The sequence below is a fragment of the Triplophysa rosa genome, linkage group LG21 (genome assembly GCF_024868665.1).
Source record: "Triplophysa rosa linkage group LG21, Trosa_1v2, whole genome shotgun sequence".
NCBI lineage: Eukaryota > Metazoa > Chordata > Actinopteri > Cypriniformes > Nemacheilidae > Triplophysa > Triplophysa rosa.
In genome coordinates this window covers 17816256-17939040 of record NC_079910.1, presented here as the reverse complement: position 1 = coordinate 17939040, position 122785 = coordinate 17816256, and the positions used below count along the sequence as shown (strand labels likewise).

Below are 122785 nucleotides of genomic sequence, written 5' to 3'. Positions count from 1 at the left end.
ATTGAGAAGCAAATCGGGTCCATGGGAAAGGGAGTTTGTTTTATATGGTCCAGGTAATCAAATAATGGCACCTCAAAATACAGGCACCGTTGATGCAGAGACCTGGAGGGAATTTGCAGTACCAACCATGGTCACATAGTGATATGACAGCAATAGTGAGTAAACTGCCACCTATTACCTCTGGGGGCAGCAGATGGCTAAGTAAATTAACCATCCTATGTCATGGAACTTGTTTAGCTTTGGGTGACTTGAGATGCCTGTTAGGACAAATACTGACAACCTCACAAATGCAGGGTTTAGAAGTGGAAGCTGGAATTGTACGAGAAGCAAATGAAACACCATTTGCAAGGGTAAGCACCAGTGTGGGTGGAGCATTAAGACGCTTATATCCTGTACCACCAACTGTGTACCAAAACATTAAATTCCGTATCAAACCAGGTGAGACTGGAGCAGCCTATTATTTTCGTTGTGCTGCTGAATGGGAACAAATGGTTGAAGAAAATAGTCTAATTAATCCAGTAACAAGAGACATATTCAGAACAGCAGTCATGACAGGAGCTCCAAATGGAGTTAAACAATCCATGGAGAAAAACCCAGACATTCCAGTTGCAACTAATGAAGTTTGTGGATAAGACATGAATAATTAAGAAAAAGCAGACCACTAGCAGGCAGAGAGACAGAGGGAGGAAGGGAAAAAGAGCCATCATTTGATGAAGGAAGGAAGGTGTCACAGGAAATAGATCATTTTAAACCACGGACTGAGAAACCTTTATTTTGAAATAAAGATACAGTTACCAAGAGACCCTATGTGTTCTGGGCCACATCAGACCTTGAGAGGCTAATGCTCACTCTCCCCCTGACATGCACAAAGCGGCTGGGAATTGGATTAAGGTGGTATTAGCAAAACAAGGGCAAACTTTAACATCTGAATTTGACAGAGATGTGGACTCTCATTACATGAGTGGGATTATTTTGATGCACGTGACGCAAGCACTGCATGCTGAATTTCAAGCCATAGAGGACCCTAAGGACACAAAAAGAAAAAAAGGGGGAACAGCTTTGAGAAAGAGAAAACCCAAAGACACACGCCCAGAGACATTAAAACAGAGACTTAAACTCCATGGCACATCTGAGTGAAGTTTTTGGCACCAAGTGATTCATGGCTCAAAAAGAAAATGGACTGAACAATGAGATATTGGCCAGCCTGAAGGAAAAAACTGCCCCCACCAGTCCATGAAACAGCCGACTGAGGGTGAAAGGGAGAGGTGATAGTAGACTTTTGAGGTCCAGGTCAAAGCCCAATAAAACCATTAAAAATAAATAAATAAATAAATTAAAAAAACAAGGATATGTGGAAAGCCCAGTGAATATATATAAAAAAAATAAACGAGATGTGACCAACCTTTCCTTATATCAAATCAGACTCCTATTAATCTGTTAGAAAGAGATGCATTGTGTAAATTGGGTCTTCAAATTTGGCGTTCTACAGAAGTATAGATAGACATAGACATGAAAGAAACTCAAATGATGATCACTGTGCAAAAAGCAAACGTGTACAGGATAGGACAGATGGAGAAAGATGTAAGGCTGGCAGTTGATAAATGGGGTAAATTCACTGAAACTCAGCACAGTTACCGAAATCAGAATTCCACTGTACAATGATAGAGGACCCCCTGAGAAATTCAAATCATACTAGGTAAACAATGAATAGCTATAAAATAACTGAGAATGAATTATACACAAATGGTTCAGCGTAGCAAATTCTGTACTACATACTGCATATCCTTATATGTAGGGAAAAATTGGGAAACAACAGATGCAGGATTTTGTAACATTAAACCTGTAAGTTTCAGCATAAAAACCAATTCACCCATTTGGGTCCCACAGTATCATAACAAACCAGAGGCAGAACAAGGTGTAGCCACCACTGTCGCTGGACTACTGGAAAGGGGAGTTATAACACCCTATATTTCAGATTGGAACACACCAATTTTTCCTGTGCCAAAACCAGGAACTAACAAGTACAGATTGGTACATGATCTAAGAAATATCAATTACATTGTGGTAACACCCACAATGACTGTGCCAAACCCATATATTTCATTATCTACCTTGACACCAGCACATCAATGGTTCACATGCATTGATTTGGCCAATGCATTCTTTTGTATTCCAATTGCAGAGGAGTGCGAAGCATGTTTGGCTTTTACATACAGGGGGCGCCAGTATTCCTATAACAGATTACCTCAGGGATTTATTCTATCCCCAGGAATTTTTAATCATGTTTTGAAACAACAGCTACAGGACTGTAGCTTACCTGAAAACTGTGTCATGATCATGTATGTTGATGACCTATTGCTGGCTGCCACAACAGAAAAGGCATGCTTGGAAGCCACCAGACTTGTATTACTTCAGTTGCATAAGTCTCGGTTTAAGGTAAGCAAGGACAAACTGCAGGTTTGCAGACCTTGTGTTACATTTTTGGGTCGACTGATCACGGCACAGGGTTCAACTTTGACAGGAACACAAAGACAGGGTTTACTGAGCCATCCCAAGCCAACCACAGTGAAAGACATGTTGTCATTTCTAGGTTTGACAGGATTCAGTAGACATTACATTCCCATGTATGTTTCACTAACCTTGCCTTTAAGACAATTGATCAAGGAACATGGCATAAAAAATTTGAAAGCAGAACTTCAGTGGACACCAGAGGCTGAACGGACGTTCATTGACCTTAAGACACAATTAGCTCATGCAGTGCACCTGAGCTGTGCTAATTATGAGTTACCATTTTTCCTGGATGCCTCTGAGTCAGGATCCAGTGCACACGGTGTATTATTCCAAAAAGACCAGGGTAGGAGAAAAGTTCTGATGTATGCCAGTGTACTTGTTAGACTGTGTGGAGCAGAGACAACCTCATTTGTTCTAGGTTCGCAGCAGGCCTGGCTAAGGTAATACACAAGACTTCACACATTGTAATGGGCCACCCATCTGACAATACTGACACACATCACATCATGTCTTGTAAATTCAGCATCATTCACGTTTTCTACCCTTGAGACAGAGAAGATAGCCAAGATTCTGACCAGTCCAAATCTTACATATACACATGAAGGCATAAATATGGCTGATCTGATGCTGGAGAGGCACAGCCACACGATTGTGCACCCATCACTGAGAAAGCATCTAAAATCAGGGAAGATTTGTCAGCTGTTCCATTGACTAGCCCACCACCAGTTAGAACACTTTTCACAGATGGTTGTTGTTTCAGAGCAGAAGATGGTAGCCTGAAAGCAGCATATGCAGTAGTGGAACAGGTAGGGAGTTCATTAGTGACCAGAGAATCTGAATTGTTGACAGGAAAACAGTCAGCACAGAGAGCAGAGATGATTGCAGTAACCAGAGCCTTGTACTATGCTGGTGAGACCCGTGTGAACATATATTCCGATTCAGCATATGTTGTAACAGCTGTCCACGTGGAAATGCCCTTATGGCAAAGATGTGGGTTCACCACATCTACAGGTCGACCAATTACGCATGCATGTGAAGCCAGAGACCTTTTAGAGGCTCTGATGATACCCAAAGAGGTAGCAGTAATTAAATGTCCAGGACATTCCAAAAATGATTCCCATATCACTGATGGAAACAATGCAGCTGATCTAGCTGCCAAAACTGCGGCTGGCTATGTTGCCAATCAGCAGGTGGTGAGATCAGACGGAGCTTGTACTGATCTTTTGCCAAGATTCACTAGAGAATATCTGATAAAAGAACAACAGAAATCTGCCCCTGAAGAACAATCAGTTTGGTCACAGCATGGAGGCATCTGTGCTAGTGATGGTCTATGGCAAGCGCCAGACGGACGTCCGGCATTGCCTGTGTCACTGTCCGGCTCAATGTTAACTCAAGCTCATGGTCTCAGCCATGTCAATGATAAACAAATGATGAGAGTTCTTGAACATTGGTGGCATCCATTTTTGCAATCAATGGTGTCAGGTCACGTGACAAGTTGTTCTATCTGTCAGGAACATAATGTGAAACCCAGTATCAAACCAAAGAAAGGTTCATTTCCTTTGACATCAGGCCCAGGGGAGGAAATTGTGATTGATTTCACAGACATGATCACAAAAGTACATGGTAAACGCTATGTTTTGGTGATTGTTGATTATTTCACTGGTTGGCCTGAAGCATATCCTGTCGGCCGAGAGGACAGTACGGCCGTGATAAAGTGTCTAATCAACCATTACATTCCACATTATGGGTTCCCCAGACGTGTCAGATCGGATAACGGCACTCACTTTAAAAATGACCATTTGAGAGTTGTTGAACAGGCCCTAGGCCTCACGCATGCGTACGGAGCAGTCCATCATCCGGAAAGCCAAGGTAAGGTTGAGAGGTTGAACTTAACGTTAAAACTAAAATTGGCAAAAATCTGTGCACAGACAAAATTGAACTGGCTATCTGCATTGCCAATTGCTCTAATGTCTATCCGTTCTTCTGTTAACAGGATCTCAGGCTTTACACCCTTTGAATTGCTTACAGGTCGTCAATTTCCAGGTCCCAGTACGGCGTTGAGAGAAGACACCGTGCAACCATTGTCTCATACTGTGTATTTTGATAAACTAACAGCTCTGATTCGAACCTTTTCCCATCAGGTGACTCCTGTACCAGTGCAACCTGAGGAACTGCCATTACCAGTCACAACAGACTGGGTCAGGATCAGAAAATTCCGCAGAAAGTGGAATGAACCACGGTGGTCTCAACCTATACGTGTGACAGCTCGCACCTCACATTGTGTGCAACTCCAAGGCAAAGGAGACACTTGGTTCCATTTAACATCCTGTGTAGCTTGTGACCCCAATTCTAGGTCACTTGCTGACACTGGTTTGGACCAGAGGACTCAGGTCCAAGAGAGGGAGGATACACAGAGTGGGAACGGTAACACAGACACTGAAATTGCTATTGAACAACACCAACAGCTCCAAATTATACACAAAACAGGTGACATTTTCACAAGTCTATACACAGAACCATTGGCTCACTGTGTAAGTGCTGATTGTGCATACGGGGCAGGTATTGCAAAACAGTTCAAGGAGAAATTTGGAGTGGAAAAAGTAAGGTGTCAAAATAAAAAACCGGGTGAGTGAGCAGTAACCCAGGAGAGAGACAGGACTGTGTTTCACCTAATAACCAAAGAACATGCACTGATTTACCAACGTATGACTGTTTCACAAAAAGCCTAAAACATATGAGAGATTGGTGTGTGGCTCATAGAGTAAGAAGTGTCTCAGTGCCCCGGCTGGGGTGTGGCTTGGATAAGCTAGATTTCAAGAAAGTGCAAAAGATTCTGAGTGAAGTGTTCACGGACGTGGACATACAAATAACCATTTATTCCTTATAATCAAGTTTTCATTATTGTGTGATTTTGTTTATTTGTGTTTTTCAATGTTTTTCAATTTTCAGGTTTAAAAGTGTATTTTTAAGAGTGTTTTCTTCAAATTTTAAGGTATTAAGTTTTTAAGAAGTGTTAATTTTGTAAAGATAACAAGACATTACTAGAGAGGGTGAGGATATTATGTGACCTCTTTATGAGGTCAAGAGAGGGAATTGTGGAAATATTATTCAGAATATGAGTATGAAGAATTTACTATATAATCAATAAGTGAATTTCATTAAAATCATTGCATTGTGTTTGTTTAAATGTGTTTGCTGTGTTGCCAGTGAAATTTCTGTTTAAATTAGACTGTTGCAAAAACAGGAACTGGCTTAACCCAAATGAGGAACTAACTTGCGTACGTGCAAGACACAACACACACACACACACCCAAAAGGTCAAACAGAGGATTTATGAATTAATCCATTGCATATGTTTTAAGTATAATCATGAGTTTTGATGTGTTTTATTGAACCATAGGATTAAGAACAACGCTGCATAATAAAGATTAGATGATTGAGTGTTTTTTACTGAAAGTATTTTTACATGTTGTCTTGCGATATGAAACTGTCTCTAGACGACACTTCCTCTTTATTAGCAACACACGTTGCAAAACATGTGTTGCATAGAAATGTTTTACAGAAACTGGTGACGGAGAGACGGAGTCAGGAGGACGAGGTGTATAAAGATTGGCTAATAGAAGGAACACCCTTTGAAGATCGAACGACGTTACATACTGTATAAATATGGATGTCAGGAAATGATCTGGGTTGCTGGTTTTTTGTGGCGGAGTGAGGAGATTGTCTGGCAACCCAAAGCTTTGTTACTTTTTACATCTGATAAATAAAACCTTATATTACTTTTGAGCAAATTGTCTCTTCAAATTTCTGAACATGCAGGACTGCCTTAAAAGTCCAACAATGTAATGAACAAACATTTTTACATTATATACAGATCAAAAGGTTATGAAATTTGATTCAAATTGAAATATTTTCAATATATTTTAACTACATTTTTGTTTTTGAAATTAATTCAGTTTTGATGCGTTTACTATTCGAGAAGCACAGAATATTTAATAGTGAACTGACCCTAAACGTTTGAACGGAGTGTACATTTAGGGCGTTTTAAGATTGGGCTCGTTTGCTGCAGTCCAAACTTGAGTGCGATTGTAGGGCTACCATTTGACAAAAGAACAAAAGGGCTCGGATCCGTTGACTCGAGAGACGAACTAATCATTTCTCTTTCCGGTATAAGGACTCGGACCCGATGACTCGAGAGACGAACTAATCATTTCTCTTTCCGGTATAAAAGAACGAAAGGACTCAGACCCGACGACTCGAGAGACGAACTTCATTACTGTGTCTGGTACAATGTTGCACATGCGCGGTCAACACAAAATGAACGAATCACTCGCTGAGACACTCGTTACTCCCGAGTCATTTTAAAGATTCGTTCAAAAAGAACGAATCGTTCATGAACGACCCATCACTATTGGTTAGCAGGCGGGGTTATTGTTAAATACGGCCTTCATGTGTCGCTCTGCCCATAACTCTTCCCATTGGTCACAAGGAAATGACGTTGAAACCAGGAACTGAGGTTAATAACGTTGTTGTTCGACTTAATGCGGTACCGTTCAAACCGATTGTAATATAAACTGTGTATTTATTTATTAATATAAATAGTATGATTAAAAACTTAATACAATGAAAGTTACTTCAGGGGAAGCGTTTCATTCATTTGTAAGTTTGTAAGCAAGAGTCTTTCTACTACTTGTTGATTTGATTCTGATTTTGGCTTGTCCTTTGCGAAAACTAACATAACTTTTAATAAGTGTAGAGACTATTTAGGGTGTATTGATAATTGTTTTTATAACGATGGTTTTACTACACATATTATGGTTAGAATATGGTTACCGTAGCAGTTTGTGGTGTTTTACAAAGTCTTTGTTTACAGTTTGTTTCTCATTTTTCATTTAACAAAGTATGTCATTGTCTATGTATTTATTTACCGTCCTTTACTTGTTTTTCTTTAATATTTTTATCATTATTAAAATTAATTTATCATTTATTATCCTACTTTTTTCTATTACTGTTATTTAATCCAGGGATTTTCAAACTGTGATCCGGGGCCCTCCAGAATGATCTAAGAGAAAATTTTAGAGAAATATAAATTATAAACATAAAAGAAAAATGACAAAAGTCTACTGAACATTATTACGGTTTCATATAAATATGTTAATTTTTATTTCTAAGTGAAGAAAGAAAATTTCTAAGAAAACAGTCGTCTACACAGATTACGTCTACATCATACAGGTAATGGAAATATTTTGTAAAACTATAATGAAAATGCATATCATTACACATCATATTAAAATACTGACCTATATTTTCCGGTGTTGCGCATGTTAAATCTACATATAAAGCAGTCGTGACTCGTGCCTAAAGAATCAGCTGCTGCCAGAGAACATGTAACGCACTAAAGACATTTTATTTGTTAATGAAATGAGATCAAATGTAACTTACATTTATTGGGGTGAATGTTTGATAAAATGCACTTTTGCCTTATAATTAAAATAAATGGTCTGTCATTCCGAAGGAATTAGCAGAGTTCAAGTAATCAATACAGCTTATTCTATACTGTCCTGTATATTACTTGTGGTATATTTGAGAGTCCTCTTTTCATTCAGTCTATGGGTAATCAACGACTGGCTGACGACCTGAACGACTTCTATTGTCGTTTTGAAATGCAGAGTCTCACCCTTCACACCCGCCCTGACCCTATCTCTGCTATACCATTAACACCTCCTCTTGACATTCAACCTGCACTTAAGATCTGCGAAGAGGATGTTTGCCAGCTTTTCCGCAAACAAAAGATCAGAAAAGCACCAGGCCCAGACAATGTCTCACCCTCCTGCCTGAAAGTCTGTGCGGAGCAGCTGTCGCCCATCTTCACTAATATTTTTAACAGATCTTTGGAGCAGTGTGAAGTCCCTTCATGCTTCAAACGCTCCACCATCATCCCTGTACAGAAGAAACCCAAAATATCTGGACTTAATGACTACAGGCCTGTTGCTTTAACATCTGTGGTCATGAAGTCATTTGAGAGACTTGTACTGGCCCACCTGAAGGACATCACCAGACCACTTCTTGATCCCCTCCAGTTTGCTTACCGAGCAAACAGGTCTGTGGACGATGCAGTAAACATGGGACTGCATTACATCCTACAACACCTAGACAGACCAGGGACTTACGTCAGGATCCTGTTTGTAGACTTCAGCTCGGCCTTCAACACCATAATCCCAGACCTCCTCCTGCCCAAGCTTACCCAGCTCTCTGTGCCAACCTCTACCTGTCAGTGGATTATTAACTTCCTGTCGAACAGGCAGCAGCTAGTGAGGTTGGGAAAATTTAAATCCAGCACATGTACCATCAGCACCGGAGCTCCTCAAGGATGTGTTCTTTCTCCACTGCTATATTCACTCTACACAAACGAATGCACCTCTACAGACCCTTCTGTCAAACTCCTGAAGTTTGCAGATGACACCACAGTCATTGGCCTTATTCAAGACGGTGATGAATCTGCCTACAGAAAGGAGGTTGCTCAGCTGGCTGCCTGGTGTAGTCAAAACAACCTAGAGCTGAATGCATTCAAGACAGTGGAGATGATAGTGGATTTCAGAAGGAACCCTCCATCACTTCCTCCCCTCACCATCCTGGACAGCACTGTGGATACTGTGGAGTCATTCAGGTTCCTGGGCTCCACCATCTCTCAGGACCTGAAGTGGGAGTCCCACATAGACTCCATTGTAAAGAAGGCCCAGCAGAGGTTATACTTCCTCCGTCAATTGAGGAAGTTCAACCTACCACAGGAGCTACTGACCCAGTTCTACTCAGTGGTCATCGAATCTGTTCTGTGCACTTCAATTACTGTTTGGTATGGCTCGGCCACCAAATCAGACCTACGAAGACTACAACGGACAGTTCGTAGTGCTGAGAAAATTATTGGTGCTCCTCTGCCCACACTTCAGGACCTGTACGATTCCAGAGTGAAAAACAGGGCAAGAAAAATCATCATTGACTCCACACACCCAGCACACAAACTCTTTGATCTGCTGCCCTCTGGCCGGCGCTTTAGAGCACCAAACACCAGGACTTCCAGACACAGAAGCAGCTTCTTCCCCCAGGCAATCTCCCTCCTAAACAGATAACTGCTCCTTAAGAGCAATATTCCACTTCCACTACTCCTATAGTGTGCACTATAGTGCCTTATTATATCTACATCTTATGTATACATGTATATAACACTACCTCTACTTACTAAATTATCCATTTGCACAAGTGTACATACAATCTGTTAATATGTTTATTCTACTATATACTACCCTGTACAATGTCTCTTATATGTTATTATCCCCCATTTTCTGTAAAATAGTCTTTATTTTATATATGCACAATTTAGAATCTTTTAGACTGTAAATCGTATTATATTGTATTGTCATTGTGTTGAATGTCTGTACTAGAAGCTTCCAACACCAAAGAAAATTCCTTGTGTGTGCAAGCACACTTGGCAATAAAGCTCTTCTGATTCTGATTCTGATTCTGATTTACACATTTTCATAATTTTCCCATTTGCAGTTAAAATGAAGAAAAAAAATCCTAAGGACATAATGTCCTTTTTTAATAAGAAAACTAAAGATAATAGCCAGTCAAGGCTGCAGAAAGAAGATGCTTCTGAAAAAGAGTGAGAAATGCACAAAAGCTTAACGAAAGAAGAAAGTCCAGAAGAACAGAGGACCCATCAACAAGGTGATTTAGTTGTGCAGAGAGACAACTTTTGTAACCCTGAAATTCCATGTGAAAAACACGAGTTTTTACATGAGTATTTAGTTAACATGGCAATCACGTGAAAGTGTGCCAAAACCACATATATCACATGTGAAAATTTTGAAATTCATGTTTTTTTTCTTTGTGTAAAGGAAATACCTGATAATGTGACTCATGTTTAGAAGACTGCTTAAGTTGATTTTTAGATATCATGTTTGTGGATAGTTTTTCATTCATGTATGTACATTTAAGATGCAGAAAAGTGCCTAAATGTTATTATTGTTGTCATTGTTATTTTGACTATATACAATGTGTTGTGAAATAAATGACCATGGAACATTAATTTCAGCTGAACTTGTTTTATTAGCTTATTAGTTTACTTCTAGAGAAAACAGTAATACATGACAGCGCAAAGACTTATTTATGATAACGTTAGTTGTCTTTTAAGAGCGCTTGTCTGTGTTCATATTCCACCATGTTGGACCTCGCATCTGATTTTAAATATTGTTATACCATTTAATAAATTAAAATAATGTTTTTTAAATTTAAACAAAAATAATTAACATTTATCTGACACTTTTTTAATTTCCTTTTTTTAAGTTTAACTAGATAGCTGAGACCGCGGCCATTTTAAACCACAAGATCACACATTTACACTTCTAATGTCAGACAGATCGACCTATGATCACAAACTAAATAAATATTTCTGTCCAGAATGATTAAACATGATTTTGTTTAGTGTGCAGTGAATGCAAAAGAAAACTTGACACTACAAGTTCAAACAAATGTTTATTTATTACAGGTTATTGTACAATGCTTTAATGTTTAAAATGAAGTCTTTTATTAATTTTAATTTTTTGTTACTTTTATTATTTTTTACTGTAATTTTTTTTCATTCGAAAAAATATATTAAGTGTTTTAGGGAGTGTTGTGATGTTTTCATCTGCAATTGGTGGTGGTATTTCAGCTGTTGACGTAATTTCTCTTGAATTCATTCATTTTTACTCAGAAATTCCTCTTTAAAGGAACTTTGTCATCTTCTGAAAAGAATCTCACTGAAATAAAAAGACAGACAAATTAGGGAAGTTATGTGTCAATAGCTATAAACTGATTTAGAGACACCCCTTTTGGGCAATTTTTATTTCTTGGGATAACATGTTCAGGTAAACACAGTTAGGAACTTGGGAAGTCAAAAGTGTGTACATGCTTTGTAAACCATTTTTAACAGAATTGCTTCTGCCCCAGAATATCATAAACAGAACTAATGTCTTCAGTTTTCTTAGTAGTTGTACGAGGTATGATTGGGGTTTAAGTTAAATATAGCTTTATTCTATTAACAAAACATGTGAAAGTACTGACCTTGTGATGTGGACTGTCCTGAGTGAGAAGATAGTTTTTCAGTGTCCGAATCATTTTCATAAATTTTCTGCACTCCATCAGCATTCTGTAAGAGAAATATCTGATCACAGAGAATCTCAGGAGAATCAATGAATACCAGGATTAACTATTAATCAATGTATCCATGAAATCGTCTTGGTTACGGATGTAACCTCAGTTCCCTGATGGAGGGAACGAGACATTGTGTCGAACCGACAGATGGGGTTTGATCTTGAGAACCTATCACTCTGATTGTACTTTTTAAAAGGCCAATTAAATTGGCGAATGGTATGACGCACCAGTCTCCGCCCCATACACACGGGTATAAAAGGAAGATGGCGCGTCCATTCATTCACCTTTTGGGCTGAGGAACCTGGGAGGATACCCGGGTCGCTGCAGCGGGTGAAGCGTTGTGGCATAAAGGACACAACGTCTCGTTCCCTCCATCAGGGAACTGAGGTTACATACAGTATGTAACCAAGACGTCCCCTTCTGTCGGTCTCTCGACGTTTTGTCGAACCGACAGATGGGGTTCCTATACGAAACGCCACTGAGCTTTGCCATATCACGACCTCAAGCGGCGCAACCCTGACCGGCCTAGGCGAGTCATGGGTGCACTGCCGCGAATCATGATCTTCCAGTGAAAAAAGGCAGCACTTGAATAAGGGCATGGGCTCTTACCAACGGCCGTCACAGGCAGAGGCCTTCCTACTCTAGATACGAGATGGCCGCCTGGCACCGTGAGGGACACTGGGAAGCGCAGGAACCTCGAGAGAGGAGCATGCGCTACGGAGACCACATCCTACCGACGGTAGGTGACGTGGAAATTACACACACGGTCTCGCCAATGGGGAGAACTCATGGGAGAATGGTGCACGATCCCAACCGGGGTGCACTGAACGGTGGAGTCCACCGTGGGGAGATCACAGGTTCACCAGCGGGGAACCAAGAGTGAGGAATACATCAGACGGGACGACCCAATGGGGGAGCCACTACGTGTGGAGCATCAGCTCAAGTAAACAGGGGTTCACCTCTAGAGGGAAACTCGCCTCTACCGAGCTTTGGTATATGAGCCACTCCACTCAGCTCGTAACCAGAAGAGATGCTTAATGATGGATGGAATGCCCTTCACCCAGTGGGGAAAGTACGGAGGCAGAAAAAAACTAAATTCAGTTCAATATAGTTTTATTTATATAGCGCTTTTCACAATGTGCATTGTTCCAAAGCAGCTTTACAGGAGAAAATAAGAAAAACCGAGAAACACAAAAAAAGGTAAAACACAGCACAGTGCATGGTGTTTATAGAAGAAGCAAGATTATTCTAGTAAATGATATCTAATAAATGCAGTCTCCCGGTGGTTTATTTAGCATATTTTGCATTAAGTGAATGCTTGGCTGAAAAGATGTGTCTTTAATCTAGATTTAAATTGGGAGAGTGTGTCTGACCCTCGAATAGTATCGGGGAGGCTATTCCAGAGTTTAGGTGTATACGTATGAGAAAGCTCTACACCCTTTGGTGGATTTAGTTATTCTAGGTGTTATCAAAAGTCTGGAGTTTTGAGATCTTACAGAGCGTGATGGGTTGTAATGTGGTAGAAGCTCTGTTATATAGGGGCTAAACCGTTTAAGGCTTTATAAGTAATTAAAAGAACTTTAAAGTCAATACGATACTTAATGGGTAACCAATGAAGGTTATGTGATCATTGGGGTTATGTGATCGTATTTCCCTTTCTGTCGGTCTCTCGACGTTGTGTCGAGCCGACAGATGGGGTTCGTCCTTGAGAACCAATCGCTTCCGACTTCTTAGAAAATGTCAATGAAATTGGCGAATGAAATTTTCATGCCGGACTCCACCCCCGGATATCCGGGTATAAAAGGGAGACGGCGTGCTGCATTCTTTCACCTTTTGTTCTTCGGACCCTTCGCTGATAATCAACAGACTTCGCTACTATCAAATAGCAAACTACAGACTGCCGGTTCTACGACGTGGTGCAGCGGACTGTCCTCCGATTCTCCCTCGTCATCGCCCGTTCCTACGGTTCGCTTTCGAGGGTCAGGCATATCAGTACAGAGTCCTCCCTTTGGTCTGTCCCTGTCCCCATGAGTCTTTACGAAGATCGTGGAAGCCGCCCTCACTCCCCTCAGGGAGAGAGGTGTGCGGGTACTGAACTATCTCGACGACTGGCTTATCTTGGCACACTCACGAGATCTGTTGTGTGCCTTAGCCTGATGGACCTGCAGGATGGCCATGGCATGAAGAGCGGAAGCTGCTTGACCCGAAAACTTACATGCCTTAAAACGGACGGACGGACACTTCGTCCTCGTCACCATCTCGGCTATGAGACGGTCCACTGCCGCTCATCGGAGTTGGGACAGGTGAGCGTGCTGGGGCATGGACGGTCCGCGGCGCTGGATCAGTATGCTTGAGCCCCAAGCATTTGACACAGGATTCGTGCCCGTCTGGTTCGAGAACAAAGCGGCCACACCCAAGATCACAGCGGCGGAACATGTCAGTGACACGTGCACGCTGTAGGAAATTCCCAAGTCTTTCAGGAAAATTTGCTGTTTTAAACACTTATGGCTTTCCACCGAAACGCCGGAGGGGAGTCGTACCAAGAGGCCGATGATCTGCATCGTATGGTCCAGTAGTACCGAGAGATAAGCACTTTGCATATAAAGATGCTCAGCGCCATCTTCCTTTTATACCCGTATGTACGGGGCGGAGACTGGCGCGTCATACCTTTCACCAATTTCATTGCCCTTTTAAAAAGTACAATCAGAGTTCTCAAGATCAAACCCCATCTGTCGGTTTGACACAACGTCGAGAGACCGACAGCAAGGGAAATACATTTCTAAGGGTTTCCTTCATTAAATAACAAGATAACTTAAATCTTTAATTGTAGATAAACATGTTTGTGTAAGCTGTATGCTTTAGGTGAGATTTGCAGGCTCGTGATAATAACTCACTTCTCCATTGTCTCGCAGTCTCCTCTTTAGCTCGGTGTTCTCGCGCTGCAGTATCTTATTCTGAACAGCAGAGGGAGCTCTCAGACAGGACAATTCAATAAAATCAATCTAGCTGAAAAATGGCTTAAAAACTGGTTTAGGTATTTACCTTGTGTCTCAGGGCCTCCACCACTAGGTCACGATCCCCTCCTAGACTTTCATTCTGTTTACAAGCCTGGAAGGCGTCACCGATAACAGACACCAGCAGATGAGACTCGAGAGAGAGAGAGAGAGCAAGAGAATCTAAGCTTTAGAAAAATACAACTCAAAAATTCTTCAAAGTTAGATGATATTGTAAGATCTCGGGAACTCACAAACTTCTTGCTTTGTAAGATGTAGCAGTGGAACATGTCTGCCGCGGGGTGTTTGGCTACAAAGCCGAGGATTTTGGGCTGGGTCGGATGAACTGCACAGAATGAAACAGAGGCCAGAGGGCATGTGTACAGCATGAACTGTGATAAATAGAAAGCGAAAGAGTAAACAAGGGTTACACACTGTCTTAAATATACGACAATACTCATCACGAGGCACACCTTTGTCTTGTGTTCCAGGATGTCAATGGCACTTCTGGTCAGAAAAAGATGTACTTTATTTTTAGTTTTCTTCATTTTCACATCCACCTCTGCATTAGGGTTCTGAAAAACACAGTGTAGATCCAAAGATTGAATAATGTGAACATGTTTTTATGTAATGGTACAGTGACATCTGTGGTTATATCACCTGCAGGGCTTCTACTGCGTCTGTGAGAATCTGCATCCCACCTGGACGGACCACCTCGATACGTCCCAAAAACTACACAAACAACCCAGAAACCACTATGTACTGTAAGTGATGATCCCCACTATATCACCCCTTCATTGCAATAAATTAAGTAATCATTTGAAGAGGATTATTTAGTACAAATACAACGTCATATATTGACTATGGCAACACGATGCTTTAGCTGATACTCACTTTAACGGAGAAGGATATTTCACTGTCATCATCTATGTCACTCATTTTTATCACTGTTTCACCGTCACACCTGTTTCAATAACAAAACAAAGATGACATATTTCATATTTTACTTTATTCCATGGTCTTTTTGAATACTGGATTCGGATTGGCTGGAATGTGTGCATTAAAAGCCATTAACGCACGGGTAGCTCCAGTCAGTTTGATTACATTTAAAATTAACTGACAAAATAACCGTCATTTTCACCTGTTTGATCTAAAATTTCACTGTAACGGTCAATAAAAGCTTTAACTTGGCAAATAACCATGGTATAAACGAGATAATCCACAGCTAGCCGTGCATTAAAGGTTCTTCACCTCCACATCTAGCCATGGATTATCCATTACAAAACAACTGCACAGTATAATTACTGTGCTGACACATAATATTTGTTGTAAATTAAACATTTTTAAACAATGGCTCTCAAAGGAAAAGTATAAAGACATAAACAGAAATAGAAATAAAGTTAAGATGTGTAAGACCTGGCAGCCAATAAGAATAGGTGGAAACTTCAATATTGTTAAGTGTAAAAAGCATTTCAGGGTGAAAATAACAAGAGAACATTCCTGCAAATTCTGGGGAAACTGCACTGAAGATGCTAAAATATAGTAGTTTTGATTTATTTAGGATTTTCTTTACCACCAAATTCCTTAAGTTACATCCGTTTCAATGTGTTTAATGCTATGAAAACATATCATTAATAAATATGTATATAAAGTAATAAAATAATGAAATGAAATGAAATAAAATAATAACGACTGAGTATGTGACACTACTTTTGTGTATACTTTTGTAAATCTTATTCCTGGCTCCTTAAATTTTCATTTGACAACTAAATTGCCACATAATTATTAAAAATTATTTGAAAGATGTGACTGATAAAGTGGAAAACTTCTGGTGGAGGCTTCTCAAATATTCAACATTGAAGCAAAACAATTGGGAATGTGGTAAAACTGTTTTATACAAGACAATAAAATAAGTGTTATCTTGTATCTTTTAGGAATAGGCTAAACGTTAAACATTTATGTTCCCTTTACCTGTACACCCGGAGCTTTACCTCAAGAGATGTAGATTTGGAATATACATTTAGATTGCACGCTAAAGAAGAAACAATAGAAGTACTTACGTTTCTATGGGATCTTTGTTAGGCTGGGGTTCTCTTCCGCTGTTTCACAGGGTTAAAGTCACACAATGTTAATGGTTAACTAAAGTGCTTCTTTTCTTTATGGCACATCAAATCTGATAACAGGTCATCATCAGTTATATTTGGATCATGATGTCATAGCCTACATGTTTAGGGATATATGTATATTGTTCATGAAACACATTACACCCAAACTTATACTGGGATCAATGTTTATTTGAGAAGGCCATTTTTGATGTGAAATTGAATTTTTATAGATTTTCTATAACCAGTAGATGGTGCTGATGTCGAGAAAATAGGAAATACTATACTATTAAAAAAATGAATTTGTAATTTGTAAATAAATCATAACAATTTTGTAAAATCTATAGAGATTCAAATCCTAGTAAAGTGAAAGCAAATTAGAACATGCATGTCAAATGGTTTTACATAGACTGAAACAACTGGTTTGAGAGACAATATGTTGGTGCAACACAGATGCATCATTCAACAATGAGTACAAGAAATACCTTTCTCATTAGTATACACATAACACAGGGTGTCAACACTGCACGCAGTGAAACCTGCATGTTCTGTACTTTTATGTAAGGTCTGGATGTACCATTGCCTTTGTATTGACGTTTACTGCCAGTTTACTGGTGGAAAAACTCACAGAGACTGTTTTAATTGTCAGTCCAGACGGAGCAGAGGAAAGACTTAGATTAAAGATTATAAAAGGAGAGAGTGAACAAGTATTTCTGGTTTTAGAGTTTACTGTATAGTTTATGCTTGAATAAAGATGAAAAGTTACAACATTCCCATACGTCCCTCACAGAGTCTAAATGTTTTAATTCCCACTCCTTCAAGTGCATCATTGTAAAGGTGAAACATCTGAAATATACTCAAGCTGCTATGATATCCACTGCTATAAAAAGCTTTTATATTGAGCTTTTTATTTTAAACGTATGAAAACTGCTGTTGAAGATTTAATCGAGCTCTGGATGCAAATTAATGTATATTGTACCGTATATGATGATACCTTTTTGAAAACTACTTTCAAAGATTCTTCTTTTCTGTCTAAATGCAACCATACAGTAACATCTTCATAGAAATCATTCAGTAGGTTCCCACACAGTACTGTGATATACATATTTATCATACAAACATTGCATTCATAGTTTTTAACAAAAAAGAAGTTCCTTTGAAATGACTCTATGTCTTTGAACGGTACCATAGACATATCCTACGATAATATACCAGATAACGGATTATAAAACCAAGCAGTATCATGGTACTTTGCCATGTTCATAATTGAAATCAACAAAATAAACTAAATTTCTTTCATCTTACTTACAGATCTCAAACATTTTGTATTTACAATTTACGATATACACTATCCACTACAATATTTTGTAGTATTAACTATAGTAATTGGATAAATTATAGTAAATACTGTAGTATACTTTAATTTTCACTATGGTAAGACTAAAAAAACACAAGTGTCTAAGAATGTTTTTAAGAAAAGTTTTCTGTAGTAAATACTAAAGTACACTAGAACATTTTCCACGTGGGAACTAATTCAAATGTGTGACAAATTTAACTTATACAGCAATGTTTATAAAGGGAATTGTTAGGCTTTAAATGTGAAACTAAAACGGCCCGTAGGTGACGCCAATTTTTTACTGAATCAGTTAACCAACTAATTCGTCCAAACGACTGATTTATTTAAGAACGAAGCAAGTGTCTTGATGAATGACTCAATTAATAATTATCTCGTCTGAGTCGTTCAAAATGTTCAAATGAACATTAATGTGCAACATTACTTACGGTACTACCGTCTATAAATAGAGTGGCATTGCGGGTATTTTGAAGCTTTAGCATTGCAATGATACCGTAGCACCGGAACACCTGCAACCGTAGAATGTACTGTTTCACAAACCGTTCCTTTTCAAATGTTTGAGCATTGAAATGTTTTGCCATATTTGTTTCATAAAAAGCCAAACAAAACAATGAAAATTAGGCAACATCTAACAGAAAGTGAAAAATGAAAACCTGTGTGTGTGTGTGTATGTGTCAGTTAAGCTGCACTTGAAAGAGTTATCCAAGATTCCTCTGAAGTAGAGTGGATACCAAACGCAGGATACACAACATCTTTGAACAGCGCACTGAACGTATGCAGATGCTGCTTTCGTCCTCCGTGACCTGTGCTGTGGAACGCAACAGTTCCTCCTTCGTAATCCAGGGTCACTTCCACCTTCTTCGGGGGCACGATCAACCCATCACCTAAGGGTACGTTAACCGAATCGTAGCATGCCGTCAGCTTCTTGCTCTTCCATTGCAGCCTCCAGGAACTGCTGTTATGGCCCAGCTTGCTGTGGTCACCTTTACGCAAGATGCTCTTGTAGCACAGTCCCACGGACCACATGCAACCAGGACCTATCTCCACCGTCCACATGTGGACTCCAGTGGAGAAACCCTGGGAACACATGACCTGAGCGGCCGTGGTGAAGCGCTCGCTGTGATCTCCAGCACTGCCGCTCTTCCCTCCGCCACATTGCTTCACTGTTTTGAGATCAGTGGACAGCAGAAGGCCAGGGTGGGCTGTGGCGGGGTTGAAGGTCAGGTCTAGAGGGTTCATCATGGCATGGAGACAGTCCAGCAGGAGGTTCATCTCTGCTCGGAAGTTGTCCGTTCGCAGGGTGGTGCGCAGGTGTTTGCCATTGAACCGCTCTTGAGCAGGTAGGCCAGGGATGGTGATGTTGGCAGCCTGGCGCACCCTCGCCTCGATGTTGAGGAAGTGCTGGATGAAGACGAATTCAGAGGACTCTGAGAGAACCTCTTGGGTGCTCTGGTGGGCTTCCCTCAGCAGCTGTTGACAACCCTCCAAATCGCTCAGATTGGCCTGCCAGCTTTTGTCGCGCAAATGAAGCTCATCTTCCATCAAAGTTCTCATACGACTCTTAAGAACATAACATATAAACAGTGGTAATGTAAGTTACCGCAACGTGATTGGATGTCATCAACATTGGTAAAGATGTGTTTTCTACATAAGTGATGGTGATGTTTTGTTGGCATCACTATTACAACCAGAAGAAATGACTTCCACACCACACCATACACAGTTTTGCTAAACTGAACATTCTCAATTTTTTCTTGTTTCTACTACGACTTTATCACTCGACCTTACCTTGTATGCACTTATAAGTGTACTCATGTTTTCCAGAAGAATGTTTGCCTTGCCCACCAGTTTGTCTTCTACCTTGTCCAATCCTTCTCTTTCAATGGCGTTTCTGAGCAAAGCTTCGGTCATCTGAAGCTTGTCAGACACAGTCTTCCTCATCCCCACCAGGACACTCTTCATCTCCTCCTTAGCGACCTCAAACGTCTGCACGTCATGGTTCTGGTGGGTCCCCTCCATCAAACAGTCTGAGCAGAGGAACAGTCGCTTTTTCATGCACAGGTATTCTGTGGTCTTCCTATGCACCGGACATCTCTTCCCGCCCTGCTCCGCAGACACCTCCACTAACATGTGATCCTTGTGGCACTCGAGGTGGCCAGAGCACAGTGACATCTCGCAACATGTGCAGAACTTCACCGCAGCCACGGGATCATCCAAACAATGGTCACACGGTATCGAAGGATCTGCTCTCAGTCTGCCGCCAGACATGGCCGCCAGGTATCCGTCCACGATGCCACTGAGTTTGAAATTTCTTGCCAGCGTCTTTGGGCTGCTGTACTCCTCTCTGCATTCCGGACAACACATTGGGTGCTTAGGATCCCCTGCGTCGACTGCGTTTTGTATGCAACCCAGGCAGTAATTGTGTCCGCAAGGAAGGGCCACGGGGTCACGGTACAGCTGCAAGCAGATGGGACAGCTCAACTCCAAAGTTAGCCTCTCCTCAGGTTTACTTTGAGACATGTCGGCACGTTCTCAGCAAATGCACGTCTGCATGTACACAAGGAAACGATCAGACCTGTTACCGGCTTACCTTGTTGTAAGCCTGCAGAGCGACATTCCAGATCTGAAAGACCTTGCCGAGAAATGCTAATGTGGTTGTATTGAGTAATATGAGAATGGCAACAAGATATTTATAGTCAAGACGAAAGTTAAAGAGATGGATGCAGTAAACACTGCAGACACTCATGCGAGTTAGTTAGTCTTACAAATGTGACCCTGGATCACAAAACCAGTCTTAAGTAGCACAGAAACATTTTTAGTAAAAGCCAAAAATACATTGTATGGGTCAAAATTATCTATTTTTCTTTTATGCCAAAACTCATTAGGATTTTAAGTAAAGATCATGTTCCATGAAGATAATTAGCAAATTTCCTACCCTAAATATATAAAAACTTTGTTTTTGTGAGTGGATGGCCTGCTACAGTGCCTCTGATTAACAACTTCGAAGGCGATTTTCTCAATATTTTGATTTTTTTGCACCCTCAGATTCCAGAGTTTTAAACTGTCGTATCTCCACCTGATATTGTCCTATCCTAACAACCCATACATCAACAGAAAGCTTAATTGTTCAGCTTTCATGTGATGTAAAAATCTCAATTTTGAAAAATTGACTGGTTTTGTTGTCCAGGGTCACAAATATTTTTGAGATGAAATTATCAAGTTTAGTAGTGGAAGGCATTCCGAAAACCAGAGGAATAACATAAGAATAAGCGCTTAGGTTTCATGAAAAACCTGCACTATACTTCTTGTTTATAGTAAACACTCATTTCTCAGTGTGGGGCTTTATTGGGCCACATCTAAAAACCATGAGAGCCCTGCATCCTGTTGTGCTAACCAGAAAAGTTTGGTACTTGTTCCGAATAAAGGATATGACTTTTTGAAACTGAGTCACGCATGGCCCCTTTGAAAGCGAATTAACGTCAAATGCCTTTGATCGTGCTGAAATATTTGAACTTATACAACATTATATTACTTCAATCTTAATGTTTAACAATCCCTTATGTAGCATTTTTGTAACTTAAAGGTAAACATGACAATATTCTTCTGCAAAGTGATGTTTCTGCATTCCTTAATTGTTATAACGTAATTCACAAGCCAGGTAGTGTTTTTACAGCTAAACAGAAATATACGTTTAGTATCAACAGACCCAATGGTAATTGTTAAAGTCTGAAGGACCATTACAAATGTAAAATATATTAAACCTCTCAGTAATTTTTGTAAGCCGCTATTGTTTGATATGTGGGAGACATCCACATGTTGTGATCAAAGAGGGGAAAAAACTCTCTTGTCAGACACTGGCAAGAAGAAGTAGTGTGAAATAGCTGCAGGGAATTTCGAACCAAAGCCCTACAGATTTACAAAACCAGAATTATTATACATGTACTGTACACGGTAGCAGTATAAACCAATGCAAATGCTCATTTAAAATGATGAAGGGACTTGGCATCTTCTATTTAGGAATGAAGTGGATTTTGAATGTAGTCAAAAAATATATACCCGAAAATCATTTTGTCGTCATTTATTCACCTGCATGTCATCCAGTATATTTCTTCTGAAACAAAAAAGAAGATTTTGAGAAATGTCCCAGTGGTTTTGTGGAAGTCCACGGGGGTCAATGTTGTTTGGTTACCAACTTCTTTAAAACTATATCTTCTTTTGGGTAAATTATATCTTTTAAGTTAATGTAGATAAAGAAAATGACAGAACTCACTCATTTATTTAGTTATCTACATGTAGTTGTTGCGGTCTGTCATCTGCACACCTTCATGTGATGTCATTTGTGTCATACGATACAGTTTTATCTGTGGCAGGAAGACTTGTCTATCTCACATCAAAGATGCATGTAGAATCACTACCTGTTTTGCTGCAATTTTGTGCTCGGTTAATCAAAACCCATTGAACTTGTAACAGCATGAACGTTTTTCATGTATTGGGTACTTCATTTACACCCAAATCTATTTCATGTAGACTTTTTCATGTGTGTGTTTGTTTAGATTTGATGTTTATGTATTTTGACAGTATTATCTGTGTTTTATGTGTAAATTATGCCATATACACTGTTTCGCAGATTTTATTTGACTTCAGAGTAATGAAACTGCCAGGAGTAAAGGGTCACAGACCGAATTTAATTGTGAACATCATGTCTGCCATCTTGTGGTGTAACACATTAAATATACAGTAGTACATTACAAAACACATAGGTCACATTTACACTACGTGGTATAAGTTGTCTGCGTCCGTTGCATATTGCACATTTTTACTTCCTTTTACCTACTCTTAAGCTTTACCAGGTTAGTACATTTACCTTGGGTTGTGTCACCAAGTGTATTGTGCAAATGCAGATATCGGATACAGGACTCTTATAAGAAGACACATCCATGACAATACACACGGTGTAATTCTTGTACTTATTAGAATATTTCTTTAACTTGTTTTTTAGAAATGGCATATCGAAAAAAATGTACAGCGGGGGTTCAAACGTCTGATACCACCAATGAAAATATTGAATGCTATAGACAATTTTTAATAGAAATTGTCTAAATTACTCACATTAAACTTACCTGAATTTTCATTAGATTTGTGAAATCTGAGCATGCTGAAATGAAAGTGAGAAAATCAACATCATCAATATCTCAAACATACTTACATTTGATTTTTTTTATAACATTTGACTTTCTAAAATATTACAAAAATGGGACGTTGCTTATGACTACTCTACAGTAATTCATTTAAGAACAACAGAAGTCAATGGGAGGTCTTCACCATAATATTAAAGCAAATGTGCATGTGTTTTGTGTGTTCAAATCACAGCTAAAATAAAGATGGAATTGTAATTGTTATTTAGAAGCCGGTTCTTTTCTAAACGCTTGTTAAAGCATCCGTGGGCTGTGCAGGTAATGGGACCCAAACCCAGCAATAACAGCCGCTTTGAAGTGGAAACGCTATTAAATCAATGTATGGTTTCCCCTCCTCCCACAGGAAAAAACACGAGCCTGATAGACCAGGACTTTTCCCCGCAACCTACCACGCAGCGCTGGCTCTTAAATTTAATTAGGCTGTAATAAAAAAATGTGAAACAAAGGTGCATTAGACAGAAATACGCTCTGTAGTTTAGTCTGAGTAAATGAGTTGATTGTCATTAGAGTTTTAAGTGGATTAAAAATGGAACTCAAAATGGATGACAAATGTTTTACCAAAATATAGTTGGTATAGTAAAAATGATACAGTAGGTGGAGAGATTTGAAAGGAGCAGCCGTTTTGGGGGAAAATTGCACTGACACCTAGAGGTGTGGATGGATCACACGCAAACAATAGATATGTAAAACATTTGTAATCAGAAAAAACGATTTTGTGAAACTGGTGAATTCACCTTTAACTATTAGTTCTATTAGTTCTGTAAGCATGCAGTATGTTTAATAAATAGTGGAAAATGCTCTTTTTGGTGGCAAAATTCGAAACCCTAAGGGGCCGTTCACATTTCCCGTGTTTTGCGTGCACAAGTTCGTTATTTTACACAGGGAGCGATGCGGTCACACCGACGTGCACTTTTTTCTAGGCGCGTCGGCGCCGCATCGAGATGGAAATTTCGCACCGCGGGTCATGTGACAAGAGAAAGCGGGGCGGCTCGCGTTTTCCGCGCGAAATGTGAATCGCCCCTAATATGTCCTTTAGAACAGATAACTCATTTAATGTCTTTTAATGACACATTGTAGTTGAAAAATGCTGGACTGTGGAAACAAATGTGCAAATAAATCCAGTGTTGAATACCTCCTCCTATTGTTACCTGCCATTCTGGCATATTCAAGTGATGCATAACTTATGTGCAAAGAAAATGCTAAGATGAGAGAGGGCATATGGTGTGAGGGGGGTTACTGAAAGAATCCGAGGGTCTTGCAGTTATTTTGGTCCAATAGCATTTACATAAGACATGAATGAAAAGAGCCCATCTTGAATCAGGCAGAAACCAGATGCCCATGCTGACATTAAAAGATCCTTTGGAGACGCAGCTTCAAAAACGAATTTAAGGAAATTCTGTGAGTGCGGAACTAAAGCCTAAAGCTATTTATGCCATATCCATCAAACTTTACAGTTCTGTTTAGATCTTTTAAACTCTTTAAACCTGTACTGGGTGCCTTCGCTTTATTTTGTCTGTGCATTTAGATATTTGGTTGAATAATGAACAATATGTTTTTCATAGACTGGCCTTTTGGACAGTCTGTACAAACTTATCAAATATACAGTCAAGCCAAAAAGTATTCAGATCTAATTTATGATTTTTTAGACTAGTGGGTGCAGGACACTGTAGTTAATTTAAGCGAGGATAGCAAAATAAAGTAAACTGTGACATATTATACCCCCAATCTCTCCATATAGTGGACTACCAGTAAAATTGATACAAATGTGAGACCAAATTATTCAGACACTTTGATCCCACCATGTGTTTTTTCTTTCATTGCTAATGCGACCTTTTTACACCACAGACTGAACAAAATGAAGCATTGCTTGGCAATCGGTTGCCCTAAATTGGTTTACTTAAATTTAACAGCTATTCAACCTAATCCATTACATTTCTTTCTATCAAAGTTATCTGACATTATCAACATAAATTTGTTTTAACACAGAGTTCTTGTCATATTTTATTACCATTTTCTTAACTGTGAAAGTGAATAAACTGTGATAATGTGAGAAATGTTGAAGGTGTCTGAATAAACTTTAGTTTGACTGTATAGCATGCTTTTGGAGGTAAGGTTTAGAGAGATGTTTTTCACTGATGGCTTTATTTATGGATCTGGGAATGGATATTTACAATCCTTTTCTTTGATCTAACATCTGATCTAAGATTTTGTTTAATGTGCGTTTGAGGACAATTCCGTGTTTCAAAATCACAGCACAAACCATTTCTTATAAAAACGGACCATGATTTTATTACAGTAAAAGGGTGGTAACCATAGTTTTGTTTTTCTGTATTGATTATCATTTGTATAACTATGCTTTTACCACAAATACCATGGTTAAGGGATCATTTTTCCACGGTTCAAATTTTACATTTCTTATACTTGCTTACCCTTAGTTAATATAGTATTGGCCTAAATTGATGTCTAACTTTAAGTTGTATTAAAGATGCATTATACTGGGGTATGAGCTGACGCTCAGCTTTGAGAAGAATTTGAGGAGCCTTGGCCAAAAATTACAACACAACACATGGCAAAGTTCATAGACAACCCAGCAGAATGACTATATGATATTACCGCAAAGGATGAACAAATATTAATAACAGATAATATTGTACACAAGGTTTGCTTATATACAGTTAGTTTTTTTGGTTTTCAAATAACTTTTTTGTAGGGATGCACCGATACCATTTTTTAAAGATCGAGTACCGATATTTTTTTCTGGTACTCGCCGATACCGATACCTATAAACGATGCCTGTATAATGTACAATAATGTTAATAAACCAGTATCTTACTGGTACATTTTCTTTTTTTCTTTTGTTTTTAGGTCTACTTAAATTTAAGTACTATTTTTAATCAAGTTCTATTTTCTATGATAAGTAGCACAATTTTACTAGCACATTTACTTCAGTTTACTAAAGTAAACAATATACTCTGTGGTCAAATTATAAAAAATGTAAGGGGGCGGTGTGGTAAAATGTGAGTGTATTATAACATGCTCAAGTCAAACGGACTTTTATTTTGATGGGACGCCGCAAAGAGCGTTTGTTTAAGTTAACTGGACTTTTATTTTGGCGGATCGCCGCAAATGGTGTTTGTTTATGTGTTCGTGTCCTCGTGCAGTGAAACGCTGGCGCTGAAAGCTCCACAAGCACAATGCGTTCAGTACACGCAACCGCACCACTCTTTCACACACGGTAACACAAAACAAGCAGAATACACATTTAAACAGTATCTGAATATTTCGTTAACTGTTACGTTAGCTGTTAGCTATTCAGCGCTAATTTCTTGTTAGGAAATGCCCGGGTTCCTCAATTCCGTTCGCGTTTTCCGCATTGCGGAAATCACAGGGCTCTATGTATGTCAAGTGAGGTATCGGTCTTTGGTATCGGTGTGTCATTACGATCGGTGCATCCCTACTTTTTTGTATATTAGGGTATCATATGAAAGATTCATCCCTCAAACGCTGTGGGTTTTGCTGTAAAAGTTTAGTGTTTTGTCCGTCTTCTACCATACAACTCATATTTTGATGGTTTAATGGGAGCTGGGGGGGAATTAAAAGCAAATACTGTACAAAAGTATAGTGACTGCATGGCTTTTAAAAATGAAAATTCTGTCATCATTTACTCACCCTTTTGTCATTTCAAACCTGTATGACTTTCTTTCTTCCGCAGAACATGGCATCGGCAACCATTCACTTCTATTGTATGGACACAAAACCAATGCAAGTGAATGGGGCCCAGTTAACAACATTCTTCAAAATATCATCTTTTGTGTTCTGCGGAAGGACGAAAGTCAAACAGGTTTGAAATGATGAGAGGGCGAGTAAACAATGACAGAATTTTCATTTTTGGGTGAACACCTTAAGCCTGTGCCATATTAAAAGCTTTGAGTAGTAGACCTACAGTATTGAGGCATTTGTATTAATGTTTGCCCTATACCAAATCAATTTACACTAGTGATGTTGAAACACTAAGCAAGATTTTACACCAAAGAAGTCCAAACTCAATTGATTCTTGTGTCATCAGTGATCACTGAGTAAAAAATGCAACGTTCAACATCGATTCCTTCAACAATGCAACCTCCTCCTTGTTTCGTCACAGTAGAGGTCAGCCTTAGAGTTCTCATGACCTGGAACTGGATCAATCTCACCTTTTCTGTGACCTCTCACAGAAACACCTCCATGTTATGCAGAAGCTTCTCCTCCTCCCTTTCGCCTGCCCACAGGAAGTGGGTCCTTTGGGGTGGAAATGGCTCCCAGATGTGTGGAGGTGACCCAGAGCTCTGGAGAGAGAGGTAAGAGAAGGTCAGTCCTGAGGGAAGACGAGGAGGAGGACAAGAGCGTGTCACAGCCCACCTTCATCAGTGAAGTGAGAGTGGATTGCATTCGCCCTCGGGGCTAAGACTGTAATTGTAACTTTAATCGAAAACTTCAAGGGCCAATTCATCTGGTCATACTCTGCTTATAAAAACAGAAATCACAAGTCAACGGTTTTTATACATTTCTGATGATGGTGGTCCACATTAGTCATAGTTTACAAAATCCCTTTCAACTAGAGCATTGATTGGCGCTAAACAGGACGTTGCTAGTTGATGTTTCTTTTTAAATCTCCCTAAAGCAAAAGTGGAACATATTTAGATCTCTCGGACGTGCTCCTTCCTGAAGCCGGAATGAATGTGCAAAAGCGAGAGCAAATTTCTCGTTTAGATTCGCACGACACCGTCGTGTGGTACTGGGAAACACTGAAACCCACAAAACAAAGTTTACAACCATGTTTAACTTGGAACCTAGTTGGGAAAACCGGCTTAAACTAGCCTAAGGTTGTTTGCTGGTCTTAAGCTAGTTTCGGTGGTCTTCTCCAGCAAAACAGTCCACACTTCAGCAGACCAACTCGAGACCAGCTTGGCCAGGCTGCGAGACCAGTTAAAACCAGCTGAGAACAGCAAACAACTGGCCGTTTTTTCACCGTGGAACTTCATTAAATCCAATCCTAATGCTAATTTGTAGAACGCTAACAAAGACATTTTGTTATGGCTGCGTTGTCAAACCCGCTAGCAAACACAGATTGCGATGGCCTTTATGACACAGCTTTTCCGCACGAAGAGCAACAGTGAGGTCATGGCAGTCGTATCAAACAAGTCTCGCAGATGTCCACCTTCAGTTACAGAAAGATTCCTCCGGATCCATATCCTGACTACATTCGGCTTTCCCTCATGTCATGTTAGCGATTGTTTGATGGTCGTGTTGATCGATGCGCTGTTGAGCGAGGCACGGACATTTTTGTCTTCTTTGTTCATCGGCGTCCCTGAGCGCTCCGTGAGGTGGCAACGAGGGGCAAGAAGTGAGGGACAGAGAACGAGGGGGCTCAAGTGTTAGTGAAACATTATGTCACGGCCTTGACGAGGAAATGAAATGCGCAGCATCAATCAGGCGGTGAGCCAAGATCAAAGGCAGCCCCACACTCTCCCATATGGTTCTGTTTGACCGGTGCTTTGCTTTTTTCCTCTTTGCTTTTTCTCGCTCTCTTTGGGCGTTTTTTTTTCCTCTTTTTCTGAGAGCGGCCCTTTTGTTTTCCCCCGTCAGAAATTCCTGCATGTTACTGAAGCAACGATGTGGTAGCACGCAAGGTGAGAGGTCTCGGAAAACCATACCTGCCTCAGAATCTCCTGCTTTTTCTTTTAGCGCTCGCTCTTTCAAGCTTCTTTTATTCTGCTTTGCAGATTTGGATGCTACAGATATACGTGTTTGTTGACTCGTTGCGTTGGTGTGTCGTAATTGAGCATAACACTTAGCATGTGTCTGTGTGTGAAAGGTTACAGAGAGACATGCGCGAAATTAGAGGCACATGTTATGTATACGCATACTGTATGTGCATATGATTGTGTTAAAAACAACATCATCTGTCCTTAACTGAACACATGGGCAATTCCAGGGTTATGCATGTGACATAAAAACGCTCAGGGAATGTATTTGTTACCAATATACTGAACCTTTTGTTTACATTTGACTGAACTCTTGTTGATAGAGTTTAAACATCAGAAAGATGTTTGTTTATGCACAAGTTTTCTATTAAAAAAAGGGAAATAAACATGTGTTATGGATGTGACAAAAAAAGGACACGGTTTTTGGGAGACGACAAACTTTGTAGGATTTCTGTGAATTAAAATGCACAAACCTGAAGCAATTCCCAACAAAGGGAGAAGGGATGCCTCTTCATAGAACATCACATAGTTTATTTTAATTTTCATGCGTCCATTTATGAGGAATATGTATGGTTCTGGATGTGACAATCCTGAAAATGGCACCTACATGACTATGGGAAATCATGCACTAGAAATTAAACAAATGCTTTAAAACTTGAAGAGAGATGGGTATTTAAACCACCAAATGTGATTTTTTCATGGTAAGGTCGACATTTTCATGGAATTACACATATAACACATTATGCTTTATGTTTAACTCAACCTCCTGTTGTCTCTTTTATTTAACAAAATCAACACAAAATGACTCATAATGTGTTGGAAACACATGTGGTTTTACATGTGTACATCGGCACGGATGGGTTTCGTTGTATCTGTGTGCATTACGCGGCTCTCTGGAATACTGGATTCTGATTGGTCTATCTCAGGGGTTCTCAACCTTTTTGACTCCAATGCCCCCCACTGTACTCCATAATATTCAAAGGCCCCCCTCCCACTCACAAAATAAAATATTATTAACTGGAAAAAAAGTTTATCCGTAATAAAAATGGCCACATAATAATCCATGTATTGGTTTTTAGTGTTTTAAAATGTATATCAATGCTAATTTTTTCTTAATTTGGAATTATTGGTCATCTTGAGGCCCCCTTGGAAGTCAGCGGGGGCTTCCTTGTGGGCCTCGACCCCCCTGTTGAGAACCACTGGTCTATCTCAACATTCCATACATGTTATTATAACAACCAGCAAAAACTATGAGTCATCTTGACCTTACAAATAATTTGCTTACAAATAAATTATTTATAAATATGCCTAATGTCTAACATGAGATATTTACAAATGACTCCATATTCGTCTCGGTTGAAAGTTGTGTCTTGGGCTCACAGAAGACAAATAAACGAATAAAATATTATTGTAGTCATTTTCTCGTGGCAAGTAGCCGTAAAGTAAGCGGGATAATGTACATCCAGACGATTGTTATTCAATGTGAATACAAGATCCTTCATGGCAGGGGTCCGGATCATACTGTCAGGGTTCATTCTGCAATAACAACCTTTACATAACATCAACAACATGGGATGTTGGTACATTAGAACAATTCTCATTACACTTATGATGATTCTGTACCCTCAACCATACTTGAACCAGCCTTAGTGTTTTCTATGTTAGACATACAAAACACTTCATTTAGCAACATGCACATTGGCGATTCATTGAACCATTAACAGAACCTTATGAACATTTTCAGATCCAGTTCCGTAGAGAAAATAAGTTCCTCTATTGATGATTCATTTTTCTTTATCCCGCTGGAATCCTGGCCAAAATGGCAGAGGCTTCTGAAGTTTAATTCTCATCCGAGGAACTTACGTTATCATGACCCCTATAACTCTCATTCACTCCAAAACTCTTCCAGTGCACCATTGTTTATATCAGTCATCGTATAGCTTTCCCATAGTTGGAGAACCTCTGGGCTGTTTATTTCCTGTCAAAGAGCTTCAGTGACGTTGTGGCGTGTAAACGCCTTGATCAGACGCAGGTGCGCGGTATGTGAAGGACATGTGATCAGATTTGCTCTGGGGGCTGATTTTGACAGAGACCACCATGGTGAAAAACCAAACAAGCAAAAACACAAGTGAAAGTGCCTCTATGTTATCGTGTAGGTCTTTGCGGCAGTTTGAAGAATAGCGGAATCGGCTACATTACATGCGCTGTGTAGATTCTAGATTAAATGAGATATACTGTCATTTGGCTGCGGATAGATGCTTTTATTCTATCTTTTTCTGTCTTGTAATCTGATTCAGTCTTCCCATTTAAAATTCAGAGGTAAAATAACCAGACCCCGAGGAAATTGTAGATCTGTGGGTCGGACTATATTTTGGTTGACTTGTTACTGTACTGGTTTAATAGCCTTTTGCAGCGAGTTCTAGTATTGGACATGGTTGGTAATTGCTGACATGATTTTAGTAATAAAAATATGTGAATATATAAAATATTTGTGATATTCCATGCGATGGTCATCGTTACCATGAAAAATATGGCTTAGGTGTCAACACTTGGTGATTTTGATTTAAAAACCATCTCTTAACATTTTTAAAGCATTTTTTGTTGTTGTTGAATTTTTTAGCTTTCAGAGTAGTCACATCCACAACGATCCATATTCCTCATAAAAGGGCAAAAATATATAAAAATATAATCACTAATGTATCATTTATGAAGAGAAATCCCTTCTACATTTTTGGGGGTATTGTTGCTTCTGGTTTGAACATTTTAATTCACAGAAATCCTACAAAGTATGTCTCTCTGAAAGGTGCGTCCTTTTTTGTCACATCTGTAACGCATGTTTTTTTTTTTTTTAATATAAAAACTGCATAAATTGATATTTTTTATGTCTAGACTTCATCAACAGGGGGTTAGGAAAATATAAACAGATGGTTCAGTAAATCGGTAATAAATACATTCTTTGAGAGTTTATATTTCAAGTTTTGACTCAAAATGTCACATCCGTAAAACTGGAATTTCCACAAAAATTGACATATTTTTATTACATTTTTAAACCATCTGTTTCTAAATAGAAGAACATGTGTTTTGTCTGTGTGTTTTTAGATATTGGTTTTAAATGCTTAAACCCTTCAAATTTATTTTGGGACCATCAAAATGGATCAGTAAACTGAATTACAACTTCAATCGATACCCTTCATAGGAACTATCCTGACCGTCACAATCACTATTCCAAGCTCCTGCTTCTACGTTTGTGCCATGTCAAAAGCAATATGCACTTGCATAAAATGAGGGCAGGATAAAACAAAAGATTTCTCATCAGAAAAATGCATATTCAGATTTTAAAAAGCAAACATGGACGTGTAGATTAAAGATGGTTCTCATTCGTTTCTAGCGTTTTGTCACGTTAAGTCAACTGTCCTTTATAAATATGTTATAAACAAATGTCATATTATAGTATATACTACAACATTGAATGTTTTAGATTTCTCTCTTATCTCACCATCTTCAGTTCATAGCGTCTCTACAAATGTACTGATAAATTGAATCAGGTGTGTTGGAGTCGGGAGACATCCAAAATGTGCATTTCTATGGTGGTTCAGAACCAGTACTGAGAACCACACACTTAACAAATTTACAAAGAACAGTCTATGGGCACTCTGTAAAGTGCACCACGTTTTTCTATTTCCAAAAAAAAGAATAGAAAAACAAATAGAACCTCGTGGCATTACATGGTTGTTTTAGCCAGCGTCAGAAATACTGGTCTTATATTGAACATTCCGTCCCTCTAACATCTAAAGTGATTGCTATGCCCCTGGCTACAATATAGATCTGCCAGCTTTCTTAATCTGATAGATTTTTAGTTTGTTTCCTCTGAGATGTTGAGAAATGAGAACCATTGTAAAACAACGCCCATTTTGTGTGTTTAATGGTTGATTAGAGCTCATTCTTTTAAAGTCGCTTGCAAAATCTGATCTGAAAAGCATTCAGTTTTGGAACTTCATAGACTTATATAAAGGGTTTTAAAATCAATTTAGTTAGTTATTTGATGATAGTTATGCAATGGCAGAATGCAGCAGAGGCATGTTTTTGTTGCATTTTACAAGTAACCCTTTACACTAGATCTTGACTCAGACTCAACAAAAAGCTGGGCTTAAAAGCAACACTAGTCTGTTATAATAAAATCATCTTTTTACAACAACTAGGTCACACATAAATATAGTCAGTTTAAAGTATTACATACATTAAAATGTATTTAATTATACAATTTGTAATGAAACAATTGGTATTCAATCAGAAAATTTGCAGATACAATTTTTTTGTTGTTGCGGCTACAGACTTTTAGACTCCACTAAAAACGCACTTATCTATAGATACAAAAGAGGAATCATCTTTCTAGCATATGGCTTATGTGTTCTCGCTCAGTATGCTGGAAATAAATGTTCAGTTTACTTTTGCAAACCTGCCATAAAGTCAACAGGGATAAAAACAGCAATCCTGCCTATGAGCTTCTCAGTTTCCCATTGTCTGTGTTTAGACGGAAAAAAGACGTGTGGGGTGTTGGGTTGGTGGAAATGTGTATGGACCAAAGGCTTGTTTCGGGAGAAATCTGGAACCAATATGCTTCAGACAATCTCAAGAAAACTCTACAGCAGAGTCTTCAACCCCTACCTTAACTCAATCCCCCACCCCACGACTCCGTCTTCCAATCGCTGCGTTTATCACCTTCCTGTTTCCTTTGAGGGGATCCACCCCTTGTCCAGTTCCCCCAACCAATCACCAATCAAAGTAGGTCGGGCTTTGGAAGTCTTCGCTACTGGCCTTTATAAAAGACCTGACAGCCCGAGAGTGATCTGAGGTTTCAAGAGCACAGAACTACATTGACTGTGAAGACAGAAATTGAGAAAGACGGATTAAGACGTTTGCGAGAACAGATGAACGGCCATATAACAGCTCACATTTTTGAGTTCAAAGAAAGTTTATTATCTTCCAGTTTTTAGTTTCGGCTTGCTTTGCTTGCCTGTTGAATTGTCCTCAAGACAAAGAACCGGGTGACAAACGAAAAGAGTTGGGAGTGGAAGCACAGGATCGTCGAGCAATGCGAGAGGAACAGTCTTGCAACGACTTTCCCGAGGGTGGGGTCCTACCCAGCGACGAGGAACAAGAACGCCGGGCCAACAAGTGCCCAGTCGTTGTCGCACCACCGCCGGGAGCTCGAAAGCGGTTGACGGGTCCCAAAAAAGAACCCGTCGTGCCGTTACCCGACGAGGATAAAATTTCGGAGGGCCCTTCTACACTCGCTCCTTCTGGCCCCAAAAGACCCAAGAGAAGCTCTCCCTCTTCCTCCTCAACCTCTTCCTTAGTTCCCGTCGTGAGTGCTGTGTCACCTGTGCCCGGACAACCCTTCGAAGACCTGCACACGCAACGAGTGATCGCGAACGTACGAGAGCGTCAACGTACGCAGTCCCTAAACGACGCATTCGCCTCATTGCGGAAGATCATTCCCACGTTGCCCTCGGACAAACTTAGCAAGATCCAGATCCTCAAACTCGCTTCCCGTTACATCGACTTCCTCTACCAGGTGCTCCAGAGTGACGAGATGGACGCCAAGCTGGCCAGCTGTAACTACCTGGCCCACGAGAGGCTGAGCTACGCCTTTTCTGTATGGAGGATGGAGGGTGCTTGGTCCATGTCCGCCACCCATTAGACTCCCATCTAACATCCGAAACTCCAACCAGCCTCTGAACTCTGAACCTGAGAAACTGACTCTTATTAAATCCATCGCTGACCTTCTGCTAGCCAACGTCCTCATTTCGCCAGCTATTTGACCCCTGCTTCTATGACCTGACCCTGCCTAAAGCTGACCTCTGACCTCCACACTGATCTCTTCTGTTTTTGTCAACACAACCCTCCACAGGTATGTCTGACCTCAATAAAATGTTTGAAGTGTTAAAATGAACTACAGATGACGTGAGCACACGGTTCCTGTTTTGATGGTTGGAGTTTGAGGTGATTTAAAAAAAGATCTGTTCACGCTTTTCTATTATAAATACGCAATGATGCCTGTTGTCTACTGACTTGTTGGGATTATGTTATTACGTATATCACAACAAGCAGGACGTTTATTCAACTCTGTTTAACAACATGTATGAGGTACATGGATCATGTGGAATCGTTTGCATCCAACGCTGTTAGAAATACAGATGTCACAATCTCAGAATGATCACAGTTCATTTATATTTATCTGAATGCATGTAAAGGATAAAAAACAAGAATAGAATGATAAACACTTCGGTGCTGATCTGAAAAGGTCTGGCCTTTATTATGGATTGGAACAAAACAGAATCTTATTTTTATGTCTGGATCTTCATCCAGATGGACCAGCTGAACCAATGAACTCATTGAATTGGTCTTAGTTAAGCTTTTTTGGGATCTAATTTACACACCAATTCAAATGGAACGATGCAAGTAAATATATGTACAGAGATTTATTTAATACAGCATAATCTTTCCAAATTCATACTGCTATCATAATTAGGAGGTCTGTATAACTGAGCATACATAAGCAGATCGTTGTTATGTTAAAATATTTGACACTGCCTATGCATCAAAGCCAAATGATAAAAAAGACAAAACACAGATAACTCTTGTGTCAAATGGTGTGCGGAAGAAAGCATTTCAATAATGTTTTAGAAACGTTTTAATTTCCATATAAATTTTTTTGCACCATATTGTATTTTTAAAATAAACCCAAATGTTGATAGAAAATAAGTGTCCGTTTTTAAGACACCAGCTGTTCAGTTGCGAAATGAGTGAGAATGCTGTAAAAATCTGTAATGTGTGATATATGACGAAAATTGATCGCCCCGCTGAATAATCCAAAAAGAAATAAATGATCAAATCTAGAACATTTTCTCTGGATTATTTTGAGGTCCAAGAATGCAAACTAAATACCTCTTATTTTATACACAGTAGCAGAAAAACAATAATAATGAAACAGATGGAAGTTGATGTCTATACCTGCCAGGTGCACTTATACGCCTCAGCATGTGTATTCTCTAATTTCTCCAGATTTGCACTGCATCGAGTGACCCCTTGTGTCTTCTGCCTTATTTTTTATTTCAAATAAGTTAAACGAATCTTACCGAGCACAAAGAAATATCGTCTCGCTTCTTTTACAAGACAACAGTTCTTTTTAAATATTTTTCGTTCTGCCTTCGTCAAATAAACTGTTATCATATAATAATTACACGTTAATACATTAATAATAACAATGTAACAATAAAACTCAATGATGCTGCATACTGCTGTTGTATGTCTAAAACTTAAAACAGGTCCACTCAAAGGCAGGGGCCATGTGTGCTGTTAAAGATAAGGTTAAACAACAAAAAAAACTTTAGAGGAAGAGAGAAGCTGAAGGAACAGGAAGAAAGGGAAAGGTGTACACGACTCTCCTTTAGCCCCCGGGTGGAAATCGCCCTCCCTCTGCCCTTCACGAGATCTCGTATCCAGTGTCGTGCAATCAGAGGCGACTGGGCCTAGACATGCAGGAACCTAATGATTGGAAACAGTTGTGGGGTGTTACAGAGGTGTGTGTCTCTCAACACACACACAAATACACACACTCATTCACTATGTCGAGATAAAACTGCCATGGATATCAGTTGGATGTTAACATATACAGGGTGCCTAACAAGAACATTTCAGTGATGTAATGTGTAGATAGGTAACTTCGTACCCATTTGAAGCACTCGTTGTTAGATTTTAAGTGTATTTTGCAAAAATTTGATTCGGTTTGATGTTATATTTGGATGCTGAAACAAAGCGATGCAGATACGTTCCGCACACATTTTTCTGATTTTAAGCGCCAGTTTTGAGGAAAATTCTGCAGCGTTTGTTAAACAGAGCTGAAAATGCTACATACTCGTTGGAAGCTGAAAATGTATTGAAGTATTCAAAATGACCTGATAAACAAACAAAAGTGGTGCAGGATGTAGAACGTCCCCCAGCAGCAATAGACAGGTGTGAATTTTGCGGAAAGTTTCATCTTTTCATGCATTGGAGATTCCAAGTGCCTGCTTGATCCTCAGCTCATCTTGTTCTGTTTTTGAGTAGTTTTATGTTTTGAATGACGTGAAATGATCGATAAATAAGACTAAAAAGAAAAGGCCTGAAGCTGTCAGCTGTGGGGAACTTATAAAGTTTATTATTAAAAGTTGCAGTTGGAACTGAATGGGGTGTATAGAGTTTCTCTTCATACTGTACGTTTTCTAGAGAACACACACAATAAAAATCCGGTTACACTTTATTTTACATGTCTTGTGTTATGATAATTAACTTCATGTACGTACTGTAGGGTTAGGGTGTTGTTTAGCGTTACGTGTAATTATGCGAAATTGATAGTAAATACATGTATTGTAAGGAACAAGGCCACTGTAAAATAAAGTGTTACCAAAAATGCTGATAATAAAACAAGGTACATACAGTCCATCCTGAGATTCATAACAGTCCAAAATAAAAAATCTTAAAGAACAGGTTTCAATATCCAAATGCAAAGACAAATTCTTTGGAAAACCTTGAATTTCAACGTGAACTTGTTTGATGTTCATTTGTAAACTAATTCTGTATCTTCTAGTAAGAGAAACATGGTGTATAATTGTATTTACATGTAACAATAAGTTATGATCTTTTCATTTAAGTCCTTTTGTGGACCAAAAACACATTCGTTTTTATGTTGGTTACTGCAGTCATCCAGACTTTACATGTTTGGGTTGGAGAAAAGTTTGTGCGCTGTTTATGGAAACAATGTACAGTCACTATGATTGTTTGTCAAGATTTATTCCGGACTGTGGTGTCCAGCACATACTGCATCTTCATTCATATGAGATGACTAAATGTGTTTGCCGGTGCTCATGGGAATGTTTGCTTCACTTTAGGCTGCGATGGCATGCAGATTCCTGCAGGATGATTGGACAGTTTAAATAAAGCTGTATAAGAGCAAATCCAATCCAATTACACCAATCCGAGCATTAAATGCGTCCCCTGCTACCTTAAAACAACCCTTCCTGTTTTTTCTAGACGTTGAATGCTTAACCAACCTCATGTTTGCTTTATTGTATTTAGTTACATTTTGTTTCAGACAATATTGTAGACGATATAATACTAAAGATATTGTACATAGGTTATGTGACTGGTTAACCTCTTTATGAGTGAAATGTTTCTGCAATGTGACTTTAGATTTGTAATTATTTATCGGCATAAGATGCATGTTACATTCTTAAATGTATTACACGTCAACTGCTCAAATACATACAGATTGCTATATAAATAAAATAAAAACGGTTAGAACAGTTTTAATGTCATTTTCAATTTAAGGAAGACATTTCTAACCTCTTTTGTCTGTCTCAACAGTTTCTCGATGATCCCTGAGGAAATTATTCTTTAACTACAAGCCAAAAATGTTTCCCTTCCACTATCGGAGCTACACAACAATGCAATGGAACCATTGTTTGGTATGGTGATAAAGTCATGTCATGACAACTGCAAATGTCTCTGGATCAAAACTCTGGAGTGGCAGATTGAATCATTTGACATCAGTCTTTGCCGACCTTGACAGGCATTTGGTGTGGACTCACAAGGGCCGACACCGTTATGATGTAACGAGGCCTGAATAAATGCGATGTAGACTCTTCGACTATATTCTCTGTTATAACCTTCACATCATTACAAAGTTGTTGCGCTTGTCGTTTATGCTGTATATTAGCCTACATTATTGCTTCTGTGACAGTGTAACAATTTCATCATGGTATACGCATTTTCTTAAGTGTATAAAGGTTGTCACACTTTTTAAAGATTAAAGATGCAAGAGCAATCGTACAATATGACGACATCTCTGTGAATAACAAACGCATTATGGGTGAATGCACAAAGTTAGGTTGAACGGTTACTTTTTAACAAGCATTTTGCTCGTTTTTTGAGCAATACAAACACTTGGAAAGACAAGTTTGAGGAATACTAATATAATCGTTTTAAAAATGGACAAACCTGAAATTTGCTTTACGAAAAGCTTAAGGCTGTTTTTTTAAGCTCTGTTTAACATTGCATCAGGATCCAGACACTGCTAATGAATTACAATAAAATGTCGTCTAAACTTGGGCAGCACATAAACTTGATTTCTTTGCCTTTACATCTGCGTGGCATGAAATAAAAAGGATGCCTGACCACAAAAATGCCTTTTCTCCTGTTCAGTGTGTGAAATTATCCATTCGAATATACTGTAAATGTGTTTAAACGGAGTTTTCAATGACATGACTAAAACTTTTCTAACAATGAAAGGCAATGGTGTGGCTACACTTACGGTGATAGTGAAGCTGTTGTTTACCAATGATCTTATATCGTTTACTCGAACTCATATGGCTACAAACCTATTCATTTCTTTCTTGCATGAAACACCAAAAATATGGATTCCTTTTAAATGCAATGAAAGTAAATTGGGACGCTTTTGGTTCACATCAAGAAAGTCAACAGGGGTTTGAAACAACAACAAGGTTTTCATTTTAACGATTCACTTGAACAGACACAAAAAGAACACCACAACAAATATTGAGCGTATTGTGTGTCAAAACAGAGCAATAAGTACAGTTAACGTTATTACTGTAAAATCATAAATGAATCCAAAGAGTGTAAAGTTTGCTTTTGTGTTGATGAGTGCGAGATGTGGGTTATACCAAATTACACAGTTTTACTGTAGTAACACAATAGCTGTGGTTACTGTGGTGATCTCTGGCTGAAGCTATGTTGCCATAGTATGTTTCAATAATGGCAATAGCGTGTAAGAAAATTAAAAGAACATGCTCTAGAATTGTCTGATGTTTTGAGAAATAATAGAAAGCAAATGGATAACTACAGTATACACACATGTAAGACATTTTCTTTAAATGCAGAGAGACATTTAATCCATCTATTCGTTTTTGTTCCTAGCAGAATAGAACACGTGCACATAAAATGACAACACCAAACCCGAATGAAATTCAGACAAACAAAAAATGCTTTCGTTTTAATTAGAAAGACAGAAACGATACAAAATAGACGTTCTTTTCTATACACAGAGAAATAAAGAAATCAGAAATAAACAAGGGAATCATTAAGTACACGAAGAATGGAAAACGCAATTTCTGTTATTCTCTGTTAAGCTGATCCGGTTAGTGGGGAACGTCAGAACTTCAAGGCACGAAAGAAATCTTTTGGTCGTAGGTACTGTAACTATTTACATTGTCGATACAAAAAAGCGTTTGGTGGGAATAAAAGGAATTAAGACTTTGACCATGCGCTCTGCACACTTTTACAGGAGTGGTGACAGTCCACGCTCTCCATTTGATTTATTAAAGGGTTTAGAGAGACAAGAAAATACAAGGGCTTGGAGAGGTATATCAAAACAGTACAAATGCACAAAGCTATTGTAAGAATACACCATTACAATATAACCGTATATAAGGCATCCAGAACTGAAACGGAATGTCGAGGTTTGCTTGTAGTCACAGTCCAAACCGCCTGTAACTAAGTGCTGTCAAATTTAGCCGGTAAGCAGGTCGGCGAGTCAATCTTTTCCAACAGTCGAAGGTGAACGGGCATGTTTTGTTGTTGGTGAAAGCAAGTGCACTGTTTGAAGTACTACAGTATAAATACACAGCGAGATCGCCGGTAGTTCAGAGAGGTTAGCTATGACTTCATTAACAATGAACGACTACAGTCTTCACGGGGGTCTGGTGGGCAAAGGCTGCCCAGGGTCTTCAACTCACCCATAAACATAAAACACTGACAATGACGATACATGGGGTGATGGTACTATAAACACAGAATCAAACGCGTAACTATCCACAGTGGTTTGGTGCAAGGCAATTAAGGGCAGAAAAGTCTTGTGTTAGTCGGCTTGTACGGGCAGGTGCAATGCTGAGCATTTACAACGGTGGGTTTTTACTAGGAATGTAGCGCTATGACCAAAACATACTCTACGCAAGCTGCGTATCACGCACACGTTACATTCTCGATGTTACCGTTAGGGGTGCTACAGCAAAAAATAGCACCTTTGAGATCAAGCAATGTTATGTAAGTTGAACTTTGTTTATAATCTCATACATCTGAAGGTAACTGACGACCCCTCGTGTACTGAGGTACACAAGATCACACAGCAAGCATTTGCGTAGAGAATGTTTTTGGCCTGATTAAAGGCACAATGCAAACCTAAAAAATATAAGGAATGCCTCTGAATGTGTTTAAGACATCAGAAATGACAGCAATTTGTCAGGTCGTGATCGTTTCTTTTAGTGAATGCAAGAAAACATAAAACTAGCCTGTCTTGGTGTATTTGGTTGTAGAGACAGAGGTATAGGGTTGTACAGAATAATACCGACTCAACGTTGAGATTTGGTCATTGATGTATATGTAAGTCGTGCAAAATATTTGTACAGATTTGCACAATGCTTACCAGGCCCACACAAAATCAACCCTTGAAAAACGTGCAGAAATGGAACCATCGTTCTTAAAGTTTTACAGATAACCTGCCACGTTTTCTTTTTTTACATTTTTTACAATTTAATTTAATTTAGCTAACAATTACAATGTCGTTCTCTCAGTCTTACCGTCACAAAAAGTAGCACAGAAAATGCAAAAAGCATGGGCAGATTCCGTCTGGGCCCGGCAACGGCTGACTCTCGAGTCGTCTGGAAGTTCGTCAACCAAAAGCACGACGCAAAAATCAAGCGAGCACCACGGACCGTGTTGTTGGTCGAACCTTCCAGACAATCGACGTGCATTTTAAGATACCATTACAGCTTGTTGGATCACAATACAAATATCGTTGATTTGGCCCGGCAGGACTACGCAACTACTACATTTCGCGAACTAGTTTCACATGTAAATGTTTTTTAACTGCCGCCCTTCCCCATTGGCGGCACTCAACGCGGCGGTAGTAGGCATTCTGGTTGACTACCTACTGTACAATGTAGCTGACATTTGTTGGCTAACTTTTTGTTTATAAACAACAAATAAATATTACAAATGGTACGTTTTTTTTTTAACTGTTGGATTGGAGGCACAGTGTATGCTCAACAGTGACCTGCATGGTTTGAAGAAGTATGTTCGCTTTGGTTAACTGTCAGTGTGATATTCATATTTTTATATTGACGATGGCATAAATGTGAATCCCAGCGACTGAGAGACATATTTAACCACTATAAACTTCATCCGCACAACTGGTGTGAATTAAAGGTCTCTGCGCACGCGGTGGAAAACAGAACGCCATCCAAAAACAATGCATCCCTCGTAAAAGTAAAAAAACTTTGTAAGTTCAGTGCACGGCAATGAAAGACAATTATTAAATGTGCACCAACTTGAGACAATCTCCTCCACAGGTTATAAGGCTTTTATAAAAATCACAAAAACATTGTTTGAAAAATATTTTGTAGGATCCGAGTGGCTTTGACCGCCCATTCAAATGTCATTTTGTTTGATTGTGAATAGAGAATGAACAAAATATGACTGCTAGATACACGCAAAACTACAGTTTGGTCTAAAGAAAGACTGATCTACCTTAAGCTTTTAGTCTGGGGAATGATCAGCACTCCCTGTGTCCTCGATATGATGCATAGTGGTCGATCAGATGTGTCTGTGTGTACAAAAACACTGTGTGTGTGTGTTTTGGGATAGATGTGTGCAATAAACTTTCTAATAGCTGGTTTGTCCCTCTGGCCTTTAAACAACACGACGCTTAATACAAAATCAGTACACAGACGTATATCTCAAAGTATTCAAGTTTACAGCCGTCATGCTGGGAATGCAGATAGAACGCCACTGAACTTGACATGAGAGCAAATGTTTTGTTTTTGCTTCACTTGCTTCATTCGTTAAAAAACGAATGTTAAGCGTAAGACTTGATACACAACTAGATCTTTCTTTTCCCAGAGGTTTGGAAAAAATGTTCACATTATGGAATGCACAGTGCAAAAATTACAATAACCCCCCCCCACAGTTGTCGAAATCAGACCTTTTTTCTTCTTTAGTGGTTAATAGTAATGACATCATAGAGTGGAGCCATTTTGTGGTTGCCAGGTGCAAGGAAACCCCTAATTTTCTATCAGCGCTTCAATACTTCGCTTGTCAAGGGTAGTAAAGTGGGTTGTCTTTGAAAGGTAAAAAAACCTCAACCGTTCTCCTTATTTTCCTCTTCAGCCCCAGTGAGCTGTCTCTTTTGAGGCACCAGAGGTGAGTATTGCGAGGGACTGGAATTCTTGGTCTCATTCTTGTGAATGTTTAAAACACAAAGCTGGCGTCATGCTTCCTAGTGTATCTTCTTTGTCCGGTTCTTAAGTGGAGAGGATGTTGTGTATCCCAGAGCCGCAGCACAATGTTGCTGTTGGTTGTAGCCGCTCTGCGCTGGTGGTCAGTGTTGAGGTGGCGTCTCGGGGAGGGGCCGTGACGAGGAAGCCACGCCCCCCTGAGGCAGAACTGGTCTTGAGGCACGGCTCGTTCGTGAAGTGCCATTTGGTCCTGGACAGTTTTTCAGAGCTGGTTTAAAGGGAGTCTTCATCATCATGCTCCATTGGTTCATCAGCAAGGCTGTAAAAATGAGGTTTATATTTAGCATCAAACAATCACCATATGGCGTTTCACTCGAGAATGTATAAAAAGCATCATTTTCTCCAGCAGGGAAGCCCAGCTAATGTTAAAAGGGAAATGAACACCTGTAAAAATATTAGCATGCTAAGTATAAACCTGTAAATGCATGCAAACTGAACTTGATTGATCTTTGTGGATGTCTTTTGCTTTAATAAAAATATCTATCTAATGTGGCTTAAATACACATAGACAACTGTATACACCGCAATGATTTGGGGCAAGTCTAATTTAATTTAATTCAATTTTATTTATATGGCGTTTTTTTTAACAATTTTCATTGTTGCAAAGCAGCTTTACATACATCATAATTAAAACATTATTATTAATAATAATAATAGTAGTACTTGAGGGGAAAAAAATTAAGACAGTATATGGTATTAAGATACTGTATTATTTTCTCCACGCAATGTACACTGATGAAACAGTGATGGTCATTTCATGATGTCACAAGCAACACTACAGCTAAATTTTAAAACGTAGCTATAGGTTGTAATAAGCTGCTTATTATGCGTTTTTATTATTATGCGAACAGACAGGTAGTATTAATAAGTTGCTACTAGTAAATGCACAATATTTGATGGTAATAGCCACAGCAATGTTTTCACATCTGGCATATCCAGCACAGACAAACGAATTGCATATCATGCTGTCCAATTCAACAGCGATGTGCTCAATTGTTGTGGTTCTTTTTAAAGAATCTGTCAGATTCAGATCAGACTAAACACAATTTTACAGATTGCTCCACTCACTGCAAAAATAAAATCCTGCAGTAAAAACGATAATTGATGACTGTCACTATGTTTAATTTTTGGAAGTGAATTATGTAAAATCAGCTGTAGTGTGAACATGCCCACATTTACACTTTCCTCAGCTGTACCCACCTCTTGCTGGCCAGGACGCCCACAGACAGAGACGCCATCGCATTCACTGTGTCTGTTTCCTCACAGTCTTTTCTCTGAGCACCCAGAAACGACATGCCCACTGTGCCCATCAACGGCTTTAGTGACGACCAATACTGACCTGAAACACATGTGAAGACGCAAATACATACAGATCAAAAATTAAGTTGCTGTTTGTTGAACATTGTGCATCCCCATCCATTTGTTTTGATTATTATTAAACAAACATTTAATCACCGTTTAGCTATAAAACTTTTCATGAGAATTGTCATGTGTGATGTATGATATTTGCAATGACCAGTGATGTTTGATGTGTATGGCAAATGGCTGGTGAGGTGCACTTTGAATATAGTAAATATAGTATTGTCAACTGTTTTACCCCTAAATAAATAACCTTACTTCATACTACAATACTTTAGCTGCGTAAAAAAACAGCAAATGTGACATTCTGCAAAACGTCTTTATTAAAACTCTTCTTTACTTTTCTATTACATGAAAATAAGAAAGTCGTACTACTTTGGAACAACATGAAAGGAAATCACAGAATATGTCTATTTTTTTTAAATGAACACCTTAACTAAAAATTGTAGTTAGGAAAGCATGAGATGAAGAAACAAATACAAAACGCTCCTTCGCTGTAGTGCGCCACGTAGTGCATCCCATAGTCTTGCTTATAAAGGAATGTTTTGGCGGAGCAGGAAGCATATGGTGAAAAATAATGATGATCATGATTATAATTAATTACAAATAATTAAACAAACATGTGCTATCAGGAAGCTAGTGCATTTCAGGATAATGAGAGGCAGGCTCACAGAGAGAGAGAGAGAGAGAGAGAGAGAGAGAGAGAGAGAGACTCACTCTGTATTTGTAGAACCCTCTGGAGTGAAAGAACTCCGTTGGCACTGGGCGTCTGCAGTAAAGTAGACTCAGCAAGAGGCTCCTAACAAACAACAACAAGACGAAAAAAGTGTCTTTGTTTCTCTTTTGAAACATTGAGCAAACCGTGCCAGGAAATTCATGTTAACACCCTTACATAACCAGAACTCTCAGTCTCTGTTTACGGAAACTGTATAACGGCATTATAAAGGTATAATAATTGTGTAATAAAGAATCCGGGGGTAATATTTCGACAGCTTTTCGTGTGAAATCTGACCTCCAGCCCCAGCAGAGCACTGACGCAGGCCTCAGAAGCGTCGCATATGGCCGTGAGGTCGTGACCTCCCTCTAATGCTAGAACCACGCGTCCTCCTGCTAACGTCATCAACTGCCGGGTCAAAAACCCGAAACCTGCCAAGAGCAGAACAATAACATTACAGTCACACCAGAAGCCCTGAAGAGATAAAACGAGAACTGATGAAAACAGAAAACTAAATCTAAATGATAGATATGTTATAAATAGTTAATAACAACACAACAAAAAACAATAACGTATCGTACATTTAGCGGTGACTTTGTATCCTCCTAAAGGAGTAGAGTGTCCTTCTGCGGCATCAAAACCTGAAGACACCAACACGACGTCCGGCGAGAACTCTTGAGCAATGGGCATCACCACCGTCCTAAACATCCCAACAGCACATAGATAACATTCAGTCAATTTCACATGTGTCTGTGATAGCTGCTGTCATAAACAGGACTTCATTCAAGTACTTTGTGTGTTCTTAGGCAAAACACAAACAATGTTCAAAAATGTTGTATATATGGTAAATGTTTTACAACCATATTTGGCTTTTTACACCAAGGAGGTTACGATAACTATAGCGAAACTTAACTGGTCAATTTCATTTTAAAAATAATAGTAGAGTTTACACCACAACTATAACCAGGAACAAAGAGGAACGATTACAGAGGAACAATATCGTTGGGATCACTCTAAGAGCCAATCAAAATCCACATCAATTTAAAGGGCTCACACATTTAAAATGTAAAACTATATCAAACGAGTTTAGAATTAACATGATGTTAACGTCAGTTGGTGTGGACGACTGACTAGTTTTCGTTATAGTTTTTTGTGTGAACGGGTCTCAACATTTTTACAGTTGCCAAGTAATCTATCAACAGTTTGTATAAATCACTATTTTGGACGAGATTTTAATGCAGCTATAGATATTAGAAATATTAAAGTCGTAGTTATTTGTTTTTTGAACGGCTATTTTCAACAACCTTAGAATGCGGATCATCCACAGGTTTACTATCTGTTTCATATACCTGTTAGATGAAAGTGATTTATTTCGTTTACGAAAACGATTATGCCTATTTCACTGGGCTTCGCTTTAGAGAGTCGTTTCTCAAGGTGTATTTGTCAGTCCATTGAACCGTCCAGTTCTGATCAAAGCCTTGACAGAAATACGTTTCATATGACAAACGGTTTGCCCAAAGCACTAAATTGTTCTAAAACGTACAGTGGCCTGGCCCTTCCACTTGACAGATTCTACGAAACTGGCCAGGACGCAGCGTGACTGTCCAAATGACTAAAGTGTTTGAATTAGTCTCTGGTAATGACTGTTCCTCTCGCTCTCTCTCTCTTCCTTCCTCTTCTCTTCTTGTCTCCCTCTTTCTTGCGCTCGGAGGACGCCGGCCCTGCCAGCGATTTCGCCTCTTGAGCGCATCACCAGCGAGTTCAAAGCGACCGCCGCTGCATCTGGTTCCTATTTGGAGCTTGTCGTTCTCCTCACGTCACTGACAGCCAGCCATCTGGGAGCCATTTGCCTTAATTACCCAGGATCCTCCACTGCTCCCCCCACCTCTCCGCCTACCCTCACCGTTGTAACCAACTCCGCCTCCCCTCTAGACCAATAAAACTACCCACGCTCCCCTGTGCGGAGTGGAACAATTTTAGTTTGGGTGGAGAGAGAGAGCGAGAGAGTAGCGTTCATTACAGACCAATAAAAAGAAAAGAAAAAGGGTACAAGACACAGGAAGTCAAGGAGAGACAGCCTGGTTAAAGGCATAACATTCCCAAAACTTTCAGTCCTGAAAGATCTTAAAGGTCTTTTGAGACGCCCACCCAGTTTCATACCGGGACCCTGGTTAACATGTGGTTGAAGATGCCTGCCTGGACCCAACCCAAAAAGCTGAAACAGGCGTTCTTCAAAAAAACTGAAAGAGGTTTAATAAAGCCACCCACTGAGGGCGATTAATTGGCCCGTGGAAGTGGCCGAGCTTGAGTTTGATCCGAATGCAGTGAAGAAGCTGGAAATCATCTGAAGCCCTGCAAACATTTGAGACTACAATAAACACCTTGACTGATACACACTGGCCAACAGCCAGAGCCGGAGTATGTCCAGCTGGGATCAAACCCCGATCGGAAATCAACTTCCACACGTTTATGTCCAAAGGAAAGAAACGACCTAAAGGATGTTTGAGCTTCATGATTACAACCAAACATCATAACTAACGACGCTTTTATTTAATTAAATCAATAATAACAATTTACAATAAAACACTAAACTATTTTGTTGCCGTTTCATGAGTTGATGAGTTGTAAATGAAGATGTGTTAAAAGGTGAATTCACACTGATCTGACCAGTGCCGTTGCATGTTGGAATTTATAATGTTGGAAACATAAGTGCTGTATTTACACTGCCCCAAAAAACTTACACCGCGCCAACTCGCACGCTGCGAGAGACAAGTATGAAACATGTTGAACACTATTAATGTTTCAAACACCGTTTTGAAACACTGTTAGCACATCTATCCTGCCCTGCAAAGGCAACAGTAACTTCGTTTTTAGTCAAAAATTAGTTGTTGAAATTTTTGGGACATTCAAATCATGTGGATTAGTATCTTGAGTCATTTTTACTGAAAAAATAATGGGTTGTAACTTTGAAAAGCCAACAAATAAATACATTTGAAGTCATTTTTCTCAGTTCCACACTCTAGCGAGTTAATGTGTTTTGCCTTTGTATGGCAGTATTGACAAGATGGGACAGCAGGTGTGCTGCAAAATATCTTCACACACTTAACAATAACAATAACTACAAGAAATAAAAAACCGAAAGTCATAATGCAATGCAATTCGGTGTGAAACTTAAATACAGGAGAAACCGTTTCATACATTTTAATATAGTTCATTGTGTTTTTATAGACTTTGTTAAGATTTTACAGAGTACTGAAAAAATATAATTTAACTGTTTTTTTTTATAGATTTTTAACATATAATGTGCAAAAAAAAAAAACGGTAATTTTACTGATTTTCACGTATTTTTGAAATACGGTCAAAAACCGTCAATAACAGAAAAGACCACAAATTTAAAAGAAAGCAGTGAAAACGTAATTTGTCAGGAAAAAAATGTTATTTTACAAAATATTTCTGGTACCCCTGCTGCCAGAGAATTTTCGTTTTTTTTGCGGGAATTTTTACAGTGAGTGTACACCCTTTTTATACCCTCTGCATTTTGATGACATTGATGATATACAGAATAGGATTTATGTATATTCTGTCTAAAGAAAACAAGTTAATAAAAACCTGCTGAGCAGCGCTTTCATGTCACGTTTCTGTTTATATTTCACGACGCATGTCATCCACACAAACTTTTCAACAAGTATTACTTTATTTTCAGTATTATTAATTATTATTAAATTATACATCAAAATTACTTTTTTTTATTTATTGCACAATCCAACAAAAAACAGTTGAACACGGTCCATTGGTCGTATCGGTGTAGAGCACGTTTCATTTACATCTTTTTTTTAAAATATATTTTTCTAGATTTATTTCTTTACCGTCAGTAGCTGCACAAACAAGTGTATATGACATAGCTATTACTATATTGCGTATTATAGTATTGACCCATCAGCGTCCAAGAACCAAACTATTGTGTTCTTCAAATTTCAAAACACTTGCAGTGACTTTAGATGTGCCTAAATGCTCTCCTAATAGCATAAAAGACAATGTTTTGATGACATTAATAAGATACAGAATAGGATTCATGTATTTTCTGTCCGAGTAAAGCGAAATCTGCTGCACTGTGTCTACCTATCTCTTAAAACTCTCCATTAGCACGTGTTCTTGTTTCTTATCGGCCAACAGACTATTGACAACAGCACTTTTTAAATCCTCAGATTCACCGCTGAATCAACAAAAAACTTGTACACAGCCAGAGCAGATCTAAATGGAATGCTCTCAAGATTAGTTCATCGTGGCAGCTGTCATCTCAACTTCTGCTATTTCTGATCAATTGTGCAGTCCTATCGGATGCCCATATGACAGGAACCTCCTCTCAAAGATCCGTTCTCGAAGACCATTAGCAAAACTGATGATGTAAGGTCAAACACTTCCTCTTGAATTCTGATTTGATGATGATGGAGGCATGTAGACACTTTACAAGGCACATAAAGTGGATGGCGGTGGGGCTGTGGTTAAACATCTGGACGAGGGGTGATCCGTGAATTACAGAATCGCTCCCCAAGCACCATTGTGCCCTTGAGAAAACATTTAACACCACAGACAGCCTGCTGTAAATTCAAGGTTAGCCTTAAATGTACGAAATATTAGCGCAGTAAAAATCGCAAGGATTGATGCAAACGTGTTAATATGACGGATGAGCTGTGAAAGCTAACATGACCGAGAACTTTTTTTATGGTGGTTAATACACCTAAATTAAAAAATCGGACAAATCGGCATTAGACAGGAACTATTTCATCAATTCCTAAAATAGCACAACCTCAATGCCATTTTGCTTTTACCAAACGGTTACAGCATAATAAATGTAATATAATAAATGAAATATTTAACTGAATTTAATTCGTCAGCGTCAACGGCTGTTCTGTGAGCAAGTGTTTATCGTCATAACTGTTACTATTTTATGTATTAAAGTATTGACCAATCAGCATCCAGTAACACATTGAACACATTATTATTATTATTTACATTTAGTCATTTAGCAGACTATTGAATTATTATTATGGACTATTGAACACATTATTATGTTCTTCCAGTTTCAAAACACTTGTAGTGCCGATTCATATACTTCCCAAGTACATTTGGCTAAATAACAACAAATAACGAAAGTAATACCTGAACGCTGCCACATACTCTGCATCACCCATGGGGGGCTCCAGACCACCGGTCCATGCCACATTAACATTGAAACCCTCTCCAGATCCAGAGCCCGCCTGAGATAAATCAACCACAACACTGTTGTCAACCACTGTTAATGCTTCGTTCACATCTGAGCTAAAAGCAGTAGACTTGAAAAGGCATATCGACTGAAAGCCTACAATCAGCTGACAAGGAGTTCAATTCTGTGAGCCAAAGGGTTTAATATTTGCTGACCTCTGCCGGACCTCCACTCCCAGGGAAGAAGTTTCCGTTGTCATAACGATGTAAAGAGATGTAGAGAACGTTGGGGTCGTTGTAGAATATTTCCTGGGTGCCGTTGCCATGGTGCACATCCTGCATGACATAAAAGCTTGCTTTTACACAAAGAATATTTCAACGTTTTGCAACTTTGATTTTGTTCCATGATTAAAAAGAGCCTTAAATGAGTGAGCTGAACAAGCAGTGTAGTCGCGACTGGATAAATCACTTACTTATGTAAACTGGTTCAATTGATTCACTAAAAACAATATTTACGCTCAGGAAAAAAAAAAATATAGCCATTTCACGTACATTTTAAGCTTTATCTAAATATTGTAGTTAACAGTATGCCTGTAATTTAATTTATTGCACTGAAGTAGAGCGATACTAGAATAATATTGAGCACTGATCAAAAGCTACAGTATTAATACAGTATGAGTATACGTTTCTTTTGAACTGATGGATTGCCTTTAACTGAGTTGAGAACTCTCACCCAATCAACGATGAGGATTTTACTGACACTGAGCTTCTGCTGGAGCTGTTTAGCAGCGATCGCCACCGAGTTGAAGAAACAGAAACCCCTAAGAGAGAAAAACAGAGATGGAAAGAAAGCGATGTTACCCGTCATATTTAACAATGATGAACATAACAACAAAACCAGGCTGGAGTATAAGAACAACATTTCTCAAACTATTGAATTGGGTGCTGTAGTGTTGCGTTGCGTGGTAAACATCCATCCAATGACGAAATAGTAAAGTAAATAATAAAAAGTCACACATTTGTGATTTTATTATTTAAACAGAGAAGATGATGACAAATTGCAGTGTTAATATTTTTTCCAGTTATTATTTTATAATTCATTATAATGATTGAATTACAGTTTTAAACACATCGTAACACCAGTAATATTATTAACAAATTGAATTTCATAATTTGTTATGGGATCCTACACTGCATTCCTTTCTAATGGAATTAGTGGCGTCAGATTTTTGGATCCACTGTACATCTATAAAAATAATAAGCACGTGGAAGAGCAGAGCAGAGGGTTTACGGTTAGATATGCACTGGGATGTGACAGCCAGTAAGGGAGCGAGGTGAAACACTGAGATGTTTGAAAAGAGCGAACTCAGCAGGATAATAATGGCTGAAATAAATCAGCGTCTTTCTTTCTGTTCCCTCCAAACCTTCATTATCAACCCATAAATATCCACACACACACACACACACACACACACACACACACAGGCGACAGTGTGCACATGTGCGAATGCAGAACGCACCCACAAAAAACAATACACACACTGTCATTCACAATACAAGAAGAAGAATTTCAGAAGTGCAATAAATGAACCCCAGCTCAGATGCATGTCAAGCCCCCACAAGAAGTTTATTTTGAAATTATTTTGATTGTATTATACAGTTAATATAAAATAATGGGTGGAGATCAGAGAGAGAGGGACAGTGGTACGGGAGACTGACGGGTGCCAGACTCGAACCCGCGTCTTACATGAGTATTGCAGCTCAACGTGATAGCACGGCTGCTAACTCACAAAAGAACCTCGAGTGAACATGAAAGGACACTTTTCTGAGAAAGTCTGATGGATTTCCGAGTGAAACAAAATATTCAATGAGAGAAGAAAGAATGCGGAGCAGGACTTGATTTGATTCACGAGGAATTGATTGGGTCATGAAATGTTATCTCTAAACGACGTGTGGTTGGAGGGGAAGAACTGAAAAAAGTCAGACTTTCAAGTTATTCGAATTTGATGAAAGATTACAAAGACTTTTGTTTGGAATAACGGTCACTGATGAATCGAGCACAACGAGACCGAAACCAAGATGTATTAGAGAAGCAAAGAGGGTCCATTTTGATTGAATTCTGACTTGAGTGCACACACTCGCCCAGTATAACCATTCAACATCCAACAAACGCACAGAACAGACTTACATGGGGTTTGACGGGTCTGCGTGATGTCCTGGAGGCCTGACCACAGCAAAGCCATTCTGAAACACGGAAACCAACATGTCATTAACTCGGCGTTTACCAGCTGCCTCTCACACAGAAATAATGTTTTCACCCAAGTGCTTCAACAAGCGGCCCACCACTGTCAACTAAAGCAATAAAGACACTTCTGTGAAATACTCGCTAGAACCTTCATCATTACTCTTAATGACCAGCAAAAACTGATCTGTCCCATTTACTACTTCATTTTTGAAGCGGTGTTAAAGGAAAGGTCACCCAAAAATGAAAATTCTGTCATCATTTTTCACCCTTGAGTTGGTCCAAATCTGTATACATGTCTTTGTTCTGATGAACACAGAGAAAGATATTTGGAAGAATGCTTGTAACCAAACAGTTTTTGGCCACCATTGTCATTTTTCCTACTATAGTGGTGGCCAAGAACTGTTTGGATAAAAGCATTCTTCCAAATATCTTTCTCTGCATTCATCAGAACCAATAAATTCATACAGATTTGGAACAACTGGAAGGTGAGTAAATGATGACAGATTTTGCATTTTTGGCTGAACTATCCCTTTAATTAATTATATCTTCATGACGGGGAGTTCAACGTTGTTAAATTATTAAATTCTGATTCGTTGACACCCGATCTAATGGTGTTAATTGATGTTTTGTTCAAGTTGAAAACTCAAGCTACATCCACAAAACGCTCTTTGTCCACACTGAAATGCTTACATCCCTGTAGCGCACAAGTGAAACGTTAGATGCTTTGCGTCATATCTGTCTATGAGTTTTTTCCTTCCCGCCTCTTTGAAATGGAATGGCAAAGTGGAGGATAAGCACCATTAATGAACAAAGGTGGAGTTGAAAACTGAGTAAAAATGTTCTGGTGTTCCACCGCCAAACAACAGTTGCGAGTAAAAATTCTGTCTTCTTTCAAGAAATTCAATTTGCATGACGACAAACGCTTCACTGTTTCCGAAAGACTCTGAAAACAAAGTACAAACTACTAGAATGCCAGAATTGTGTTTTTTTATTTATCCAAGCGTTGTTTACGTTGACAAAAATCCCATCTCAGTGTGAAAGGAGAGTCAAAACAGTGAAAAAAAGATGCATTTTCAAATGAAGACATATTCATGACAGTTGCCATGAAAATGTCTTTTTCCGATATTATTTTGTAGACGGACCTTGAGCTCTCCTTTAGCCACCCTGAATGCCAACTCTGTCACGCTCCCGGCTGCCATGCGAGACGCTGTGGAGGTGTGCATCTCATTCCAGATGGTGTCGTTGTCCACCTGTCGAGATAAAAACAGTTACAAATATTGCGCAAATGTATTTAAACAAATCAAAAAAAGGGTATGCATGAGTAAGTAACATCTTAAATGTCAGTCTATTCATCACACAGAGCTCTCAGTATATCTGCGGCAGATGTGGAATGTAGCACACGAGTCACATGGACTACTTTTAAAGTAATTGTCTTTCAAAAGCCTTATTTTGTGCATCACAGAGAAAAGTCAATTCAGTGATGGGTTTGTAACAACATGCAGATTTATGCAGATTTAAAACTCAACCGTTTAAACTACGAGTAAGCGCCTCCACCCAAACCCGGGTCGCATATACCCTCGGCAACACGCGTGTGACAAATAATCGATGTCAGTCACCCATTTTGCCAAAATAAAATGATGGCGCTGATGTACGTGGCTTGGCGTGCACCAACACATTTATCATTATGACAGCCGTGAACAACGTTCATAAATCTGCAAAAAGCCGCAAACAGCGGTTCAACTGAGGGGCACTGAGAGATGCCAGCGCTGCGAGCGGTGTGACGGGCAGTTTCGGCGAACGCGCCCTCGTAAACAGATGATACAGAGATGTGCGTCCCCCATAGAGAACAACCACAGGCAGCGTGCCCACAGACTACAGACATTGAACTTTAAGCCACTTTGACTTTTAACAATCTCATTTTTAATTCTCCTGAAGTCACATGAATAAACCGGACCATAATCCTATTCAAAATAATGGATGAGTACACAATGCTTTCAAACAGATGTTATGGCCGGAGAACTATGATGAAATGATGTTTATCCAAGCGTATTTGTATGAAGACCACTCATGCTCGCAAAAGTATTTAGATGCTTACTTTTTGTTAAAAGCATCCACAAGGCAAAGTGTGTGTTATAAATTACGGAAAATAAACTTCATTTGAAGAACACACTTGAAGGAAAAGGGGCTTGAATGACGCACGCTATAAATAGAGTTTCTGTTATGTGTAAAACGACAGGTATGGTTAAATATTCTTTCTGTGTGGTCTACATGTTTCTATAAACATGGCTTTTCATCCTGAAATCTGCATATCATCATAAGGACAAAATGAAAATCACCTGTTATCTTTTAAGTACGTATTTTTGGAAAAGTGCTGCTTGTGCAAAACATGCCACCACAGTGGTTTAGATGCTTGCCAGGGGCAAGCTATGAGGTTGCTATGGTGTTTTAAGTCATTTAGTGTATTGGTACATGGTTGCTAGGGTTTTCTGATGGGTTGCTAGGGAGTTGTTTGCTGGACTAAAGCCGTGGTCCCACTACACTTCATGTTCCATTGACTTCAATTCACATGCAAGCGACTAGAATGCAAGAAGATTTGCATTTCTGCACATTACAATTTCTCCACTCTGACCTGTGAATTCATATAACATGAAGATGTGTGACCAAAAGAAGATCGATACATTTTTAGAAAATCCGATTTGGGTGTCACAATTTACCAGTATTGTCAATAACCGCAACCTTAAATAACTATGATTATCGATCCCGTGTTAATTCTACACGTATCGTAATATAACGTAAACGTTTCAGCACCTGTTCAAAATGTTGCCTTTAGAGTCACGTGGTTACAAACTCTCTGCCTCCATGCACTTGCATTTGGGCTGTGATTCATTGACCAAAAACACAAAATAAACAAAATGAAAGATAAATATCACTGTGACAGCCCTAGAGGAAACACTGATAATAACACTGACAATAGCGATATTGCGATATCTTTTAGGGTTTTTTCCTGCATGATTTTGCACACTGAAAAGTCTGACCTCGGCATACCGCATTTAAGCAGTCAATCATTACCGATTTTTTTCACACATCTGGCAGTGATCTAAACTTGCTGTATGTATGTAAACAGCAAAAAACTCAGATTTTTGCAGTTCAGATCCTAAACCGCCATGTAACCAACCAACATCTGCTCATCTGACCTGCATCTAGACACTTCAATGCTTGCATGAATTAGAAAATATTACTATCAAATTAAAAAATCTGTATTAAGACACACATACTTTTACGATTAACCCCAAAGTATTAATGGAAACACAGCCAGTTTTTGAATAAGGGAAAATTATTGTTTCATTATTTATTCACCCTCATGTAATTTCAAACCTGTATGACTATCTTTTTTTTCTGCCGAACACAAAAGAAGATATTTGGAAGAACGCAGGTGACCAAACAACATTGAAACCCATTGACGTCCATTGTTTGGACACAAAACCGCTGAGACATTTCTCACAATATCTTCTTTTGTGTTTCACAGAATAAAGAGTCATATTCAGCTTTTGAATGACATGATGGTGAATAAAAGATGACTATCCCTTTGGGTAAAAGTCAGATACTCCAATTTCAATCAATGAAGTGAAAATTAACAATAGCACACATGTCCACAACAAGCCAGAAAATTTGAGACAAATACTTAGCAATGAGGAATAATAATGGTCATGTTGGCGTCAGAAAATAAAGCACATCACGAAACTCTTCACGCAGCCGTTATGGATGCCTTCTATAAAAGTCTGTTCATAAGGAGCAGGAGATTGCGGGGTGGCCACGGATGAGGTTATACATTCCCTTCTCTCTCTGTTGTTTGTTGCCCCGTTCCCCACGTCTTCCTTTTCTCTTTTATTTTCCCTCATCCCTTTTTTCACAGAACTTGCATTTCTTGTGGTTTGGCACTGTGAACAATGAGAAGACTGGAATTCCTTTTATCCTTCATGGCACATATTGTTCCAATCATTCCACATGGACCTGCTCTGAGCTTCATCGTCAGAGTGAAGTTTTCAACATTTTCTCCAAATTATCGACTGGGGTGCTGCCTGCATATGCTCTCGGACCCCAGATTTGGTTGTGGAGGGGCCCAGAGTTTATAGAACACTGATCTAGGGTCATCAATTTGATGCCGTGTTGTACAACCCTCACACTTAAAGAAACAGTACGCCTAAAAATGACATATTTATGACTATTCTGTTACTATTCAAGGTGATAAAGGTGATTTTGGAATAAAAGTGAAGGGTCGGATGCTTATAAGCTCCAAAAACGCCAAAAGCAACATTTAAGTATTAAATGCCCCATGTTCCGAGTCTTAAGTCATACAGTAGTGTTGTGTAATGAATGTACCACAATTTTAGTTGATGTCATGACAACTAATGCTGTTTGCTGTCAAATGGCATCAATTTTTAAGACATGCAAATTTTGGTTCAGATCTGAATTTCTCACACAATGCATTCATAAGATTTTAGAAGACGGTGAATATGTGGCCCTGTCTGTGAAATCCAGATGATAAAATAATAATAAAATAAGGAGCAATCAAAATGGTCACAGCCGTGAAAATAACGACAATTTTACTGCTGTAAATGACATTATATGATAGATTTCGAAATGAAGTACACACATTTTCATTTATAATATAATAAATACTCAAATGAACACTAATTGACACCAATGAAACGTTTATTTGCGGTTGGCTTCTAAAAACATTGATTTCAATTACAGATGCGCCGATAAATCGGCCAATAATCGGTATCGGTCGATAAAAGCCATTTTTCACACTTTCGGCTATCAGCCGATACTTTAAAAACAGCCAATGATCAGGGCCGATATTTCTGTCCATCGAAAGAGGACAAAAAAATGCAATGAATTTTTGCTCTGTGTATAGAAACTGTTAAGAAACATCGCCAGTTTGAGGTTCAATATTCATAGTCATTATATGAATGAATAACATTCAGAAAGTTAAGAAATATTCATTTCATCTTCAGAATGTGTATCGGCAGATATCGAACAATCGACTATCGGTATTGGTGGAGAAATTTTGTATTGATGCATCTTTCATTTCAGTCAATGATATGGCCTTGGTCAATAACATTAAAGATATTAAGAAAAAACAGTTAATGACTGTTAGAAAACAGTAAGTCAGTCAGACTGGGTCACAATTATGGTCTAAAATATTCTTAGAAATATATCCTTCTGCATTTCATTCGGGTTTGAACCGATAAAAGTTTATCACACCAAGGTTTTCGTTTTCAAATGAACTATTCCTTTAATGTCGCATCTGATATGTTCGACTTTGCCTAACTTGTGTGTGTGTTTTGTGTGTGTTTTCACTCACCCCCACTCCCCCGCAGGGCAGCATGACAAACATCCGCTGTGACAGTATGCCTGTTGGACACACAGTGACGTCAAGTGAATTAACTGTCATTCTCATATTCAGCAATTGACATTTCCAACCCTTCCTTTCAAGTCGCTTGTGTTCATACGCTGGCACGACCGAGCGAGTCTTTGCGTAAAAAAATGAGGTGCTGTGCTCGCCAGACTGCAGTTGACTGGTTTCTATCAGTCCTGAATGATGTGTGTTTGTGAGATGTGTTACCGGCCAGTTTGCGGTTGTCCAGTTTGAGGCGGTTCAGAGGGTTGGTGCCGTAAAGCAGAACGTGACGTTCCGTGTGGACAGACTGAAGTTCCTCTAGGGTCGCCTTTCTGCCTCGAATACTCTGCGTGAGTACAGAAAAACATCAAAGATGACTGTTGACATTGAAGTTATTAACATAGACATCTTTGAGCGTCCTAAATGTAAGACATTATCCAGCGCCCCCTTTAGGAAAACAGGCTGAATTACCTCACACTGGCCTCGGAGGCCTCGCTCCTGCAAGCGTGACCAGATGCTCTGGATTCTCCCAGCATGCTCTGGGTGACTACTGTTGTCTCCACATGTGCACTGATGCTTCAGCATTTGAGAATCGTACACCAGCCCTGCACACACATGAAACATTCGGTCGGTCGGCGATGTTGAATTTACTCTTGGGATGTTAGCGACTGTCACTGGCCATTGGTTGGGAATCGCACCTGTAGTGAAGCGGGGTTGGCTCTGCGGCGGCTCTGTTGCCGTGGTAAGAGGTAAGAGTTTATCCGGCAGCGTCAGCGAGGTGGAGGCTGGAGATGATTGAGTGCGTGAGAGGGGACGATGTGCGCCGCCGAGCACCATGGGTACAGCCAGCGTCTCCATGTGGGCTGTCTGCCTGCGCAGGTGCTGCAGTTGTTTCTGCGTCTCCCACAGACGTGACTGCACAGGAAGCGTTTTGTAATGAGTTATGAAATGATTACATATGTTTGTATGCAGAGATGTTTCTCTAATAGCATATAATCCTATAAATAAACATAATTCAGTATAAAGGTCATTCTTAAAGGGACAGTTCACCCAAAAATGAAAATTCTGTCATCATTTACTCGCCCTCTTGTCATTTCAAACCTGTATGACTTTCTTTCTTCCGCAGAACACAAAAGAAGATATTTTGAAGAATGTTGATAACCGAACAGCGGCGACAGCCATTTACTTCTATTGTATGGACACAAAACCAATGCAAGTGAATGGCTGCCATCGCTGTTCTGAGGAAGAAAGAAACTTTCCTTTCTTACTTAAGAAAGAATTTACTCACCTTCCAGTTGCTCCAAATCTGGATAAATGTCTTTGTTCTGATGAACACAGAGAAAGATATTTGGAAGAATGTAGGACAGCAAACAGTTCTGAGGCACTTTTGACTACCATTGTAGTTTTTCCTACTATGGGAGTCAATGGGGGGCAAAATTTGTTTGGTTATAAGCATTCTTTCAAATATCTTTCTCTGTGTTCATCAGAACAAAGACATTTCTACAGATTTGGAGGAACTCAAAGGTGAGTAAATGATGACAGCATTTTCATTTTGGGCTGAAGTAAAAAAATGTGGTGATCTGAACATGTTTTGTGAGGTTCACTTATATATGATTAATATGTGGTTTTAATGTAATCCAGTGAACATTTTAATTTAATATATTTAATATTTTTTACATTTAATATTTGATTTTCAGTTTTTAAATATATCTTAATATAATTCAAACTGATCTTACAAGCTCAAAGCATTATGTCATATCGCATTTTTTTAGTAAATGATCTCACATCTCTTTTGGTTAAGGTGTTTTACCTGGTTGAGGATGAGGGTGTGTTGTAAGTTAATGTGATCCTCTTGACTCTCCAGCTCTCGCTGTGATTCCGTCCTCAACCTGCTCTGATGGGCGTCGCCAACCGATGGCCCCACCTCCTCTGAATCCATGTCCTCTGAGGGGATTTGCCTAAGACGTGGCTTCTCACTGGACTTTGACATGAGCTGTAGGACAAATCAACAGATATCTTTAGGAATTAAGGTCTTTGCACATACAGTCCGAAATTTTCATATGCGTTCTTTCGTATTTGGCGCTCGTTAGTACGGTGTCTCTGAATTGTCAAAATGCCTTTCAAAATGCTTGCTACGGATGCGAAAAACGCAGAAAACGAACCCAGACCGATTTTTATTATGACGGACGAAAATATAGGAGGCAATGTTTAAATGTGATTGACACAACGTGAGGTCGTAGTTTTTTTTAACGTGCAGAAATTTCGGACGCAAATGTGCAATGGCCTTTAGTTTCAAATAATACATGAAATCAACTCTGTCCATTCAGACTGAAACACATTTCCAGAAATCTAGTTTTAATGAGATTTCAAACCACATATGAATGTGGTTTGGATGTGGATTTTATGTGTTTTGTTGCGGCTCAGACTACAAACAATGTCAGTCGGATTGAGTCGGATATGCCAAAAATAAACGTATTTTTGCCTGTCTGAACAAAGCACCATTCAAACTGTTTCAAAAGCCATTTCAGTCTTAGGTGCGCTCTCTATTTTTGTTTCATAAACTTTATAATTCAAATGTCATTTAATGTTAAAGTATGAAAATCTCCCGGTTAAATCTATCTGGGGGTGATGATGTCATGGAAATATTTGCATAGTGATTTGTAACTGGTCTGAAACATCTGTTTTATTAATAAACAATAGCACAAACCAACTTGTAATCTTCTAATATTAATATGATTTGTTATGAGTATATTTTCTCTTTATTTTGTTATTGACATATATTTTTATCAGCATATCAAATCTAGGACATTTGCGCCAGTAACAATGCTTCACCCAACGTGACAGGTGAGACGCGTACCTTGCCGAGGTGAGTCTGCTGTTTGAGTCTATCCAGTAGCTGGGCGCTGTGGTGTTGCTGGAGCAGGTGAGGGTGGAGGGCGCGAGGGCTCTGCGGCAGAGGCTCTGAGCGTGTGCGGCTCAGCGGTTTATGAGGACCAGACGCGCTGAAATGCAGTGGAACCGGACCCAGACCTGGAACTGATCACAAACAGCAGACGCAAATCTGATTATAGTTTCATAAAAACAGAAGTAGATGAAAGCATAACATTCAAGCTAGATATCAAAATATCATGCCACATAGTTAAGATCATACGACATGTGAAATAAACATATAAAACGAGTTACAAGGACTTAAAAATAACAGTGTATTTTAACGTCATCATGAACTCATTAAACACGACAAAAAAATGATGAAAAGAGAATGTAGGTTCACCATATTATTGACAGTACATTTTGTATTTGAATATTAAACAGTCAAACTAATGTTCTTATTGTAAGTGTTTTGTTTGCATTTCATAATGAACAAGTAATTAATAAAAAATTTAAATCTTATTAAATAATTAATAAAAACGGCATTTTATAATAATGAAATAAATGTAACACAATGTCAAGTACAAAACATATTACTATATTTACAAAGAAGACATCATTCTTACATATCTCTATAATATAACTCTGTAATTCTGCCTATACAATTTATTTTTAAATTTGTCTATTCTTTCTTTAGCGCGTACTATGTAAATTGTATCTACAAATCAACTTTATCATATTTTCTGTATTTATTGAATTAAATTTTATGTTTTGCTATGGTTACTGTACCGAGGTGTATGTCTCATTTTTTTTAAATAATTATAAATAAATATCAAATTACACTAAAATAATGATATAGTTTTGTTTTGCATGTTTTATAGATTTTTATTTAATACATATATTTAAAGCTAAATAAAGGAAATACGTGCAGCTTTAAGTTGTGAATGTAGTGAAACAAATCACTGGCACTCTATTTGTGATTCATACACGGCTGTGTCTCAAGTTACCACCAGGGGGCAATAGTGTCAAGCCAATAGTGTTTCCAAAGCATTTCCTCAGATTGATTTGGACTGCAGTGCTCTTACCTGCCAGTAAGGGGGGATGTACGAGTCCAGAGGCCTCCAGAATGATGACAGGCTGCATGAGGGGCCCAGTTTGCTCTTCCACACCCAGAGGAACCAGCACTGGAGAACTGCCTGGAACCACCGGCACTCGACAAAACTTGAATGAACTCAGCTCACTTTCCTAAAGTAATGGAGAGAGGACGATCGAGTGCTGCTTGTCAGGGTTATTCCATATGTCCAAGGTGTTATTAATGTAAGAATGTAAGGAAGTGAGAGGATACCCTCGCATTGGCAGGGAGTCCCAGTGTGATGGTTGGGAGACAGGATGGATTTTGCACCGTGAAGTGAGCTAAAGACCCATCCTGCAACAGCAACCTCTGAGCCTGCACACATAGACACGTTTGTTTTTATACATTGTGCGGACTTTCCATACACATAATATGACTTTTAAACTGCATACTTTATACTACGCAGCCTGTACACACATCTTTGTTTCTGCATCGATGACGTGATCTTTTTTGTATCTAGATCTATGTACATATTTAAAAATATCACACAACAATGACTTCAATGATTTAAAATTAATGTAAACTTCTGCACCAAATTAAAGGCGTTTTGTTGTCATGTTACAAGAAAACCATATTTTAGTTGATGGTTACAGTACTTGTTTTTCTGCATAAAATGCTATAAATGTTTTTCAAAAACATATGCATGTGAAACTTCAAAATTCTATTTGTCACGTCTCAGGGTCTTGCGTGAGAACGGACGAGGTTCCTGCGTGCAACCCATCAAAGTGTCTTGCATTAATGCAAGACCAAAAATGGAGGAGCGCACAGTAATGAAGCGATGAGGAGGCTTCTGATGGAAAGGAGAGATTGGGTGTCCGGGCAGCTGCCTGCAGCTGTTCTTCTCCAGTGTCTTTGTTTAAAACATGTCATTATGTGTCAGGAACCTCCTGAAACAAGCCCTGTCGAGCTCCGGTTTCTCACCAAACAACCCCTACCGGAGGAATATTAAATCCTGTCATGCCTCTGTGCGCACGTGTGTTTGTCGTCTTCAACAAAAATATATTTGTCTTTTTTTCAAAAAGCGAGCAACTGACGTCAGATAAATAATGTGAGAAACTTTCTCTAACCGCTGCACTGCCTTGACTATCATTACATAATCACCTCAATTTTCCTTAGTCATTCACTTATATAATTCAATTTTACGTTGTCATGAATCATGACTAATGCTGGGTTCACACCAAATGCCAATTAAGCGATTTGCGCGAGTAAAGTACATACAAAGTCAATGCAAAGACGCGAATAGACGCGAACTCGCGGCAGGCGACGCGAATGGCGGGAATCTGTCGCTGAAACGTGTCTTCCGCGCAAGTTGAAAAATTTCGATTTGAGATAGAGCTCATTGACACCTACTGTTTGACGGGTCCGGACGCGTGCAGACACTCCCCGTCACGTGATGTTTTTTCGCGTCACTCACGTGAAAATAACAAACTTTTCCCGCAAGTAATAAAGAGCGTTGAACGTGATTGTTCGCGTTTGGTGTGAATAGCATTGATCTATAACAACTATTGAAAGAAACATCTATAGTAGTATTTTTAGAAAAGTTCCTGAGAACAGAAATAACCCATGCTGTTCACACAGTTGTATACTACCGTCTCAAGTTAGTCACATACTAACCTAATAATAAAGATTTCCCCCTTTTTAAAATGATATTGAATGTATCAAGCAAGTATTTGAACATTCAAGGTGACCTAATTACTAATATTTTTCCACATTTTTTAAAAATAGTCAACTTGTTATGGGTCAACACAAATTTAACTATGGGAATTATGTTTACATAATAACTAAATAAATTGTAACCTGTTATATTGTTTCATCTTCAGTATCCTTGTTAAACAATTTACAAAAATTTGATTCTGGCATTTTGTCCAGAAGCTTCTTGTGGTCTCACCATGTGATGCTTTTTCGTCAACAGTATTGAAGAAGTTTGCATCTATTCTGGGCTCTTATTGGCTGCTTTTTCTTCATTATTTAGTCAAAAACACTGTTATGTTATTGTAATCGCATACTATCTTTTTGTCTACAAAACTAAATTTATAAAAACAGTCGGTTGTGGTCCTTGATTCTGATTGGTTGAGCCGAGTTCTAAGCCGTTATAAAATACCCCGATTTATAACTGCTGACCGCATTACATAGCCTAAATATCACTTCATTTACTTTATTTTATGAAACCTTGCTATGCATATGGAATAACCGTTTTATAAAACAATAGTCCCCGCGAAGCTGTGGGTTACATGTGAATTTCCACTTCGCGTCGTGCCACAACGCCCTTAGCTGTAATAAAATGCTTCTTGGGGCTTATTGCTTTATTCTAAACATGATTGTGCAGTGCATTTCGTGTTACCTCGTGTGATAGGCTGGCACTAGGGGGCAGCACACCATTCTCATTGGGTAGACTGTCGTTTGGAGAGCTGCAGCCGGATACTGGTGTACTACTGCTGCTGGGGGACGAATCTGAGAGCAGGACAGAGACTTGATCAGATAACACCATTCAAAACCTGGCCAGCACATCAATGTATGTATTTAACTCATGTAGTCATTCATTCCACTGTCACGCAAAAGGAATATAAATGTTTGTCTCTGTGAGATGATGATGGTTAAGTTACCCAGCGTGTCAGGCACCCGGTGTTTAACGGTGGGCGGGGCGCTCTCTTTGCGGGTCAGCGGGCTCTTACGGGTGTTCAGGTGCTTTTTTAATTTATGCTTTACCTTCAGGTTGGGCTCTGAAGCTGGAAGAAGAAACAATACTATTAACAAAAAAAGACAAAAATACTGTTGTGGACAGTAGTGTATAAAACATGAATTAGACCAGTGGTTCTCAAACTTTTTCGTTATAAGGCCCCCTTTGTGTGGTCCCCCTAAATAAAGACTTAAAATCTTGAACTTAGAATTTTAATTACACCAAAAACATATTCAGCTGTAACATCAATTCTTTTTATTGGTGGTCTCATGTCTCATTTTTCTTATGCTTGATTGCATAAAATGTATTATAAATGTCAAAATCTGTGGCCACCCTGGATCCATCTTGGGGCCTCCCAGTTTGAGAACCACTGAATTAGACACCACGTGAAATTAGTTTGTGTTGTGTGAATTTATAATGTAAATGTAGCATGTAGTTCCTCTGTGTTGGAGCGGTTGTTGGTGGTTCAGAAAAAGGAGTCAAATCTCTTCTCTACTTCCTGATGAATGTTTTTGTCATTGAGAAAGCAGCATTTTACCGCAGCTGTATTTACTCATCTTTACCCATCCATAAATACCATCGCTCTGTGCTGAGTCTTGGGTTGGGTTAAATCTTGAGGTTACATTGTTAAATAAAAGTACAAAGTGATTTGGACAGACTGAACTGATAGGAAGTGGACAGGTCAAGTGTATGGAAACTCTGTCAAGGACTACTTGAAAATGATTGTTTTCTTCTGCAAAAAGTGTTCGGCTGTCCAAACCAAACATTTCTTACCGCCGAAAATCCAGTGGCTTCAGTCATTCATGTCAAAACACTGAATTTAAGTGTTTTATATAACGTTGTGCATTACAGAACACGTCTTGAACAACAGTTACGATGAGGACAGAATCGTCCAGTTGTCGACCGTCCAACAAAAGGCCACTTTGAGGCCCAATTTCATGTTCATCAGTAACATGTAAAGCTTAATATTTATTTGAAATGTAATGTAAACTTGAATACTTTTCATGAGTCATCTGACGTCCAGTTTGAGTTATCACGACATAATAAACTGTAGTCTGGCTGGGGTGAAAGGGGTGTGTCCTCTGAAGTCAGAGGTAAAGGCTTTGTTAGAGCTGTGCTGCCTCGAGGCAGAGCGACAAATAGGGAGTGTGTCTAAACACAGCTGGAACGAGTCCATGCAGCACACCTGCTAAACATCGAGGTCCTGTCTATTACCTGACACACCCCTTCTCAGTTGAGGCAGTGTGTGTTTTTTTATAGACAGAGATTTAATGAAAATCTTGTGTGTTGGTTTACAAACCCATGACGTTTGAACTTTACACGTGCGTTGGACAGTGACATACTTGCTCGTCTCAGCGGCGGCTCGTCGGCTGCTTCACTGAGAGACGATTTCGGAGAGGACAGAAGCGGTTGTAGGGTGGTGCTGGGATCTGGAACCAACTCCCTGTGAGAAGATGATAGGGATGTTTAAAATGAGCAGGTTAATGTGTGCGAGCTGTGTGTGGTGGCGAGAGCCGGTTCTCACCGGTAAGGGACTGATGGGGTGCTGAGAGGATTGGAGTTGGTTCTATCCAGCACCGCCTGCTTCTGTTTCTTCAGAATCACCTCTGCCAGCTTCTGCTTCACCACCGCACTGGCCACCGCACCTGTCAATCAACATAACCAGCCAATGAACTCACAGGAAAACATTTGATTGATGAAACGCAAACAGAAATGTTTAAATCTAAAACATTTTTTAAACAAGATGTGTTAGGTGTTTTGGACACATTTTATTTATTTTAAAGCTGCAATTTGTAACTTTTGCCTTAGCATCGCCATCTTTGTTAGAAAAATAAAATCGCAGGTTACTTTAAGTCTTTGTGGATCGAAAAACAACAAGAAATGTATACAGATTTGAAACAACTTGAGGGTGAGTCATTTATTACAGGATTTTCATTTTTGGGTGAACTATCCCTTTAAACATTAAATAGCTCATTTTATTTGATTTTTTCATTACACACCAACAGGGTGAGCCCTTTGTTCAATGAAATCACAAGAAACTGCATTAATAAGTTTTTAAGTTGGCATATCATAATATATAAGCCTATGTTTTAATATCATTTTTAATAATAATATTAAGATTTCACGTCACAAACACATATACAACCTGTAGTGAAATGTTAATCTAGTAAACTCTTAAGACTGCGCAAACAATACTTTTAAGGAAAACTATATTTAAAACTAAGACTATATTATATAAAATAGGGCTGTCAAACAATTAATCGCATCCAGAATACAAATTTGTGTTTCTGTACGGTGCATATTTATGTTGTATTTATAAACACATACACATACCTTTAGACAAATTAATTTAGATTAATTTATTTAAATTGACCAATAATTGAAATGACATGTAAACATTTATACATTTTTACATTTCAAATTTTTCTTAAATATATGCATGTATGTGTAAGTGTTTATAAATACAATATTAATATGCACAGTACACAGACATATATTATGTAAACACAAACTTTTATTCTGGATGCGATTCATCTTTTGACAGCCCTAATATAAAACATTATTAACGCTAACATACAAAATGAATTAAAAGTACTAAAAGAACCAACTAACCGCGGTCCATTTAATTCTGTTTGATTTCTATATAATTGCCATTGCATCCATTTTTTTCAGGGATTTATTATTTTTATCGTGAGTTTGTCGTGAGGTTGCTGTGAGGTCAGGGGAAGGAAACTGTATGTTGACTCAGTTACTCCCTCACCTTCCAGGACGTCATAGTGACTCGGACCAACATGCTCAATATTGACATGGTTGCTGTTTGCACAATGCAACTAATTTTAACTCACGCATGGTACTTTCTCCCGCCACAAATTTAGCAGCAAGGGTGACTTTATCTTCATGCATGACACCTGCACACTTCCAACCGCGCTAGCCGCAGTTAATAATCAATCATAATAGTGTGTTATTATTTTTGTTTTATGAGAACAGCCTGCAGCAGTACAACGTGTATTGTTTGCTTAATGCTTAGAGTAAGTTGATAATAGCAAACCAGATATAGGTTTCACATGAAGACATGGAAAAATACAAAACATTATCGGCTTAAAGATCACAGTCCACTTGTACATAAGCTGGTAATGTGTTGTTTAACAGGCTTTGATTCTCACAGTGTAATGTGATTCAAGAGCATAATTACAACCCTCGCTAAATGAAAGGAAAACAACAACAGTGGTATTAATGTTCTGCTCCGGCGTGACTGAGTGTTGCAGCGTGACACAGCTCCGGTGTGGCAGGAGACTAACACGATCTGCTGCTTACACGTGGTGCCATTAAAGTCACGCAGAGGGCAATAGTGCACAACCTTTCTTGCAAACACGCAATATTAATTTAATCTAAATACACTACAATAATACCATGGTATTCTTTCGTTTATTCTTTTAAAGAGGTACACTCTTAAAAAAAAGGTGCTTCAAAAGGTTCTTCGATGCCGTATAAGAACCATTTGGTTCCATAAAGAACCTTTAACATCTGAAGAACCTTTCTGTTTCACAAAAGATTCTTTGTGGTGAAAAAAGGTTATATAAAGATTATAAAAAAGTAAGGAAGAGATGGTTCTTTAAAGAACCTTTGACTGAATGGTTCTTCTATGACATCGCTGTGAAGAACCTTTTAAGCACCTTTATTTTTAAGAGTATAGTATAGCCAAAAATAGAAATTCTGCCATCATTTATTTATCCTCATGTCATCTTAAACCTGTATGACTTTCTTTTTTCTGCAGAACACAAAAGAAGATATTTGGAAGAATGTTGGTAACCGAACAACGTCTGCTCCCATTGACTTTCATTCAAAACCAAAGACATTTCTAAAAATATCTTCTTTTGTATTCCACTGAAGAAAGTTTCATATACAAGTTTTGAATGACATGAGGGTGGATAATGATGAAATCATTTTTATTTTTGGGTGAACTATCACTTTAAGGAATACATGGATATGCAAATGGTAATATGTGCCTAAAAAAAGAGGAGTATTACATTACAACAGATACAGACTCAAGAACATGCTAGAGTGTGTAACTGCTGTAAGCGACAGACCATTAAGCGGTAGTATGACAACACATCCTTTTATAGAACAGCAGGGTTCCCATGTACTTTGATAGAAACTCCGCCCATATGTTTTCAACCGCAAGGTTTTGTTTTTACTCTGCGAGTTATTTCCTGAGGCGACCGTGGCTGTTTCTGAGAGGTGTTCTATTAAATACAATCGGTAGCACAATGTACCTTAATCTTGTCAATATTTTTTTTAAGGGTGCAGTTATTTGCTTTACTGTTTGGCACCCACTTTAAGTGCCTGCTATGATTGGCATTGTTAAGCTCCGTGGGTCAGAAAGCACAATCTACTCACATTTATCAGTGAAGAACTAACATGAGAAACAGCTGTTATTCCTGGAGCTGGAAATAAGTCGCATTTGAGCGGCTTATTATGCAAGCGCTTTGCTGAATGAGGCATCTCATTCATGAAATAAAATTAGCTTAAAACATTAAACATGAAAAACAAATAAATAATAAATACAACACTGTTTCTGTTGCAATACTTATATGCAGTTCTATTGTTTTTACGAATTCGGTAAAAACGTGAACGATTTTCACAAGACAGACACATAACTATGGGATCGCTCCACAGATTGCTGCATGGGTGATTCATTTTTGTAGACAAAACCCGGAAACAAGTTAGCATTTTAGTACTTCTAGTTCCATCGCACCAAAGTGTTTTCTTTTATTCTTAGGAAAGATATTAATAATCTTTTATTCCATGACATAAATCACACATAACCCGCTCGTGATTTTTTAAAGCTTTACCTTGTCTTCAAAACTGCGGTTGCTAACAAGTTGCTAAATGCAACTACAGACATTGTCGGGGACGGTAAACATCATCATGCGGCATAACCATCTCACAAATAATGCAACATGGCGCAGATCTCTAAAAACGTAGATGGGGATTCATACACAGATGTGGTGGTGGTGACATTGATGTTAAAGTCCCAGTGAAATTAAAAATGACTGTTTTTATTTTTTCATTAAATATTGCAGCGTTTATAGTAAATAGCTTATCAATGTGGGTCGTTTTCTTTTTAAAATGCATGTAAAAATCTGAAAATGCACTTCCGCCCTGAAATGACTATCCATCTCAAATGACGTAAATTAGACGGCTTGGCCGGAGCATCCGTTAACTCCTCCCCTTCAACTGTCAGACTGCTGCCAGTTTCATTTCAAAATCAATGCAACAGATGTTTTTACACATCCAATCAATTCGCAGTGAAAAACACAAGCCGCGCCCTCTAATTTTCTCCTTTGAAATTCCTTTTCACTCGGAAATGTGTCAGAATACGGAAGTAAAAACGATCGCAACTTCCGGTGCACAGGGACTTTAAGCGACTGTGGTGTCTGTTTATGGCCTCATGTTAGCTTTTTTAGACTTCAAGATTCATAATGTTGTGTTCATTTGTAAAGATTATCTTGATATACAAACATGCAAGTATCATAAACCTTTGTTAATCACAGAGCTTAATTTTTGTATTTTTCCAAAAGTCTATGGAAAAATGCATAGGTTTTCGGTTCAGGAAACCAATGTGACGACAAAATACGTCATCCCTGTAGCACTCTATTAGTCTATGTCTCGTGCTGATTTTAAACAATGGTTTGAAACTTACTCTGTTGGCTTTTGTCCTTGTGTTTGAGTTGTTGTAACTGTTGTTTCGCTTGCTCCTGGTCTCGTAGACGCTGCTCCATGTTAAACTGCAACATAAAAAGACCGAATGCAACAGGTTTGATAAGTGGCAAGCCACATACAACATCAAGACAGCTGTGTGCATAACATAGAAAAGTACCTACTTTAAGTGTCATATTTGTGTATAAACACCTGACACAGGAGGATTTGCATGTGTAAAAAACGAGTGTGGATAGAAAACTGATATCGTTCATATTAATACAAACATATCAGATATAAATGTGCAATCTGTTTATTAGCTGTCGGAATGTGTACAGGTGTGAAAAAAAAGTTTGCAAATACCTGTTCAACTATTCATTAAACAAACATGTAATCAGCCAATCATGTTGTAGCGCATTTGATTATATAAACCATATTACTAAAACTCATCAAAGATGTAAAATGATGAATAAATGCAAAATATAATTTCATTCATTTTCTCCGAAGTACCATAAAGAAACAATAGGTTCATTAGAATGTTGTTTACGCCGCTAATGGTAACCCTAAAATCAGATTGGCTGATTGGATTAAGGAGTGTTAAGACGTGTCGTTTTACCAATTTATAGAAATGAGGTGATACCTCATTCAGCGCAAAATAAAAAAAATAAAGGCAAACAATGTAGTAATGACATCATTTACTGTAGTAGCCTCGCTAGTATTTGTTTTCACATAGACTGGGTGTGATTATTATTTGAATGTTGAATAATGTCACACTAATGTCACTTATATTAGCTGCAGTTCCAGAACGTTCTGGCTGCACTGGGATCAGAGTGATGTCACAGTGTGGCTCATGTTCAGTACCTGTATATGCTGCATCTGTGACTGGCTGTACTGGGAACAGTGCTGCGTATTGAAGGGACTGAGCAGCAGAGGGGGGTGCAGAGGGGACAGGATAGCTGTGTCCGAAACCGGACGCACCATACGGTCGCCTATACGCAGGTCCATGGGGGCGGAGCCTGTGGGCGACGACAGTGAGGTTTCTGTGTGGAGAAGAACAGGAAAGTCAGTCAATGTAAATTTAAGATTATTTTCACTACCATTAGTTTCCCCGGAGGGGAAAACAATCCAACCCTCTCCATTGACTTTCTATTGCGGGAAGCTGCCTCCTTGTCATTTCTGACTTATAACAAAAGGGGTTGGATTGTTTCCGTGGTTTTCAGATTATGACGCGTTGCGCTCTGTCTCTATGTCTTGAAATAAGCTTTGATCGTTTAAAGCTCCAATCTGTAACTTTTGCCTCTATATCGCCATCTCTGTTGAAACATAACATTGCAGTTCAAATTATAAATCATTATTATACACTTACTGCAGTGAATCAAGATATGGTAAGAAGGCAGTGTTGAACATAGTTTTTATGTATGTGTCCATAACTTGTTTTTGTTCATTTTAAACCAATAAATGTTACAGACTCCTGTTAATACTGGGGTAAAATACAAAACACAAATAAAAAAGTAATGTTCTTTAGCACCTTATTTGCTATTTAAACGAATGACTACACATTTCCAGAGGAAAGCAGGTGAACATGTGGAAAAGAAAAAATGAAACAAGAGTGTGTGTTGTTGGGTGGAAGAAAGCGCATGTTCCAGTTTTCCCCTTACGGCACATTCCACGGTGATATAAAGATGGGATCATTTCCATAACTTTTGCAAGCTGCTTTAAGAATATTTGCATAGTACCAGTGACTCAATGGGAAGGACTGCCTCACCCTTACAACAAGCCTTTCATACAGATCAGAATGAGGAAAATCAAACACACACACTAAAAACAGCCCTGTTCATGTTGGGATGTATCTAGAATAGCAATGATATCAGTCGCATAGAGCTGGCACATTGCCCAAGAGAAGCCTCAATGTGTTTATCAATGTCAGATTAACTTCTGCTAACATCTTTGATTTCCTTCAACTCGATTTCGCTCGTTTCTCACAATGTCTCTAAAAACGTCTGTTTCTCAGCCACTCAGCAGAATGCCTGACTTAGAATTTGTGACTAATGCCCTTTCGACACCCCAATGCACACTTACTAGTGTGTTCCTCATGTGCATTGTGACTGCTTTGTCACTTTTATTCTGACACAAAGTCGCAGAACAAAAGAGCTTTCTACAGCACACCAATCATCAGCCTGGAAAATGACTCATAAGCGCAACCGAAGAACAATGTGTACCTCCGAGCTGCCGTGTTATGCAAGAGGAACAAAACTTGAAAATGTGGTCAGTAGAGAAGACATGAGGTGGTAGATGATGAAAGGATTCTACGCCCAAAAGTGACCCTGTGTGTGTCCAGCACGCCTGTCAGTGTTGTTTACATATGTAGCCATGTCCTGACATGTTCTGACACAGTCCAGGATCTCCTCAGCCCCATTTTAGGATCCAGTTATGAAGAGGAGGAACATATTGGCACCGCAGCTCTGGATGCCAGACGTGTTTTGGGTTATTACATCCCCGAGCACTCGACATCTACCATATTCCCACCCAGACACCTACTGAGATCTGCAGCGGTCTACTGTATCGCAACGGAAATAACATAACTCCCACATTTTTTCCTCAGCATTCCCTTCCTGATAACAGAACATTCACTATATTCCGGCCTGGATTGTCGCAGCTTCCAGCATTACGCTGTGTTCTGAAAATCGACCTCTACGGCGACCCAGGTTTGACGGCTCCAAGAAAGTAACTAAACTCCCAGAAGAACATGAGACAGAATTGTGCAATGTGTTTTTTTCTTACCTCTGAGTGCTAGAGAATACCTTTACAAAAAGTAGTACAATGGTAATAACATGTTTTTGGACACTGTGATGAAGGTACTGTTTAAAGGTCTATTTTGAAAGTCTTTGTATAAGCTTAAGGAAACATGTGAATGTCATATGGATGGTATTATGGATGGCATCGTGGTATTACTATCTGCTACCATGACTGTACTGCCTCAGCACTTCTGAGCACTAGGTCCAGGGTATGCAGCAGACAACTGGCATACTTTACTAGGATTTTACTACACTATAATCCTTATTCCGCTCCACACTGGAAAAAAACAACGTAATTTGACAGAATTTTTTTTTTCCGATTTTGCATGTAAAATGTCTATAAAACTGTACTTTTACAAAATTTTCCTGTTTTTTTTACAGATATTTTAAGTATTTTTGAAATACGGTTAAAGCCATCAAATTACAGAAAAATACTGCAAATTTACAAGAAAACCAGGACAAACATGTAATTTTATGGGAAAATGTTTAATTTTTACAGAATATTTCTGGAGGCCCAGCTGCCGGAAAATTTCCATTTTTAACCAGATTTTTTTTACAGTGCACACCACCTGTCATATACACATAAATGCCCGCATATAATATAATACTATTTTTTCATTTGATAAGAAAGTTCACACTGCCGTGATCACTAGAAAGTGCACAGAAACAGTAGTTTACGAATATTACGAAGTTATTAAAAATGATACAATGTTGCATAATTAGCACAGAAAAGTGGAACGTTTGCTATGAAAAGAATGACAGTGACTTGTTAAACTACATGTTGAGCTGTTGTGAATACAGCTTGACTAAATAAGACTTTTGCAATACTGCAAAACTGAAATACTGTGTGAAATACCGTAAATGCGTGTGTGTTTTCAATATGTTTGTACAGTTTGTGCATGCATTTTTGTACTCCTACCCAGACAGCAAAACAATACTGTGTTTCTAAGCCAGCCCAACAGAGCGCCAACAAATACACTAATAAATGTGACAGACAAGCAGATGTGCGCTGGAACGCACACAGGAATGTATGCGTGTGTATGAATATGTGTGTGCGCATCTGATTCTAAGGAAATGTTGGTGTGTGAGACCTTGCAAAACAAAACTGGTTGTCAAATGGACAGCTCGACCCAAAATAGAAATTCTTTCATCTCTTATTCACCCTCACCCTCATTGCAAACCTGTTTGACTTTCTTTCTTCAGATATTTTGAAGAATGTTGTTGACCGAACAACGGCGGTACCCAGAACTAACAAGTGACACTGTGGATATTTTAAAGCAAAATCTTACATATTGTGCCTTTATGCACAGCCAATATAATGACCTGTTATTGTGTGCATCACAAACAGTTATGCCGCTCTTCTTGTCTTTGTAATGCTATTGAATGCTCCTCAATTTTTGAAGCTCGCGTGAGCTTTACCATGCCATCGTGTGATAGGTCACGATTACACTTGAGCTAGTATATTACTGTAAATACTGCATTTTGCTGACACTGCGCGGACAATAGATGAAACACATGAGCATCACTGTCTTCACTCCCATTGTTAGTCGCTCCTAATGGGCATAAAGTTGAACTTTGACACGCCCACATGACATCATCATGCCCTTACTCTAAATGAATGGTCTCCTGATGCTTTGTGAGTCATTGACAGGCATCGCCTATACTGTTCAATCCGAAGAGACATTTGTTTCTCCAAAAACAAGTAAATGATGTAATAATAATCCTGTGCTAAACAGGATTATAAGATCCTTCCGTTTTTCCTTATCATCAGCATCAGCATCAGAAAAAAGTAAAGTTAATTTGTATAACACACACCTACTTCCAGCCATTTCACACCCCGACCTGTCTAACCAGCATAACCAGTTTAAAAAAACCTTCCTCAACACATTCTGGCTGGAAGTCAAACAGAGCATGTGTAAGAGAGAATGAGTGGGTGTGTATTGTTATAGTTAGATGCTGACTAACTTCAGAACTCGCATGGATCAAAAATAACGTTCACAGGTGCTATTATCTGTAACTTGCTCAATGGAGGAATTTTCACAACCGGGCATGAATCACACAATTAAAGGCTCCTGTTTGTCTGACTACCGTCCATTTTTAATCTTAAAAAGAGTGAATGAATCATGAAAACGTTACATGTGCTACTTTGCCTTAAATACAACAAATAGATCTAATTCTAAAATCTCATTGGATGTGACAACCCCTTACAGGGTGATCTGGACTTATGGGGTCTTGTTTCACCCTGAAGGGGTTAATGTTGTGATAATGACCTGCTGACATGATCTCACTTATTGCACAGCTTCGCCTTACCAAGAAAATAAATAGACATGACATGTTATAATACGTTACTGCTGAGTCTCATATCTATATCAGCATATCTATGAAGACAATTGGTCAGTAGTTTTACAACATTATACAAAAAATTAAATGCCATAACTGACCAATCAGAATCAAGTATTCCAAACAGCCGTTTAATACAGTGGTGCCCAACCTGGGATCCCCAGAATTCACAGACGGGCGCAAAATCACATTTTGTGGTCAAATATCAATGCAAAAAATGCATTCCACTAATAATTTTACATAAATATATTGTACTGTAAAAATGATGTGATCAAGCTTAAATGTATATTTTATAGACCACTTCACAAGAAGCACCTCCAGTTTCATTTTTATTCATTTTATTATTAAATCTTACATATACACAAGTATTTCAATATTTATTTAACACTTTGTATCATTGGTTATGATCTGTTGGTTGTATTTTGTTCAAACATTTGTGTAATAGTAAAAAACTGAAGCAATAGGTATTTCTGGACCAGCATTGGATCAAAGTTTTTACATTTTCCGATGTGGTCTATAAGCGTAATTTTTATAAGTTACTGCAACTTATCAAAAAACCTACATAAATGTTGGTTTAATATCAATTAATATCAATAACTTATCAACTAAAGTATTATTTAAATTATATATAAATTTAAAAGGTTGTATATGGTGGGAAATGAAGGGTCTGAGATAAAAAGACCACGGGTATTAAAGGTGAACCTCAGTATTGGTCCAGTTCTGGTTGGGTTGTTTTAGGTTGTTGGTAACTGATGTCTGGCCTATAGCACTCAACCTTCATATACAAGTCCGGTACAAGAACACGAGCTGCACGGTTCAGGCTGTGTTAAGCGACACAACAACACACAAACACTTCTGCTGGCCAGCGATGTCTCCCCAGTCACAGGAAAATGGGAACTCAAGAACAATAGAAGGCAAGCTGTCAATGTAAATCAGGAGACCAGAAAAAGACCTGGTTTGTGTATATGTTTGTGAGTGTGTGCCGAGCTCAAAATAACACCAGCCAGCAAAACAGGAAGTGTGGAACGAATGACATCTGCTTGTACGGGGTCAGACCCCTCCTCCTCCGCGACTCCCCTGCTGTGAGATGTTGATGTTAAACTGCAAAATTGGCATGTGGCTCCACAGCTAATCTGTAGCGAGAGGGAGTGACGATAGTCCTTTTTAGTTCACATGAATGGCTACTTCTGTTAGTTATGTTCGCCGGACGGTGTTGCCTCTGATTAGGGAATAAAAAAACCCTGATACCGTAATTGACCTGGTTTGTAAAAGTGAAAGTGGTGATTGTGTATGTGTGTGTGTGTGTGTGTGTGTACACGGGTTGGGTGATGGGTGGTGTACAGTGTTGGGTAAGTTACTCTGAAAAAGTAATGAATTACTAGTTACTAATTACATATTCGATACTGTAATTAGATTACTGTACAAGTTACTCTCTTCAAAAAGTATTTAATTACTAATTACTTTCTATATCCGATATCTGTCATGGCTCTGCCTCCTTTAGTCATGTTTTTCTTGGTCCTGTAGCAGAGCCATGGCAAAGCCTTTGGTTATGTGTGGAGGGAAACATATTATTGTCCTTTTGACAATAATGTGCGTTCTCTCCAGTGTCTCGTCATTGGCCCCGCCCCTCGTTTCTTGTATTGTTTTCCTCTCGTGTCTTATGTTCCACACCTGACCTCGCTCGTTATCCCTCGTTTGTCTTCCCTTTAAATACCCTCGTGTTTCATTGTCCTGTGTTCGGTCATTGTGTATGGTGTGCGTTCTACGTTCGATGTGGATTACGGGCCTTGTACCTGTGCTTCTGTGTTCTGATGGTTTCTGTTTTTGACTGTTCCTGTTGCCATTCATCTTTTATAGTAAGTGTTAGTTTAGTCTCCGTCTAGTGTTTATTAGTCTAGTGTTCAGTGAGTCTTCGTGTGGTGATTTATCTTTATTAATTTCTCGTCCCAGTTTTGTACCCCATCGCGGGTCTTTTCTTTTGCCCTGTTTTGTGTAATTAAAGTCTTGTCGGTTAAGCCCTCGTCTCCCTTGCCTGCCTGCATCTGGGTTCTTCCCTAGTGTTTTCATGACAGAATGACCGAAACTGAACGAACCCAGCTGGCGGCTCCCAAGGACGGCAAGGCGTCGTCTCCCTGATCCGGCCTAGCCCACTTGCTACTGGGGTTCCGTCAGGGGAGTTTTGGGGACCAGGAGTTCGCCAGAGCATTCTCGGCGGTGGCTGAGGCGACCGGGTTCAATGACGAAGAGTTGAAGACGATCTTCAACTGCTGCCTCACCCGGCGCCTCACACCGACGGAGAAGAGGCTGCTGGCTCCTCTCGGGTTCGCGGATATGGTCAGGTACATGGCCAACCGGGATGATCCCGGGAGTGGGGTTCTATTTGGAACTTCCGCTCCATGGTCGAGCATCCCGGGGGGTCTCGTCCTAGCTGCCGCTGCCCGGGGGGACTCAGTACCCTCTGGCTGGAGCTCCACGGTTCTCGGTTCCCCTGGCGGAGACCGTGGCGAGTGGGGAGGGAAGGACTCGGGGACGACGTCTGGGGGTTCCCCCAACGCTGAACTACCTCCAGTCCCCACGGGTCCGCCAAAGATGGCTGCAGACCCGGCGGTGCGGAAAAGGAGGAAGGAGCGTCATGGGGGAACGTGCCGTCCAATGCAGCCGGCTACCACTCCGGTGCAACCGGAGATCCGGCCGGCGTCCCAGCCTGGAGCACCTGGAGGTGCTCATTAAAGGGGGGGCTTCTGTCATGGCTCTGCCTCCATTTAGTCATGTTTTTCTTGGTCCTGTAGCAGAGCCATGGCAAAGCCGTTGGTTATGTGTGGAGGGAAACATATTATTGTCCTTTTGAAAATAATGTGCGTTCTCTCCAGTGTCTCGTCATTGGCCCCGCCCCTCGTTTCTTGTACTGTTTTCCTCTCGTGTCTTATGTTCCACACCTGCCCTCGCTCGTTATCCCTCATTTGTCTTCCCTTTAAATACCCTCTTGTTTCTTTGTCTTGTGTTCGTGGATTACGTGTGTATGCTGGTGTTTTGTTTGCCTTCCCTGTCGTGTGCCTTTGACCAAGTTTGCTATGTTGCCTGTGTCCCTTGTAAGTGTTTATATGTTTATCTCGTTTTTGATTTAGTTCAGTTTTTGCCCTCTCATTGGAAGTGTTTTGTTTTGATTTCTTGTTCTGTTTCCGTGTCCTAGTTATTGTTCTGTTTTTGCACCCCATCGTGGGTTTTTGTTTTGTCTTTTGCATTTATTATTAAAGTCTTGTTTTGTTAACCCCGTCACTGCCTGCCTGCGCTTGGGTTCTTCAGCCACGAGAATCGTGACAATATCAACCTTGATTAGTTAAGTGATTCAAGGATAGACATGAAACGGCTCTTTTAATTCATTCAAATAAATCATATAAAACATTCAAATAAATCATATAAAACTACATAAAGTATTATTATTAATTACAAATGTGAGAATTATACATTAAAGCACGGATTTTAAAGTTAGACTTTGAATTTTGATGTCAATTCCTCTTCTGCACACACACATATTACACAAAGTATTTAGTTTAATTACATCAGAAGTAACTGTAATTAAATTACAGAAAAAATTAAAGTAATCCCTTACTTTACTTTTTAAAAGGAAAAGTAATTAAATTACAGTAACTAATTACTTAGTAACTAGTTACACCCAACACTGGTGGTGTATGTGAAGAGGCTAGCATGTTGTGTGCAACTTGAGTCTCTGTGCACTCCAAAGTGATTGAAAACAAGTCCTGACCGCTGTGTGGTCTGTCATCAGTTTCTAGGAGTGTGTTGAGTGACTGTGGAGTTTTTTTGGGTACACACACACACAACTACATGAGAGGACTTCTACAGATATCTACAAAGCTTTTGGGATGCGTGTTCACACTATCAATGTGAGATTAAACTCGGAGTGTTCCCTCTTGACCACATACCCTTTTGATGACCCACGGCCAAAATAACATTACATTTCATGCATTTATCTACATATATTTACCTGATAAAATCCTCTTTGATTTAGACGTTTAAACGTTCCCTACTACATGGGGAAGAAGTGAATAATAATGAGTGAACGATTTTGGACACCGACGTAATATATCTTGCCTCTTATAGTACGTTCACGAACATTCGTCATAACGCTTACATTACACCTGTGTGGCCTTATGGAGTGTTTTGTAAAATGGTAAAGTTCATTTTCACCTTATTTGTCACGTTTATTGTATTAGTTTTTAATAAATAGAACAAATGAATGTTTGCCAAATTTGTTTACTAATACGTTTATTACGTTTAATAAAATTATTTAATATATTTAAAATAAAACACTACTGTATATAACATTCATTTAATCTGTTTAATCTCAAAAAGTAGAAAATTACTGTCAACAAGTACAAACACAAATGTATAAACAGGCATTAACGGTCACTCTACTCCAGCTGATTTTAATCAGAAGGTTGATTCACGCTGTATCATGGGAAATAGTGAGTGAACGCGTGTACATCGGATGTACACTCAAAATCTGAATTCATTGTGTGTAAAAAGTAGTGAATGAATTAAGGGAATGTCTTGTTCACTACAAAATGGCAGACACCCGATATAGTGCACTAGGATTAGGGAGCGAATTTAGACACAGCTTTTGTGCATAAAAAAACAGTTACTAACCAGAATATAATTGTTTTTTGGGGTTGTTAATGTGCAATTAACCCCCAACCACGGCTATGTTTTAAAGCAGTCTCATTCACATATTTTACATACTTCACAGTAAAGCAAACAGATTACAGACTATAAATCACCAGGTCTGCTAGCGCTATTTATCAATGAATTCTGAGTTTTAAAATCAGTGGCTGTATTTGAATATTGATATTGATCAGAAATAAGTGATAAAAATCCTGTTTAAGTGTCACTGAAATTATGCACTTCACCTTTACGATCTATGAACTGTCTATGGACTACGACAAGTTACAACATCCACATCAAGCAATGTTGCTTAGCACAGAAAATAATGTTGACGTGAACGGGTCAAAAGGTCTAGAGGATTTAACAGCAGAAATGTGAAAGTGATATTTTGTTAAAGCTGTAAAGAGGTGCTTTTGAGGTGGGATTACTTTTCTATAGAAAAACTTCAGGTTATGTGTTACTCAAGTAATTCCTGAGGACTTGAGTGTCATTAAGTTCATGTAAGGGATAATGTACAGGCAGCCGGACATGAAATGTGAATTTGAAATATTTCATTAGCTCATTTTTACCGAATGCAGACCTTCCGCGAGGAAAAGCCGTTTACTTTCGGTCTTAAGGTAAGAAACGACATTCAAATGTCACGAACAGGCAATTTGGTTTAATCATTTGTAAATATAATGTCATATATGTTATTAAAAGATATATTTACATTTCATTTGTCAAAAAAAACCTGTCAAAATGATTTGCTGCATCCGGGTTACCGTGTGTTTTGAGAGGTTGTTATCTGGGAATAACGAACCTGCAAATATCGCAACAGGCCAATCAGAATCAAGCATTCCAACGAGCCGTGTAATAATAGCAAAGGAAAGCCTAGTTATGAATTAGAATTATCTACTGTACTCAAATTTGAGTTTTTTCAACATCATAGATGGCAAAATGTGAAAAATGTAGATAATAGTAAAAGATTTTAAGTAAGTTGCAATAATATTAAGGTAATGTATAAGACAGAACTTATAACAAACTGATGTTTCGCCCGACCTTTTTATAGTTCTTGTACAATTCTGTGGTGTTAATTATTGTAGTAATATTTATTTTCTATGTAGCATCAATGTTTTAGTGTATATTTAGTTCAAATAAATGTTGAGCTTATATAATTAATTACCATATGTCGGCAGGGTTTCTCCTGCATAGAGAAATTGGAGGCGGCCGCCTCCGTCAAATGTCGTGCCGCCTCAGGCTCTCGCCAAAAGAAATGCTGCGTGCATTTAACAGACTGTAATTTGTAACTGCAGTTGCGACATTACGCCACAGTGGAGGCGCTGTTTCGTTATCAGCACACTGAGGCGCTAAAAAGAGTTGCAGAACAAGAGCCAGCTTGTGTTTTACGGCGGTTTGTTTTGCATCCAAGTACGTTTAATTTCTTGAAAATTTTAAAATTAACATGACGTACATCATTGTAATGTCTTTAGCTGTGCAGTTGGATCTTTGAATCAGTGTATACTGTACACAGCGAGTTCGCTAGTATGAACGCACATTGCGTTTAGAACGACTCGCACACGAATGACTCATTTGAACCGATTCATTTAAACTATTGAACTTTTCAGTCACTAGCGAATATAAGAGATCCTTGAATCACTTAAAGTGAACCACAGAGAATGCAAGATGTGATTGAGATTTGCTCATTTAGAAAGACTGGTTAATTCAGTTGGCTATTGTGGGCTAGTTGAAATGATAAAAATGCTTTATTTGATTAAAAAAAACATTTCTGTTTGGTTGAATAAAAGTATATATAACTTAATATATATAACTTATAACTTTATATAACTTAATAATTGTCATTTTTATCTTATTTTATTAGAACTTTTAATATGTCAAACTCAAAGTCACTTTGGTTAAGCCACTTAAAGGTACGGTAGGCCTACGTATGTGTGTACAAGATCAGGATGGCACCACCTCCGCCTCATTTTGAGCCAGGAAAAACCCAGTGTCGGTATATTGCAAATAAACAAAAACTGTTTTTAATTTTTTTTCCAGTTGTCATTATCAGAAAATTCTAGAAATTTCTGTAGCACAGGGAAAGTGTGATGAAGCGATGATGGGTGACAACGTCTGGAATTTGGTTCGTGAGGACAGTATTAGTCATAAAAGACAAAAATGATCAAATGTACACTTCTGAAGTTTTGGAATCATTTTTAGTAACTGTTATGTTAAACTGTTGTTTTGAGCTCAGTGTTATGTCAGTACCTTGTCATTTCTGCGTACGAGTAATAATACAGAAATGTATAAATGTGTGAAAATATTTTGTAATTTTTTGTGAGTACCGTCAATGGTAAAAAAAAAATGATGTGATTTTTGTATTCAGCATGTTAAACTTCATAAAGAAACAGTAAAACTTAAAGCAAAACACACCTTAAAAAATGTTTCAATTTTGATTATCAACCAAAGTACTGAAACTATTTTTAGATACAGCAGCTCTTACATCATTGTGCATTTTCATTAGTTTAAAGGCAAGATTATTTTCTGTGGAACAGCAGGCATTGTGTGCTTAATTTTTTAATCCAGAATATTCCATTAATAATGTTGTGCCTGATAAAAGAGCATTCCTGTGTCTACACTAATCTCACAGTACTGACCTCTGTCAGGCCATCATGTTCAGAGATGCTGGAGATGAAAGCTTTCTCTGCGTGTGTGTGGGTTCAGAGAGAGCTGGGGGGTATAGGAGAAAGAAGCTGATTTGAAAACCCGACACTCCTGAGAAAGTAACTCAAGAGGCCCCGTTTAGCTACGATTGGAGCAAGAATCTTACAAAGCTCCTGTCCGAGAGGCCAAACGCATACCTCACGTGAAATGAGGTTGTGTTCGCTTTTTGCTGCTGTGCCAGATCTTCAACATAAAAATTTAGTTTATGAAATTAAATTGTTTCTTGTTGCCAAAATAAAACTTTAAATGTTCATATAACCCTATTAATGTCAATGGTAGGTTATGCAGAATACAATAAATTTAAGATGAATACAATACATTTGAAAATATAAGCATAGTGGAACTTCTGTGGTTAATTTGTTCTGTAAGATTATGCAGGTGGTTACCGAATTAAGACATAAAGTCATATTGAACACTCACATTGACATACTGTATATATAAATATTTCTGTGCACACACACACACACACACACATAGTAAATAGATACAATCAGTGAAGTTGGTTTGTTCAAGTTAGGGCTTCTGTTTATTGTGACACACTTAAAAATTGTAATTCACTTAAAATATTAATCGCTGTGGTAACGGCCGGGACATGCACGGTTGCAAATCCAGCCTCTCACATACTGTAACTTGGTGCATTTAGTAGTCGCATATATTCACTCAATAGCAAATATGTCAATCGTTAGTATTCGTTTATTGATTCCATTAAAAATATCAGCATGTTAATTGACATATGCATTCTTCTCATCATAATGATGTCACGGTCCCACCATCTTGTTTATGAAATTCTAGTCGTGTGGTGGGATCGGGGCAGAGTTCTTGGGTTTTATGTGGGAGGACCATGAGATGTTTATGCCTCTCATGTGTTATTCCAGTGTCTCGTCTCTGTTCCCGCCATCTCGTTTCCTCATTATCCTTCCCTAAGTGTTTGATTACCCACACCTGCCCTGTGTCGTTATCCCTCGTTTGTGTTCCCTATATATATACCCTCTTGTTTCTTTGTCCTGTGCTCGTTCGTTGTGCTTTGTGTTTGTATGCGTGTCGTGCTCTCCCTGTGGATTACCTTGCCCTTGGATGTTCTTGTTCTCAGTCGTGTCATAGTTTGTACGAGTAGTTGTTTTATGTTATCCTGCCTTGACGTTGTGTCGTGTTTTGTTTAGTTTTATTTTGCCCCATCGAGGGAAGTGTTTTGTTTCTTGTTGTTTTATTACTTACAGTATTAGTCTTGTCTTGGTTTACCCCCATCGTGGGCCTTTTGTTTTGTTCTTTTAATAAAGCTTTGTTGTGTTAACCCCTTCACTGCTGCCTGCATTTGGGTTCTGTCTGCCAGACCGTGACAAATCGAACGAGCCCACACGAACCCAGTAGGCAGCATGGGCACGAGACGGTCCCACCAGGCTCGCCTCCTCTGCGGCATTCGTCAGGGGAACGATGACATCGAGGACTATCTATATAGGTTCCTGGATGCCGCAGAGGAGGATGTCTTCGGGGAGGAGGAGGTGGCGGTGCTTTTTAACGCCGGTCTCAGGGACCCCTGTCGCGGGCGGAGATGCGGTCGTTGAGACCGCTGGACTTCGATGTCGTGTGGCGGTACGTCATGAACCGACCGGAGTCCAGGGTCTCAACACGACACTACCACCCATCTCCGCTGGCCGCCATACAGGAGGGTCAGACCCTGCAGATCGGGGTTTTAGGCATGCCACACCTCCTCCCCTACCGAAGACATACTCCTCTGTCGGCAATGGAACCCTATATAGATAGTCCATGTCTCGATCCCTGACGAATGCCGGCAGGAGGAGGCGAGCCTGGTGGACCGTCTGTGCCCATGCTGCCTACTGGGTTCGTGTGGCTCTCTCTCAACCCTGACACTCCACCAGTCAGCCTACGAGGTAGGCGAGGAAGGAGGGAGTCCTGGGGAACCACCTCCGAGGAGTCCCAGCCGGAGCCAGCCGTGCCGTATACCTCCTTCCATCACCCGACCACCAGCCGGGTGGCTAGGCGCAAGAAGAAGAGGCAACGGCGGGCAGCGTGGTCTCCTACCCGGCCGATGCAGCCGGCATCCAGTCCGGTGCAGCCGGCATCCAGTCCGGTGCAGCCGGCATCCAGTCCGGTGATCCAGCCGGCATCCAGTCCGGTGCAGCCGGCATCCAGTCCGGTGCAGCCGGCATCCAGTCCGGTGCAGCCGGCATCCAGTCCGGTGCAACCGGAGTCCAGTCCGGTGCAACCGGCGTCCAGTCCGGTGCAACCGGCGTCCAGTCTTGTGTCCAGTCCTGTGTCTAGTCTTGTGTCCAGTCTTGTGTCGTCTTGTGTCTAGTCTTGTGTCCAGTCTTGTGATCCAGCCGGCGTCCAGTCCGGTGATCCAGCCGGCGTCCAGTCCGGTGATCCAGCCGGCGTCCAGTCCGGTGATCCAGCCGGCGTCCAGTCCGGTGATCCAGCGTCGTCCATGTTGCCGGCGGCCCAGCCGGCGTCCAACCGGGCGATCCAGCCGGCGTCCCAGCCGGCGATCCAGCCGGCGTCCCAGCCGGGATCCAGCCGGCGTCAGCCTGATCCAGCCGGTATCCAGCCGGCGTCCCAGCCGGCGATCCAGCCGGCGTCAAGCCCTGTCCAGCCGGCCTTCCAGCCGGCGTCAAGCCCTGTCCAGCCGGCCTTCCAGCCGGCGTCAAGCCCTGTCCAGCCGGCCTTCCAGCCGGCGTCAAGCCCTGTCCAGCCGGCCTTCCAGCCGGCGTCAAGCCACTGTCCAGCCGGCCTTCCAGCCGGCGTCAAGCCCTGTCCAGCCGGCCTTCCAGCCGGCGTCAAGCCCTGTCCAGCCGGCCCTGGGAGACTCCCAGGGCAAAGACTGTTCCCCCCGGGACTCCTCCTAAGTCCCCCAGGACTCAGCGCCCTCGAGCGCAGCCGGGGACTGGGACTGTTCCCCCCAACCCTTTTGGACTGCCCCCTATGAACTCTTGTTTGCCCCACCCCCCCTCCCATGTTTGTTATTTTTGTTATGCCACCCCAGTCCTGTAGTCTTGTTGTCATGTCTGCCCCTTGTCTTGTTCACCATGTTTGTCTGGTTTTTGTCTTTGGTCCAGTCTGTCAGGTCTTGTTAGTCACCCCTTGGTGAACACCTGGAGGTGTTCATTAAGGGGGGGGCTCTGTCACGGTCCCACCGTCTTGTTTATGAAATTCTAGTCGTGTGGTGGGATCGGGGCAGAGTTCTTGGGTTTTATGTGGGAGGACCATGAGATGTTTATGCCTCTCATGTGTTATTCCAGTGTCTCGTCTCTGTTCCCGCCATCTCGTTTCCTCATTATCCTTCCCTAAGTGTTTGATTACCCACACCTGCCCTGTGTCGTTATCCCTCGTTTGTGTTCCCTATATATACCCTCTTGTTTCTTTGTCCTGTGCTCGTTCGTTGTGCTTTGTGTTTGTATGCGTGTCGTGCTCTCCCTGTGGATTACCTTGCCCTTGGATGTTCTTGTTCTCAGTCGTGTCATAGTTTGTACGAGTAGTTGTTTTATGTTATCCTGCCTTGACGTTGTGTCGTGTTTTGTTTAGTTTTATTTTGCCCCATCGAGGGAAGTGTTTTGTTTCTTGTTGTTTTATTACTTACAGTATTAGTCTTGTCTTGGTTTACCCCCATCGTGGGACTTTTGTTTTGTTCTTTTAATAAAGCTTTGTTGTGTTAACCCCTTCACTGCTGCCTGCATTTGGGTTCTGTCTGCCAGACCGTGACAAATGATTGCTTTTCCTAAGCGAGGGTTGCGTTAAAGCATTCTAAATCTTGACTTATTGATAGAAAGTAAGCTACTGTGATTTCAGAAAAATGTAAACAATTGTGATAATAGGTTATCTATGAACGCTTTTCACCACATTGCCAAATCGTTCTCGTTGCTTAATCGTTCCACTCCGTACCGATCCATGCCAGCCGATACGTAAATGGTTTCATTTCCCACCGCAGGGCTGATAACGGAAATTTTTAGTACGTAAACACAAACGCATCACACGTTGCCTTGGTAACACAAGAGACTGAGCTATAACGTCTCTGCACGCATTCTATAAGCATGAACCAGGCTCACGTGGAAACATAACTGTAACTGTTTCAGACCGTACTTAGAACGGTTCGGCGCGATGGTGGAAAAGCCATTGAATTGCCCGTGGCAACAATATTGTGCAAATTATCTCGATAACCATGTTATTGAATATCGCCACATGTCTAAAAGTGTTACTATTCAAGTAGCTAGCTAAGAATATGTTGACAGTTTAGCTATACTTTTAACTTGCTAAGAAAATGTATCTTTTGTAGCTATCTTATGGTTAGCATTCATGTACTAGCGTATTTTTTCTTCCTCAGATTCATAGACTACAGTAAATTTACAACTGAACTAGTAAGGTTAAACCAGCACTAGATACTTGGCTAGTGTAGCCATAGACCAGCTGACTGAAAACACAGAACAGGTTAGAGAGAGAGAGACAGGACGAGAGACTATGAAGGTAACATGATAGTCGCTTTGGAAGAAAGTTTCTAATCCAGCTCAACAGGGCAGAGTTGTATGCAGTTCAAGTGCATGTGTGTGTGTTTGGGGTTATACTGTACATACTTCACATGTTTGAAGTAGAGGGCTCATAACTTTACATACATACTCTGGTATGTTCGCAAACCTGTTTTCTAGGCAAGCGCCCTAAAGGTGCTAAAACGCCATGTTAGGAGAGATGGTTTATTGAATGAGCGGGAGTTTTGGCACTGAGTTTATTTTTACTGTGCGTGAAGACACAGCGTGTGTGGTTGAAGTTGTCAAAAGCATCAGCGTGCTTCAGTGTTTGTGGCGTGTGCATGTGTGCGAAGCTGCGGAACATTCGTACTTTTGTACTTGATTATAAAAATGCAAAGACTGCATCTGTTAGGTACTTTGTCTGTAGCTAAACAATAGAAGTCTATGATATTTCCCATTTAGCCAAGTAAACAAGTGCATGTGCGTGTGTGTGAGGTCACACTAAAAGAGTGTGGAACACAGGCTGATCTATAATGCATTCCGAGTATAATATTCCCACACTGTCCTGACACAAGTTTCCAAAACTGCTCATGTTCTCTGTGCGATGGGTCTAAACGGCACCACTGAAACATTCAAGAGGAACACGAGCCCCAAAACATCACCAAAATATCTGCCCGTCTCCTGTTTCACTCAGCTATAACAATAACTATTAACAATCGACCAACCAATAGGATTCATTAATATTCACAGAATCACTCATGCTTGAGGTCCTGTCAGACGGATATTTGAGAGACGACTGTGGTGCAGATAGTCCTCAGTTTCTTTCAGTCAGATTTTTGGAACGTATTTACTTGTAAAGAATATATGTGATTCTGTCTTACAATTTGGCCAAAATAAGATATCATAGAAAGGACAGTCTCTTTTGGGAGGACCTATCTGTATACTGCTTTAAAGAGACGGTTCACCCTAAAATGAAAAATCTGTCATCATTTATTCACTCTCATGTTGTTCAAAACATGTACATCGCTGCTGTTGAAACCTCGTATCTCCATATTTTGAGCTTTTTATTTTTTTGACATAAATCATTATTATTAAGTTTGCCACTGGGTTTTGCAAATATCTAACCAATAAAAACAAGCATTAAAAAGTGCTTGTCAACTTTGACAGCACAGCATTTAATCATTTAAAAGGACAGAGGTTTTGGAAGGACAGCGACGATATGACTCTTTCACTATTGGAACACAAAAGAAGATATTTTGAGTTCATGCAACAATGGAGGAAGTCAATGGAGGTCAGGTTATTTGGTTACCAACATTCTTCAAAATATCTTCTTTTGGGTTGTGAGGTCAAAATGAAGTCATACAGGTTTGGGATGACATGAGGTTGACTAAAAGATGAAAAGAATTTCTATTTTTAGATCCTTTAAAAGTGCTGTCTATGTAAGCAAAGGTGCGGTTGCTTCCTGTTTAAAAGAACAAAAAAAGATCTCTGAACAAACAAAAGTTAACAAAAGCGTGGAATGCAGAACATGCATTCTTATAAATACAGTTTATTTGCTTTTTTAGGAATGTTTGAATTGGGTATTTGATCTACAGTATGTTGACTACATCTCTCTTTTGCCCTATTAGTTTTTGTCTGCTTGTGTAATAACTACTGCAAGTGCTTTAAATAAGTGTCAGAGGCCCCAGTATGGGATTACTTTTGTGTCAATAAAAATGATAATGATCACTTTGATTATGAAAACAATAAACTCAATTGCAAGAATTTGACCTGATTTTCAAATAAACTACTATTTTTCTTAACAATTTTCTAAGTTTCATTTTTGCAAATAATAGTTTTGAATTCGCTGCTAGATTTTTCATTTGCGCTTTTCGAGTTTTCGTTTACGCTTCTCAAGTTTTCGTTCACCTCTCTGGCACAAATCTCACGTGAAGGCGGGACTTATGGCCGCTTTACACTGATTGGCTAGTGAGTTTTTGATTGATAGCTCCCTGACAAGGAAGTCGATACTGAAGACAGTCACAATACAGTGCAACGAATTTTAGAGAACGGTCTGCATGCTGTTATCTTTATTGTTTGTACTTAAAACTACTTTCTTATTTAGTTAGTATACTAGTAATTGGTATTTGAAGTTGGTAAGTCATGCGCGGTGTGGATCCAAGCGTCTTCCTCATCATCGTCCTCCTCAGCCTCAGATAAATGAATGTATTCAGATAATCAAGAAAATCACTAAAAGTTTTATTCCTGTACAGTAGCAATTCTGTCTTTACTTAGCTCGTTCATTGTGTGCTTTATATTTTTTGTCAGGTATTAGTTTATGGACTATTAAGATTATTAAACTTGCATTATAACATCCAATAAAGACATGTTACAGATTATTGGGTTGTGAGAAATGAACGTGCTAAATGAAAACATTGCTGCATAGTTACTGTACAGAGAAACTTTTAGCGATTTTATTATCTCGGTTACATAAATCTACCTGAGGGTGACTTGTGTCCTTTACAGTCTCCTTTTAAAGAATTAAGTCCACTTATAAGTCAAGTACTGTATCTTTCTTTTTAAACTCATGGTGAATGTACAGTATTATACCCCTTTCTTTACATTCACAGAAAGTACACCTCATAAAACAGTACCAATACATTCAAATGACATTTATGTTTTTTAAATGCTACAACAAAACAAATTCATAAGGTGACACAATTGGAGGCCTTTAGAATGTTTTATTAATTTAGTCTGCCTCTTGCAAACAACAATTTCATTATGTATTCACACACCTACATAAAACAGGTCAAAGAAAAGCAGAAGAGTGACTTCTTAAAATATAAACAAACATTTGAAGATAGAAACAATACATAAAATGCCACCACGATTATAATCTATAAATTATAAATATGAACTGGAAGCACTTTATTGTATATCTCCTCAAAACTCACTAGGCATCTCGTTTTCCTCATATCATTGTAATTATAAATTATAGACTGCTGTCTTGACGGCCTCTAAACCCACGTAAAGTTGCATGTGAATATGGCTAGCTATCCTGTATTTACTCGACGTTGGCTTGTTCTTACGGCGTGATAGAGCCTGGAAGCGTGTCCTACTTTTAAGTGCGTGAAAGTTGGCAACCCTGCTAATTACTAACAAACTAAGAAAGTAAGTAAGTAAGTACAAACACTAAAACAACTAAAACAGTCTTCAGTATCGACTTCCTGGTCAGGGAGCTCAAAATCTCACTAACCAATGAGAGTAAAGTGGCCATATGTCCCGCCCACACGTGAGATTTGTGCCAGAAAGGCGAACAAAAACTTGAGAAGCATAAAACGAAAACTCGGAAAGCGCAAATGAAAAATCTAGCAGCGAATTCAAAACTATTATTTGCAAAAACAAAACTTGGAAAATTTTTAAGAAAAAATAGCAGTTTATTTGAAAATCATGTCACATTCTTGCAATTGAGTTTATTGTTTTCATTACCAAAGTCTTTTTTTTCTTTCTCATTGTACATTTTCTGTTCATTTTTTTAAAGTTTGCGTTCATTTTTATTGACACAAAAGTAATCCCATACCCCAGAGGCCAACAAGGAGAACAAGGGGAGGTTTAATAAACAACAGAGGAGACCTCAGCCATTTTAATTAGCCACGCACACACACACCGTTTCCCCTGTGTGCACCGGCGATATGGCCTGGATTGTTTGGTTTCCTGCTCGACTGAGGAAACATTGGTGATTACAGCTCAAGTCATGCCTACCTCAAAAACAATCTGCAATTTTATATAAATAGCCAGGGGATGAAGTCCATTCTGCGCTCTAAAGCAACACTTCTCTCTCTCTTTCTCTTTCTCTTTCTTCTTCTGAACTATTATTAGTCAAATGTGTTGCACCCATGTGGCTGCCTTTGGTTAGTATCAGCATCCTCTTTTACGAAATACCCGTTTTTTTTTTGCGTCTTGCACTTTTTTAACATCATGCCGGTTCGGGGCCACGGGTGCTATCCCATAAACGCGCTGAGTTAGTGCCGCCAGTTGCCATAGAGACCTTTATGTGTACATGGAAGAGAGCGAGTGAGGAGAAAGAGTTGGTTACTAGCGTAGCGGTACAACAGAAGAGCGAGACACTCTTCCTGTTTGCAGACTTGGGCTTCGTTTCCTGTTCGTGACTTCTTGTATGCAGCTATTTTTGTTCCTGCCAGTTTCTATTGAGGTAGAGGGCAACGGTTCATGTTGCAGTGCTGAAACACTTACTAGCGTGCTAGCGCAGTGACTTAAAACAACTTATAAATGATAAATGAAGCGTGTTAAAGGTCTGGAGTTGATTCTACGTGTGGTGTTTGCATTTGGAAGCTGTTGCTGTGAACCCACATCATGGGGTTCAGGGGGATCTTCATGCAAGTGAAACAGACCATAGTTAGATTTCAAAAACACAACAAATCCACTAGAAAGATGCCAGGGACATTAAGAGCGACCAAATCAACAATTTGGGACATTCTGAGAAAACAAAACAATCCTGGGCGTCCATATGAGATAAAAGTGGTGGATGATGACATTATCCTCTCCATGATAAAGAAAAACATCTTCACAACGTCCAGACAAATATTTATGGAGCTAACTGTACATTGATGCGGTGATGTACAATGATGTTTCAGCTAATGTTGTTCCATAAGCATGCACTCCATGTCAAGCACAGAAACCAAGCTTCAAACATTGTTTTTCAACTAAGCAAAACCAGACAAATGACAGTGCTATTTCTGTCCGTCTGACATGTCGCAAAAAACCCACAATGTGAACTGTTGAGAATGAGAGCTGACCATTAAAAACAGTTGACTAATGGCTAAAGTAGGCTAGCATCTGATTAGCCCTGAGGGTTTAGACCCAAAACAGTCACTTGATGGAAAAACTAATCAAGCATGAAGCATGTGAAGGCCTTTTCCGGTCAACATGATATACAGTGGGGTCCAAAAATCAAGAACCACCAGTAAAAATGTTTTTAGCATACAAATTTAAGTAAGACTAAAAGGCATAGTTTACCCAAATAAAATCTCTCACCATCAAGTTGTTCCAAACCTGTATAAATGTCTTTGTTCTGTTGAACACAAGAATGTGCCAAACCAAACAGTTTTGCACGAAATATCTCTTTAAAGCGATAGTTCACCAAAAAACAAAGAATTTGTCATCATTTACTCACCCTTGAGTTGTTCCAAACCTGTGTAAATTTCTTTGTTCTGATGAACACAGTTAAAGATATTTGAAAGAATGCTTGTAACTAAACAGTTCTTGGACACCATTGACTACTATAGTAGGAAAAATTACAATGGAAGTGCCCCAGAACCATTTGCTTCTCTGCATTCTTCAAAATATCTGCTTTTGTGTTCAACAGAACAAATAATTTTTTCCTACTATGGTAGTCAATAGCCAGGTTCCCATCACCCTAGTTTCATGAGCATTTTGAATTTATAAGCATTTTGACATCAGATACGAGTGAAAAAAAAAAACATTTTACACTCGCTTGATGTGGTTTTTCTTTTTTACGAAAAAGGGTTAATGCGAATAATGGGAATAAATTCCTTCAAAAAAGTATTTCTGTAATTGCCTTCCAGAACGCCCACAACAGCTTTTCCCAAAGAGCAGGCATCCACAAAACCACCATTTATTGTGTTTCGTCTGCTTGCGCAAGTAATTATTATATGAGAAAATTAGGTAACACTTCAGTATAGGGGGCAATTCTCACTATTAACTAGTTGTTATTAGCATGCCTATTATTAGCATATTGACTGTTTATTAGTACTTATAAAGCAAATATTCTGCATGACCATACTCTACATCCCTAATCCTACATAATACCTAAACCTAACAACTACCTTACTAACTATTAATAAGCAACAAATTAAGAGTTTATTGGGGAAAAAGTCTTAGTTAATGGTTTGTTAATAGCGGGAATTTCCCCCTATTCTGAAGTGTGACCGAAAATTATTATATTCAGTGGATTCACTTACTTTTCTTACTGATGTTTAGTGCCAGTTTATTAGGAAGTGACAGTTGACTAGTTGGATGGAAACTGTGCTTATTTGCAAATGTTTTATGTGATATTTTTAATTTGGGGCATAAGCTAAAATCGCAACTTTGGATGGAAACCCGGCTAATGGTGGCCAAGAAATGTTTGGTTACAAGCATTCTTCCAAATATCTTTCTCTGTGTTCAGTAAATGACGACAGCATTTTCTTGTTCCTTTAATATCCAGAGGACATATTTGTACAATATTCGCTTTTAATTGCACCTCAGGACTACAGCACGTCAGGGAATATGGATTTTAATTGAATATGTAAAAACAAAATGTAGCATACACTGACAACAATTACTAAACCCTTATTTTTTAGCGGCATACTCCTTCGTTGTGACTCAATAAGCTTTGTGCATGTGTTTTTGTTGCCTCCTTAAATTCTTTTCAAAGCTGAGCTTCAGTTCACACCTAAAGAAACTCAAACTACATGACACGCATAGAACATGTTCAATACATCCTTAAAATATTTCACTTAAGCACCAATTAAACACCCATTTTCCAAAGTTTGAAAGTCACTTTTGGCCACTACTGTACATTTGGTGGATTTTGTCCGCCTTTTTTACTTGTTGCTTTAGTGACAAAGACTTGATCTACCGTGTGATCCCAGCATGAGGTAGGAATGTTCCAAAAAGCATCCTGTGTGCCACAATAGATCCAAGACAATCTGACCTTTTATACAATAGAGTTAACAGACTCTATTAGTAAACTACAAATATTAGTGCAGATGAAAAATCCTTCATTGGTTAAAAGAAGTTGAATTATTACTGATTCAAATGTGATTCAGTGTTGTCACAGTGCCTGCAAGATTTTATGACCTTAATTCTTTTATGTTACAGAACTCTTATTTTTCTCACTGTTTTTACTTCATTTGGACATAGAGTAAACACACAAAATAGGCCTCCCTCTTTCAATTCTACTGTTTCTAAATCGACCTTGTGCAAGACAGGATCTCCAATTTTAGACTCATCTGACCGCATTCGCATACACCCTCTCTCTCGCTCTCTACTAATCTCACCATCTGCCTTAACTTTCTTAATCTTGCCATCTATCATTGTGTCCTGATATTTCCCCATTTTGCCCGCCCCGAGAATTCTGCTGTGACATAATTTATGCCTTTACAGTTTATTATCTCTCTCTGTCCTGCACACACATGCTCTAGACTACTAGGCACTGGCTTAAAAAGCAGCTGTCTTTTAAGGCGAGATTGAATCTCACAAGTGACTCGATTGAAACGCTCAGTGGCAGTCACACAAATGCGTGTGTTGCACACAGGAAAGTTTATCTTGCTGATCTAACTTTGCATACATGAACAGGCATAAAAATGCATTCAACAAATTGGATACAACATGAACATTTTTACACTGATCTCATCGCGATGCAGTCTGGGATTGCTCTCACCGTGAAGCATACATGCGAGGTTGCCAAATAACTGAGACAGCATAATCGTGCTGCAAACCTTTTGGAAAAAAGCAGCAATTATCCCTTAAAATACTGCCTAGGAAGGAAGCACACTAGGTTTAGGTCAAATGAAACCTTAATGATTACATATCAAAAACATCAATAGGTTTAGTCAATAAACTTAAAGCTGCAATCCATAACTTTTTGGAGGTCAAAATAAACAAAAATCCGTTATTGAGCAAGTACATTAGTGTATAAAACTGTCTTCTAATGATTTATAATTTGAGCTCACTGATATGATTTTGCAGAAAATGTCACTTGGACATCATACGACTTCAACCCACATAAAGATTTGGGTTTTAAACAGAGATGGTGATAGAGGCAAAGTTACAGATTACAACTTTCACAGATTTAGTTTCCTTTTGTTTCAAGAATCGTTTGTTTGTTCGTTTTTAAGCAACTTTGTCCCAGATTTTTTATTTTAAAATGTTGTAGGACAAAAATTAGTAAAAGACTTTTAAGGCAACTGGTTATATTATATGAAACATATTAAATCAATGCAGGCGATATAGCGTATATATTTTGGAAGAACTTAATAAAAAAGGTTTACAGTATATTGACATTTCAGCCTTATCATTGTGGACTTTTGATGTCTTGGCAAATCTGAGCACAGCCTGAGATGTTGTTGAGATATCTTCTGAGAAGACTGCATGGAGTTACATTTAACTTCATAAGAGATTTTAAAGAGACCTGATTTGTAATTTCCTTTCCTTTGTAATTTCCTAAAATTTTAAACGAATGAATCTGAGACTGCCGCTCAGTTTAAACAATAACAGACTTCAGATTCATTCTCTGGTGTTTTCTCACTATCGCTCCGTCTCGAGCGCTGCAGCACAATCCACAGCTGTCTGAGTTATTCAGACCGCTTGCTTCCGCGGCAGCTGCTCGGGACGTTCCTGCAGCCAGCGCGCGTCTTTGTGTATACGCGCGTGTGTGTGCTGTTTTGTGTATTTATAGCCGGTAGCAAATACTTGAGCTTCTGAAGACACACACGACGTGTGTATTCCCATCAGCAACATGTGAAGCGTGTGCACGTATGTGAAAAGGAAAGTGGATGGAGTATTCGGACACTTTTGGAGTGTTTGTTATTCACTCGCAGAAGTGGAGCTCTAACTCTAACTCTGACAGCGTGTTATTCTGGGAGATTGGGCCAGTCCACAAGTAATTTAACTCAGATTAACTCCAACTCAAAACAAATGTGAAACAACGAGCCGTTGCGTCAAATTGAGATTCAAAATTGTGTGTTATTAGTCTGGTAAACATGTAAGCAGCTTGTGGCCGGAGACTTCAGTCAAATTTAAGATTTTGACAGACCCGCTATCCATCACCTTGTGTAAACTCCTTTATTGCACAGATCTCAGTTGTTTCTTTTTAAGTACGAACTTCAGGTTAAGATGTGATGCTACAACCACATCACTGTAAAACAATTCTTTGCTGCCTTGAATTTTTAAGTATAATTTTTTTAAGTCATTGCAACTTTCTATTTTAAGCTTAAGCCAGTGGTGGGTTAATATAACTTAAAATTAAGTTGATATAACTTAAACAAATATATGAAATTGCTTAAATTATTTTGATGTGCTGAAGTAATGTAAAAAGCTCAAATGACTTCTAAGCCACGTTGATTGTACTTAAAGTGATAGTTTGCCCCAAAATAAAAATTCTGTCATCATTTATTCACCCTCGTGTCCTTTTAAACCAGTATGACTTTCTTTATTCCGCAGAACACAAAACAAGATATTTTGAAGAATGTTGTTAACTGGCACCCATTTACTTGAATTGATTTTGTGTCCATTCAGTAGAAGTGAATGGGGTCCAGTGCTGTTCGCTTACCAACTTTCTTCAAAATATCTTCTTTTGTGTTCTGCGTATGAAAGTCATGAAGGATGAAATGACAAGAGCGCGAGTAAATGTTGTGGGTGAACAATCACTTTAATAATTACATTTTGGTAAAACTTTACATTAAGGTGCTATTCATTAACAATTAGTTAATGCATTAGCTAACATTTACTAACAACGAACAATACTAATACAGCATTTATTAATGTTAGTTCATGTTAATTTCAGCATTTACTACTACATTATTCAAATCAAACACTGTCGCTGTTAACATTAGTTAATGCACCATGAATTAACATGAATAACTGCATTGACTTAATAAATGCTGAAAATGGCTAAATTGTTAATTGTTAGCTATTGTTAGCTAATGCATTTACTAATGTTTACAAAATAGCACTTAATTTTTTACAGTGTGAATAAATACTGAACAGGATGAATAAAGCCAAACTACATTAACTGAATTAAAGTAAGATAATAATAAAGCTATACAACCTAATAGCACAGCCCAAGACAATGTCTTGGAAGAAATGTTAAAAATACTGCAATCCCCGACGTTTGATTTTTGACACAATGATGTCTTGGCAAATCTCAAAGTTTGAGACATTGATCACCTGTGAAAATCTAGAAGAGACACGTGATAGATAAGATGACTGCGGTCTATTTCTCAGGAGAAGCATCTTAGAAGTCTCAATTTGATCTTGCTGCTGTCAATGAGAAACAATTGAGATACATGTGCAAACCTCTAAAAGCTTCACATATTTGACATTTTCCCTAATCACACATGATCATTGACGGAAGAAGTTAATAACTAAACTATTCTCTAACTTGCTAGTTGTTTTCCAGTTACCACAATAAAATGACAGCAAACAGACCGCTGACCTACTTACTGCATGCAAACCATGTGGTCTTCATACTACCGTGGACTGAGAAGTTATAAGAAGATTGTGAAGTCACACTAGTCAGCTGATGCTACTAAACGTCACCATGAGTGTGTGCATGTGTTTGTTTTTGTGTGTGAGACTGCAACTGCATTTTATCAGCAGAAAGGCTGACCGCCTTAACATGAAAATGAATGGAATGTGTCTGAAAGAAGACGAAGGTGAAGGGGCAGGAGTGCCTCGGGTGAGGTCACATCTATGCATGTGTACTGGTTTGAAAGGTGTGCCTCAATAATGGAGAACAATATATAGCCAGACATATTCTGTGTGTGAACCGCTTGTAATTACGCAAGCGTGACTGCATGAACGTTGTCTAAAGTGCCTTCATCCAAAAAGAGAATCTTGGTTAGTACGTAAAAAAGTAACACGTAAAGCTCAAAGTCAACATGAAATCTGCATTTATTTACTTTCTTAATACACGCATATTATTCCAAAGTTAAAATATTGTCTTTATAATCTTTCATCAAATAACTCGTTCCACCCCGAAATGAATATCCTGTTCGGTCACCAAGCACTCCTAGATTAAACCCCACCTTCCAACCACTTGTCAAATGTGTACAAAAAAATACGTCCGTTTGTTACCACCGCAGCAATGCAAGAACAAGCGTGTTTGGATAACCGGCATACCTTCATAGAGTACCTTTCTGGGATGTGTACGTTTGTCCAGGACATTAAATGTAACTGTGATATACAGTACAGTAGTTATGCTCTCTGTGTAAATCAATAATAACAACCGGACACCCTGGAGGTTACGACTACCAATTTACGCAATTTACAGCGTACTCAAAACGGTGCCACTCGACAGTGTAGTTCGCCGTTTGAACTCCAGCAACCCTCGAGTGGACACAAAAATGCACATAATGACACCTCTCTGAGCATATTTCCCTTCCTTCTCGTAGCCCTCCACTGTCCATCCCCTTTTCATGAATTCTTTTCATTTAACAACCGTTCTGGGAAAGCGTTCGCCAGGAACACATCTCATACATATGCAGCCTCACGGACTTCTGTCCAAGCCTCCAACAATGAGGGAGAACATTAACATTCCCCGTAACCCCAAACGCATACAGAGAGAGCGACTCACACTGGCTCACTGAGCTCTTTTTGTCCTGTACACTCTAACAAATGAGCACCTTTGTGTTCGAACACTTCCTTGTCTCCAAACATTCATGGGGTCAAACACAGCGTTCTGATCCTCGTAGACCTCAGCTGAACTTGCTTCTAAAAACAGCCGGCAGGCGTGGGTTGCTCTGGGAAAATGGGATTAGTTCATTCCCAGCGACTTCAAAACACTGGATGGAGTCGGCACGGTTCGTACTGTAGAGTATATACAGTATGCTATCTATTGTGTGTAAACAATATACACAAAAGTATGTATATTTGTACTAATCACCAGGGCTCGACATCCGGGAAAATGATTATAAATCAATACAAGTCAACGCTCACCCCATGTGAATGAAAGAATGCACGTGAGAAACTAAAGCGTGTGCTACTTGCAAATGTCATAAACGGTAAAAATATCATATGAATGGTACATAGTCAATTATCATCTTTGTAGGCCTCTGAGTGACGCTTGGTTAAATCTGTACCTCTCAAAAAGTCAAATGCGTGTTTTGCGTACAACATTCTTTATGAATGCTCCAGTTTCGATTCATTTTCCCGTTAACATGTTTTTTCATGGTATTTTCCTCCTGCTGTTCCCCATTCAAGTCAGATGATCCAAAAAGGGGTCATGTCATTCCAAGCCTGTATTTCTTTCTTTCCTCTGCAGAAATGTTTTGAAGAATGTTGATAACCAAACAACATCGACCCACATTGACTTCCATTGTATAGACACAAAACCACCCCGACATTCCTCGAAATATCTTCTTTCGTGTTTCACAGAAGAAACAGTCATATACGGGTTTTGAATGACGTGAGGATAATAATGAGTGTAATGAGAATAAATGAGGGGAGAATTTTTATTCTGGGGTGAACTGTCTCTTAACATGACTTGTAAGTAACACAGTTCAGGGACAACTGTGAAATAAAGTAGATATTTAATTGGGAGGAGAAACTTTCACAGTACAAGGGACCTCAAATACAAAGACTGAAAATCACACTTAAAATCAGACATGTTTCAGAAGCCAGCGGCATCACATCCTGGACCAACCAGAAAGCTTTGATTTACAAAGAATCTTCCAAACGCTTTCGTTTCAGTACCTTGATCAACATATGGATTTTGACACGGTTACCGTCTGACCACAGGTCGTGTGAGTGATGCTTGTACAAGTTAAGAGTTAACTCATGCCCTGAAGCTGTTGTGTCGTTTTTTCTTCTTCTGAGTGGTGATGACAGTCACAGCGGTGAAGCAGGCTGGTGTCAGCTGACCCTGCTTTCAGCCTCTAACAGGAAATGTGATCTTTACTGCAGCTCCCCGAAAAACAATCTCGCTATTGTCGGCTTGTCTCTTGCGCCCGAACACAAAAAATACCTCACAATGAACGTCGCCCTGTCATTCCTGACAGCTAACAAATAATCCAGTGCCTTTATGCTGCCCTACAGGTAAATCAATTCCAGGAAACTGACACAAAATCCCAACATTAGGCCGTGAAGTACAGTTAAAAGTTCAGTTGCCTTAAGGAATATAGGGGAAAGTCATGAAAATTCTTTCATCATTTATTCACCGTCGTGTCATTCAAAACCTGTATGACTTACTTTCTTCTCCAAAACACAAAGCTGAGAAGTATTTTGAAGAATGCTGGTAACCAAGAAGAATCCCATTGACTTCCATTGTATGGGCACAAAACCGCTGAGCCATTTCTCAAAATATCTTCATTCATATACAGGTTTTGTTAAAGATACAGACTGCTGGCTTTAAAGAGAACTTGAAACTCAATAGTGATTTATGGATCTAAATGACATTGAATGATGATTAGACGACTTCAGATCATTTCCAAGCCATTAGGACGCATTAAAGTCAGAGGGTGTTGTACCGACATGTCAAAACCACTGTTGGCAAAAAAACAGCAATTCCTTCTAGATCAACTGTGGTTTCCTTACTGAAGACATACGATTTCAATGTGTTTTATAAACTATGACGATGGTGAGACCCTCTGTCATTTTTAAACCATCAGATGTCGCAGGGGCCACATAAATCGTATCGTGAGAATGATCAGCGGGCTTCACAAGCGGTCCACAGGGCCCGGTTACAACCGAACAAAGGAGAAGAAGCGGTGTCGAATCCCTCTCGCCGGCACGGACGAAACTTTATCCGTGCACTGCTGGCCATGACCTCATCGTGTTGTTTTTCCCGCGAACGTTCGACTCGCTGCGGCGTGCGCAACCTGAGCTGCGAGCTATGCGACCCCAGCTGATTTCGTGAACATACAGGTTTACTTTTGTTTGCAATGTCACCCACACTATTAATGGATTTAAAACTATAACATGGCTTATCTTCACACCTTAAAAATAAAGGTGCTTAAAAGGTTCTTCACAGCGATGCCATAGAAGAACCGTTTTTGGTTCCACAAAGAACCTTTCAGTCTTATCTCTTTCTTACCTTTTTATAATCTGAAGAACCTTTTTTCGCCACAAAGAACTTTTTGTGAAACAGAAAGGTTCTTCAGATTCTTCTATGGCATTAAAGAACCTTTTGAAGCACCTTTTTTTTAAGAGTGCTAGAAAATGTATAAACATTAAAGACAAAACCTGGAAAATGGCAAATTCGGTTTAGACATTCTTTTGTAGCTTGGGTGCTCATCGTCCAATTTTTTTATTATTTTAATGTTGGGTGAAAAAGTCATTTATCTCTGAACGAATCCATCATTAGTCTTGATTAATTCATCATTAATAGATAGGAGCCATTTTAGGCTTCACTTTTACATTCCTTCAATGATCCTAATGTAAACTAATTCAAGTCTGTATAAATTCAAGTCTGCTCTGAAACTATGGATAAAAACACATCAAATGAGTCAACGGTGGGGACTTAGTCAGCCTCATATGACAATGAAACGTCAAGCAGTGCCAAGTCATTTAATCTCCGTGTAGTGTAGAGCGCAGGTTACACAGTTACTAGCAGACACTATCAGACTCCAAACAAGGTCTGTTACGACTGATGCAATCTAAAGACATGCAAGAGCCACATCCATTCCTCACTGTCAACAAGCCCAACATGTCTGAAAAATGAGCATTGCCAGACCAATGCTAATGCACATTTTGACTCCACACTCCTATCGCTTCTTCGGTTTACAGTTTTTGCTCACAATTACAAATAATTATATGCAGTGGCCCCAAGAGACTAAACGTTTACAACGTCAATTACACTATTAAAAACCAAGGCAAAACGTATCACTACTTGCACTGGGTGGCACATATATGGCAGGACCATATATTTCATTTATACTTCAGTTTAATATACAGCTAGGGCTGTCACGATAATGACATTTGGCTGACGGTTAATTGTCTATTAAATAATTGCAATTATGCCGATTAATGGTCAATGTCTATTTTAAGGCTTTGACAATATAACGATTAATAACAGTTAATTTATTCAATGAAGAAAACATTACCTTTAGAAATGTGAAAATGTTGTGAAAGAGTGACCTTAAAAGAAAACTAAAACTAAATATGAGGATCTTGGTGTGTAGATGCAGCATGTCTGGAATCCCAGAAACAAAACAAATCAACACAAAAAATACAAAGCTGATCCAACACAAATGATGGAGAAATGTCATTTGAACGTAACAGTGAGTGCAGATCAAGGACGGTGGATGTAAAATGTTGCAGATACTGCAGATCACCCTTGTTTAAGGATTCACAACAATTGCGGTTATCTGAAATAATTGCGATTATGTTATGAGACAATTATTTCATGATTGTGACAGCCCTATATACAGCCGCGGAAACAATTGAGAGACCATTCCAAATTTTATTTCATCAGCATTTCTAGATGTATTGTGGCTATTCCAGTCCAGTGTCTGTTAAATTTCAACAAAATCAAACGTCAAGAGTGACATCAAGTCCTCCCAGCGATGTGAAAGACTGACAGCACACTTTCAAGAGATTGGAAACGAGTCAACTAATAAAAAAAAGTAAATCATACCTGCCACTCCCCAGCGGTGAGTGTCCCTGCGATCTGACTCTCCGATCAGTCCGGCAGCACAACTTCCATCTGTGGGATGAGAAGAAGTGGGGTTGTTTCTCAGATCTTTCATTTCCTGTCTTTCACACACACCCTTATTAAAAATCACCATGGTTACCCTAGTTGATCCCTTACGAAAATTTACCATGGTTTTACTAAAGTTAAAATTGAAAAACCATGGTTTTACTACAGTTAAAATTGAAAAACCATGGTTTTACTACAGTTAAAACAAACAAAAAAACATGGTTACTGTAGTAAAACGATGGTTATCACAAAATAACCATGGTTTTGAAAACCATGTTTTTTGTAAAAAAAACATAGTAAACGATGGTAACTGTAGTAAAACCATGGTTTTGCCCAAAGTAATCAACGTACCAAAAAACATGGTTACTACACTTGTACCACATAAAAAACATGGTTAATTTTCGTAAGGGGATAAAAATAACTGTGAATACTACAATTAAGTTGATATGAGCCACCCTATCATAACAATAAACAAAAAACAAACAATGAAAGAACTTTCAAAAACTTCTTACACGATGAAAATATCTTTGTTCGTTTTGATTTTAACAACAGGTCAAATAACATAGAGCCTAACTATGATATATAGGCGGAGAGGGTTAACGTTACCATGGTAAGTTTTTAGAAGCGCACACTGGTCCGAGCTCGTACATTGGATCACACAGACATTAACACTGAAAACATGCTACAATAGACAATAGTTTTGGGCCATTTTAGGTCCAATTTAAGTTAACAAACTGAAACTCATAGGATGCGATTAATGTCGGTTCCTGTAAATGTACAGAGAACTACAAGAACTGAGAGAACTAACTTACAACTCTCAAGAACTATGTGAGTCAGTCTTTACACGCTGTTTCTTTTGCTTATTTAATGTATTTGTTTGTCTTAATTCCCCCCTTAATTTATACTGTAAACGTGTCCATACATGTGAAGTTTCTCACATGTAAATATCAGTGTTGAAAGTCACGCTTGATATAACAAACGTCTCAAAATGACAACTACTACTTCAAACACGCAAAAACAGGGATTGACAGCCAGCGGTCTCAAAACAAGCGATACCAAATTCATGCAAAACATTAAAGCTGGGCGCACACACACTCAACGTCAACCAATCTACACTTCCTTATAAAGCAAAACAGCACACACATGATAAAATGCCGCAATAAATACAGCTGTGTACCTTCAGAGAAAGATAAAAGCATGCAACAGGTTGATATTCCCTTCGTAATTCCTTCTGCAGACGCCGTTTGAAATCTTCCGGTTTTATGTTAATGTTCAGATACTTCCTCTGTAAAATCTCGTGTTAATCCTGAGTTAATAGTCTGACATCCACTAAAAAGAGCAGCAGCGGTGTTCAGCAGTGGTGCGAGAAGGAGAAAGTGAGTTATTACAAGTATCTCGATAAGCCCCGCCCCCGAGGCGGACGAAAATAGAATTGTGGGCGGGCTCCACCAAAAATAGCGCGTGATGTCGCTCGACTGCCTACCCGCATTGTTTTCTCTTCTATTATTGTATTGGTTGAGGGAGCAGCCAATCCTGTCACACACATCCACACTGCACTCTAGTGTACTCACAAGTTCTCTACTCGTCATTTAAATTGCCACCACTGCAATAACAAACCATTTATTGACCCCATTGAGAAGCATAAACATTCCTCTGAAATAAGTTTGTCATTTTCGCCAGGAAGGGCAAACGGCTTGCTTTTTTTTGCTTAACAGAATCAACAAATGAAGACTTTGAAAAGTGGCATGTGCAAATATTTGAAAACTAAATTTGAAGAAGTTTCTAACATTTAATCTAATCTATTTAGCAGAAATTATTACTCTCGTTGTTGACTTTAGAGTTCATATGATTTTTTAGTCAAATGTAACCGTGCACGATCGCACAGATATATGTATAATTTAAAATGCATTACTGTCTTTATGAGTAAAACAGAACCGGCCAGCGTTCACGCGCCACACGCGCTCTGAAACCACTACCTGACCTGTTTCTCAGAAACCAGGACACACAGTGACGGTCTCCAGTGGGTTTCTGATTTCCTTTGTGAGGCCCGCTCGCTCACTTCTCATCAAAACGTACTGAGTGGCCTACCCAGCTTGTGGAACTGGTCCGTGTTCCCAAAAAAATGCTGTCTAGTACGCAACTCACTAGGTGTTAACAACAATTATAAGCAATCAGGTTTGAAAACACACAGTGGTAGAGCAGAAGAGGTTGTGGGTTCGGATCCCATAAAAAAACGTATGGCTTGTATGCACTGTAAATGGCTTTGGATAAAAGCGTCGGCCAAATGCGCAAATGTAAGAAAGTAGGATGAAGTCACTGAGCGACTGATGTTATAAGAGAAACATTATAAAAGTGTTGTCTTGTAAATTCACGTTCAATTGATAAAGTCAGTTTTGTGAAAGCTTTGACAGTGTAGCGGATTCCAGCGAATACTTCATACTTTTTACATACTTGAATTTCTAGGGCAGAGGAAACAGAGACCCCCTTACACACACACGCTGTACACTTATAACGAAACTAAAGCAGTGTTATGCTGCACCTAAAGCTCTTCCAACCGGGGGATCCCAGCAGTCTTACCAGAAACTCTTGAGTGTATGTGTGTGTACGTGCGTGTGTGTGTTATAATTACACAGTCCTTCAGTCTGAATCATATCCGGCATACGCTGAAAATAACAAGACCACGATCTGACACTGAAACAGCACAGCAGGGGAACAGACGATACACATACAAACACACACACACACACTTATGTCAAAAGCGAGGTCTCCTACGCTGGCAGCTACACATATTTGCATTCTTGCATGCTTATGATACATCCAAACTATATATTTTAGAGAGCGTGTGAATTCCCTGAAATCAAACCCATGACCTGACACTGCTATCTTCATGTTGAACTACAGGAAACTTCAAAAGCTGCAACATTTTGAGATGAAAAGCAATACACATCTCGGTGCTTCATAAACTGCTAATAAACTTTTATCTTTACATCATGGACATGCTTTATTCACACTATGTTTCTCCAGTATGATAACAATCAGGGGCTTTCTTTACATACCAGTAAGTAAAACCGGCAGAGTGTATTCTTTGTTCTATAGGCACAGGAAGTGGTCAGCCACCTAGTCGCACATTTCTGAGACACACAGACGCATCATGTACAGTTGCTCCCTTTCGAACAGCATCGATGAACTTTCATGCGAAGAGATTGGAAGTAAACAAAATCAAGAGACAGAAAATCACAACCCTATATGCCGTTGAATCATGCAACTTTATTATACTTTGCTGTTTGGTGTTATATTCCTGATTTTAAAACCATGTTTAAGAGGAACAAAGTAATTGAGGTTTGCCTTGTGGCAGATGTTTGCTTAATCTAGAAAATGTCTTAGATGCCTTAAAGATCTTTCGAAAACAGTGCACAAAAGATTAAATACTCGTCATTACCTCAAACACATGTTGTTCACAGGTGAGAAATAATTTTTTCATGCAACACAAAAGGAGATATTTTACAGAATGTTCAGGCTGAAGTGAATGAGGAGCTCGTGAAAATGCTCTGAAAATACAAGTTACAGGTTCCAACATATTTCCAAATCCCTGGATTTCTTTGTGTTAGGAGCAAGCTGAAAATGTAGTCTGCATATTCACACTTGCTCCTTTGTGTTTGGAATACTATAAGGGTGAGTAAATGATGATAGACATGGGTTTATAGACTCGTTATGGACAGGTGAAGCACATGCACATCTGACCTCATGTGTCTCTTAATGGTGTTTTAAATACAGAAGCGTGTAGCCATTATTCACATCCTCAGATCCTCTAACATGCCAACAAACACAAACTGAAGCTAAGGGTTCTGACTAATGAACAGTCTATTTAACAACCCAGCTAGTGCACAAGAGAGTACTTTTACATCACACTTTGAACATCATTACTCCATGATAGACATGGTGTTGACCATCAATCACAAATTGACTTGGGATTAAAAATCACGGTTTTCACCCAAACACACACTCACAACATAATAGCAACTGCATGCCAACCACTTACTATTGTTTTGTTTTTAGTTTTATTGTAGTTTTAACTTGAATTAGCTGTTATATTTTTAGTTTGTGTGTTATTTTTTTGTAATGTTTTGTCATTTTATTAATTATTTGTTACATTTTCATAATTTTCCTTTAGTTTTTTATTTATTTTCATTTCATAAATTTTGTGCCTCAGCTTTTTCACTTTCAGTTTATTGCCGAGGCAACATTTGTTATTTAATTTTTTTTATGGAATTTCACTTCTTTAAATTTAGTTAGTGAGTATAGCTGTTTGAGCATAAACAACATCTGCCAAGCCGCCACACTCAAAATTCACAGAAAAGAAAGATATTTTCTTCAACAGATATCACTTTTTAAAGACTACAATGAATAATTGTAAGCAATGCTAAGCAACTGCATAGCAAATCCTTAGAAATCCCCCACGTCCTAGAGACGGCATGTCAGTGTGCTAACAACAACCCAGAACACCTCAGGAATTGCATAGCAACCCCCTGGCAACCACCTACATAACCCCCAATCCACAAAAGTGTCCCACCCTGAATACTGCAGTTTCTTCTACCTTGACTAACATTTGGCAATAATTACCCCGTTATTGTATGACAGATTGTAGAAAACAAGGTTTGTTCTCTCTGCTACATACAAAATCAGCTTTCTCACTTTCAAATTCTTTCTCTCACAGACAAATGCGGAATTGGGAAGCCGATGCTGAGAATGCCAGCAAAATTAGTCATATGAATCAACCAGATTTGATTACATCTCTGGCCTCTGTGTGCTCTTTCAATTTCTGCTGCACTACCTTCCTCTTAAATAACCTTCACACACACAAACACACAATGAAAGCGTGTCAGTGTTCGGCTCCTAATGTGGCAGGTTTGATTGGGATGTGTGCTGTTATAATGGCAGCCATTGATAAACTTTAATCGGATTCTCTATGGCATTTGGATGGACAGTAAGAGAGTCATGCACAGGCCCGCCCGGGGTCTGTTGTGTGGAAATGTCAGCATCTACGGCTCTTTTCAACTGTCAGACTCACCCTTTGGTGGACAGGTTTCTACAGCTTGACTTTGTTTAATTTGCTCAACTAGTTACTGTATTTTGCCTAATTTGCATGGTTTTGGCAATACAAATATTAAGTTTTAGTCATGAAAATGAAGAAAACAATGAGAGAGAGGTGGGGTCACAGTGTGCCAGGAGGGTCTGTCCCTTAAGAACTCTGAAGGAATTTAGAGAATGTTGGATAAGAAGAGAGAGCAGTTAGCCCTGACGGAGAGAGAGAGAGTGAAAGAGGGCCAAAAGAGGCTTTGAAACAAACAGATGGAGCTGAAGGAAAAGAGAGGGCGTGGCGAGAGAACAGGAAGAGTTGAGGAAAAGGATCAAGTGTGTGTGATGGGAACAGGGATTAACAGGGAGGAGTTTTAAAGGGTGGGACGTGGAGCGGCGTTACACTTTAGATAATGTGACTCATGGATGACTAAAGGAAGGCAAAGCAAACACAACACTGCAGCACATTGTATCTGACAGTTTACTTTGGCTTCCAGGCTGAGACTGGCCTCCAGTCGCTAATTAAAAATCACATGTCAGGAGTTTAGAAACTTACAAAAGCCTCGTGGGAGGTTCAGCATTCCAAGAATCTTGGCTGCGCTGGTGCTTTGAATTTGGGAATGTTCAGGCATTGTTTCGGCACATGCCATCGACTTTTTTGGTTTTGGTTCAGCTGTATTAAAACCAGAAGGCGTTTTTGGTTTGCAAGCCTTGCAATAAATGGACGAGAGAAGTGGTAAAAGTTAAACATAGAATCTCTCATTCACTCAGTGACTGTTGAAGACATGATTTATGTGTGCTGTGTGGTGCCATGTGATGTGATTGTGTGACCTGTGGTGTACACTTCACACAAATGCAAAACTTTATGGTTTCACTTCTTTTAGTGCTTTTGCATTAATATGTATCTCGTATTACGTATACGGATTCGTTCTCAAATCTCATTTATAGTGCTTATTTAACCTTGGTGAGTAGTTAAAAGATACAAGTAAACAAATGGAAAACATGCTGTGTTGCTTCTTCACATTCACACAAATATTATCTGAGGGCTGCAACAAAGGGAAAGAGTTTAAAAACTACACTGTAAAAAATGATTCTGTGTCGTAGTAGATTTCATGAAATGAATTGAGTAAACTTGACTTAATACAATTGTGTTCTTGTTTTTTTAGCCAAAATTTAAGTTAAAATTATAGAAATATCTTGGAATTCTAAATGCACAAATAATTGAGTGAATTCAACTTAATTTTATCATGTTCACCCCACTTAAAATTGTATAAAGGATCTTTATTAAATTATTTAGTGGTGGAACTACATGAATTATTTAAGTTAAGTTCCCTAACTGAGCAGTGAGAGTTCCCAGCATGCTCTGCATGCGACAGCATTAGGAGAGTCATTTTTGTGAAAAAGTGCTATTTTATGTGCTTTAGAATAAAATGAACGACTTGATAGTGTTTATTGTTCAGTTGTCTTTAAGATTTAGAAGATATTCTGTTTGTATTTCTGAGTTTCGTGGTTACCATCTTTCAGAAGAGTGGTGCTTGTGCTTAGGTTGTGGGAGAGCTCAAGCTGTTTGTTTTTTCACACAGTGAACAGTAATGCTGCTAATGTCAGTACTGAGTCAACTCTCAGCTTACTTGTACAGCATATATGTTATAAACAATAATAAATGTTAAACTGAAGTTAAAAAATATCAAGAAGTTATCTCCAATGCTCAAATTAGTATTTCTTCTTGATTTTTTAAAGTTTATCATGTGACGTGCTTAAATATTTTAGGTAATTTTACTTGATTTATTCGTGGAATATTGCGTTAAAAATATGCTTTAAAGTACTTAAAAATATTTTGTGTAATATTGTTACCTTAATTTTTTTAAGTAAATATCTGTGTCATTTTTTACAGTGTACATTTTTATTTATTTCTCACTGATTTAGAAAACTTTGAATTCTACACAATTCCTGTCCTAGAATTTGAACCCCCTTGGTCAACTGTATGCTCTCATGACAAAGAGCAACGTGAACATTCTTTTGCGTTTCTTTTGCGGTTTGGAACATCATACGAGCGAGTGAGTGATGACAGAATTGTATTTTTTCGGATGAGCTATTTCTTTAAAAACTTAATTATTATGTTCCTGGTTCTGTCTATCTGGCAGTAACACAATGTCTTTAAATATCCAGGAGTGGTTTTACATCACACCCTTTCACACCCTTGTTGCTGTGTTATCCGTGATTTTTACTTTCTCATAATTAATACAATTGCAGATACGTTTGTTTAACGTAGATTTAATGTGTAGTTTAGTTTTTCCAGGCATCTCTTTTGTTAAGAACAAAAGTTTGTTTTTGCGCTTATTTATGTTTTGTTAATCATTAAAGGGATAGTTCACCCAAAAATGAAAATTCTGTCATGAATTACTCACTCTCTAGTTTTACAAAACCTGAATGCATTTCTTTGTTTGGATGAACACAGAGAAAGATATTTGGAAGAATGCTTGTAACCTAACAGTTCTTGGACCCCATTGACTACCAAAGTAGGAAAAAGTACAACGGTAGTCAAAAGTGCCCCAGAACTGTTTGCTTTTCTACATTCTTCAAAATATCTTCTTTTGTGTTCAACAGAACAAAAAATATATATAAAGTAATTTTTTCCAACTATGGCAGTCAATGGGGTCCAAGAACTGTTTGGTTGTAAGCATTCTTCTAAATATCTTTCTCTGTGTTCATCAGAACAAAGAAATGTATACAGATTTGGAACAACTCGAAGGTGAGTAAATAATGCCAGAATTTTCATTTTGGGGTGAAGTATCACTTTAATATTTAGAGGATCAAACATTACACATTAGATTCTAAACACTGAAGCTAATGAGTACAGTTGCAAAATATTGTGCACATACACACAAGAAAACACACATGTGCTCGCTCAGTGACGCACACGTCACTGGGTTTCGGTACTGGAAATGAGGCCACAAAACATTTTTTTCTTCATCTCTTCTTTTTTTTGAAAACAATAATGCACAATGCATATAGAAAACAGACAAAGGATGAGGTGCGAAGTACGACACAGATGAAGTTTCCACACTCTTTCCAGTGTTTTTTGGGTATGCGGGTAAGTGTGGGCAGCAGAAAGTGTAGCAGTGCGACGCTGAGAGTTCAGAAACCGCTTCATATGTGATGTTCATACACAGTACATCAGAGACCCCAAACACCAAATGGGGGAAAAAACTACATGGAAAAAAACATGGGAGGCGAGGCGGTGGGCTTATTAAGACTAATACTTCATTTTGGGGAAAATGGGCAACTTGACCATTTATCGTCACCAAATGAATATTCAGATAGGTTTGGATAATCGTCGTTTTTCCTTTCTGCTTATTTGTTTTAGGTATTCATTGAAAAAAAATGCTTTAAGTTTACACACAAGAAAACAGTGAAGGAATTCATTTTAAAGGGACAGTTCACTTCAAAATATTTTTTTGCATCAACACAATATATATATTTATATTATAATATAATATATTTTGGAGAACGTTGGTAACCAAACCACATTGGCCCCCATTGACTTCCACTGTATTTACATAAAACCACTGAGACGTTTCTCAAAATATATTCTCAAAATTTTGTGTTCCACTAAAGAAAGGAAATAATACAGATTTGGAATGATATCAATGTGAATAAATTATGAAAAAATGTTTTTGAAGTAAACTAAATCCCTTTATTTGCTATATAATATTCAGTAATTATTTAATTAAAGTATGTTTAAACAAAATAAATTGTGGTAAAACTGAACCACAGCAAAAATAAGTATATAAATCATCTAAATAAGGACAGGTATAACTCATTTTTTTGCAGTAATAAAATTGGTAAAATAAAAGCAAGTATGATGGAAACTTTTGCAGCCATAAGCGTGTTCATATGAAGTGCAGTGGAAACTGTAGTGAGACTTCAGTTTGTAGCGCTATATGGACAGCGCGAGCATTGAAACCGACACTGGGTAATTCCCAGCAAGCTTTGGGGTGGACGTGCTGCACTGACAAGCACCCACCTTTTTCAACAACAACAATCCTGAAAAGGTGGGAGGACGAGGTGGAAACAGAAGCTAAAAATAAACTCTGTCTTTACATCTCGCGCAAACTCCCATCCGTTCCTTTCTGTGGCTGCGCTGCGTGCTCGTCCCCTTTAGATTTCGGTTCTGAACTCTGTCACATAAAAACATCTATTATAAAACGGTCAGTTCTGGTCCTTGATTCTGATTGGCTGAGCCAAGTTCTAAGCCGTTATAAAATACCCCGATTTATAACGGCTGACTGCCTTACATAGCCTAAATATCACTTTATTTACTTTATTTTATGAAAACTTGCTACGCATATGTAATAACCGTTTTATAAAAGCAATAAGCCCTGCAAAGCAGTGGGTTCCAGTAGATTTTGTAACAGCTAAGGGGGTTTTAGGCACTCCGCTTCACCCACTGCTTCTTGGGGCTTATTGCTTTATTAGATGCTGTTTTAAAAGACAGAGCTTAAAATAGACGGCCACAGCAAGCAAATGTCAACCTTAAAGTTTGTACATTTTAAACTATAGGTACTGTGTGTAGGCTTACAATTTTAGATCTAAGTTTATAAGCTCGAAATCTAAAAATATTAACAGCAGTGTGTTTTCTTGAGAACTACTGAATATCAAGTTTGTATAAGACCATAATGTTCTAAAAAACATATCGCTGCTGTCCTTCTGAAACCTTGTTTCTCCATGTTTTGTGATTTTTATTTTTTGCCATAAATCATTATTATTTGTCACCCTTTATGTTTGTTTCCAACCAATAGAAAGTGCTTGTCAACTTTGACAACACAGCATTTAATCATTTAAAAAGTAGCCTATGGTGTTTTTACACTTTCCTGAAAAACAAAAAATGTGGACATACGAGGCTTCAAAAAGACAGTACAGCAAGTTTTTACGTTTGTATAATTTTTAAACAAGACATGTGAAATCTTTAAAGTAAAGTCTACAAGGAATGTGTTGAAATCTCAGGGGTTTTCAGCTGAGCCATACTGAATGTTTCCAATCTAACCTGAGTGTGTGTGCAACTCAAATAGCTGAAATACTTTGCGATGAAAATATGCATAGGAACATTGACCAGCGTGGAACAGAAAGGACAAGCTAGTGACACAGTGGAATTGATGATTTCTCTGTCAGTGTTATCTGTGTGAGACAGTGTGGTCATGATGCACTGCAGTGACAATGAAGACCCTCAAAGTGAAGCGTGTGAGTAACACATGGCGCTTCCTGTCAGGCTTTGAGTCTAACGCAAGAACGACATGGAAACTCTAATAGTCACCACTAAGCAGGAGGACTGCTGAAAGCATACGTTCTGTGATTAGTTTAGATTAAAGTGTGCATAGATTTGGGGAAATGTCAGCCTGTGAAGATAGGCTGTCTTAGACCCTGTAACTGGTACTGGAAAATACCCGACCAGACACAAACAACACTGGTCCAAAAGCACTTCCTGTTTCAGTTTTCAATGCCACAAAAACGATATAAAAATTCCGAAACGAATCGTGTCAAACTAACATCTTTAGACTAATTGAATAATTGAATAAGGCTAATGGAATAGTCTTCCAAATTCAGTCCGGTCTGCCACATCTCTCACATTCTAAACAACTAAAAACCATCTTTCCATGAATACTTGACAGGAACATGCTAACTGCTCTTCTTACTGTCAAAAAAATCCTGGTAACTCGCAAAAACACTTCTTGTATTATTGTTGCCTTCTTAAAATACAGCCGCTGAGAAAATTAAGAGATCATTCCAAATTTTCATTTCGTCAGCATTACTAGAAATATTGTGGCCATTCCAATCCAGTGTTTGTTGAATTTCAACTAAATCAAACCTCAAGAATGACATAAAGTCATCCAACAGCAATGTGAAAGACTGACAGCATGACAAGACACCTGAAAACTGTGATAAAATCTGAGGTTATCACATGAAAAAATAACATTTGAACTTTTCCTAAATACTTGTACAAACATTACTGTTGTGTTGCCAAAAGTAAATATGAACTTGTTTTCTTTGCAGTATATTTGAGGTCTGAAAAAATTCAGAGCATATTTTCTGTTATTTTGACTTATTTCTCCAGTTTTCATTTTATGCAAATAAATGCAAATAAAAACAATATTTTCTTCAAAGTAATAGGTAAAAATATTGTTAGTAAAGCGAAACAAAAATGATTATTTGACCTAAACACACACCTATAAATAGTCAATTCAGTTTAAAAGGGTCTCTTAATTATTTTGGTGGCTGTACAGTATATCGCTTCATTGTTTCCTATATATTTTTAAGTCGCTTTGGACAAAAGTGTCTGCTAAATACCTAAATGTGAATTTGAAATTTTGTGAACTATAAATGTAACCTTATGCAAATCCGAATCGCATGAATTGACAGACCCAAACCCGCATAAAATCTGTCAAGAGTAGCAAACCTCTGGACAATCTTCCCGAAGAAACCAACAGCATAACACTTAGCTCTCATAACTACATTACACGGCGTGGTGAAACGGATTAAAAGATGGCCTGGTTACCAAAGGTTTCAAGCTCTGCGACACATTTAACCTTGCTTTTGAAGGGTTTTTGCTGTAATGAGTCTCCTGCAAGTGGTTCTGGATAGAAAGTGTTTATTAAATGTCTGTTTGCTTAAACAAGGAAAAATCAAACACAACTGGCTTGAAAAAGTCTGTACGTACAATAAAAGTCGGATCTGTAATGATTTCGCAGCATGTTCAGCTGCAAACATGAATCATCACTGGGACTAATTTATTAATAATTTATAGCCATAATGTGTGTTTTTCCAGGAAATGTCTGAATAAACGGGAATGTTTGGACTGCCAGCAGCAGGGTTTTTATTTAGCACTATTTGCTTTGTGACTAATGGGAAAGCGCAAAACATAGACGTAGATGTTGAAATTCAGTGGGAGATATTGTATTAAATGACAAATTTTGCGAATTACTCACAGATTTAAGTAATGCATCCCACAGGATCATTTTATCACTCGGGGTTTGCTCTTTCGTGTTCCAGGAGGCATTCACTTTGTATTTAGATTTTTTTATTGAAATGCGTCACAAGAAATAAAAGTTGACACAAATGAGAGTTTTGACATACTGTACAGAAAGAATATAAAGCCAGTTAATATTTCTGGGATAGCTGTTAAATGAGCATCTTTATATCTTATTATTTTATACTGTAACTGTGCTCAGATTATTTAAGCAGATCTGAGCACAGTTTGCTCATTTTGATATCATTTGAGGAGACACGTGATTATTTGGGAGAAAAATCAGAAAAATAGCAAACTTTATTGTTTTAAGACTTAAATATTAAGATCTCATTTGTGACCTTATACAGGATAATATATACTATACACACAATAAAAAGACAGAACAGGCCACCAGAATTTATAATAATCCAAATATATTTGTGAGACATTTACTTCATGTGCAACACTAGTAACAAAAAGAAATGGATGGAGACAAATAACTCTGAAATATTATTAAAAGCAACCCACCACATGCTTGACAAGTATGTAACTAATGTAAACTTTTTGCCTCATTTTGAGGTTTGAAAGCACAACACAAACAAAAATCTTTTCCATGCACTTATTTATAGACATTTTATAAACATTCAGTTCGCTGAAGTCACCAGAGGAGGGCATCAAACACATGACCACATCTGAGAAGAACCTTCGCCATGATTCTGTAAACAAACCACTCATGTGGATAATCCCAAAATTGTCGAGAACAAAAATAGTTTTCTCATATCCTGCTCGGTATGGAGCTTCACTGTCATGCTATGCACGAAAGACATATTTTCATGTCTGAAGCAATATGTCAAAGCCGCTTATGTAAGTGATTACAGCTGATCAATTCCAAGCAAACCGGGAATGTTGTCTTGGGTCCTGTGGTTGGGGGGCTAAATTCATATACACTGCTATGTGAATGGGTGGGGATTTATTTATAAAGGTCCCGTGACCTATAAACTCTCTAAGACACTTAAGTAATGCTAAATAAATCTTTTAGCAAGCAACCTGCATAAACTGATGATTGCATGAAAAGAAAAGACGCTCCAAGTGTTTATAAATAACTTGTCTCTTTTCGGCGGTTAACATTGATGATATAGACATGTGGTGTTTCTGGGAATGGAATAGTTTAGAGATCAATCTTTGTCTGAAAGGATGTGCAGTCAGGTGACCTTCTTACCCCTCTTGACCTCAGGGCTTCATGCGAGTCGGCCTCTGGGAGAACATATTGGCGAGTGCTGGTTGGAGATCAGGTTTCCTGTGACCCATTTCCAGGGTTGAGAGAAATAATGGAGGGGTGCTTGCTAAAACATACATCTTTATTGCTAATGCTCATATGTAATGTTCGGGGCTTTTCAAAGCCTCTAACCAGAATGATATAACTTTGACAAGTTACCCTTCTTGTACCATTTGTACTATAAAATGTGCAATTACCAGGGCTGCTCAGAACTGAATTAAAGGGATAGTTCACCCCCGAAAAAATATTCTGTCATCATTTATTCATCTTCATGCCATTCAAAAACTGTATGACTTTCTTCATTCGGTGGACCATGAAAGAAGATATTTTGAGAAATGTCTCAGTGGTTTTGTGTCCATGTAATGGAAGTCAACTGGTCCCAACATTGTTTGGTTATTAACATTCTTTAAAATATCTTATTTTGTGTTCTGCAGAAGATGCATACAAATATTTTTTAAGAAATGCCATTTATATTACAATTAAATGTCTACATATTGCATTTAAATTAATACAGCAAATAGGATGCAGACTTGCTATTTGAATTTGAACTCAATTTATATAAATGCAGAATATTTTAACTAGAAAGTTTAAAAACAAATTAAAAACTGTATGCTTGTCGGGACAAAGCTTTGCATGTTGGCTTGAAGAAGTGTAAAAAAAGATACAAAGATACAAGCCATCTAGAAACTAGAATATTGTCCTCATTATCTTATTGGGCCAATAGTCAACCACCCACAACACCCTATCAACCACATAGCGACACACTATAACTAGTTCCAAGACCTTGCAAACTGGCAACACCCTGGCAACCATCCACAACCCCTTAGCAAGTGCCGGCAAGTTTAGAACAGTCAACCAACAATTTGTCCAGAAAATGTGAAAACAGAGTTATGTGATAAGCTGACTTTGAAACCTGTAATGAAAACTCAACTGTGTTTAATCGCATGGGTATGTCCAAATAGACAATAATCTGTGGTTTAGAAACAAGAGCGAGTTTGCTGCATGTGGCAGCCCATGGATTGGCAGTGGATTGGAACAGCTGGATGATCTGAGGTCTGCCCTCGACAGTACAGTGATATTCCCAATGGATGAGAGGACAGATACAGGACAGGCCAGTGGCAGACCAGAGAGTACCACTTCCTGTTCAGGACAGGAAGGGCTACCGCTATTCTATCTTATCACTTTTAGCACAGGCGGTCCGGTGAGACAGGGGTACAGCAGAGAGAGGATAATGAGAGGAAGACAGTTTAACTCCCTGTTTAAATGAATGCTTCTGGAAAACCGAGAATCTCAAGTCACTTGAACGCATCTTGAAGTGAATCGAATTGAAGTGAATTTGTCCCTTGTTTTTGTGCCAATTGTCACGTTTCAAATGCATTGAGGGATGCATCAAGCTTACGGCGTGCTATTCATTGACTACTTCAGCAGAAACTGGCAGCATTCATAACCGAAGCTTCTCTATTTAAAGTTCAAAAGTAAAGACTTCAACATATAACATGTGTTTACTTCCTATTTTCGATGTTAAAATGGGCATATCACATGGACAGACGAACAAACGTAAGCAGCTAATGAGGTTTTGGGGAAACAGACGTCTACCTCAGACTGTGGGACTAAAGCATCACAAGGCCGGCCACAAGGCCACTTCCTTGTGGATGTGAGAAGAGGGCATTTCCTCTCAAATCTCCACAATTAGCCTGACACGTCCACAAAACCATTGGATCCTCAAGCGGACCCTGACGGAATTAGTCTTCTTATAGTCTCAATGAAGAAACTACTTGGTCCAGAATAATAGACGACTGACAACTTCAGACTATAAATTGACTCCTTTTAGCAGGCATACTCCCAAAACAATGGTTAAAAATTGATTTTACAACCTGACGCTATTGGAAAATCTATAAAGATCTACAGAAAACGTGTGTTGTGAGGTTGTTCCGAAAACCATCCCAAGAACCCAAGAATCAATAGCAATCAATATATCTTAAACCTATAATGTATCTCCAAGAACTTCTTTAATTTTTAAAGAACCCTCCAGAAACCCACAGGGAGAAAATTATCCTTTGAAAACAGAAGAACAAGAACTGAACAACCTTTAAAGGACCACTGAAGAACCTTTATTTTTTATAGGAGCATACATTCAATCATATTCCACCCAACCAAAACACAAACATAACCATCCCTTCCCATCAATTTCTTCCCCCTTTCCACTTCCTGAACCCAAAACATTGCAAACATCACCAGAACAAGCCTTTAAAACCCACTGAGAATTCCCCAATTCCCTTTCCAACGTCTACAAACATTTCTCATTTTCCCTTTTCTAAGTCATGAGACTGTTATTTGTCCTAGACTGACACAGATGCACATATGCCGGTTGACTCTGGGTGGGTCTGTTTCCAATTTTCTCACCCCTCCACCCATAAAAAGAAAAGGTACCTCCAAAAACAACACAACAAGTGAAGAAAACGGCTCGCACAACGCTAAAAGTTTCCCTCCTTCAAAGACACGCGCGCACGCACACACGTATCGAGGCAGCAAACAAAAGCTGCGACTCCTAAACTCTTATCAGCGCTTTCCTTCCCCTCCGCGAGAGCGTGGGAGCAGGGAGCCGGAGCAGAAACCTGCGACCGCAAACAACAGGAGGAAGCCAGTAATCTGAGTTCAGACCATTCCAGAGAGAGGGGAAGAACGAGACATGCTGAGAGGAAAATACCGTCTGGATCGCACGGAACCGAGAATAAAATCAAAACCAGAGGAAGCTTCAGAGCGAAGTTCAGAGGACCAGAAGCGAGCTTGTCGTCGGAGCCTCAGTGATGCTTCTTGTCAAATGAAACCAAAGCGGGAAAATGTGACTGAACGGAGATGAGAGAAATGACAAAACAAACACTCACCAGCGAGTCGAGTGTACATCCAGTGTGTAGGGCTTTACAATGCCATAGTCACCAAGTGTGTCTCACGTTGTCCAACCAGCGCAGTCAGTGTCCTCAACAAAAGACAGAAAGTGAAGGAGCAGGGACACGTTCTCTCTTCTCCGCTCATTCAGACAGGGCTTGCTAATAGAAGCTGGCAATGCTTCTTTGCAGTAACAACTTGTTTGAGGATTCCCCAAATGTCTGAAGCTGCAAGCGGAGGAAGACAGGAGAGGAAAGAAAGTGTGAGAGTGAGTGAGAGAGTGTGTGTGTTTGGTGCTGAAGGGAGGGCTGGGGGGTTAGGGGAGGTGGGAGGTACACGCTCTGAGGGGACCGGAGCCATCTATAGCAGACAATAGCAGGAAACTGAACATCAGGAGCTAAATAGCAACAGGCAAATTATTAGAAAGTACAAGAAGAAACAATACAATTGAAGACTGAAGGAAAGTTGTTGTTGCCACTGCATTTCAAGTTATTTTCGACAAATTTTAAGGCGTGTCTGGAATATTACAGCAACAGTTTTCCCAAACTTTTTCCAACCCTGTTTTCTTTTCTTTTGATTGTTCAACACGAAAAGGAACGCTTAGGCAGAATGTCTGAGCTGACAGAAACATCGTTGCATGTGTTGTTTTCTTGTCAATGCAATTTCTTTTGTCTGGGGAAGTGTTTCAAATAGAATATTAGTCCATAGTTTTTTGCAGACTCTATACTGCCTGCTATTTTTACAAATTTACACGTGAAGCAATATGAATTTTGAAATGCTAAGCTTTTTAAACAGTTGTAGGTCACACTGTCACATGACCCAATCATGTGTGTTGATGACAGAATTTTCATTTTTGGGTGAAGTATCACTTAGTTGCAATCTCTTTCGTACAGTCTCCCTAGACTCTTATTTTTTAGTGTGGTGCAATGGGCCAAAAAGTGAAAACAATAAATAAACAATATAGATGACGTTGAGTGATTGTGTTATTGTTTTATAAAATAAACCTACCGATACCGGGAAAAATCACCATCGGAAGGTATTTTGCATAAAATAACCGTGTAATGAAAGTCTGATAACGTGACAGTCCTTTTAAGTCATACCTGTCAAGACTCTCCCGTTTACCCGGGCATCTCCCGTTTTTCAGACCCAACTCCCGCCACCCTCCTGTTTTGTTATTTACTCCCAGTAAACCACCGGAATAGACGGACAGGGACCCCCCTGGAGCTTGATCACGAACAGATGGAAGGGGACACCGTTAGGTCTCCTGGATTTTGGTACCCAAATGTTGACAGGTATGTACATGTAAATACTAGTATTTTGTTGTTTAAGTACACTTTAATTACACATACTGTAAAATAATGACAGTGAAAATGAAAGATCAAGTCAGGTGCATTGCACATGGGACAAAGTATTCCAGTATTCCTCTACTTTGTGAAACGCTTTACATTTTTTTTCAAAAGGTGATCCAGGTAGTCTGTGCTTACGCAATGCAAAATATACATTTGTGTGGCATGTAAATCTGTATCATCAGGTGTGAACACCTGGGTGACTTTTGACACAATGTATATTATACAGTACAACATATCATACTGTCAACACATGATAAATATTTATATTTTACGGAATAAATGAGAAGATGTTTCACGACAATTAATTGTCTTTGTTATTATTAGTGTAAGCAGGTTTAGTTTGGTTTATGTTCGGTTAGGTTTTTTTCTATGCAATCTGCATTAGGTATACATTTTATCAGTATGTGCGTTCCCAAGTTATTGAACCTATGACCTTTCCACATGCTCTATCAAGCTAATGTACAGGAACAGTTACGCTATGTTTTTTCCTTATTTAACCCAGTTACCCACAAGGCTGATACCAGTCAACAAATGAGGGCTGTATTTGTTTGACTGCACAAATCTACTCTGTCTGTTCCCTTTTTTTTTGTATATGTGTGTGTTTCTGCATGTACACAGACAATAACAATGTAACCTAACTTCCTGTGATAAGGTCTTTAGGTCACAGCCTCAATACTACAAAAGACTATATTATTAAGTGGTCTGATTGCACACACAACGAGACACATTTCACCACTGTAATTTAATTTCAGAGGTCTTAGAGAGGTGAAGACAGTAAGACATACATTTTTCTTTCTCTGTCTTTACAAAGACATAACCTACATAATTTATTAATTGATCTTTTTTACACTACACAATAAATAAACAAAATAACTAAATAAGTGTAGACCAACTGATTGTTATAGTTGAATTATGATTGAAACATTGTCAGAAACTGGGTAAAACTTGTGGGTCTGGTCTCATGATCTATTATAAATGTAAAATCTATGGAAATGTTGTGTCTCATTTACCCAGTAGTAATGGTTGACCACTTTATTTAATGCATTAATCTATAATTATCGTTATATAAAACTCTTAATCTATGTATTGTTATAAAGACATGTATTACATTGTAATAACAAGATAAATAGTCATGTCAACCCACTTGAGTCCATGTGGAGCTTCAAGACAGATTTAAAGGGAACACACAGCTGTTAAATGTTGCATAAATGCAAGGGGGGGCCTCGAGCATATGAGTTTCATTTCGGACATCGAAAACAACAACATGCGTCATTATGAATGGCATGGCAAAAAGAGAGTATGTGGTTGTCATTAAAATGACTAAACACAAAGACGAATGCTCTCCAGAGGCCGGGATACAAACACAACGAGAAACACACATTCAGGCACAAAAAGAGGACAGACGGACACACACACACATGCTTTGAGGAGTAAATTGTTTGGATGGTTGCCCTGAATGTATTAGGGAGACTTGCTGTTTTAATATTCACTAATATCAAACACACAAGATTGATTAAAATGTTAGAAACACAGCTAGATACATATGCTTTTACTCACTGACCTACCAAACAAACTCTTCTTCACAAACTTATTGAATAAGACAACCATCACTGCTGTTGCTAATGCGTAAGGTTGTTAACTATTACATTCTGGTGCAAAACTCCTACAAAATTGCATTGAAATAATTGATATCTACAGACCAAAATATATAGACTTCATGGTGGGCCACCTAAGGAAAAGCACTGCCCTAGCAACCACCAAGAACACCAAAGCAACCACCAATTTATTCCCTGGCAACCACCACAAGCAGCATTTTTGAGGAAATGTCAAAATGTAGTATTTACATAATGCAGTCTACCTTCTTCTTTGTTTTTTAGATTTCTCTTGTTTTTATCTACCAAATGAATAACTTTGAAAATGCTACATACGTGCATCGCTTTTTCGTGTCAAGTCCAGACTTTGTTTTGTCTTCTTCCTTCCCACTAGTGGCAAAAAAATAATAAGCATCATAAAAACCAACCCATAGTGACTTACTGGCGTGCTCACCTA

General features: G+C 38.9%; 4 protein-coding genes across 6 annotated transcripts; 1 reads left to right on the top strand and 3 right to left on the bottom strand.

Moving 5' to 3' along the window:
* Positions 1 to 11035: 11035 nt before the first annotated feature.
* On the bottom strand, positions 11036 to 16900 carry LOC130571776 (PTB domain-containing engulfment adapter protein 1-like). The gene is made up of 9 exons (XM_057362930.1): positions 16757 to 16900; positions 15591 to 15660; positions 15357 to 15428; positions 15170 to 15271; positions 14951 to 15088; positions 14746 to 14850; positions 14598 to 14657; positions 11614 to 11698; positions 11036 to 11309 (listed from the first exon to the last, which is right to left on the bottom strand). The coding sequence occupies exons 2-9, from the start codon at positions 15633 to 15635 to the stop codon at positions 11260 to 11262; spliced, it is 657 nt and encodes a 218-aa protein (XP_057218913.1). The 5' UTR covers positions 15636 to 15660; positions 16757 to 16900; the 3' UTR covers positions 11036 to 11259.
* A 1322-nt stretch (positions 16901 to 18222) lies between these two features.
* On the bottom strand, positions 18223 to 20751 carry LOC130571775 (E3 ubiquitin/ISG15 ligase TRIM25-like). The gene is made up of 2 exons (XM_057362929.1): positions 19941 to 20751; positions 18223 to 19712 (listed from the first exon to the last, which is right to left on the bottom strand). The coding sequence occupies exons 1-2, from the start codon at positions 20670 to 20672 to the stop codon at positions 18831 to 18833; spliced, it is 1614 nt and encodes a 537-aa protein (XP_057218912.1). The 5' UTR covers positions 20673 to 20751; the 3' UTR covers positions 18223 to 18830.
* A 13201-nt stretch (positions 20752 to 33952) lies between these two features.
* On the top strand, positions 33953 to 39985 carry twist3. Its single transcript, XM_057363362.1, has 2 exons — positions 33953 to 34999; positions 38494 to 39985. Exon 1 carries the CDS (start codon positions 34181 to 34183, stop codon positions 34787 to 34789), a length of 609 nt encoding a protein of 202 aa, XP_057219345.1. The 5' UTR covers positions 33953 to 34180; the 3' UTR covers positions 34790 to 34999; positions 38494 to 39985.
* Positions 39986 to 40111: 126 nt separating this feature from the next.
* hdac7a (histone deacetylase 7a) lies at positions 40112 to 119653 on the bottom strand. 3 transcript variants are annotated; one of them, XM_057363360.1, is made up of 26 exons: positions 119387 to 119653; positions 103084 to 103152; positions 71600 to 71778; positions 70743 to 70827; positions 66564 to 66684; positions 66382 to 66482; positions 64965 to 65087; positions 64703 to 64812; positions 62575 to 62676; positions 62315 to 62474; positions 61219 to 61397; positions 60172 to 60354; positions 59060 to 59276; positions 58833 to 58966; positions 58587 to 58707; positions 58326 to 58375; positions 54100 to 54207; positions 52901 to 52956; positions 51446 to 51533; positions 50929 to 51048; positions 50671 to 50768; positions 46092 to 46210; positions 45808 to 45941; positions 45513 to 45594; positions 44637 to 44775; positions 40112 to 43695 (listed from the first exon to the last, which is right to left on the bottom strand). In XM_057363360.1, the coding sequence occupies exons 1-26, from the start codon at positions 119403 to 119405 to the stop codon at positions 43650 to 43652; spliced, it is 2943 nt and encodes a 980-aa protein (XP_057219343.1). In that variant the 5' UTR covers positions 119406 to 119653; the 3' UTR covers positions 40112 to 43649. The 3 variants fall into 3 exon arrangements, with proteins under 3 accessions (XP_057219343.1, XP_057219342.1, XP_057219344.1); XM_057363359.1 differs by lacking the exon at positions 119387 to 119653 and adding an exon at positions 104324 to 104517; XM_057363361.1 differs by lacking the exons at positions 40112 to 43695; positions 44637 to 44775; positions 119387 to 119653 and adding exons at positions 44817 to 45324; positions 104324 to 104518.
* Between the last annotated feature and the right edge of the window lie 3132 nt (positions 119654 to 122785).

What these genes read in the sequence shown, in the direction of transcription:
- LOC130571776 (XM_057362930.1), bottom strand. Translation starts at nt 15,635, where the DNA reads ATGAGTGACATAGATGATGACAGTGAAATATCCTTCTCCGTTAAA. An exon ending in AAATATCCTTCTCCGTTAAA is followed by an intron (nt 15,429 to 15,590) that starts GTGAGTATCAGC and finishes TTGTTTGTGTAG; the next exon opens with TTTTTGGGACGTATCGAGGT. An exon ending in TCCTGGAACACAAGACAAAG is followed by an intron (nt 15,089 to 15,169) that starts GTGTGCCTCGTG and finishes TATTTATCACAG; the next exon opens with TTCATGCTGTACACATGCCC.
- twist3 (XM_057363362.1), top strand. Translation starts at nt 34,181, where the DNA reads ATGCGAGAGGAACAGTCTTGCAACGACTTTCCCGAGGGTGGGGTCCTA.
- LOC130571775 (XM_057362929.1), bottom strand. Translation starts at nt 20,672, where the DNA reads ATGTCTCAAAGTAAACCTGAGGAGAGGCTAACTTTGGAGTTGAGCTGT. An exon ending in CACTTATAAGTGCATACAAG is followed by an intron (nt 19,713 to 19,940) that starts GTAAGGTCGAGT and finishes TATGTTCTTAAG; the next exon opens with AGTCGTATGAGAACTTTGAT.
- hdac7a (XM_057363359.1), bottom strand. Translation starts at nt 104,345, where the DNA reads ATGCTTTTATCTTTCTCTGAAG. An exon ending in GTGCCAGCCTATCACACGAG is followed by an intron (nt 62,677 to 64,702) that starts GTAACACGAAAT and finishes CTATGTGTGCAG; the next exon opens with GCTCAGAGGTTGCTGTTGCA. An exon ending in ACACCCTCATCCTCAACCAG is followed by an intron (nt 59,277 to 60,171) that starts GTAAAACACCTT and finishes CTTCCTGTGCAG; the next exon opens with TCACGTCTGTGGGAGACGCA.